The sequence below is a fragment of the Numenius arquata genome, chromosome 5 (assembly GCF_964106895.1).
Source record: "Numenius arquata chromosome 5, bNumArq3.hap1.1, whole genome shotgun sequence".
In the NCBI taxonomy this organism is placed as follows: domain Eukaryota; kingdom Metazoa; phylum Chordata; class Aves; order Charadriiformes; family Scolopacidae; genus Numenius; species Numenius arquata.
The window spans coordinates 70,290,009-70,428,942 of NC_133580.1; the positions used below are offsets into that span (position 1 = coordinate 70,290,009).

General features: G+C 44.0%; 3 protein-coding genes across 5 annotated transcripts; 1 reads left to right on the plus strand and 2 right to left on the minus strand.

Moving 5' to 3' along the window:
* Nucleotides 1–1,079: 1,079 nt before the first annotated feature.
* On the minus strand, nucleotides 1,080–6,418 carry COX18 (cytochrome c oxidase assembly factor COX18). Its single transcript, XM_074147830.1, has 6 exons — nucleotides 6,128–6,418; nucleotides 4,684–4,784; nucleotides 3,777–3,940; nucleotides 2,794–2,906; nucleotides 2,180–2,287; nucleotides 1,080–1,409 (listed from the first exon to the last, which is right to left on the minus strand). The coding sequence occupies exons 1-6, from the start codon at nucleotides 6,392–6,394 to the stop codon at nucleotides 1,236–1,238; spliced, it is 927 nt and encodes a 308-aa protein (XP_074003931.1). The 5' UTR covers nucleotides 6,395–6,418; the 3' UTR covers nucleotides 1,080–1,235.
* A 1,827-nt stretch (nucleotides 6,419–8,245) lies between these two features.
* Nucleotides 8,246–95,900, minus strand: ANKRD17 (ankyrin repeat domain 17). The gene is made up of 34 exons (XM_074147812.1): nucleotides 95,523–95,900; nucleotides 54,782–54,935; nucleotides 54,015–54,171; nucleotides 51,869–52,016; nucleotides 51,427–51,574; nucleotides 50,175–50,408; nucleotides 49,490–49,584; nucleotides 43,612–43,849; nucleotides 42,843–43,034; nucleotides 42,354–42,463; nucleotides 41,450–41,537; nucleotides 40,266–40,393; nucleotides 39,654–39,797; nucleotides 39,003–39,105; nucleotides 36,715–37,470; nucleotides 29,955–30,103; nucleotides 27,367–27,478; nucleotides 27,059–27,204; nucleotides 24,832–24,974; nucleotides 23,883–24,096; nucleotides 23,165–23,340; nucleotides 22,209–22,371; nucleotides 21,351–21,446; nucleotides 20,643–20,759; nucleotides 19,657–19,828; nucleotides 18,463–18,910; nucleotides 18,093–18,248; nucleotides 17,708–17,857; nucleotides 15,579–17,227; nucleotides 13,909–14,106; nucleotides 12,614–12,862; nucleotides 10,597–10,772; nucleotides 10,086–10,250; nucleotides 8,246–8,837 (listed from the first exon to the last, which is right to left on the minus strand). The coding sequence occupies exons 1-34, from the start codon at nucleotides 95,898–95,900 to the stop codon at nucleotides 8,778–8,780; spliced, it is 7,812 nt and encodes a 2,603-aa protein (XP_074003913.1). The 3' UTR covers nucleotides 8,246–8,777.
* A 4,818-nt stretch (nucleotides 95,901–100,718) lies between these two features.
* ALB (albumin) lies at nucleotides 100,719–128,992 on the plus strand. 3 transcript variants are annotated; one of them, XM_074148142.1, is made up of 18 exons: nucleotides 100,719–100,880; nucleotides 115,632–115,787; nucleotides 116,205–116,266; nucleotides 117,147–117,190; nucleotides 118,693–118,753; nucleotides 119,573–119,705; nucleotides 120,291–120,505; nucleotides 121,212–121,344; nucleotides 122,403–122,500; nucleotides 123,574–123,703; nucleotides 124,604–124,818; nucleotides 125,335–125,467; nucleotides 126,270–126,367; nucleotides 126,520–126,658; nucleotides 127,177–127,400; nucleotides 127,891–128,023; nucleotides 128,498–128,554; nucleotides 128,793–128,987. In XM_074148142.1, exons 6-17 carry the CDS (start codon nucleotides 119,577–119,579, stop codon nucleotides 128,546–128,548), a joined length of 1,698 nt encoding a protein of 565 aa, XP_074004243.1. In that variant the 5' UTR covers nucleotides 100,719–100,880; nucleotides 115,632–115,787; nucleotides 116,205–116,266; nucleotides 117,147–117,190; nucleotides 118,693–118,753; nucleotides 119,573–119,576; the 3' UTR covers nucleotides 128,549–128,554; nucleotides 128,793–128,987. The 3 variants fall into 3 exon arrangements, with proteins under 3 accessions (XP_074004243.1, XP_074004244.1, XP_074004242.1); XM_074148143.1 differs by lacking the exon at nucleotides 116,205–116,266; XM_074148141.1 differs by lacking the exons at nucleotides 100,719–100,880; nucleotides 115,632–115,787; nucleotides 116,205–116,266 and having other exon boundaries at nucleotides 117,063–117,190; nucleotides 128,793–128,992.
* Nucleotides 128,993–138,934: the final 9,942 nt, after the last annotated feature.

Genomic DNA, 138,934 nt, shown 5'->3' on the forward strand with positions numbered 1-138,934 from the left:
TTCTCTACATCTGCCTGGTATTCCACCTGCTGCTCTTTCCCAGGGATAAATAGTTTTCTCTAATGACAAAAAAAATCCTAGTTATTTTAAAAATCAGTTTGTATTATCAAAGATTAGTGAGTGCTAATTTTACCGGTTAAAACATGGATCATCCTGATTCTGCGATTCTGCACTATGACAACCATCCGATACAAGCAATGCTTTAACCTGATTTCTGCTTCCCTAAGAAAAAAAGACGACCTTTTATGAGAGCGGACTTGCACAGACTTCTGTGCAAAGGGACATTATCGTGCAGAAGTTTTACAGCAATGTATGTTCGCTGACTGAATATGTATGCAGAGCAAGGCAAGGCGTGAATCCAAACACCCTTACAGGAAGGGCCTGCATGTAATAACATGAAAAAAATATACCCAGGTCCTTTGAGGCACAAAATATTTCCACTTTACCTTTAGGACTTGCATTAAAAAATAGATTTGATATACGGTTGAATGAAATACTTGGTTACTTACCATCATTCACTCTTTTTCAAGGTGCTACTTGCCTCATTTTAGACAGACAATAGGCAGCTGCTACTCTATTTTATTCGTGGAAAAAGAGATCAGGAAGGAACAAAACGCTGTCACTCAAGACGGGGTCACTAGAAATGATAAAAGAAACTTGTCCTCTCAACTCCAAATCTACCACACAAGAGACTGACGATGACCTAGTTTACTTTGCAGTTACAGGAAATCTGCTATCAGAACTCTTACAAAGACTATCATGAGAACCACCTGAATATCAAGTGACTATACCCAATTACCAATCAATCTGTACGTGTCTTCATCAAGTAAACCATTAACTACAGCATGGGTCCATCCAGTCTATTCCCTCATCCCAAAACTCGTCGTTCACTAGCCCATGGGTCAGATCAGTGTCACTACAAGAAGGCAGCCTACATGAGTCACAGTTTTGTTTAAAATTCATCTGCACAATTTCTTACGATAATTGAGGAGACAAACCTGTATTACTGGACTATTCTAATTGCAAAACCACCACCCTTGAAACCAAACTTCCCCATAAACACATTTGTGCTGAACAATCATTCTTTATGGCCAGGTGGGCAACGATTTATTTGGAAAATAAATATAATCCCAGCTCCAACATTTTACAGCAAATAAGTACATCTCAATAAAATAGCATTACTTAATTAACCATGCACCGTTTGTTGGACAGCTCTTCCGACAGTTCAAAAGACGTCACTTCTTAAAACTGTATCTGGCAGCCAAGGCAGACACGATATCCCTGTAAGGCGTATGCGAGTCGGATGCGGTCCTGGGGATGCAGCACAGCCGGCGGAAGGCGGGAGAACGCAGCAGGAGGTTGTGGGATAGTCCCAGGAAGCTGGAGCACAGCCAGTACAGCGCCATGGACTGCAAAGAGACAAACACCCGCCTCAGACGCAATGCAAACACTACCATTTCAGGCAGCTCTTCACGAACCACAACCACGGGCTGCTCCCAGTTACGGAGCAAAATAACTCACCTAAAACCACTCCTCCCAACAACAATAATGGCTTCCATTTCAAATGCATTTTTCACTCTCTCAACTCTTCTGGGGAAAAAAAGTCATCTACACTGAAGCTTGACAACAGCTCAATTAATTCATATTAGACTTGCTTAAGCTTCTATATTTCAGACTATGGTTGATAATCCAAACAACTAGATAATTTGGTTTTGCTAACCGCTGCAAAAATATTCAGCCGTAGAACACCTGGTAAAAACAAGAAGTGTTTTAAGCAGATTGTGGAAAATTTCCTAATTTAAGAATTACGCTGTGTTCCTCTTACAGTAAGCAAGTACTTAGCAAGCCTTTGTCTGTATGTCCTTATATGAAGCTTTACTCCTGTTTTTATGATGACAGAAAGGATGCTAACCCGCTCTGAACGTCTTTCCAAACCCTAGTTTGCAAAAATGATGTTAGAAACAGTAAGTTTCCAGATTCTTCCCTCTTGAACAAAAATATTCCAAACACGTTTAAGAATTTAAACGTATACATAGGCAAAACACCTTATTTGATTTAGGACAGACTGTAACAGAGAGTATGGTCTATTAAATCCAGCAGGCATTTGGGTGCTCTTCAAGCACAAAGACCACACCAGAGTCCCGGGTTAACGGACGCACCGTCAGGGCTCTGTACTTACAGAGGGGACTGTTGCAGCAACAGGGATCATTACTACTGACACCACTCGGAAAAAATTCGTAGCGAACTTCTGGAACCTGGAAACTTTCATTTTCTGTGAAGCAAAGATCTGAAAGGGGAGAAACCCACAGTTATAAACAAGTTCTTTTTGAAACGACTAAAATGAGAAAAAAAGGCAACAGTGGGGTTTCCTGGAATCCAGCACTCTTGTCCACCCATTATTTTCATTTTGCACCCTCCGTTTCAGATAATATACTGCCACAAGCTTTCATTTAACTTGACTGACGTTTCACACATTCAGTCCTTGGTAGAAAACACTGTACCACCCTAGCCCAGTACCTAACAAGCATTTGAAGGTTAACATAATTTTACACAGCCACTTTTGCACATACAAAGTTCCAAGGCCTCAGCCTGCAGCACAGCCCTCTGAGAAAAGACTGCCAAGAGGGACCTAACACAGAGAATAATTAAGTCATTTTTCAGTTCTGACCAGTGCATTTAAAGCAGCAATAATCTGACATTACCCTTACGGTATAATAACTGGGTAATATGGTCTTACGATGCTATAAAAAGAATTATCCTTTTGCAATCATCCTATTTATTCCACCAACATACCTCCACTATCAGCAAATTCACGAGCCCAAGTGAAACTGGCAAAATCCAGGTGGTATCTGGTGCAGTGAGGTCTGTAAACCACAACGCTCCGCCTGCTGAAAACTGCTCCTGAACTACAAGAATAGTTTAAAGAAAATACGCAATTAAGTATGACTGTCTACCTCAAGTTAGTCAAAACCATACCATGGATTGCAATCAAATCATCTAAGTTTCTAAATACATTTTATCTACACTATACATACTACTAAAGCAGAAACCTTTAGTTCAGCAGATTGGATGTCAAGGCAGTCTGCAATCCATACAAGGGAAAAAAGGTGGGAGACACAAGCTGAGATGCAGCTTAGTTCATGACAGCCCCCGATTCAGGTGAACCAGGAATAAAAACTAGCTTCATCTCAACCACTTTTTTAGAAGCCAATGAGGAAAAATTGCATATAGTAATAGACAGTGACTACGTATTCTGTGGTTCTGAAATAATTACATTTTTCTTAATAACTATCTAAACTTGTCACTTTTTTATTTAGAAGAACACACTATAAACTATTTTCTAAAAAATCAAAATATCAGCATTTTTATTTAAAAAACACCACAAATTTACTCCATGTGAAGCTTCACACAGAAGAAAAAAATACAGATTAATAGGAAACATATTATAGCCCGGGTAATATTACTTACTTATCTTGTGAATCAGAAAAATACCAAGACAATTTTTTTTTTCCAGTAACCCTGTCTTCAGAAAACCACAAAATAATAAATAATTAAATGCTCACATGGCCTAACAAAACGCCACACGTAGTTCCCAGAGCTCAGACCCTGATACTACTTTTAAAGAGGCATCCCATAAAGCTCACACTACCATTAGAAATAACGAGAGTGTACATGCAGAGATCAGGGATGCTCTGGATGCTTTTAAGAAAGCGTCTGTAAAACCAGTAACTGAGCGAAAAATGACTGGTAAGAGTGTGTCTGTTCAGATTAATTACCTTCCGAGCCCGAGGCACCAACGCTGCAGTTGCGTAAAGCCAGGGACACGCAAACCCACATTGGAATCTGCACCCACACCAGTAAAGTGGCTTTGAAGGGATGGCAGTTGTCTCGAATGTACAGCTCTGTAATAATCCTCCGTAGGTTTTTCTTAAAGTGGAACCTTTTAGAAAGAAAAAACAAAACCAAAAAACCTCTCACAATACCTGTTATAGAGTAACTTTCTCAAATTCTGAAATAACAGTTCCACAGGCTGTGCGTGTCAAATTGGCTTCTTTAGGTGCAACTCTGGAGAGCCTGGAAAGTCTTTGCTCTTCAAACACGCTTCTCTCCTTTGCCAACATCCTTCCCCCACAACTTTCCGCTCTGTTCCTATAAGCACCTTTTCACACAAAATTTCCCATTGTCACTGGCAGCTATCAGTAACTTGTCTGATACTTTATTTCATGGCGCTTTTTGTCTGAACTAGGGTATAACTTTCCCAAAGAGGCAATGAGCCAGTTAGGTAATGCTCAGCATCCCAGCCCAGACACACTGCTACTGCACGGGGTGCGGTACTGCACTATGAAACCAACTGGTCCACAACCATTCAAACCTCAAGTTCCAGCAATATTTGGATACCATAATAGCTAAGGAAACTTTAGTCATAAGTAAAGACAATAAAAACAATCCCGGATTTGGCCCTGTAATCATAAGCCTATCACAAGTTCAGAGCTTTAAAACGGATATACTCTGAAGGACAATATAACAAACACAAAGAAGTGGTAGAAATGGTAGGAAAATTTAAGCTTTGGGCAATGGCAAAAATTTTCTGTGAGACTGTTGTTTGTAGGACTTTCCCTCCTGCTATCCTCCTCCCCCCCAGTCTGGAATGCATTTATAACATGTATACAACTGCCATCTTACCTGGCCACCTTTTCAGACCAACCCTGTTGCTTCCCACGAACAGAAACCTCATAGCGAAGACGCTCAGCTAGTTTTTTAATCTCAGGCTGTAAATTTTCCAACTAGCTAAAGAAAAAGAAAGACGTTTATGCACAGTTACATGTAACAACCACTTTCTCTCCCCCCACCTGATCCTCTACAGATGCTAAAAAGGACCGTGAAGGACAAGGCATACACCTGCGAACACCTTTTATCTTTAAACAAAATAACCACGTGAAGATACTAGTGAGAAGTATTTACAGTAACAATCAAAAATACTATCCTACTACTAAATGAAATAAATACAGAATTGATTTTATATTTTGTTCTAAATAAGCTTTTTGTCTTCATTCAGAAATTGTTACCAGCTACTTCACTTAACAAAAAAAACCTGTAGTGCCCCCTCAAAAAGATTTAAAGAATGAATACGGGTCCCTGAAGAACCCCATCCACAAAACACACATGCCTTTACTAATGTGACCATTACACAGGTGAAGAACAAAGGTCCAACTGAGTCTCAATCACCGAGTTCTGGCAGCTGTGGAGCACCACCATAAAGTCCTCACTTGGGGAAGAAACAGCACAGAAACGGAGAAACACCTGACTTCATACCACAGCACTGCAAAGGCTCCTTTGCCACTGTAGGCACAGCACAGAACCTCTTTAGTAGCTTCAACCGTTTCCTTCACTTTTGAGAAAAAGCAGGTGTTTAGAAACTGCTGAAGGCTAGTTTACTACAAGTTTTTATCAGAGCAGCTTTAGCAAGAGCTTTAACACAGCAAATCACAGAAAGTGTCTTACACACACATCTGACTCTCATTAAGCTGATCCCCGTGGAGTGACCACAAAGAATCACAGAACGGTGGAGGTCAGAAGGGACCTTCCTGAGTCCAACCATTAACTTAACGCTGCCAACGCCATCACTAACCCATGTCCCTCAGCGCCACGTCTGCCCGGCTTTTAAATACCTCCAGGGATGGGGACTGCCCTGGGCAGCCTGGTCCAAGGCTTGATAACCCTTTCAGTAAAGAAATTTCTCTTAACATCTATCCTAAACCTCCCCTGGCGCAACTTGAGGCCGTTTCCTCTTGTCCCATCGCCTGTTCCTTGGGAGAAGAGACTGACACTCCCCCCCCACCCCGGGCTACACCCTCCTTTCAGGGAGTTGTAGAGAGCGAGAAGGTCCCCCCTCAGCCCCACAGACCCCAGCAGACCCCTGGCGCAGGGGGGGACCCCTGGCGAAGGGGGCACCCGCGGCCCCACATCGGCGGTTTGTGACAAGTTCCCGACCTTTACGGCAAAACACTGCTCTCCCCACAACCACCGCCCTGCCCGCCGCAAGGCCCACACGGCCGCCGGCCCAAGGCACCCCGAGGGGCGATGACCGTGCTCCTCCCTCCCTCAGCGCCGGCCGCCAGGCACCCACCTTGGCCAGGAGGCGGCCCTGGTGCGCGGCCAGCGGCAAGGTGACGGCGGTGCGGAGCAGGGCGGCGCCGCAGGCGATGGCGGCCCACCAGGGCAGCCCGGCGGCCGCCTGCAGCCCCACCAGCCCCTCCTCGGCCCAGCGCACGGCCGCCGACTGCGCCAGCCATTCGTACCAGCCGCCGGGGCCGCCGCTCGCTGCTGCGACCGTTAACGGCCGGCCCCGCGCGCCCCCGACCGTTAACGGCCGGCCCCGCGCGAGCCGCCACATGGCCAACGGCTCTGCCTCGCGCACCGCACCGCCCCCCCCCCCCCGCGCATGCGCCGACCGCGCAGGACGAGCGCGCCCTGCCGGCGCCGCGGCCGCCATTTTGGCTGCGGGCAGGAGGAAGGGCAGGATCGCCTCTCCACAGCCGCCATCGGCAATTAACAATTCCTCATTAGCAGCTGCGCCCAGGGTATCGCGAACTGCGGCACCTGGACTGGGGGCTACTTACCTCTGCCAGGGTAAGGAGAGGCACAGAAACGCTTTAGGCCGCAGGTGCTGCTGCTGAGGGCTCCACCCTCAGCCAGGAGGATCCTCGATACACACAGCCCCAAACAGGACTTTGTTTCTCTTCCTTAAATAAAGACCTGCCAGGTCTCACAAGAGGATTTTTTTTGGTTTTTTGGTTTTTTTATTGGTCAAATAAAAAGCATTACATCTGGAATATTAAAAAAAAAAAAAAATCTAAGGAATAACTGTGTTCCTGGTACAGATGCCCCCAAACACCCAGGATTTCACTGAGCAAGGCAGCTGCCACAAAGGCCGCATCCAGCCTGTGCCCCTGGCCCCAGTTTGGGTTTTTCAAGTCAACAGAATATAGATAAGGAACTCTGTTCTTTTGCCCCACGAAATTCACGGCTGTAATGAATACTGAGCAGTATTTCTCCATAGGATTATTTCAGAATAAGAATGCAAACAGAATCACAGAATGGTTAGAGTTGGAAGGGACCTTAAAGATCATCGAGTTCCAACCCCCCTGCCCTGGGCAGGGACACCTCCACTAGAGCAGGTTGCTCCAAGCCCCATCCAGCCTGGCCTTGAACACTTCCAGGGATGGGGCAGCCACAACTTCCCTGGGCAACCTGTACTAATCCTTAATAGCACTGAAAGATTAAGCAAAAAAATCTAGTAGAGGGCTAAGGGTCACAGAGCAAACTGGAAGGGCTTAATTCCCCATTCACAGTGGAGCTTCAATCATTTTTCTTACCAATCCTTCACGTTGGTGTCCGTTTTGCTATAGCCAGTTCCTTACACAATGCATTTCCAGTGATCAGACAGCTGGGAAAAGGAGCTTACTTTTATTTTAGAGCATCACCAAAGGCACGTCTATGGACCTCGATATGCGCAAACCTTTGGGACACCACAGCATTTAAAAGGCAGCAGGTTTCTTTGGACAAGTGGATTTTTATCTGCCTTCCAAAGGAGGACCGCAACAGTTACAAAACAGCACTTCTTAAATTCTTAACAGCAGATCGTTTAACTCATCTGGGACATTTCTTCCCCAGGTAAGGAAATTCTCACTTGGACTTTTCCAAATAAACCTTCTGAGGGCAGCGAACCAGCTCAGAGCAAGACAACAGTCTACAACAGAACAAAGCCATTGACTCTGAAATAAGCCCTTCCCTGGAGCCAGTTTTCAACAGAGAAACTCTGCTGGAACTGCAAGTTGAGAGTTTTATTCTCGAACTAATACTCACCAAGGATCGATGTTCTGGAATGACTTTCGTCAGGAAAAGGAAGGAACCAGAGGAACAGAACAGACCTCGCTGCACCAACCCAACTGTAAGAATAATTTTTAATAGACGCTGCAGCGTGATACATTTACCACATTTACCGGGCAAGTAGGGGAGTTCAGTGCAGAGACGACTCCCAGTGTGCCAAAAGGCTGCTTTCTCAGGCGTGTTTTGCTGAAAAGCCTTTCCCGGAAGGAAAATGGAAACTCTTAATATCTGGTTACAACTGACGTACACCTTCTCAAAAAAAATCCAACACACATTGGGATAAAAGCCCGCTGATAATGCCCCTTTTTTTCTTTTTTTTTTTATACCATACTTAAATTACACGAGTAGAAAATTTATGCTTATTAATAGTTTAATGTATGAAGGAAACATCCAGATTTCTGAATATGAAGGTACATATCTCACATTAATTTAAGTCTACATAAAGTAGAGCCTCTATACTGACATATTGAAATTTACTTTCTGCTTAGCCATTTGTTATGTAAACAATTGTACATTTATTTGCCATTCTAAAACTTCAGGATCAAGTTTACATAATTTTGCTAAATTTCTGTGTTTGCTCAGAAGCAGTTTACAGTACTAAAACCAACCAGCCAAAGAACAGCTTCAACAGAAAGTTATGTCAAAAAAAAAAAAAAAAGAGGAAAGGAAAGAATAAAGGCTAACTAAGTTGAAACGTATGATGGTGGGGAATGGGCGGTCACAATGTTCACAGAAAAAGGTCAGTTAGTAAGTTCTTCTGCAAAAAGCCTACACACTTCAGTCAAGCACATCAGTAGAATGATCTGGGAGCACATAAACTGTTTCTGCCATTTGTGTTTTTTCCTCTGCAAAAAAAGGGAATCTGGAGGCTCGCGCGTTGATCCCACTCAGCCCAGTTGGTTCATATGCACGCTGTTCATGTGAGGTGTCCAAGTTCCAGTCCACACCTGGAAGAGAAAGCTTCGTTTAACGCCGTGCTGCTCGGAACAGCTCAGAAGTCATAAAACTACAAGGCAGCAATCAATCATCAAACTGCACCGAGCTCCTTTCAGCACTTCTTTTATCCTGCTGGAATTCCGGGGAGAAAAGAGGGAGATGGGGGTTTCAGTCTTTCTGCCTGTACTTTTACACCTTGGCCAAAAGGTCCATCTTCCTCTTCCTTTCTATTTAGTGCAAAAAAATACTGCCACCCAGCCTGATTGCTGTCCTTCACAGCAAAACCAAAGACAGAAATCAGTGCTATTTATGCCCCCTAGTTCCCTCCATCATCACAACACTGATGTAACAGATATTTTACTGTTCCACGGGAAAAATGGCTGCTAACAGCAGCTCCCAGCTCCAGTCATTCCCCAGCAAATTAACTCCAGAAATATCTTTATTTAATAACAGTATAACAGAGCTCACTGTATAATTCCAAATAAACACAGGATATAACGTAACAGGAGCTTCTGATGGTCCATTATAACATGGGTTGCTGGCTGCGTATGGACAAGAGGTTTAGGGGAACACAATCCCTATCCCTAAACCATATTTAGTGGCCAAGCCCACAGCCCAGGCAAGATCAGAGGAGCAGAGAAGAACTACGTGCTCCCTTGCGAGGTGAACTCCCAACACGGAGGGGTCATCACCCCTCCCAGAGCCCAGCAGCCATCCTTTGGGAAGGGAAAGCTTACAAAACAGCAAATAAATGGCTTTTCTGACTGTGTTTTCCCAAATGCAGAATAGGACAGACAGAAATGACGTAAAATATACAGTGTAAAACTTATCTTTTGTATGCAGGCTTGCCTACAATCAACAACAACAATCAACAAAAGCTGATCTGCAGTAATTAACCAGGTGTCTGATTAAACAGGCTGGAAGAAAGCTTCCCCCTTCTCAAGCACAGATGCATTGACAGAAGTCACTGCAGCACACTCCTTCGAACTGCAGTAACCCAGAGATACTGATTTCTTCTCAGGACAATTTAAGACTTATTTTTGGCGAGATGTCTAATATTTAGAAGCTGTCAGGAAGCAGGTACAGCATTCGGTGCTGTAGTGAGTAGGGGGAGCTCTTATCAGCTCCTCAGAGACCAGCAAGAAGACCTCAAACCAGGACAACTGTATTTTCACACTTTCTAACAGCTCGAGTTTTATCTTCACCACACTGTTTCTTAAGTTAAAACAAAATTGTGAATGTAAAAATGGGAAGATTACCGTCTGAGGCCCGTTGTTTTCTGTGGAATTTGAAACCATCTTTATCAGCGAGTTCCAAGATGGGTCAGCAGCATGAGGCCCGTTAAAGATAGGGCCTCCAGTACCATCTGCGATGGGGGCTACAGGAGGCATCATTGCGTTCCCATACACAGAGAAAGGCATGCCCTGAGGGAGAGGGAAAAGCAAGAATCAGGATATATTCACAAACACTGTGACTATTGCACACACAGAATGACAAAGGGGGAATTTGTCAGAGAAACTCTCCGTCTTAAAGCAGTAATGACATGTCTGAATTTAAGAAAAACCTTTCTATGCATATATTTATTACATCAGGGACAAGTTATTTTTGATTAGACTTAGGCTTCTGCAATACCGTGAGGGCTAATTAGTGTTTTGTCTTATGCCTGCTCTACTGCACAGTGAACCATCCCCCCCGTGTGGTTCCTCTGCCCCACACTGACGCGGAAATCGGGCCGTACCGCGCTGATCAAGGCCAAGAAGCAGTCATTACCCCGACTTTTGGGAAGTCCATGTATCCTGCAGGAAGGGGCTGATGGAATGTACCGGAAGGCGTTACGATTCCCGCGCTGTCTCTCTCCATGGCTTGGTGTGAGAAGACCCCCGGGTCCGACATGGGCCTGTGGATCATGTGGCTGCCCATTCCGCTGTGACACCAGTCCACTTTGTCTAACAACAATGACACAGCCAGAGCGTTACCCACCATCACCCCTTTCCCAGCCTGTCTACACGCTGTAACCTTTCTGTAAGCGACTTTTGCTCAGTGACGGTTCCTCTGCATCCACCAGCATTAAAACCTCGGGATGGAGAGCATCAGGAATGGCACCTGCACATAAAGTTCCTCTGCAGCGGGAACCCTGAGACAGCACAAGGAGTTTTGAACGCTTAGATCCAACCCCAGCGTCACCTCTGCAACTTCCCTTCGTTTGAAAGGGAAAGCTGGCTTTTGTGCTTCCTCCTGCTCCAAAAACCTGAATTCCTCATGCGTTTGGTGCTGTGAAAGGGGTGTGTACGCTACGAAGACTATTTGCTCCTCTTTGTTACCATCCCTTCAAGAATTATTTAGTGAACTAAGAGACAGAGAAGTACCTCTGAAAAGCAAAACTAGAAAATGACCAGCTCGTGTTCTAATTACATGAATTCATTAAAGGCAGCTTGGTGTTGTTACTACAGTTCCAGCCTCAGACCTCCAAAAAGCCCATTTGTCAAAATAAAACATATGGAAATTATATTTGGAGGGGCGGAGAGGAATACAGAAACATTTCCTAAGCCATCCTAATACCCAACCAGAGAAGAGCCAATCCCATTCTGAATGGAAAAATCAAAATGTTGGATTAACTGCACTAAGTAGAAAGCCGGCAGCATTCCGAAAGCCCAGAGAGACAAAAAGGGCAACTTTTACACCTGGACAATGCAAATAACAATACTCAGTTTCTGAAGCCTTTATGATGAATAGATTCTCACTATGCAGATGGGGAAAAGGAGCACTATGAAGTGAAAACAGGTTTGGATAAATCGTATCTGTTTTATATTTGGGGAAAAACCACCCAGGAGAGATAGTCACGGCATGCAGAGCATGTAGACAGCCAGCCTATTAAAACCTTAAGCTGTTTGGGCTCCTCAGCCATGCAGGGGAACAGGTTGTTCAGAGACCTTGAGCAGTTTCCATCCTCGGAGGTTTTCAAGATCAGAGTGGATAAAGCCCTGAGCAACCCGGGCCGACCTTGCAGCAAATCCCACCTTGTGCAGGAGGCGAACACGACCTCCAGAGGTACCATCCAGAGTGGTCTCACCATTCCCTCCCCATCAGCACAAGCGGGAAAAAACCCAAAACAAACAAAAAAAACAACCCAAAAAACACTGGAAAAAAGAATTGCAACTAAGACTCCTGAAGCATTTGCTGAGAAAAGCTGCCCCATCAGTAACGTAAGTTTTTTGTGATTTCTGAAATCTTGAATTCTATGTGACTACAGGAGAACCAAGAGCCTTGTGTCAGTAAAATGCAAATGGCACAACCGGAAAGAAGAAAGAAAACTCAAATGTAGCTGGAACACTACCAATTCATGAGAACATAAACCGCACGATCCTCAGCACAAAAAGCTCTATCTTGACTACAAATTAAAAGTTATACATTATCTCCTCTTGTACGAAATAATCCGTTTATCAACGGAAACAAAACATAGTTATCTTGAGACGTCTTCATTTCCCCTCTTCCTAAACCCAATGATCCTCGCTCAGTTCACCCCTGTAAACCCTGTTATTTCTTGCTTTGAGCAACAAACCTTCGCAGCCAGGCTGTTTCAGAACCCCTGAGGTTTTCTGAGACCTCGTTAAATCACAATTAAGTGGACAGGAGGGCAAAGAGAAGTCCCTGCTCCAACTCCTTCGCAAAGAGCACTCCTACATTTTGAGGCACTTGCTTCTGCACCCTCCTTCAGCTCCAAAGGCACTAGGAAAACCCAATGTTGTGGTTAAATGCAAGCTTAAGGATATCTATGAACACCACGTACCTTGATTGCCACCTATACCTTCGAAGGACCAGATCCCACTGTGTCCCACCGGAGCAGCTAAATTGCTCCCGATAACAGACGGGGTGGAAGTTCCAGTTTGTCTAATACGTGCAGAGCGTTCTGTCCCGATCGGGACAGGAACTTTTCTGTCCTGAGAAACAGTACTGGGCTTTTCTGATCCCAAGGACACGGCTGAAGGGGTGGGAGATGGCGCTCGTACTCCAGAAGACACCGACTGAGCAGGAGACTCTGCAGAAAGAGCAAGGAGAGCACTTAGTAACAGCAGCCAGATCCTCTCAAGTCACCACCAACCCATCCTTTAATGTCCAGCCATGCATCCAACAAGTGAAAATGGGTAGTTTCACGCTAGATTCATCCAGCAAACACTTCAGCATCATTTTAACGGTTTTGCTTTCAGATCAGAGAGACATTCGCCATCGATTTAGTCTCTTACATAAAATGATTATCATGCCCTGTCAGCTCAGCCACTGGCCATACACCACAACTGATGACAACAGACGGTTCCAAATCTTAACTAAGCATTACTGTGTATCAGCAACAGCGGATTTGAGGATTATATGCAAAAGCAGAGCTGAAATAAACCCATGTTGTTGTTGTTGGGTTGTATTTGTTTCTTTTTTTTTTTCCTTTAATCCTGATTTGTTCTATGTGGGGGTTTTTTTGTGGCTTTTGTTTGTCATTATTTTTGCCAATAAATCAGACTAACTTGTTTCCTGAACACACCAGCACTCAACGGTTTGTTTCCCATCCAAAAAACTCAGCTCTGTAGCCAAAACTGCTGGGCCAAATGGGGAGGAAGGTACCAGAACTTGCCCCAAGTACTTTCTCCTGGAATACAGGACACAGCTCTGTTTTAAGGACATCAGAAAAACTAAGCCATCACCACCGCCGAGCCAGCTTTAGTGAAACATCATTACAAGGTTTACACAACTCACACTTGGAGTATTACCTTCACAAACCACAAAACCAAGCTTTTCTTTGCAAGGTAACTAAAAGAATGTCAGGCATGGTGACAGGGCAAAGTTGCCTGCAGCAAGAATGAGGAATTCTCCAACAGCATGACCTCGGCCCCTAAAAACCCCACACTGGAGAGCAGAACTCGCACAAGAAAATCTCATCTCAAAATCTGGGATTGCATGAAGGTTTAAAACATATCTAAAAACCTGAAGTTAAAAAATGAACACAACTAGAAAAGCCTACCTAAAACAGGCAGTGGTGAGGCCAATTTATTGTGCAATAGCTTCTCAGCTCGTTTCCCACTGAGCACAACTCACCGTTTGATGCTGATGAACATGGAGGCAATAAACTAAGCGGGGAGAAATGCTGTCTGTTGAAATTAGCAGCTGCGGGTGCTCCGCCGAGGGGCGTCCCCGGCGCGTACATCTGACCCCCCGAGAGGGTGGAGGCGAAGTTCCCCAGGTGCGTAGAAGAAGGGGTTACAGAAGCGTAGGGGGAGTCCATACTGACAATACCTAGGAGAGAAACCAGCACACGTCACACCCAGGGCTCTGCGGAGAGGTCACCCAGATCAGGGAAATAATCAAGGAAAAAGGAAATCTTTTATCTAAACAATTCTTTGGGTGTGGGCATTGCTATTTCCCAAAGAGGAGTCTTGACAACATGCAGCATTGAGCTGTGTATGTCACTCAAGAACGATGTTTATCTTGCCATGCCTTGAATGCAAATAAATCAAAGGAATATAATACATGTTCTGGTATAACTGCACATCAGAAAACTGAGCATTTTATTAACCTGCAACTTAAATTTTGTAGGCTTAGAAAGCATGGTCTTGCACAAAGAACAGTGGAAATAATAGTAAAGATTTGAAGACTTTCTCCTTTCATTTTTTTATTTTACAGAATGTCTACATACACCACAATCAACACTGAAGTGGGTTTTTTTCCCAGTCCACGATCTATTTTAACTTATTATTAACTTTAACTTGGTCTCATTAGCCAAGGTATTCAAAACACAAGAATTACTACCCTCTTGATATTATCCTCAATGAGGAAAGGGATAAAATAAAATCTTAGGATTTTAAGTTTCAAAGACTATTAAGGGAGCTTGTTACCACCTAGCTGCTGTGGCACTTGCGTCTTTCTCCTGCATGTGACAGGAGATTTTAATTTATAATTTCACCGCAATAGGCAGCGTAGAGTGTGCCCAAGTCAAAACACAAAATTCAGAGAGCACCTCAAAAGCTACTCCACATCACGATATTCACAAAATATGAAAAAACCTGGCTGTTTTCTCTCCCAATTCATAACCAAAGCTACATGAATAACTCACAGCCCTTACCAAAACAGCCCCAGATGGTACGAACTGCGTGTGCGCTTTCTGGAAGCTACAGAAAAGTTCTGTGTCAACCCCTTGGCCTCTGGTTGTGCCAAAGGCTGAACTTCTTGCTACAGAATTCAGGAAGTCAGTGAAATTAAGTTTTTTGACCAAATTCAGTAGTTAAGAGAACACACCTCTTACTACAAGCTCACGGTAAAACCATTTTTTAACATCCTAACACTCTGAAGATGCTGGGTATTTTTCTGCAGCCTCGGGCCAAGCAGCATGTTATCACCAACAGAAGAGTGATCAGCTGCTGGCTGGGAAGGGAGGTGGAAACAGCAGCAAAGTGTTTTATTATCTCGGCTATCGCAAAAGAGTAGACTGGAATGGCAAAAAGAATGCCTGGGCTTGACTTTTGTCAAGTTCATCAGCTGCAAAATAGTTACTAGAATTGACAGGTGGCACTTAAAAGGAAGCTGAACTCAACTTTGCTTACAGAATTAGTGATAAAATGTATTGCAGCACCCTTTTGTTGCAGGGCAGGCAGCGATTCTCTCTGAACAGCCACAAAAGCTGAGGCAGAAAGCATTATGTGTTCAAAATAAAAACAGGCGGTGGCTATTTAAGTATATTATTAAGGTACAACGGCAAAACGGGGACTTACCTGAGGGACTTGGAGCTGGCCTCTGTAACGGTGGCCTAAAACCTGGGGCTTTGGAAGTATCCGACTGATGTAAAGGATCTGAATTTGGCAAAAATGAAGACTTTCCTGATAGCATAGATTCCGGCGTCGTCTGGGAGGAGACGACGGAACCGCCCCAGAAGGCATGAGCAGAGGTGGGACTGTTCTCAAACAACGTACTAAAGGGCCCAAAGGGTAAGGTAGCACTGAAGTTGTTACCCATGGACTTGTTTGCGGGATGGGCTGAATTCTGAGAAGCACTTTGTGTACTTAAGGTAGAAGGAAGCTGCACGGAAGAAGGAACACTGTGGGGCCTTTTGATGTGATTAACATTGAGGACTGCGACAGAGGAGTTTTGCACAGAAGCTGGGTTTTTATGGACGCTCCCAGTTCCGTGGACAGGCGGTCGGATGGCCGGGGTTTCCATCTTGGCCGCAGGCTGAGAAGACCCCATAGAGGTCTGAGACATGGGGTAGGTCATCGGGGCATTGGTTGGACCCACCACAGGAGCAGCTGAGCTTGTCGCCGCTAGATTTGGAGGCACGACCATGCGAGGATCTGGTGCAGGAACCTGAGGTTGCTGAAGAGGGGGTCGTGCCTCTTGCAGAGGAGCTCCCGGAGGCTGCTGATGAGCAGGGTGCACGGATGAGGTGCCGGTACCAGAACTGGGCTGCCTACTGCTGGTCGAGCTGCTCGTTTCCACCACTGGAGGACTACCCGCTTCCGGATCAGATGAAGGTGCACCTTTATTCGGAGAGGTGGCCGCGCAGTCGGAAGGACTGCTCCTGGAAACACCCGCTGGCTGTGCGGGAGGAGAAGGAGATGACGGGGAAGATGCAGGGTAGTGTTCTTTGGCAGTAGGAATTGGATACGTGGCGTTTGTGGGCGCTGTGCTCGTGTTGCTCGCCGTGGTTGTCACCGTGGTTGTTGTGGCGTTCGATGTCTTCACCACCGTGACGAAAAGCTGTCTTCTGACCGAGGGTGAACTTGGACTGCCATTCGCAGAAGAACCAGGCACAGTAGAAGCCACTGAACTTGTCGTCGCTGTTGGACTCGTCGTCAAAGAACTTGCTGAATTCACCTGAGAACCGCTGCTGTTCTGACTGTTGTGGCGAGGCACCATGTGAGGTTTCGGTGAGTTGGTAGCTCTTGCGGGGCTCAAGGGCCTGACGGGAAACGGACCCCACGTGGACTGAGCTGGTGGAAAAGTACCTCCGAAGTGTGTCATGGGCAACCGAGGCGGACGGATCTGCTGGAAAGTCTGAGCAGCGAGTAAAGCGTGTGCAAACTGCGGAGGAGGATACGCTAATGGAAGAGAGACTTGGAAACCAGGCCGCACGTTATTCACGGGGTTCTTGATGGTTTTGTGAGTGGATGCTGAAGAAATTGCAGGCACGGTGAGCGCGGAGGCAGTCTGAGATGTTGACGAAGCAGCTACGGTGGTGACTTTGATGCCCACAAGAGAACTGTTAGCAGCTGTAGTGGTGGCAGGTGTCGAGGACCCTATTTTGGAGTTCGCAGCTGAACTTTTCAAACGGTTCTTTGGAATAAGTTCATCGATTTCCTTATCGGGATCCTTAATCAGAGCATTGATCAACTGCGTGGCCTGTCTTGTTGATTCTGTGCCACCCCTGTAAAGAGGAAGGGGAAAGGGAAAATGCAACTTAAGCATTTACATATATTATAGACAAGAACCTCCAACACAGGATCCAGCCCGTCTCTGTCATGCTAACACAGACAGAAAAATAACTACATGAAGGCTGAGCTTGGCATGTTCTTACTGCCAATAATTATTTAAGAAGCCCAAGTTGAAAACTCTTAAGTCCCAAAAGACCCAAATTTTACTTCCCTAAATACACCTACGTATTTAGCCATGTCTCAACAACTCTAATCACAGAATCCTAACATTTATGCTTCACCTTATCGCAAGTCTTCTTTTGTACACACGCGACAGTACCCACTGGCAGTTCCCCCTGCCTCTAAGAACTGACTGTCTCAACATGATCTTTCAAAGGGACAATGAGGTCAAGCCTTTTCATTCTTCTATTCAGAGAAGTGTTCTACAACAAAAAACACTCCCCCGGAAGGAGGAAATCCAGCAGCCTGCTTACCTGATCGTTATTATTCTATCTCCAGTTTTGTCCTTCTGCTTGTCGATGTCTATGTGTGCGCCCGTGCACTCACGGATCGCATTGATGTTACACCCTCCTCTGCCAATCACTCTGGAAATTACAGTTGATGGAACAGAAACCTTCTTGGATCTACACATAAAAGAAACAATATTAATTGGGAAACGCTTCTATGGCAGGAAGCGGTGAGCAGATTGGTCAAAACAATGGTATAATTCGTGAGTCAATCCATCTAGCAGTAATTTTGTGATATCTCTCAGGTCCGCTAAGAAGGTGGTCATTCAGTAACCCCACCGAGGGCTACACAAGACAAAACATTCTGAAAAAAGACATAAACAAGGGGGACTTGGGGGAATATTTTGCTTACCTTCTCACCACTTCCTTCCATCCTTCTTCCCTCTTCTGGCCACGTTTAGGACTGGCAATGGTTAGCTTTCCATTTGGAGAAGAAAGGGGAGAAGGACCAGACTTTGTGCAAGTAGACAAGGAATTGCTCGTCACCTCACTTATAACTTCAGACAGCCTTTAAAAGAAATTACATATTGTCATTATACAGTCCAAAAAAAACCACCAAAAAAACCCAGAAGGATGACTTGAATTGTGCCCATTCTCCAGCCCCCCAACCCATTTTTCTCTTTTAGCACCAAAGCACTGTATTACTAAGATGTGGCTTGAACTGAGATGTGTGTAGGGCCAACAACCCCCTGAAAGCAGCATTCATGGTGACAGCAACTCACTTTATGGATGATTTGCTGGTAACTGCTTTCCTCTCATCCTTTGGACAAGTGACAAGAACCGATGGTTGCTTTTTGTTGCTCTGCGTGTTAGTAACGGCTGTGGAAGAATGATTGTCACTTTTGTGGCTGCTGTTGCTATTGCTGCTCTCATCGCTACAGCTGGAAATCCTCATATTGTCACTGTCGCCACTTTCACTAGTGCTGCTGCTCTTCGATTCGCCGTTCACTTTCTCTGGTTGGCTATAGGAAATTGGGAGCTGGTCATCAAATATAATCTGAACGTTGTCAGGGGTCACTTTGTTTTTCCTGTTTTTCCTTTTGGAGCTGGTCGTGGTGATGGTATTGTTCCTCTTCCCGTGGGACCCTGCTAAGGTGGTCCAAGTTGCAGATATACCTATGGTGGTCGTGGTGGTAGCACTCGGAGGCTCCATTGGGACCTCTGGATCATCTGATGGAAGAGAAAAAAACCAGGGCTAATTCAGCTGCCTTGACGAAGCTTGCGTGGACATCTGTAAAAACATCATATATGTCATATTGTCGAGCCTCTCCCCTTGTTCACCCTAAGCTCAGAGAATTCCATTCTTTCCTTGGAATGAATGCAGCAGCAATTTAACGAATGGGAAACAGAATTCAGCCATGGGAAGACAGACACAAGCAAGTAGGAGACATAAACAAGCGTATGAAACTACATTAAAAAATTGTCACATCTCTTCTTTCAGCATCTCAGAGTGAGGCCACAATCAGTGGGAAGCATTTCTCAGCACACCACATCAAACCCACGGCCATAAGACACAAAAGAGCCACGTGTCGATGGGCAAGAAGAGAATGATACATATTTGGAATTTCCATATTGCCATTTTTTTCAGCTAATCATCCTCATTCTGTTCGTGAGCTAAAAAAAAAAAAAATAATTGACCTCATTTTACAAGTATTGGGACCTGGAAGATGCAAAAAAACCAAAACCCAAAGCGAAGTCAACACCGTCCCCACGGTAAAGTTAAGCCATAACTCTCCCTGAGGCTGCTGCCACCAGCTCCTTCCCACAGAAAGACATCAAAAAAGCCACCACGCAGATCTACAGGCTTGACAGAAAAGGGAAACAAAAGGAAAGTTTTGACAAGAAAAAACGATTTTTTAATACTGTGAATAAAACCAAGGCCATGTTTCAAAAATAAAGCAACTATTTTAAATCACCTTCAGCTTTTAGCTTCTCTTTCTCCTGAGCAGCTTGAAGTTCAAAATTCTCTTTATTTTTTGCCTCTATTTCTTCTAGTTTTCTTCTTTGTTCTTCTTTTTTCTTCCTCCTTTTCTCCTTTCTTTTCTCTCTTTTGGCAGCCAAAGCCAGTCTCCTGCTTTCTTCCCTCAGCTACAAGTCAGGCAAGTGGAACAGCATTATGAGATGTGCCATTCATTTCAAGGAATGCAAATATTTCCTAGGAAGCTGCATTTGAGACTCACATATTAACAAAATAGAAGCTAAATTCTCTATGATCCATATTTTTACGTATTTACTTCTCCCAAGCAGATTGTTCACTCATTTAACAGAAGGTTAGTGTAGAAAAAGGACAGACACCCTGTAAACTGAAGTCAGAATCTTCCAGGTCGTATTTTCTGGACTCTTTGTGTAACCTCGTGAGTCTCAGCGGTACAGCCCGAACAACCCCCATCTCCCTTTCCAAGATCAGAGCACAGAATGGTTCAGCGAGCCGGAACGTAAAGCATGTGCTCACTTGACACTATACTTGAACTTTGATTTTTCCGTTAGATTTCTACTACAGTACTATGGCTTCTAGTAACATTATTAGTACCTTTTTTTTTTTTTAATATTGAAGACACAAAACAGGGTTTAGACCTAAAATCCATACCAATGTGAACGGAAAATCTACCATGCACTTGACAAAAAATTACACTCAGAAATCCTTCTTTCGGTACAAATAACTATTTCCTCTGGAATAATCATCAGAGTTTCTTAATTATTATTATTTCTCTGAATAACAGGCAAAGCGAAGTTCAAAGATTACCTGAGCAATGAGGCGCTCAGCTCTGGACAACCCAGTTACAGTAATTACACACACTCCTATACTTTAATACGTACTTTCACCGATCTTATAAACTTGAAGGAACGTGAAACTGGAATTTTATCAAATAAATATTCACAGCTCCAAACCCTCCCAACTTGCCTTCTCCAAGTCCAGCTCCTCTAAAAGAATGCTGGCATTTTTGTTGGCCTCAGCAGCCTGTCTATCTTTGGCTTGAACGATTGACTCCATACACAGGTGGCACTTCTTCAGCATCTCCTAAAGCGATAAAGTAAATGATAAAAATGATAAAGTAGTTTTTACCCCGTTCATCTGGGCTGGAGATAAACCAAATGAAAATGAACCTCCAGAGGGAAGAGCAGCAGCACACCTAATATGCTATAAGAAATCACTTTACTGTTAATTATGTTTTCGATCTTCTTTCTAGTACAAACTTTTTTTTTTACAGAGTTGTGAACCTTCACACTTAAGCTCTCGCACACCCTTAGCAGAAGTTCATTCTGTTTCCTCCACCCCGCTGCAGAAACCACTGTAAACTCTGTACAAACTTGTTCAACAGGAGGAAAGCGGAGCAGAGTGAGGTAATGAGTGTGAGAACACTGGAAAACAAGCACAGATAACAAATACCACCACCTTTCCCACTGTTCTCGCAGCACTAAAGCACACAAAGTTACTGTAGCTGCATGTTCCCAGGTTTTGCAATGGGTTTTTTTCCTGAAAAATTCCAACGGGATGCATCCTTCAGCTGAAGTCTGGTGTGCCAGGAGGCCGACGGCTACTCATAACATTGACTCAAAACCCGAGACACAGCACTAATCCTCCTCAAATATTTTATTCTTGCAATCTTACCTTATCAGTAATAGTCGCTATGTATCTCATGCATTCCGAGTCGGATGGGAACTGGTTTACTTCTTTCACCAGGTACCGCACCACTTTTACGTGACCCTGGAGAAGACATTTCAAGGACAAGGCTTTATATCAGGCCAGCTGCTTCTGCTTTGCTCAGAAAAACTTCAGTCCAAGCCCTCAATGCAAAATATTTATTTTCAACTCCTTCAAACAATGGGTTTTTTTTTTAAATCTTTATCACCTGAACTAGCGGGGGATGTTTCTTCACATTTATGATGGAAGAGAACGCCAGCAATTACCTGCTGTCAAGTTACCCTGACTCCAGCCACACTCTCCCGTGGCTCTGCCTTTTATTTTGGTAGTTTCTGAATTCCCAGCTCTGGCAACTTCCCAGCTGCAGGCTCCTATGCTTGTTTGCAATTTTTCAAGTACTGCAGCACTCGAACCACACTTCCTTCCTAACAACAATTATCTCTAGAGTCAAATCAGGCTAAACCATACCTTTTTCTTTTTTTTTTTTTGGTAAAAGTGCTTGTCCTCTCTTGCAGAAGAAACCCGTGCAATTTCCCCCCAGTTCTATCACACACTCCCCCTCTCCGCACAATACACTGCAATTTCCACCCCTCAACAGAGCCAGAAGAAGCAGCCTCAGTGAAGTGCCTACAGAGCAAATTTCGACTAGAATTTAACACAGACACTGTACAGGTGACACACATACCTATTTTTCAAGATTTGATGCCAAGGATTAATATTAGTTGACATATTTTTGTTTCTGTCAGGTATGTTCTATTTATAACAACTTTGTAGGGATGATCAAGACAGTACGAGGTAAGACCAGAGCTGAACTTCCTATTTTACCTTCCGAAAGGCTGCCATGAGAGGAGTTATTTTCCTGTTATCAGCAGCATCCACATCAGCTCCAGCTTGAACCAGCAGCTGCACAACGTCCAGGTGCCCTCCGTTTGCTGCCAGCCACAGCGGAGTATTCCCCTTCTTGTTACGCACGTCGATGTGAGCTCCTCTACAAAAACAAACACCTTCCATCAAAACTCCAGACCAGACTTTTGTTTCATGTATCAACTGGACACGCAACACAAGAACAACAGGGTAAAATTCCATACTCGTTTTTACATCAAACATATGCAGTCACACAGTGGCTTCCGTTTCCAAAATTATGTTTTTGTTTCTTCTGATGCTGTCAAGAGCTTCAACTCAGCCTAAAAACATTTTTTAATACTCTAATTCATGCTGTTTGCCAGCTGTCTCTGAAGCTCCTCTAATTACTTCATTAACTCCATCCATCAGCACACTGTACTCCTCATTAGCTTACTCGGAACAACCTATGACATTTCAAGCGCAAGCCAACAACCAGTGCTACTACTTGGGAAACCACATATCCAAGAGCCACCCAGGAAACATAATTACACTGTATGTGCATTGTGATCAGTCTCAAAAAATAAGAAATCATTAAGACATATGTTTTGTGCCCATCTTCTGCTGTTCAAGGACTTAACACTACCATCTGAAATGGCTGCGTGCCATGATTATGAGTACCACATGGGTAACTTTACAAGAAATTGTTTATTTCTAACATTCCGTGGGAAAGGAAAAACTGATTTAGTCCATTTGGGCAGAAGCAAGCACTCTAACAGCAGAGAACTTCATTTGATCACTGTTGATAAATAAAAATACATAGTAATGGTCGAGAGAACCCTTCCCATTTCCTACCCTGGAGTGTATATTGGGAAATATCAGCGTAATTCGGCTGTATTTAAGATATTTTTCTTCAAGCCACGCACTTGCCAATACAGTACCTGCTGATGAGGAGCTCACAGAATTTGTAGTGCCCTTTGTCTGCTGCAATGGTTAGAGCTGTATCTCTGGAGGAAGGGACAGGAGGAGCGTTGACATCTGCCCCTTTGTCCAGCAGAACTCTGCCCACCTCTGCATAGCCACCAGACGCTGCTTCCATCAGCGGGGTCAGACCAGTCTGGGACAAGCAAGCGGGAAAAACAAGCCATTAGCTGGGGGCGGGACGTATTTTACTGGAGCTTCCAGCAACATATTTTCTAGTGAAGAGCCTTTTCTCCCATGAAAAGGGTTGGGGCCAACTGACAGACCGTCACGCACACACATCCCCTTCAATTCTGTGTCACCACTGGGGACATCAGCAGCTGCTCGGACAGAAGAGACCAGGCCATGAGCACACCGAGGCCAACGGTCTAGTTATTTTTTCAATATACTAAATCCTTCTATTTTTATTAAGTTAATGGGTTACTATTCATACGCTTATAAGCGTCTGAAGATTAATTAAGGCTTTGGAAGAAACACTTGTTTTCTGATGAACTGTGTAATCCCCAAAATTTCAGTCCTTAAGTGCAGCCACTATTTTTCTTTACAATATATCGTTCAGGTCAGTCAACTGAACTAGAAGTCAACTTGCACAAAAGGCAAGAAAACCATCATATGACAGCAGAAGCGATGACTAAGAGCATCTCTTTCTGGAGACTCATTGAGGTGTTTGCTCCTCACCTTAGCTCTGTGCTCCACGTTAGCTTTCCTATCAAGCAGCAGGCTGACCACTTCGGTCCTGCCCTGGAAACACGCCAGAGTCAGTGCCGTGTTCCTGTTGGTCTCGATCTGGGCGTTTATGTCAGAGCCCATGTCCAGTAATAGCTTGACAGCAGCCGTGTGCCCATTCATGGCTGCCAGCATCAAGGGAGAAATGCCCAATTTGCTACCAGTTCTGAAAGAGAAAAAGGAAAAAAAAAAACCCCACCCACTCCGTAAATCATAAAGTCATTGTGGAAACGTGATTAACACTAGGTGAAGGCAAAGTAATTATCCAAGACCAAGAACTCAGCCACACAGCAACTATTAAGGAAACTACAAGAGGTTCTCTCCACAGTAGCGGTGCTTAGGCAAATATTTCTACTTAGAGATACTTTTAATTGCTGTAAATTTAAAGACATCTCTTATGAGGAGCGAAACTCTTCCTTGGGACTCCTCATCTGGCTCATGCAGGGCACAGCTGAGCTGTCTTCTCCCTCCCAATGGATGCAAAAGCATTACAGACACCCATACACACACAGAAAAAGCCTTCCTTCAACTCCTGGGAAAACAAAGGGATAAACACACACACACACTCTCTCCACACGTAACCCAGAGCTCATTTCCATCAGCAGCCCAGCCGCAACAAAGACAGATTTCCATCTTTGACAAAGACGACCGATGGTATGCCATAGGAAAGAAGTTAACAAAATACAGAGAAGGTAAAAGACGACTAGAAACACACAGTCAACACCTTCCGCTTCTAACTTAAGGGGAAAGGAGCCTACTACAAATTAAACAATGCAGCCGTTGCGATCATGTAAGCACAGTAAGATTTTGCTCCACACAGTTGTCAAGAAATCCTTCTGGAAAGGGTAAAAACTAAGAACACTACAGAAACCATGAGAGAAGGGGTAAAAAGGGAACTTGCCTGGAATTTATTTCTGCCCCAGCATTTAGCAGAATCTTGATAATGTTCACGTAGCCCCCAGAAGCGGCGAGGCTCAAAGGTGTGTAATCGGAAACATTCCTGTGCTCTTTGTTTGCCCCTCGAGCTAGCAGCAACTCCACCACCTGCAGTGTTTCAAGAAATAACATCTGGTTTTCTCCCAAACTTGCAAATCTGTCCAGGGCAAATGGCTTTGAAGCCTAAATATACCGTTGACATCTTCCAACAGTACACAAGCGATTTTACTCCGTTGCTTCCCTGAGCTCCTCGCCCCATGGACAGATGAGGCTGACCATGTTTCCAGAGTCACTGTAAAACTGCCTTTAAAAATCCATCACGATTGCCCATTAGCATGCTAAAACCATTCATACCTAATTGTATTGAGAGAAAAATTTGAGGTCTTTTATGATTATTTCAGCTATCTTTAAGGACTGCCAAACCCAGAGATTCTGTTTGAATACGGCATATACAACATGCTCTTGCTTTTTGTCCTCTCATTTTAAAGCTTGGTTCGCTATCAAGTTAAAAACTCATCCTCAAACCGAAGCTGTGGAGCAAACAATAAAGCAGTTGCGTGTTTCATCTGACGTTCTCTACGTACACCACCACACAGAACAGGGTGTAGATCGTACACAGAGATCTCATGCAAGAGCCCTGAGAAAAATTAACATTTGCACCCCTTGTTTTTCTGTGTACATTAACAAAACCAACAGAAGGCTTCTTAGAGTAATCCTTCCTTACGGATTTGCTCTCACGGAATTGTCAGAGTCGGAAGGGACCTCTAGAGATCATCTAGTCCAACTCCCCTGCTGAAGCAGGATTGCCCAGAGCACATCACTCAGGACGCCGCCCACCTCTCAACTCAAACAATTCATATTCTACATGAAGCTTACATTCTGTAACGCAGAAGACTTGACCAGAAACTCAACTATCTTACAACGTAAAATCAACGTGAACACTGAGGCGAAAGCCCCTGTGTCACCTCCAGTGCAATGCCTGATTTGCTCCACTTGCGGCTTTTAAGCATAAAACTTGTTTAGATTAGACCCGCACAACTGAAATGAAGGGCTTTTCAATCAGAATATTTTCCCGTGAAATCCCAGGACATCCTGCCAAATACAAAAAGGGGGGCAGGAGGGCATCCCGACATCAGCTCCTCTGTCCAGAGCCCAGTGTTCTCCAACCTTCTTTCTCCAAAACCACGATGCATTCCTCCAAGAAATACTGTTTGAGAAACACAGATCAAAAAGGCAAGCATACATTCACCTTCGCTGCCTGAGGCTGCTGGCCACAAAGGCTGCTACGGGAGACTTACTAAAAAGGAGGCTTCTCCCTTCACTAGCGAGCACCTGAGTGTCCCTGCAGCCACCCCCACCCTCTGAGAGCTTCCCCAGGCACTGAAAACAGGCCAGAAGAGCTGTCAGTTTTCAGGGAGATTTTGTCTAGGGAAGCGATCAGTGTTTAAACGCCACAGCATCACCGTTAGGACAACCTGCAGAAGCCGGAGAGGTGTCTCCAGCCTCACTGATTTCCAGAGGGCCACGGAGGACGGTGGATCCACACCGGATCACACACCCCGCTGGGGCTTTTGCAATCCAAACAGGAGAAGCTTTAACAGAATTGTACACTTCAAGTTTGTAATAACCATTGGAAAAAAAATCAGGATGCAGGTTTCATAATGAAGTCACAGAATACAGTATTTCCCATAACATTCAAAACAACTTCCCCAACACTTACTTTTGATCAATCATCTGAAAAATGCTTTTTTTCATGTTTTTAGTGAGAAACACTGGAGCCACCTGCTGCACTCCCATATCCCACAGCCTAGAGAGAATTCATGAGAAAACCCTCTTGGCTCATATGTGGAACTGATTTGTGTCCAACTCCTGCCTCTCGACAAGAACACTCATCACAGTCACTTTCATATCTACATGTAATTACCTGGTAAAAGCCCCATAATGAGCCCCTAATGATTAACCTCATAACTTTATCTGCACAGCTTATAAAGTGGTCCAGCTTATAAAAAGAGAAGCAGCAATCTATATGAGACATGCTGCAATACGTAACTTAAAAAATGTGAAGCTCTTTGCAGCTTTTTTTAAAACATACCATCCTGAAAGAGAATGGTGAATTAAGGTACTGGAACTTTTCTGGAAGGTTCTTTAGTGCAATCTACATGTTGCTTTTGATGACTTCAGTTTTACTGTACCTCTTGCCTCCCTCCTGAACAAGCCAAAGACAAGGGAGTGTCCTTGGTTCTCTCCGACTGGGCCTCAATATCGGCTCCGTTATCCAGCAAGATTTCAACAACACCCACGTGCCCGGCGGTAGCAGCCAAAATAAGCGGAGTAAACCCTGAAACGAAAAAGGATGTTTGAAGAGTCCACATTCACAGCTTAAGTGACCTAAGTTAAACCACCAGAAAAGGAAGCCTAAAAGCTTCACATAAAGACTGTGCGTAGTGTGTATTTAGTGCCATGCACTGGAGAACCCCTGTACTGCCAGGGAGACACCTACCTTTCTTGTCCCGGTGTTCAATATTAGCTCCTCTCTCTAGCAGGGTTTGTACCAGTTCCTCGTGCCCACCAGCACAAGCAAGTGTCAGCGCTGTGTCATGATTACTCTCGGTCTGAAAGAAACAGACGCCATATACAGAACCAGATAAATATTTCCTTTTTCAAGTACAACCCTGTTCTATCAGCTTCTCAAGTCAGCTCTGTCGGGAGATTTGAGAACAACTCCTGGCAAGAACTGAGATTCTTTAAGAACGGAGATGTCACCTGTGCTTTGTAACTAGAGTGGCTTCTTCCCCAGCGCTTGACTGTGACCTTTAGGTGGTATAATGAAGATGTGAATTCTGTATTTAATTCTTAACCCTCTGGTTAAACCAAAAGGGGGAAAATTCCCTGATCTTAGCACTACTGCTGCTGAAGCCTCTGAGCAGCAGAAGTCAGCTACAGTCGGTCCACAAATCACAGTAATCACAAAGAACAAAACAACTGAAATCATACAGAAGTCTTAGGTCTTAGAGCTTATGCTCTGATGTCAAGTTTTTTCCCTTTAGAGGACTCATACACTGTCTCCCCAAGTGAGCATTTCCAGCAGTATAGTTCTCGGTAACAGCACAGCCCTTAACACCCTTAATTCTGCCTAATGAACAGTTGTAATGAAATAACGGGCATGTAATTTCTCACTGCTGGCAGGGCCCACGTAAACGACCACCAGCCTATTTGCAAGAGCAACTGGGAAACTCCGAGGACTGTTAGTTACAGCACAGGGACTGACTGAAACAACATCTCTCTCTTCTTAAACAACAACAAACACCAAAACAACAAAATCAACCCAAACCCACATTTCCTGGCTACCGTGAGAATTTGGTTTTACTCTGTTATGACCCAGGATAGTTGGCAACTTATAACCGTGATCTGCGCTGGTGTCTACCACTAACATGGAGGCCGGCCAGGTTACTTTCTCCACAATCTCAGGCGTTTCCTCTTCTCTGCATGGCCCATGACTTAGCCCCATTTATGTACAGTCCAGAGCAATGCATATACATATGCCAGTTAGTATATGCATGGGGTTTTTTGATGGCCAGCTAGCTACAAGGCATAGAATCATAGAATCGTTCAGGTTGGAAGAGACCCTTGGGATCATGGAGTCCAACCATCTACCCTACACTACAAAGTTCTCCCCTACACCATATCCCCCAACACCACATCTAAACGGCTCTTAAACACATCCAGGGATGGTGACTCAACCCCCTCCCTGGGCAGCCTGTTCCAATGCCCGACCACTCTTACTGTGAAAAATTCTTTCCTAATAAGTCAACACAAAGTAGCCCTTTTCAAAATTACTTTCCACACAGAAATGCCTCTTCTCTAGTGGAAATGAGAGCTGGTGTTATTTCCTCTTGTTAAAAAACTTGGTGAAATTATTAGTTTCAGTACTTCCATACTTCTGTCGAGCTGGGTGATCGCCGGCCAACAGCTTCAAGCAAAACAGTGTGCAACATTTTAAGGCTTATTTTTGTCTTAGAAAAATATTTAATTTCTGTCAGAAGACAACTTTGCTTTTTCTCATAATCACTCCGACAACAAAGAAATAAGAAACACAAGCATTTAGTCACTCCAAGACCACCTCTTTTGTTCGGCGAGAGCGTAGAGGAAAGTGGGCTGCAGCTCTCCGGGGAGTCACAGAGGCTTTCTCAAAGTAGCAAATGGATGGATGGATGGGCCAAGGCCAATGGGATGAGGTTCAACAAGGCCAAGTGCCAGGTCCTGCCCTTGGGTCACACCAACCCCATGGACACTACAGGCTTGGGGCAGAGCGGCTGGAGCTGCCTGGCAGAAAAGGACCTGGGGGTGTTGGTCGACTGTTGGCTGAACAGGAGCCAGCAGTGTGCCCAGGTGGCCAAGAAGGCCACCAGCATCCTGGCCCGTATCAGGAACAGCGTGGGGAGTAGGACTCGGGAGGTGATCGTCCCCCTGGACTGGGCACTGGTGAGGCCCCACCTCGAGGGCTGTGTCCAGTTTTGGGCCCCTCACCACAAAAAAGCCATTGAGGGGCTGGAGCGGGTCCAGAGAAGGGCAACGGAGCTGGTGAGGGGTCTGGAGCACAAGTCTTGTGAGGAGCGGCTGAGGGAGCTGGGGGTGTTCAGCCTGGAGAAAAGGAGGCTGAGGGGAGACCTTCTCGCTCTCTCCAACTCCCTGGAAGGAGGGTGTAGCCGGCGGGGTCGGTCTCTTCTCCCAAGGAACAGGCAATGGGACAAGAGGAAACAGCCTCAAGTTGCACCAGGGGAGGTTCAGATTGGATATTAGGAAAAATTTTCACACAGAAAGTGTTATTAAGTCTTGGAATGGGCTGCCCAGGGAAGTGGTTGAGGCACCATCCCTGGAGGTGTTCAAAAGATGGGTTGACATGGTGCTTAGTGACATGGTTTAGTGACGGTTTTTATCAGAGTTAGGCTGATGGTTGGACTAGATGATCTTAAGCTCCCTTCCAACCTGGACAACTCTGTGATTCTAAATCAAGTCTCTAGCCCCCAATCCATTTGTTATTGTTGAATTATTCAGGATGAAGCAGGGAACACAGCCCCTCTGGCTCACCTGGGCATCGATGTCGATGGCAGGGTAGATGGGCAGCATGGCCGAGGGAGAAATGATGGGACTCGGCGTCGGCGTCTGCGGCTGGGAGACAGAAGCGGCGATGCTGTGGGTGGGAGTGTTGGACATGGCAGATGCTCTTCCGCTCACTGCTGTGGGACAGAACGACCACACTCAGTAAAAGCAAAACACCTCACCTCAGAAAGCTCAACGTGACAACAAATGGACAGTGGGACAGAACTCCCACCGACAGACAGAACGCCCGAAAAAAAAAAATTATTTTCCACAAATACCTATTTTCCACACATATAACCCAATCTTTGAATCTTTGTACCTTTAACTCTTTGAATTATTAACTATGAAAAAGGTTAACTGTATTCAATCAAAGAAATAGGTAAGTAGCAGACTGGTGTGTTTTCTAGAAGCCCACCACCAAAAAAAGTTTGGGTTTTTTGGGGTTTTTTATTGGTTTTGGGTTTTGGGGGTTTTTTAACCCAAGATCTTTCCCACATCAAGCCAGCCATTATTGGGACCAGGAGTTCCACACCTGTAGCAGCAGGGCTGCAGAACAAGTCCACTGAACGGGTACCTATGCAATTTTTCTTAAAACAGTTTAAAGATTCTCGTGTAACAGTCTGTCCAACCGTGACCCCCCGCCCCCCAGCCCCTACAGACACAACGAAGAGCAGCAGCGCTGGCGTCAGGGTGCTCACACGGCAGAACTGGGTGAAACCACAAAAGCGGAAGCTTCTTAACAGCCGTTTTGCAGAAACTTTGGTGAAGGTTGTTAGGATAAGCCAAAGGTATTTACTGATTTACAGCTGGTGACACTGTATGGACACGACACAAAAGCACCGACTGCCACACTCCCTGAAACTCATTTCATACACAGAACATTTAAAAGTACAGAGCAAACTCGCACCTAAAACCGCCTTTGGGGAAAATCTCCCATTTTCCTACTTTTTGGGTGGTTTTCCCCCCTTAAAAAGAACTCAATAGTTTTCTCCCTGCCTTTTCTCCAGCATTTCTATAGGCCTTTCCCAGGTGCGACCAGCAAAGGAGAAAGGAAAACACTGTTCACTTCTCCTGGCAAGTTCACAAAAGCACCTTTAACTGCAAAATGAAAGCAGTTTCCACTTATTGTCAGCATTGATCTAATACACACCACTGAGTAACCTTATCAAAATAACACCCCTGTATCCCCAACTTTTAGCTCATTTGTCAAGTGGGTTTAATCACCAGCCATATCCCTAACTGCCAGCCATCTATAATTAGCTCCTATATTTAATTTGAAGTGGTAAGTTTTTTCAAGGGATGCCACAAAAATTGTACCCTAACATGCCAATTTGGGTACTCCCTCCTCTGCATGACAGCTAGGTTCTTCCTCCATTACTAATTTAATTCATGGACTTCCTAGACCAAATCCCCCAGCAGCTAATATACGGAACAAAGAACCCCCAACTTATAACATATAAAGTATGATTAACCTTATATTAAAGAGTAAATCAAAATTCAAACTCTTTATAACTCTGATCTTTATATCAGAGTGCCTTTTGAAAACTGTTCCCATGTTAAGAGTCAAATCATGCTAGGTAGGGAATAAAGGAAACATACAGAGGCTGAGCCAAAATATTCTAAGGTCAAAAGCTATGGCCTAGGGGAGTTCTGTGCGGGAGAACCACCCGAAGGTCGTACCACAAGATCATGCAGTGCAGCATGGAGTTTAACCTCGGCTCATTCCTTATTCTGACTGTAAATTAGAGATAGACCCTAAAACCGCAACTTCCAATTGGTTTCGTAGAGAAGGGTAAGAAGTTGCCCGTTTCCACTCCTGCTCCTCTCCTCACATACGTGATCGTAACACAGAACTGTGAAAAACCAGCAGATTTACCTCCTTTCTGTAAGTTCAAAGAGGAAGTTAAAGCAGCACAAAACAGCAGTGGAACCATAAAGGATCATGATTCTTGACTCTCACATCTAGTCCAAAATAACCCGTTAGGGATGGTAAAACGGACTGGAAACTAACCAAATATGCTTAACGGGTGATAGAAAAGCAAGATCATCAAATAATCCACACATGAAAAAAGTTACCCCTGCGACAGGAGCCCGTGTATTTTAAACAGTTGCTAAAAATTACTGCTGCGGTACCAACACGGAGAACGGGGAATCTCTCTGTGTTACAGGAGGTACTAGTAAACTTGTTAAGACTTCAAAAAAAAATAATAAAAAATCAAGGTAGTTAGGAAGTTCTCAATTCAGGCACAGTCTATGTTTTATACCAATGGTGTTGCACTGAGAGGGAGGGAAAAAAAAAGAGAAAAAAAAAAAAAGACATGTTTAAAAGCCAGCACCCCTCTTTCCAGAAGGAAGAAAACCTTTATTGTACATCCCATATATAAATGGTTTTACACGTGCTAGTGGAGAAGAATATGCATGTTGACTTACAGTTCTCATATTAAATACATTTCCAGCGTGCTTCAGCAATAATTCACAGACAAATATAGTTCATATCCCTACAGCACGTCACCGAGACAAGATACTAATTTTTATGGATAATGACTTTGATTATATTTATTTCAACATTATCTGTGCATGCCAAGGGCAATGAACAGAATCTTCACTGTGTCCAAATAAAAATATTTAAAAGTTTTCAATAAGCCAAAAGGTTTTCACAAGAGTCTTGAGCAGTGAGAAGAGTGACCAGCCGGCTGGATCAGCAAATCTAAACGCACTGACAGGGAGAGGTTTACCCTTCCCCTCTCCCCTCCACCTACTCTAACAGACAGGGGCAAAATTGGACTAAAACTCTGTATTTCAGCTCGAAAATATTACTTCATGCCTGGGATAATGAAGTCTTCAAAGCTCTTAGAAGCTATTAGAATATTTTAGCATATACCTGCCTTGGTCCGGGACCAGCTAATGGTCTTAATCACATTACGAAATCAGGTCAAGTTTCTTTGTCAGAACCCATCACCCCAAGCACCATTTGACTACTCCAGTCGCAGGCTTTTACGCTGGTTTGGGTATTAGACAACCAGTTTTGGGCCAACTGAGAGTAAGAGCATGGCTGCTCTTCAGATTGGTTTCTTTCTGGATATCTCCACTTGCTCTTAGCTTAAATTAAAAAAAAAAAAAAAAAAAAAAGACATCCTCACAGCTACTACCTTCTCCCCCAAGCCCAATCACCTCACCCTCTAGAGAAGCATTTGGCCTTACAAATGCAGCCCCAGTATCAGGGGAGGAAAGAAAACAGCCAAGCTAACAAGTTAAAAAGCCTGAAAACTAAGACAAGATACTTAACATTTAAACCAATGGGATTTTTTTTCCTCACTGATCTACATGTCCTACATCTAACGGTGTGTCTGGAGAGAAAAGCTGACATTTTGAGAAGGAACACGGGGTTGTTTGCGCTGCTAAGGTTTGCTGCTTCCCTGAATACTCCCTATCGTCACTAAGTGCAAGGTGTTACCTGAAACAAAGCACCTTCCTAATCCCATTCCACCTTCATGCCGACCGTTAAGTTTCTTACTAGTGCTGTCTGACTGTGGGCACAGCATTGCTCTTACCTCCTGTAACGTCAAACAGCAGATGTATGAAAGGACTGGTTTACATTAGATCGCAGTAAGTCAAGATGAGGGACTGACAAACAAAAAAGTTACAAGGAATATCTTCGAAACCTCTGTTTTTTCCCAACTTGTCTAAAGCCAACTCAACAGGTTGGGTCCACATCAGTGTCCTCTCCTCTGCCCCCCGTTTCTCTGTGCTATCTGAAGTTACTAAAAGCTGTGTTCCTGCCAAACACGCTTCAAGCCAATCGAGAACACTTCAGATGCACAACACGCCTTGAGTGACAAGAGTGGAAGTTCTGTTCTGAACTGCAATACAAACACGGGGCACCGCTTCTGTGCACCGACAGCTCTGAACATTCCAAGGACAGAGCTCTAAATGCATTTACCATCCATTTGCAAGAATACTTGTGACCAATTTTAGTTACAGCAGGGCAGAAAAGCATCCGCGCTTCCCTGTGGCCCCTGCACAGGTCTCCACTGGGACAGAACCTCCTGATTTTCCTCTGATACTGGTGCTCTGCAGTTATTTTTTCAGTATGGAGTTTCTGTGAAGAACTCACAGTCGATGCATATTCTTTCTTACATATGAATTTAGACAGTTTCAGTTAAAACTGACTCATCCCACAAGGCAGCTTCCAGGAACCCATCTCATCAAGCGCTTCACAGATCCTGAGGCTCTTTGTGGGGCTGTTACGAGACAAAATCCTCTGAGTAGTTATTACTTTTAAAAAGCTTGCTATTAAAAACAGGGATGTATTTTTTCTCTTTATATCCTTAACACACCACTTAACATACGCCATGTTAAATTGTTAATGTTGTTTTCACTCAAAAGTTATGTAACAAACCCTAAAAAAGCCACTCGTATTCAGTGATTTCCCAGCAAGCGCAGAACCTGCCCCACAGCTGGAGCTGCAGAGCCAAGCTCCTGCTCGTCAGCAATTCCAGCAGGAGCAGAAAGGAGCCCCGAGTTATAACTGAAAGATTATTTACTACTTTTTCAACCTACCTTATTCTGTTCTTTAAAAAACAACCCAAACCCCTTAATTTGGTCTCTACAGCAACACCCCTGTCTCTGACAAACACCAGCACTCACGCACCCGGCCTCCTGTTAAACAAGGGCTTAAAACGGGAAAATTAAACTCGTCATTTGCAAGTCATTAACCACGAGGTAAACATTAGATGGAGTTTGCAGAGTCAAGGTGAAGCTTTGTTTCTGTAACCGCTGCTGCGAGCCACAGCTCTGCTATGGAACTCAGCTCCTCGTGGGGAGAGATCTGAATCCACTGGAACGCTCTAGAGGGTTCCCATTAAAGCAATACACAAAGCTACTGATAAAACACTTAGCTGCTGCTTAAATGGTTTGTGTTACATGAAGCCTGTTTCACCTCCACGCTAAATTCTGACACGTGGATTCATGCTGGCACTCCAGTTGTATACTCGAGTCTGTGTCTAGTCCAGCTTGGAAAAAAAACCACCTAAAACCAGTCACTTCACGGAAAAGCAAAGACGGAATTGCATCTGTACTGCTTCTAACAGCTTTTTGCTACAAGTGCCTCCCAGAGCACAATTCACACCTCGTTCCCCTCTGCCTGTGCAGGCACCGACCCACACCTGGGACCAAGCAGTACAGGAGCAGTCACCCAAACACACACTGGAAATCCCTGACCTTTCCCTAAAAGACAGGCAGGAGCATTTGTGTACACGGCAGATGTTAACACCGCAGATCCTTACGATGTTACATGTAGTTAAACACATAACAAACGTCCTGACTCAGGCTGGGAGTTATCTTTAAACACAACTGAAGCGCGCTGCACAGATTCTTCCCAAGTAGCCAAGAACTACAATTACCAATGGAATTGGGTCGCTGGTATCGGTATGTATCCCAGCAGCTCCACCCGAGAAAAATCTTCACTATTAAGGCATGAGGGATGTAGTTTTACCTACTTTTTCATGCATCAGGCTACAGCTCTAACACCAGATTTTCAGAAAGGAATCTCTGTAGCTCCCCTGACTTTCAGTAACCTTTAACAAGGCTTTAACATCAGGTCACTTATCAGGTGCCTGATTTCAAAAGTGTTGTTCCAAGTATTTTAGACAATCACCACCTGGTATTTTTAGCCGTTACTGTATCCTCTATTGACTCTGCACCATTACTGTACCCCAGTAACTCCTGCAGTACGCGCTGGACCGGCTCCACACCTCTGGGGTAGAGCCTTCTGCAGACCTGCCTCTCCTCCGGCACACCCCCCTCATCCTGGCGTGTTTCACAAAGCAGACTCCTCAAAATAGACAGCACTTTGAAAAATGAAAGTACATCTGCTTCATCAAGAGCACCTCAGCACATTTTCACCAAGTGACATGGTATTTTTAATACTGTTTCCTAACGGTTGATCTGTATTCAGCTGAGCAGCCAAAACGAGTATATTCCAGCGACTACTTTAACACAGAAGGGGTATTAAGTGCAACTGAAGTGGGTATAAAGGAAAGCAACGCTAACTAAACTCTCATTTCCTACGGTATTTAAAACCTATTTCATCCTTTTATTTTACTGCTGAAGGCCTTGAAGCACTGATGTCACAGGGTAAAGAATTCTCCAAAGACACGAAAAAGGATTCGGTAAGGCTAAATTTGTTTTTCACTGGAAAAGCAGCCACTTTTATGAGTAGACGTTTTTAAAAGTCATGGGATTACCATCTTTTTTTTTGCCAAAGCTTCCAATAGGTGGAGTATTCAAGGCCAGCTCAAGCAGCTCTCAAAAGACAAGCCTAGAGGCTCCTTACACACCACAGGCTTGTCGTGGTGCTGTGGTTGCTCCAAGCCAGGTTTCAGTCACCTGCTCCAAAGAACTGACCTGTAGCATCAAGATGTTGCTCCTGAGCTACAAACAGGCCGAAGCTGAACTGTCCGACCCTAGCGCATCACCCCAAAAAACTATCAAGGAGTCAAAAAAGCCACTTCTGACATACCAACCTGACAAACAAGCACCGGTTCGCTCAACAAAAGGAAAGGCAGCCCTGAAATTGAAAAGTTAAATCTAGTTTTCTCAACTCCTGCAGACGGGGATGAGAAGGCTAGTGGTGGTCCTTGCTGTAGGGCTAGCGGGAATACACAAACATACACACACAGAGATAAGTGGACATCCCCTCTACTGGTCAAGCAAATTATTATACCTGCTCATAACAATATAAACCCACCTGCCATGATGTCATCCAGCGTGTCATTGAGCGTCTGAGCAGGGCTGGCTACCATTAGCCCTTGCTGTGTTTCTGTCAGTATTCCTTGCCCCAGCCCTGCCAGTTGTGCCTGGCCCAGCACTGGCTGTCCAACTATAACACCTTGCAGTTCTGTAAGGTTTGCGATGGACCCCGGAGGTAAGGAACCCGCTGCCAGCGGCAAAGCTTGTGGCATGGCCAGGGGCTGAATTGGTGCAAAACCCGTCTGCGCGGCAGCTTGCTGAGGGTCATCTTTAAGCAAGATGGGGTCCACTTGCTGTAATCGCGCATAGTCTCCCTCTGAGAGTTGCTCTCCTACCCCAACGGGAGTCAGTAGTCCCAGATGCTGGCAAGACTGTTGCTGCTGCTGCTGCTGGAGCTGAATTCTTTGCGCTTTTACCTCTAGATATTGCTTTTTGAGCTGCTGCTGAGTTTTCAGCTGTAACTCTCGCTCCACTTTCTGCAGTTCCTCCAAGATCTTTTGCTTCTTCTGAATTTGTTCCTCTCTCGTTTTGTTCAGCTCCTCGATCTTCTCTTTGGTGAGCTGGTCAGCGTGCGCCAGTTCCAGGGACTGCAGCTGAGCGTTCTTCTCTATGGCTTCTTTGATCCTCTGCTCCAGCTCTGTCAACTTGCCCTGAGCCTCTTCTACAATGCTCTCTGGAGACTGATTGGTGATGTAACCCTGCACATCCTGGTTTGATGCTGGCAAATGACTGCTGGGCTTTTGTTTAGAAGCAGCTGTGTGAAAAAGAAACCCCCTCAGAACCACAGGAAGTGCATACGAACGGCATCCTTCATTACAGAGCTACCGCTGGGAGGCTCAACGGCCGGTTATGCACCGCGGCACGGCACCCCCAGAAGGTCAGCCTGTACCGGGAAGGCCCTCCAAGATAACCCTGTCTTTGGCTATCAATTTTAATACAGCAGCCGCATTGCAATTACTGCGCCTACACCCCACATAACCCTGCGCTGCGTTGACATATTTACTCCAACAATCGTTATACTTTTGCCAAATGAGGCGATTTGTCTCGTGAGCCGCTGTTATCAAGTGGTGCTACAAGGTAAATGGAAGCAAAAAAGAAAGGATATGCTGTCCCTTTACTCCATGTTTTGTGTCTGGGATGGTGTTAAGACATAAACATACGGTTACAGCCCTGAAGCACAGCAAAAGTGATGTGAAAACATCGAGGGACAGGTGACTTGTTCTAGGCCACCAGATTTGTGAGTAACTTAGTATATTTTTAAGCAGCACTACACTTTCTCGGACTACTGAATCCTTTCACTACAGGTATCCAGCTTTGCCCCGCTGACAAACAGCGCTAGAACCCAGGACGGCCATTTCTAGTTAAGGTGATCTAACAGGGTATGTTTAGCCACTACGTTCTATCCATAGCAGACAGGGTTTTGCCTGTGTCAAAACTCAGCTCTCTGCCCAGGCAAGGCACGTATTTCAGCCTTCCTGTACGAACGAGCGATGGACTCATCCAATTCAGCTTTTACGAAGAAGTCCACAGTAACACAGCTGACACGGGCTGCCATAACCGGCTGGAGAAGGAACAATCGGTTAATTTTGAAGGGCGAAAGGCAAATCAAAACTCAGGGTTTGAGGCAGTGGAGGTGCCCAGTTTCTTCCAGTCATCCTCGCTGTATTTCCAGAACAATACAAGTGTACACACAGCATTAATTTTATGACATGCATGCCTGTATTTGCACTACTGCTGGTCCTTGGCAAAAATTGTTTGGGAAGAGAGTTCTTAAGTACAGAAAGCGTTAGGTGTCAAAATGGCGATATAAAAATCAAAGCAAATTTAGTCCTAGGAGGACCTGAGCCGCATCAGACTAAATATTTTATAGCACAAGAAATTCCGCCTTCAATCAAATCAGTCAAACCCACTCCAGGACTACTATCCTAAGTAACAACAAGTTATCAAATCAACTACCATATGGAGATTGTCACTGTTTTTACAACTTCCATTATCAAATCTATATAGGCTTCTGGGTGACATTTTGCATTAGTCCACTTTAGACTAATATATATATTTTAATGTATTTACTTAGGCAGATTTCTTGACGCTTTATGATTACAGGGTTAGATGACTGATACTTTGTATTTGGCGGATAAACAATCCTTAAAAAAAAAAAAAATATTAAATTGCTGTTTCATTGACCGAATGAATCCATAAACACTCTTCATAGGAACTACCCTGCTAAAAGTGCAAGCCTCTATCTTCTACCTAGGAAGGAAAACAAGCTCCGGAACTAAGACTGACCTTTATTTCTGATGGGAAGGGTTGTGGCGACATTAGCAGGGGGTTTGTCAGGCTCCTGGGGTGGGACGACCATGGGCAGCGCCTGCACTGGTACACGAGGAGCCTAAAACGTTGGATACTAACAGATTACTTTTCTCATACTCTAATCTAGTTATAATTTAATAGAAGGTAAACAAAACCTGTTAGAAAAGCAGACTTTTATGGTAACATTTAATACTTTTTTTAAAATGCTGAGTTCAATAGTCAACAATTTGAGATCATCTGACTTCTACGCACTGTGCAATTTTAACCTAAGAAATTACTTGCCAATCAAGACTCATCTCGGCATGGTACAGTGCTATACTATGGTAAAGCCAGTATGAGCCACAGTGGGCTACAAATATAATTCTGAAGAAGAGCCTCATTAAAACAGAGCTTTTCACTTGTTGGAGTTTTTTTCCCCCTCAATTTTTTCCAATTATATTTACAGAGCAATAAGAAGAACAATGAAAGCACTACACAGTGATGCTCAAAGAGTCTTTTTCAAAGCAGCTCAGTCATTTTCAGTGTGTTCACAAAATGATACAACACTTCTTTAAACTCTGAGCAAGCTGTGAGAAGAAATGCAGAAAAGCCCCACAAATCCACAGCCAACCGGCCCTTAAATCTTACCCTATTTAAATCATGGGATGGCGGGGTCAGCTGAGTAGCATCAGGTGGAGGAGCAGAAAGCAAGTTATTTGGGTAATCTAGAAGGTAACAAACCACGCTGGTATGACCACCTTTAGCTGCCTCTATCAACATCGTTGATCCATCCTAAAGAGGGAAAGATCACAGTATTAGAAAACAGCATCAGCAAAACAGGGCAAGACTGAAACATTTTGGCAGACACAACACCGTACGTATGAAGATTGGGCTAATAAATATTCATTCGATTTGCAGTAAGCCCACATCTAAACATAAGGACTCTGAAGTATTTTTAAAATAACTACTACTGTTTAAATTTTTCTTTTGTCTTCTACAATTAAGACCTTACAACTGGAGTGTAACCTCTACATCACAGTAATCAATAAACCTGCGTTCTCCTAACTCTAACTTCTATAAATGTGTTCACGAGCGTAATACCTGTTCGTGGAAATGCCATCTCTTGCATCCCTCTCCTATTCAAATCATGACACGTTGGGCCAGTTGCAGAGAACACAAAAGGAGCAAACTGGCTTGGACAGCATTAGTTTTGAGATGAAAGACTGTCTCAGAGGAACACGGGGTAGTTGAGCGACCAACCTTCAGTCTGTGCGTAGGATCAGCCCCGTGCGCCAGCAGTAGCTCCACAACTGCCAGGTGCCCCCCAGCGCAGGCCAGCGACAGCACCGTGTGATCGTTGTTGGCTGTGGTCCTGTTCACGTTCGCTCCTTCACAAACACAAGGGGAAAGATTATTGAAAGAGACTTCAACTGGTTCTCCTCTACCAAAAGCAACACAAGTTCACTTTTTTCTTAACCATGAAAACATAGTTCTCCATGTTCTCTAGTCTTACAGCTGGTAAATAAATTGAACAGCCAATTAGTACTGTCATCAGAAGACTGTTTAACACGTCACAGCCACTAAGCCAAGGCCTCGTCAGCTGCCTAAGGGCTCTGAAGGCAATTCAACTCTGGGCATATATGGCTCCAAAATGAAAAGCCACCCTACCTGGACTAGCACTCCAAGCTCACCCTTCAAATGGTCACGGTGCTAAGTATGGAACATCACTTAGTAGGACAACCTGTTGCTTTTACATTTGCCAACAACTGTGCCACAGCTACGCCTCTTAAAAAAAAAAAACCCAACCAAAAACTAAACCCAAGGCTTAAGATCCAATGCATGGATCCACACATCCTGGCACCAGCAAAACCAATTGCAGCTCTGCTTCTTTCCTCTACAATCTACCCAGGGAAAAAAACACATCCCCCTGGAAGCTTCAGGCCAGTTCTGTGCCATACAAGGAAGGTACAAGAAAAATCCTTCAGTGTCAGCTCAAGCCAGAGAAAACGGCACTTCCAAAGCTCTGTATTAACTCCAACTCCCTGCGTTCAACAGCGACGTAGGGCTGGAGCTGATGGTTCTGACAACATCACGTTAGTTACAGTCAGAACTTTGAAACTAACAGACACTTGGAGTTAAAGTTGTGGAAAGACAGGGCTCAAAAGCTGCATCAGGAGCACAGAGACACCCAGAAACCACTGCCACTGTTGCGGCTTTTACTAGGAATTAGAGATGGGAACACATAACTATTTTTAGAAGTAGCTGCAGTTCCCACTAATCTCACCAGAAAGCAGAGGTGATCATTACGTGCTTAGTTTGGGAATCAATGACCTACTTCAGTTAAAACATTTGAAACAAATCCAGGGAAGTTACACTAGTCCTGAAACATTCTTAACTTCGAGCATCTCTAACAGCAGGAAAACCACGGCCTTTCCCACTCTCACCTTTGCTAATGAGGAACTGAACGGTGCAGACGTGACCAGCCCTGGCAGCTTTCATGAGAGGAGTTCTCCCACCTTCTGATTCGTGCTCCTGGAACAAAGACAGGCTTAGCACTCAAAATCGACACGTGTGAAAGGGTGCAATTCAGCCTTTTGGGTTTGTTTGAATGAAAAGACACCAGACGTGGGAGATCCTTTTTTAGTGTTTCACAAACTACAGACATAAACATTTCAGTAACATTTGAACTGATTTTATCTTGCAGAGAGATGAAACTATCTCCCTGCCTTTGTACAGATCTGAGACTGCTGGGCAAGAAGCACCCAAGCACATGGTGGGAATTTCAGTTAAATTGTGTCATGCTTAACTTCACTTTTTGATAACGTACTGGTGTATAACCCTACTGAAATCTAAAAATCCATTTACTTCCATCATCTTAATTCCACTCCAGCACACCGAATAGGTGACATCAGAAGAGAACTAGCAGCTGTTTGCTGTTTAAGGAACAGAACAAATTTGCAGATACCAGTATTAACCCATCACCAGCTGAACAATTCAAAGCTGAACACCATTCAGGACTGCACGTGACAAAAGAATAAAATCCCCCATTTTTTCTGTACAAGCAACCTTGGATGGCTTGGAAAGGCTTTAAATACCAACCACCAAAGTGCTGCAGCTGATCTAAGCACTTTCAGGTAATTAAACAACCAAAAATCCATTAGAAAAGCACCATCAGCTCACACTCAGTTAAAAGGAAAAGGTTAAAGGTAATTTGAATTCGACTACAACAATTAAGAGCAAACTTGATAAGTTTTCAGCAATGAGCACAGGACCAAAAAAAACCCAAAGTAAACAGATGTTAATAATTTTATTTCCTCATTGATTTTCTTTAAGAAGGTGATGACTTACCAGATCAGCGCCTGCCTGAAGTAGGACATCTGCTACATCGGTGTGGCCATTTTCACAGGCGTATGTCAGCGCTGTGTCCCCCGTTGCCGTTGTCGCATGCACATTAGCCCCTGGAGCAGTAACGAGAAGGGAAGCGCTATAAAGTTCATCACAGAAAATACCCAAGTCTCTTCATAATCTTTACCAGATCAGAGAGCAAATTCTTAACTTCCCCCTTCCAATCCAACATCTATGAAACTGACAATCACACTCTAGAGGAATAAAAAAATAAACAGAAACTATAAGTTCAGTTCCAAGTGAGTTTATATCAACTTAACCTTCAAAAGCTAAATTAGGGTCCAACTAATAAATTACTGCAGGTTCCACAAACCTTTGCTGCCAGCTTCAAGAAGCTGCTAATGAAAATGTAATGAATACGGGAAAAAAAGGAATATTTCTCTTAAGGTTGTATTAAGTCTCTAAAAAACTGCTAAGAAAATTAGTCCATACCTGCAGCTAGTAAATATTTAACCAGCTCCAAATGACCCTCTTGAGCAGCCTCCATCAAAGGTGTGGAACAACCAAGTTCTATGTCAGCGCCTGCTTTAATAAGAAAATCAGCAACCTCCAAGAAACCTCCACAGCAAGCCAGAGTTAATGCCGTTTCTTGCGTCTCCTCTGTTTGAGCATTGATGTTTGCCCCTTCATAGAACAAAACAAAACACAAAACCAGACATATATCAGAAAACAGCAGTTACTGAAACCAGTATTGGCAGACAAAGCCAATAGGCACAAGGCACCTCCTTACTACGTATCTCATTTCTAGAGCTGCAGAAATTCTCTTCTAAAAATCATAGTGTGTCCAACTGTAAGATTTCAACTTTATTTAACTGCTTTGGAAACCCCTCTGAGGGCCTCAAAGCACTTCTCTACGGCTTCTCAGCAATAACAGCATCCCAGGACAGGCCAAGGCCGTGATGCAGAGCGCAAGTTACCCACATTAACCCATCACTGTTCAAAGTCTGAGAAACGCAAACTTCTTCTGAAGAACAATTCAGAATGGCCTCTTACAAAGGAAGTGAGTACAGCAAAGGATTTTTTGCTTTAAAAAAATAAACAAACCAAAAAACTCACTAACTTCTCAAAAAGTGTGTGTGTGGGACAAGTTCAGAAGTTGTTGAAGAAGGAAATAAAAATTGCAGTAACTCAGCTCTTTCCCCCCCCAAGATATCCAGAGGCCTACTGAATTACAGCCCACGGAAGGCAGCGCAGTAGTTACCTTGCCCAAGTAGCAGTGCCACCATCTCCTCATGGCCTTCTCTAGCTGCTTCCATCAGTGGGGTGTATCCTTCATCGTTGACCTCTTCCAAGTTAGCTCCACGTTCAATTAACAGAGCCGCCAGCTCCACGTGTCCACCACAGGCTGCCAGCGTCAACGGGGACTCAAAAGAGTCCGCGGGCATGTTCACCTGAGCCCCGCTGTCAAGCAGTAACCGCGCCACCTCCACGTGCCCATCCTAGGGATTCAAAAAACTGAGATCAAAAGACTGACAACATAGAAAAGTCACTCTTCTCCAAAGCTTCAAGTAGGCACTGACTCAATTCCCTCAGAAGACTCATAAAGAAATTAGTAAAGTCCAAAACTATAGTTAAACTTGCTTAATAGTTTTCCTAAGCATTTTTCCTAAGCATTTGGATAAAGGTTAAAGATCTACTATTAAACAGGCACAAGAAGAAACTTCAAGCATGTTTTACCGAATATGTTCAGTTCAAAACTGAAATATTTTAAACCACATATCAAACTCTGCTGCCAACAGGGTAAGCAACAAGCTGGTCAGCTTCTTCAGCTTGTTTTGGGGCCAGTCTTGTTTAATATCTTTATTGATGATCTGGGTAAGGGGATTGAGTGCACCCTCAAGTAAGTTTGCAGATGACACCAAACTAGGCGGGAGTGTTGATCTGCTTGAGGGTCGGCAGGCTCTACAGAGGGACCTGGACAGGTTGGATCAATGGGCCAAGGCCAATGGGATGAGGTTTAATAAGGCCAAGTGCCACGTCCTGCATTGGGGTCACAACAACCCCAGGCAACGCTACAGGCTCGGGGAAGAGTGGCTGGAAAGCTGCCCAGCAGAAAAGGACCTGGGGGTGTTGGTGGACAGCCGGCTGAACATGAGCCAGCAGCGTGCCCGGGTGGCCAAAAAGGCCAACGGCATCCTGGCCTGTATCAGGAACAGCGTGGCCAGCAGGAGTAGGGCAGTGATGGTGCCTCTGTCCTGGGCACTGGTGAGGCCTTACCTCGAGGGCTGTGTTCAGTTCTGGGCCCCTCACTACAGGAAGGACACTGAGCTGCTGGAGCGTGTCCAGAGGAGAGCCACCAAGCTGGTGAGGGGTCTGGAGAACAAGTCCTATGAGGAGGGGCTGAGGGAACTGGGCATGTTTAGTTTGGAGAAGAGGAGGCTGAGGGGAGACCTCATTGCCCTCTACAACTACCTGAAAGGAGGATGTAGAGAGGTGGGTGTTGGCCTCTTCTCCCAAGGGAATAATGGCAGGAGCAGAGGAAATGGTCTGAAGGTGGGGCAGGGGAGGTTTAGATTAGATATTAGGAAGAATTACTTTACTGAGAGAGTGGTCAGGCACTGGAACAGCCTGCCCAGGGAGGTGGTGCAGTCGCCAACCCTGGAGGTATCTAAGAAACATGTAGACGTGGCACTTCAGGGCACGCTCTAGTGCCCGGGATTGTTGGTTTGTGTCTGTTTGTGGGTGGGTGTGCTGTGTGGCTGTGGGCGTTTGTTTTGTTTTGGTGTTTGGTGTTGTGGGTTTTTTTTTTTTGGGGTGGGGGTGGTGGGTGTTTGTTGGTGGTTTTGTTTTTTGTTTTGGGTTTTGTTTTTTTTTTTTGGTTGGACTCAATCTCAAAGGTCCCTTCCAATCAAGAAGATTCTGTGATTCATATCAGACTCCAGTTCAAGCGTTCGGATGGACAACAAGTTAAGAAATAAATTACCACTCAAATGTATTTCTTCTTGTGTTCTGCCAACACAAGCAGTGTAATAAATGAAGGAGTATTAAGATAATTTGAGTCCAAAAAATAAAATAATTTTCTCTCAGATGCAGGAATAACAGGTTCTGATGTTCTCAAGAACAGGTTCAGATGTTCTTCCTAAGGACTACAATATCAGCCTTCCAATATCTGAAGGGAGCCTCCAGGAGAGCCATAGAGGGACTCTTTGTCAGGAAGTGTAGTGACAGGACAAGGGGTAATGGTTTTAAATTGGAAGAGGGAAGATTTAGATTAGATATTAGGAGGAAATTCTTTCCTGTGAGGGTGGTGAGACACTGGAACAGGTTGCCCAGGGAAGCTGTGGATGCCCCATCCCTGGAAGTGTTTAAGGCCAGGCTGGATGGGGCTTGGAGCAACCTGCTCTAGTGGAGGTGTCCCTGCCCAGGGCAGGGGGGTTGGAACTCAATGATCTTTAAGGTCCCTTCCAACTCCAACCATTCTATGATTCTACAAAACCTTTACATCACAAATGAGTCACTCAATGCTAATGCTGCCCCCTCAGTCAGAGAGAAGTAATTTTGTTTTAAATTGAACATGCAGGTGCATTATCTGTTAAATACAGTGTATTTTAGTTATAAAAACCAATGCATGTCAGGAATAGAGTTGGTCTCACGTCCACGCAGACTGTTAGTGTCTCCCAGTATTGACATTACAGATTCCCAGCTCCTGGCGGGGGGAGGCATAAGGGAGGACAGGGTTTTAGTTCAGCAATTGTGCTTCCTTCCTTTCTTAAAAAGAAGCCGTGCATGATGACATTGCTTCCCTCTTGACTCCTGCAAAACTATTGCACTGCTCGATTTAATAGCGGAGTCAAGACTTCCTTTCTCCCTCCAAGAGAAAAGCCAGAAGATGACCATATGGCAGGGGTTCCTCACACATCTCAGGAGCCACCTGAACCACAGCCTGTCCTTGGCAGGCTTTTCCAGCCACCATTATCATGCTGTCAAACTCGTTCTACCAAACCGTAGCTCCTACCTTTGCTTTCTCCCTTCAGAAACAAAAACGTATTTGAGCATATGATCTTTGTCGTGTTTTTTTAAGCCCTAAGTCCAAGAAGGATCTGAAGTGGCTTTTCAGGTCTGTGTTTGCACTGGAGGCTGACAGTGACATACCCAACTGCCACTCAGTTCTACTTTTGTTCAGCCAGAAGCAGAGACCGACATGGGCACTGAGGGCCACCAACACCACAAACTCTCCAAACTGGTCTTCTCCGTGAGGAAATTGCCATCATTCAAACCTGGAGTAACTGTGATGGGAAAAGGTGTGACACACAAAGCCCAGGAGGGCTGCACAGAAAAACCAGCCGCTCAGCAGGAACAGGAGGCCACCCCAAGGTTGTCACTGAGCAAGGTGAGTACACCTGGAGCTCACACTGACTAACAAGGGGCAGCAAATTGCGGCCGCTGCCATCCTCACCAAGCCAGAAATCACAAGCAGCTCTTTTCCAGGCAAAATACAAAACTGCATCTGACATTCTTACACTTCATTTTAAGTGTTTTATACCACCTTCTGATATCCAAGCAGCAAAACATGATTTCCTCTCACAAAAATATCTAGGACATTAACTAGGACATATTCACCTTTTACATGAAATGTCAACACTATTTTAGGGAAAAAACTCCAAGACTCCGTAATGAATCTTTCCTCAGGGAAATGCAGAGACGGTGCCTCAGCCATCAGGCTGTGGCAAGACAGCTCACTAACGATCCCCGACTCACGCCAGGTACCGCCATCGGCGGTACAAAGCTATGCTTCACCCCTGCCTGTATGGGCCAGGAGGGCTAGAGAACAACTGTGTGTGGTTGAACACCAGGAAAGTTTCAACAAACCTTGCCCAACGGGGTGGTGCTGTTCAGCTCACCTACAACAGCTAGAAAAGGCCTCGTAACTGCTATTAAATCACAAAACAAAAAAAATCATCTTACCAACCCGCACAAGGGCACCAGGTGTCTTTTAAAGACCAACCACTGTGGGGAACCAGCACTCAGCCCTCACTGGGGACCATAAGGGTACTTCAGAAAGAGGAAGCATCAACTAGACAAACCTGCTTTTTGCTCCAACAAGGCAGGTCGTGTTGCCCAACAACTCCTCTGCGTTAAACCCATGTTAACTCCTGTCTATAAAAAAAAAGCTCTTGGTCAGAAGTCTTCCCCAATGCCTCCCAGGACAAGGTTTAACATTCTCACTGGCTTCTATCCAAGCGCTACGCCACATACACACAATTCTGGCACATATGCCCAAGTTCAACGCCATCCTAGAGAAGGTAGTTTTCTTCTGCTACTGAAGAATGACAACAGACAAAGCGTGCTGAGATGAGAAGGGCCTGCACGGCTTTATTTCAGACTGTAGCCTTTTGAAGTCCTGCTGTGGAAAACTGCTCCCTCTCTTAATCCCAGCTGAAGGTACCAAGACTATCCACTATCCCTCAGTTCTGAGCTGCAGCGTGGAAATGCCTACTTAGAACAGCTTCCTGCAGAAATATAGGAGACAGACTTTTTTTTTTCCCCTGTGGCTCAGTGAATCTTAATAAAAAATGGGTCTCAACATCCGATGGAGTTTTGTTAGTCTGCTGGTGGAGGGAAGGAGGGGGAAGAGGGTGGCAGGACAAGAAGGCTTGCTCCACAGCTCCATGAAATAGCAGCTTTCTCTGCAAACTTCTCATCTGTCAATGAGCCGTCCCGATGAGAAGGCTACTGCAACACCAAAGGGCATTTTATCCTCACCTTCCACGGAACTCCCTGCACAGACAGCACCTCTGATATTTTTATGGCTAATCCATTCCGATTTCAGAGTGAGATAAACACCAGCTGAAGTCCTGTTTATCTACGTGCCTTTCCCTCTAACGACTTCTTGAGAAGTATAATGGTTTCTGTTAATGATTCCCCTATCTGAAGTCATTGCCTTCCCTGAATAGACAAAGCTGGCTGACTTGAGAGCCATTATGGTTATTTCAGGAAAGGGAAGACTAAATAAGGATTTGCAGCACACCTGGCCAGCTGCAGATACACACCCTGACACCACACAATGCTCATGACATGACAAACTCAACCCAGGAGAAATCTAGTTAGAGGAGGGTGAAAAGGAAACTATCTAAAGACACAGATTTAGCAAGTTTCCTTCACTACAAAAGCCTGGAAGAAAGTCTCAAGTCTGGCCACAACTCTACCATTCCAGCTTTAAGATGTACCCATACATCACCTTTTCAAGGGAAAGCTTCACATATATTTGTGTTGTACAGAAAAACTATTATCCAAAAAACAGTTGTTCTCAGAATTTTACTAGATTTTATAAAAAGGTAATCTATTCTACACTGTCAGTTTAGAATTGCCTCAGACAGGCAAAGCACAAACATGAAGGTACTTTTACTACTGAGAGGTTAACGATTTCCCCTTCCCTTTCCTAGGTGCTTCCCAAACAGGTTCTGATCCTGGTTTTTCAAACATGGCTATGGGAACCGGACACGTGGCTATAGGAACTGCACTAAGCCAAGTGCAGACGCACACCTGAACATAGCCACCTCCACTGAAAGAGAACTTAGCTTACAAACTCCTTACACATCACACAGGTATGTCAAACGCCTCCAACAGCCAGGCTATGACCATGTTCACAGCTGATGTTTAGCACATTAGGATTGTTAAAAGCATTTCCACAACCACTGAGCATCTTCCACTTTAAGTTATTTAATTCGGAGATTCCTGTATAAAGGACTTTCCCATCATAAACTGAAAGTTGCTCACTCAGAAGCCTGAAAAATTACACAAAGCGAAAAAAAAAAGGTTCTGTGAAAAAAAAAAAAAAAAAAAAAATCGCTATTATCTACTTTTGGCTATCTCAAAGTTAATAATTTCTCTGAACTGAGGTCACAAAAGCAGGTGTTTGAAAGCAGGCCTCCGTGGTTATCAGAAGAGCAAGTGACACATAACAGCACAAGGAGAGATGCAGCCCGGGACAACGAGCACAACAAGCTTTCTGATTTCTGCACAGGAGGAAAAAAAAAAAAAAAGAAAAACTCAAGGGCAGGTGGACATCCAGAAACCTGTCTATTCAAAGGATGGGTTCAGAGAGCCCTCCTGCAGACGGGAGGCAGGTTCTCCCTTACCATGCAAGCCTCCATGAGAGCAGTGTGCATTTCATCCGTCTTGTGCTCCTGGTCTGCCCCAGCTTCCAGCAGGAACCTCACCATTTCTAGGTGGCCTGTACGGAGAAAATATTTAACAGATAAAACTACTTTAGAAAGCTCATTTCACAAGTCATGGGAAGAGTCTAATGTACATAATGAAGGTACATAACGTACATAATTAGCTGCCTAATACTCTAAGGGAGGCAAAAAGGCCTGTTGCCCAAGCACTGACACCTAAAAGGCAAAGTGTAGACTTTGCTTGTTTTCAAGTGCTAAGAACTTTAAAATTGAATAATTTCTGATTGTAAGCAGAGGTATCTTGAATAATATAGCTACAATACAGAAAGTTGACCACACCTACTTTGTGATAAAGAGCATTAGTTGCTTGTCTCCTAATTCACTTAAGAGAGAATTCTTTAAAGCATTGTAACAACTCAGACAAAGGTTTAAATCTTGATACTCTCACTCTCCACACTGATCAGCACTTTACACATGGCGCATACATGCCATGTACCAGGATAAAAGCATCAGAAAGTGTCTGTTCATAGCCTTTAAATTAGTTTTGTCCCAGACAGAAAGGGTGAATAAACACGTTTCAGGAGACTTTTCACACCTGGTAGAATTTTCCACCCCTGTGTCTCACGTTCAGAACCTGGCACTGTACCTTTGTAGCAAGCCAGCGTAAGCGCGCTCTCCTTGAACTCATTGGAATGCGTATTTATGCCCGCTCCGTTTTCCAGCAGGACTCTGGCCACTTCCACGTGGCCGGCACTGCCCGCCTCCATCAGCGGAGTGTGACCATTCTCGTTATGGTCCTCGATGCTGGCGCCCGATTCCAGCAGCACCTTCACAACGTCGACGTAGCCTCCAGCACAGGCGTATGTAAGGGCTGTATTGCCTAGAGCCAGGACAGAGAAAGGGTTGAGAACACAATTTGACAGCATTCTACACTGGGAACTTCAACTTATGCTCCGTTTTATCGCTTTTCCCTGGCTACCTTATGGAACAGGGCTTCTTCACCACAGGGAGGGGAAAAAAATAAAAAGGCAAGTAACTGCTCAAAGGAGCTCAGTGCTCTGAGAATGAATAACTCTGTGTGCCTGGTGACTATTGATGCACTTCTCTTCCCATTTCTATCCCAGCTTCCATCACAAAACCCCATCCCTTTTCCTGTAAATCAGCAGGGACGTATCAAGTCTTAAACACCTCTAAAGGGCTAGTTCAAAAATGCCCGTAGGCAAATAGAACAGTCAAAGAATTTGCCTTTATGAAAGATAACTTGAAAAAACCGAAGGTCAAAGCAGTATAACTGCTCAGAATTACTTCACTGAAGAAAAAAAAATAAATAACAGAAATAAGGCGTCTTCTGGTATCCCAACTCTCCTCATCACTCAGGATCAGCACTCACTCTGGCAATGACAGCTGACTACACAAAATCCCTCCACTTCAAGGCCACATAAAGTAAGAAAATTTCCCAATTTCCTACAAAATTGCCATGGGAAAGGGAGAGCAGGGGAAAAGGAGAATAAAAAAAAAAAAAGAAGGGCCGTTTTCCCATGTTTACTATTTTCCCTTGGTTTCCCAGAAGATTATTGGTGTCAGGTCTATGTACACACAAACTTCCCAAGCTGTGCTTAAAATACTATGTGACAACAAATCCCATGTATGCAAAAAACTTTCAGTTACTAACTGGCCTTATCCACCTTTGTATGTCTGCAATCAACTAATATTTTATAGCTTCATTAAACAAACAAAGAAAAAAAAAAAAGGCAGAAGCTAAATAGTAAAATCAGGAGGAAGCATTCTGTGTTGCTTGGCTGAGAGCCACTGCTCCCAAATTTGCTCGCAAAGTCTCCCACACACTGGAAATCTCAGCTTTTCAGCCGTTTTCAACAGGGTTGAAGACACTTCTGTACCTGTTGATGACTGTGCATTCACATCAGCACCATGAGCCAGCAGCAACTTGACAATTTTGACGTGTCCACCATTAGCAGCTGCCATTAATGGCGTTATGTCTCCCTTAATGCCCCGGTCCTCGACATTAGCATGCATTGCCAGAAGAACCTGGGAACAGAAGGGTGGTCAACAACACCAGCAAGAGACAAAACAGGGCATCAAGATGGTTCAAACCCTACACAAAGCCTCCACCTTCACCAACAGTTTTCTGTTAGAAACACTTCGAGTAAGCACAAAGAATGCATTAACAACATTCAATTTATATATAAATCTCCATTCGCCAGATAACTGACATTTTCCACTACCTTAATACAAGCTTCCAGGTGCGTAAGACCGAATACATTCATTCAACACTTTTTTTTTGTACAACACACACGTACTAAGAGCAGTGAGGAAACCAACCTGCGCAAGCTCATAATATCCCGCTGAGCAGGCTAAACAAAGGAGGCTCTCCCCTTCCTCTGTGTGCTCGTTCACACTTCGTCCTTCAATTAGCAACTTCCGCACAGCATTTACATCTCCTTCGGAACAAGCCTCTGCCAAGCTGCGGCTAGTAAGATAGAAAGCATTTAGAAGTGAAAATGGACTGTGCTCTATGCGCAGAGTAAAAATCCAACACACCACAAGGATGCAATCAACAAAAAAGGAAACATAAGCTAAAAAAAGTGCCAACCGCTAACTAAAGAGGTGGCATTCTTACACTTAGGGTTTTCCACATAACTTCTCTGAAAATGGAGTGACGTGCATACTCAACCACTCCCCTTACTAAATTTTAACAGAAGTTTACAAGAGAAACATCTGCAGGATGACCATTTAGGTTACCGACTGAAGCAGAAAACATGTTGAAAGAAGATACAATCGTGGACTTGATTTAGTGTCTCAGCACTACACATGCAGCATGGTGTTATGTCCTACAGAAGTACAAAACCTTTTTTTGGTAATAATTTAAGAATTTGAGAACTAAGTGGTAACTTTCCCTTTTGAAAAGCTAATCATCTAGCAGTGCAAACCAATCACTGTTGGTTTATATCACTAATTACAACATAATATACAGTCTCAGCCTATTCCTGCTTTGTAGTTCCAGTTTGGAAACAGAGGTTTTATCCCACTCATTTTTAGAAATAAGGTTCAAAGAACAGGAGAAGTGAATACATGATGGTGAGTACAGCACCATGAGTATTCCTTTCCAAATCAGCAGGCACTATTCAGCATTGCATTCACATTCTCTTTTGCCCTGGGACCGGAGGGCATAGAAATGGTCTATTCATCATAACAAGACTTTAACTTTTGTTCAGTGCTGTAACTGTTAATTAAACTAAAACAAGCCACTTGCATCACTCTTCTCCTACAACAAAATTAATCACTTCCCCCGTGTCCTGTGCTGAAAACACCAGAATCTTGTCACGCAATCCAATGTTTCAATTGTGGCCCTAACTCAATCAAGCAGAAAAGAGTAGAATTCTCCTGGTTTGGTCAGTTCTAAGTCTCTTCTCCATTTAGGACGTCCCATCAACACAGAACTAACTCAAGAGTGAATGGAAAAATAAGGTAGTTGGCAGAAAGCCATATAACTCAACGTAAACATGAGCAATTCTTAAAATCCCCAAGATGTTAAAGCGGGTATTTGTGTAGCAAGGACTAACTTATACCTGTATATCGTACCCAGGACTCCTATTTAATTTGTGCCACCAAACACAATACTAATATATTGAGAATTATTTCTGAAACATGTCTGTTCACTGCATTTCCCACATCCTCTGTCCTTGGTAACAACTGTGGCAACAGCCGCCGTTCACAAGAACGAAGGTATCTGCGGGCAGGGAGGACATACCCCCAAACTATTCTGCTCTTCCTCATATGCCCAGATCAACACAGGAAGAAACATTTCTCTGGAGTTACTCAAGGAACAAAGTGCCAACGAGCACAGCAGCACTTGGTCATTCCCACTAACACTGTTCCTGTTGTACTGAAGCTTAACGACAGCCTAGAAGGCAACTTTCTCTTTCTTTCCCTCCTAAAAATCCCAGTAAGACAAAAACCCCAAAAGCCAGAGATTCCAGTTAAAAAGCAGGGATTCCCTGGGAGGCTCTGTCCAAGGTCCTGCCCGGTACCAGGGAGCTCTGACCACCATGGAGGCTCCAGGCCCTCAGGACTCTTCTCCTTCCTCTATTTGCTCTCTCAAGCAACAGCCTGGGCTATTTTTTGGTCCCAAAGCTAGTTTCATGCTATCACTGAATGACCCATTCCAGGATGTGCCCATTCTAAGGCCTATATTATTTAAGATCTTAGACATCTTGTTTCTATAGTTGGTCGAGTTAAACCACTCTGAGCGTCATTTTGGAATTCTAAGCAGTATTAATTGCCTCACTCCCCATTGCAAAACCTGACAGTCCAGGAATAATGAACAGGAGAAACACAGGTGATAACTTGGCACTAGTTCCACTTGAGTAAGAGTTTCACCATCCTGTAATCAAGAGTGATACAGCAAGAAAAACTGCTTTGAAAAGTAGCAAACCACAGAAAGCATGCGGTATAAAGCGTGGCTTACTTGTCCGTCTGCCCTGCGTTCGCTGTGCTCTCTGCTCTCATCCGGGTAAGCGCAGCGGCAGCTTCATCCAACGCGCAGCTGACAGAGGACGTCAGCCTGCGGAGCACCTCGGGATCTGCAAATGCTTTCCCATCAGCTGTAGACAGCTTACCTATTCCTTCCATCCCAATTTACAACCAATCGGTGCGCAGGCCAGAAAAGGAGAAAACAGAGAAGGTGAAATTGAGCCTGTGAGATCTGTTGGCAGAAACATCCCAAGCACCATGAGCTACAGCTTCCAAACCGAAGGGATTAACTGTTTACAACACTAATTTAAAAGCCGCACTCAGATGTGATGCGCGTGAATGAAACTCTGCAATCTGCAGAAGGCATTATTTTTCAACTCTTGGCAACTACTCAGTGTAAGCAACTAGTAAAGCCTTTCATACAGTAATTGTTATAAAACAACACCTCATAAAGCAATTTAATTTTTGATATATGGCTACAAGCCAAAGTCAGGTGTCAATTTTTCCTCAGGCTTTTAGATATCCAGTGCTGGAGGTATCTGATTAGAAGCACTGCCTTCACGTGAAACTCTGATTTTCCAAAATTTGAAGTGTTTTCATCAACTTCTTTCTCCTCAATGACTTGCACAACCCTGCCAAGTTCACACCGCCTTACACTCTGTATTTGTATCGTGCTCGTATGGATTAGACTTATGCAAGCAGTGCCAGTAGGGTCTCCTGTAAGGCTCTGGGGTTAAACCTGTGTGGGACACGAGTACTTACCTGCGGCTTCAAGTAAAGCTTCTAATCTTGCCTGGGTTTCTGGATCGACTGTTCTCAGGTCAGCACCATCCGCAGTACTTGACAAAAGCAGTTTAGAAGCCGTTTCCAACATTGGGTTTTCCAGATCATCCTGATCTAAGATAAACGATTCCACCTGAAAAATAAGAGATCTGGTTTAAAAATGATATCATTGACCAAAATATACTTGAAATACAAAAAAAAAAAACAAAAAACCCACACCGCAGTTGCACTTATCACTTAAGCATTTGCTTTTGAAGTACTTCGTTAGCCAAGCTGTCCTCAGTTGACTCAAAAGGGCATTATTTCATCAGTGGAAGCAATGAGATTTTCCAAAATCACATGCAAAGAATTTACCTTTTATCATCTTATCCATTTGCTCTGTGACTAGAAGCCACACGATATACAAGAAAGTTTTAAGATCAACTTCACATCTCCACACCGCACTCTAGTTTTCAAGTCCCACTTAACACAGGGAAGAAAAACCGAAAGAAGAGATATCGCTCCAGAAAACCTAAAGGCATTAGCTGCTATGAGTTTCTATACAAGCTGTTGGTTTGTTGGGTTTTTCTCCTCCTCAAAGCATGACAGATACACATAACAGACAATTATTCCGTTTAACACAACCCAGTCGTCTTTCAAAGAAGTGACCTACCCTCAAATGGCATTAGACCCTACTAGCACACAAACCCAGAAAAACTAAGTCATCGCTATTTTAGTGTTGCCTGTTGTCTTCTGACTTGCAGAAAAATTTCTCAGTTTTCTCACTTCTTTCCAGTCTGATGTCTCCTAATCCAACATTCTAAAAAGTAAGAGGACCAGCAAAATGTTTCAGCTATGATCAACTCAAATGCAACACACAGGAGTTTCACAGAACCTTTCTCAAGAACACATTTCCTACAGAATACGCAACCCATGGTATCTACCTTTTTCAGAAAACAGATGCTGAGTGGTCTAAATTCTTCTAAAGATCCTGCTTTCCTGTACTCTCCATTGGTTTTGGTTGTGAAACACATAGAAATTCAGGAAGAGATCAGTATATTAGAGCAAAAAGCCTCTAGTATCCATTTGTGCTTTACTGCCCGTTAAAGGAGGACTGGGACAGGTCGTTTAGAGAAGACACTCCTCCAAGTTCCACGAACACACTCCTCAGCCCACGAACTAGCCATCAAACCGTTTATTAGATTATAAAGACCAAGTTTAAACACCCCCCTACAAAGCTCACCAGCCTCAGAAATTTACACCTTCAAAAGTCAAAGAAATCAAAAAATAAAACCCAATGCCAAACCAAACCCCAAATCCATCTAAACGCAGCTCTGCCAGACAAACAAACCGCATGGCTCAGCCACCCCTACGCCACCATTAAAAACTTCAATGATCTTTAGATAAAAGCAGCTCCTGTCTGTAGTACAGCAATAATCTATTTCCACGTGGAACAGAGTTCATCAAGATAAAATACAATTGATTTTATTCTTCAGATTCATACGAGTCTCCAAGGTTTAAGAGCAGTCTCATGAGCATCACAAGCTCAGATTCCTGCAGACACATGCCCTAAGAATCTAAGTGGGCAGATAAACCAGATAATGCCTCCGGAAAGGCCTCCCTCCATCCTCCCGTCTCTTCTCGTCACAAATGAAGAGCTCTCACAACAACTTTTCCTCCTGCAGGCTGCCTCCAGCTCTAAACTCACTGGGATTTGGTGCTAGCACAGAGCTTGAGCCTGAACACCTGGACTGTTCGGGAAGGTAGGCAGAGAACTACCTTCTAAAAGACTTTGACTTCTCTCTTCAACCGTACCATTGAGAAACAGTATCTCCTGCCAGGCAGCTTTTGGCCATACACAAGTCTACATCTCAGGGGCACTTCTGAAGCCTCCTTCCACTCCTTTGAAGCCTCTCTGCCCTCCTTCCAACCCGGGGACACAGCAAGCTGAAGGGGATGACTTCCACCTTCTGATGAAAGTGGCTCCCATCACAGCATCTGCAGCTTTCCAGTTCAGCAAACTGGTGAAGGCAAGTCCCTAGTTTCCTCCCCAGTCCTAAGAAATGGTTCACTCCTGCCTCGCCAGCATCCAAGCGCTGCTCCCTGCATCCACCAGGCCATTTTTGGGCCGGTTTTGGTTCATTTGAGGACTTGCCATTTGTCTTCTTGCAGAGGACTAAAAAGAGAGAGGAACTACCTCACTGTTCAGCAGCCAAGCAAGAGATTTCCCCACTGGAAAGGCAAAGCGCCGAGCAGTCGGAAGGATTCTTGGCTCACCCAACTCAGGCAAAATCCCCACTACTTAGACTAACTGAAAAAAATCTCATCTGAGTGAGATATTTAACAGCTGGTCGCGGTTCTTCTTAACACCATGAAATATTTGCTAAGAAAAAAGTCAAAATAGGAAAACGTCTCTCCCACACTCACATCCTCTCCCCTCAAATTAGGTCTCCTCTGCAGTTTAAGTTCCAAATGGAAAAATCTTCCTATTTTCCTTCCAGCTAAGAATATCAGCGTGGTATGATTAAAAAAACCCCAACTATAACACAAGGAGGAGGAGGAGAAAAAGCAATTCACCAGCAAACAGCACCAAGACAACCCCAAGTTATCAGCACTAAACTTCTCCGGCAATAACGTTTTGGAAATGTTTATATTATATATAATATAAATATTATACTGTGCTGTCATTTAAACCATTTCACAGATACATCTCAAGAAATTAACTTATTAAATAACAAATTTAGACTGTTTCATGATGTTAAATCAGCTGGTTTTCCTTCTCTAAGGCAGAAGAGATACATCTTCAACCCACAGCTTGCAGAACTTTCCATCAAGCCTCCAGTTACACTCTTCCCTATTCCCACAACTGCCTTTCAGCTGAAGAGTTTCACGAGATCTACAGTCTTGCCTTTTCAGCCGGGTCAACGCGACACAGACCACCACCCAGGGTGAGAGTGATAAAAGACGCAGTGTCTAACAGTGGTGAATAAAACTTTATTTTGGTAGAAGTGAAAATTCCATTTTGGTTTCTCAGAAAATACTGCCCTCTCCACAGAAGCTACCAACTAAAGACAAAGCATTTCCAAGGACCAGGCCAAGTAAACAGACATTTCCTTTCATGGTCTTCAGATGTATTTTATTTCCCTTAAGTAAAAAACCGTGTAGAATAGTACACAAATGCTCCACCTTACATATCAGAATATTTAATCTGGGTTCTCGGTCAGCATTTCTCCCATCAAACAATACTCTGACATAACCCAATTGTTCAGACAGTCCCCAACAGAAGCCCTTTTACAAGATTTCTCCTCTGCTCTCATCCTGCAATAAAATTCTCACGTTCTGTACTTGCCCGTGTTTACTTTGCCCAGAATCACTTCTAGTGTATCCGATGTTTCTACAATTCAGGAAGATGCCAGGAGAACAAAATTACCAAGTTCTGACTGCTCCCAGACAGAACAGGGCACAGTTTTGACGCCTTGAATACAAGTGTAAAGAGAAATTTTAAAATGGCTTAGAAAAGCGCGGCGTCAACACATATATAAATCCAAACCTCAAGGAAATTCATGCTACGAGTACCTTAGCATATGTTCCCAGCAGTATTTTTCTAGGCAAGAGTGTCATTCTAAGTTTTCCAAGTGTTGGAATACTAGACTAAACTTACATTTTCAATGTTACGTGCCTTTATCACCTCTTATTAGAAAGAAGAGTTCTTCCCTCCTCAGCAAAGCTTCACAACATCATCAAATTAGGTTTTGCACACTTGCCCTCTCCCTCAGGGACCCCATTTTGGAAAAAAAGCCCATACATTGGATTTGCAGAGGAGTCAGTCACTCATGGATTTCAGTTTTAGTACAAATAAGGCTAAACACAGATTAGCACCCTCCTAATTTTGTGTGAAGCCAGGCAGGGAGGGAGGAGGGAAGATACATTCCACCTACAAACAACCGTTTCTTCACATCTTCTGCACTTCTGAGAGAGAAATCCAGTGCTCGACACCCAACAGCTCCTCTAGGACCACATCACAACTGAGGTATCAAGCTCGACAAGTCCCTTTAGTACCAAAATTGGGATGCAATACCCGAATTAACATTTCAAGCCTAAAGTGACAGCAACTCTAATCTTCCTCTCAGCACAAGTACCTGTCACACATTGGAAATTTGGTGTGAAAACTCTTCATAGGCATCAAAAACACAAACCCCACCCCTGACCACCACAGGATTCAGCTCTGCCGACGCTGCACAACCTCACTGATAGAAGTTCTAGTCTCACCTGATGCCATGCAATGGAAGAACCCAAGAGCAAAGCTAAGCCTTTCTGTTACACCAGGGACTCTGGCACCTTAAGTGGCACTCGGTTTAGTGTCTGAACTCCCTCTTTTCATCCATAGCTAACACCTCGCAATATTTACACTTCACACCAACATAGTCACTCACAAAGCATTACCGGAGAGCTTTGTGATCAGCTAAACTTTACCAATAGTGGAGAACAATAAAAGCAACTAGTTAAAATTTCAGTTGTGAACAATGGCAGAGAACAGTTAGTTTCCAGCATCCACCACCTACTACAGCCCTTACTGCAGAACGACAAAAGCCCATTATTTATCCATCTAATCAGTACAGAGCTGCCATGAATAGCTCTGGTCATTAACCTACAGAGCATCTCTAGCATTTGTTTGTCACTGCTTTACAGTTTTTCCCTCAATCACAGCTGTGCTATAAGGACAACCGAGAAGTTAAGAAAAGGCTGTAAAAAGTCATTTTCTCCTTCTTATCTCAGGTTCCCCACCTGCTTTCAAGAGCCCACTTTGCTGCTTCCATTCCCTAGCCCTCCTCTCAAAGGCCATCCTGCATGAACAAGGTATTTATGTGCTATTGCCTTCCAGCACTGAGTCAGAAATTAGCACAGAGTAAATATTCAAGACCCTACATTCCATATAAATTGCAAAAATTAACATCCTATTAGTGTATGATGTGCCATCTGAAGACGGACGGACAGAGACGGATAGAGGCAAAGAGTTGCTTAATTAATTGTTTGGTCCATGTAGGCAGAGATCGGCATTAGCCCAGCCCCAAGACTTGCTCCTAAGAACGTGAGGGGCACCCACAGCCAAACACCCAGCAACATCTTCCCGGTAGCAACGCGAGCTCCTGGCTGCGTTTCAGCCATTGTTTATAAAAGAAAAACAGACAATATAATATTTCTCTATCTTACATGAAGGCATGCTCAAAAAAAAAGTAGTAAACAGCTCTTAAAGTATCAAGTAAACAGTGAAATGCAGTTTACGTGTCTCGCAGTTGGGTTGCAAACAGCAGCTCTGGAAGGCTGTGAAACGGCAAGTTGGACTCATTAACATAATAGGATGAACCCTTTTTATGCTGCAGTGTTTTTAAGCTCTGTAAACAGCAGAAGTCTGATTTGGATGAACCACACTGCCTCAGACAAGTATTTTAAAAAGCCCCAAAACCACCTTTCATGAAAAAAAAAAAAAATCTTTTTCTGCAGGTTTTTTTTCTTATTCTTGGGGCTGGCCCCTATTTTCTGGGCTTACAGTCCAACTGCTGATTTGGTTCTCAGCGTTTGCCAGGTGACTCCCACGATTTTTGCCTCATATTAGACACTGATGACAAGTGTAGAATTTGCTAAATTTTTACTTTGGCACTTGAGCCTTGGGTATTCGATACCCAATGGGTTCCAAAGGGATCCTATGAGAATCAAGACTTCCCAAAGAACCCAGCGTACAAGGAACACCCCCTCAAACAGACCTCAACCAGCAGTCCTTTTGTCTTATTTCTCACTGAGGTACAGATGGCCTTGCTGCCAATTTGCAAGCGCTGTAACAGTCAATTATTCCCAGCTTCAAAAATTTTGGAGAGCAGCGAAAGGTTTATAAAGACACTACAAATTTTATCAAGGATTTTCAAGACCATCAGGTACGGCAGAGCCATCTTCAGACCGAAACGACAACTATTACCAGGTGAGTTAATAACTGTAGTCCCACTACATCGACACGTTCCAGCCTGAAGAGCAGGGAAGCTTCAGATTCTTCGCTTTCTCAGCTAAAATGACTCTCACACAGTGAGCAGCTTTAATCTTGATTTACACGAGGAACTGCTCATGTAAACCAGCAGAGTTTCACTCTGTTCCCCTCGTGCTCTACCAACTCACAGCCAAGATAACCTCAGCTTTCGCTCCGGAGAGGTTTTAGCTCTCACACCTAATGGCAGAGAGCTAATTATTTCTGTCACTCCAAGGTTTGGTGCAGGACTGGCCAGGCAGGAGGGGACACCAGGCCAGGGCACAGACGCTCCTTTTCCCCACCATCGCACACCAGTCTTGAAACTCCCCTGGACTCTGGCACCAGGACCCCGTCAGGATTTTCTTCTGACCGTTCTCGTATGAAAAACGGGCCCCCAAGTATTTTTAGCTGCTGATCAGTTCCACTGAGCATCTGCCAATCCCCAGCCATGGGGACTACTGTAGAAGTGTTCCAAGTTATTGCAAGACACTGCACCAAAGAAAAAAAGAATATCCATCCCCACCTTCATACAACTTTTGAGCATTTCTTGAAAAATAAAATATTTTTCCACTGTTGACTTCATGAATATACCCTACGAGACTGTTTAACACGGAAATAGCAGCTTTTATACTATTACCTTGCAAATGGAACACACAAGAGGAAATAAAACATTTCCAAGTGCAAGAACAAAGCCCAGCTCTGACTAATAACTAGTTAAGTTTTCTTTGCATGACACCACTAGGTATTTTTCACGTCTTACATTTAAACATTCAACACGCTTCAAGGGCTTCACGAGGTAAGAGTGACTCAAAACAAAGCAATGATATATTTGGAACGTGGCAAACGGGGCCAAGTATTTCAAGCACCATCTTTTTCACTTTGGCATTCAAAAACATAACATACAAAGAGGCAAAGCCCAAACTCTGCAAATCATGATAATCTGCGTAATTCCATCATGGTTTTAACCTTAATGGGCTATCAAAGTCTTTCTATGCAGCTTTCAATTGTAAGCGTCAAGAAATTACCTGGAGTCTTAGAAAAACAAAACACTGGTGGTTCCAAAGGTCCTTCATAAGGCCCACACGGCATTTTTTATTCATCTTGGTCACAGGTCAGCTCAGTGTAAGGAAAGCTAGGAATTTTTCCAGCCCCTCACATGTCCCCTACTAAAGCCAGAACTTCATGCCTGCTCTCCCAGACCCTCCTACCTTTTAGCCCTTGGGATATCACCCTCTTACTCCTTCAAAATACATTAAGCCATCTCAGTTAAAAGTCAGTTTACTGGAAAAAATACTCTGATCTGAAACATCAAGACAAAGCAATCGACTTACACACGCCTTGAACAGTGGGAACAGATTTTGGCTTTATCAAATGAAGTATTAAGGCCAAGCGTATGGTTCTGCCTTTTCACCTAAGGCTACATGTGTTCTGGTGAAATTACCACTTAGTTAACACAAGTTTCAAGCCATTTTAAGATGTAGATCTTCACGGTCTTAGTAATGTATTATATTAAAAATTCCATTCAAAACTTCACTGAAGACAAGCCCCTGGCATTGCTTGCCATTTTTGCGGGGACAAACCAGAACGTCACAACCACCTCGTTTCTATGGCATAGCTCTGAAGTGAGAGAGATGCTTTACTGGATATTTACAGGAGACACCATTTTCTTTAGATAAAGATCAGCTTCCTGGTTCCTGAAAGGGAAAGCGCAGACTGCAGCCAAGGGAAGCAGACTGCTTTGCCTACTCAATTCCAGCCTTACAGTTTTTGTGTTTTTTGTTCAAATCTGTTTTGAAACAGGAACAAGCCGGGTGATTCTCCCTTGCCCTGCCCAGCTATGACAGCAGACACCGAGCCTTACAGCAGCATTCCTTCCCTGTGCAGCGAACTTTGCCTCCAATTATCTGGGATATACAATCAGATCCGTTGCCTTTCGCACATGCCATGACCCTCCCCAAACCTAAATGCCTGGCTCAGCAGAAATGTGAAGTCCGGCAGCTGGAACATCTCACCGATATCTTCTTTCATTTTATTCCACCAATTATACACACCATTTCTCTCGCTGCTGCTAAAAGAAAAAAATAACAAGGGGGAGGGAGGGAGGATGGTGAGAAGAGAAGCGGCCCATGCTGCTGAAATAGCATAACACCCTCCCGACGACTGGCACCGCCGGAGCTCCTGCTGCAGGGACACCTGCATTATTACCGCAGTGTGTTCCTGATGACGAGACAGGGGCTGATGTATTCACAGGAAAATTCCCTCCTCTCCCCTCTCGTCCAGATCCCCAGCATTACCATCAACAACAGACACACCGGCAGAATGACACCTACACCTACAAGAAGATTGTGAATCTACAAGGGAAAACACCTTTGGTTTAATATTTTTTTCCTCATTCCGAGCACTTGGCATACTTCCACACTAAGCAAATTTATGCATTAGCTGCTATTCAGCTGCAATTGTTCGTGTGAGAAAAATTTCATGCCAACGTAAAAATAACAACACCTTAACTCATTATCTTATTAAGTTCCCTGCCCCAGTTTCACATTTATGTGGGGGAAAAAAATACAAGTTTTAGTCTCTGACACAAATAACCGGAGATAAAAAAAAAAATAAAAAAATCCTAAAACTGCCTGCCATCATGCTTCTGAAAGCTCAGCTTCATACAATACTTTTTATTAACCATTAAAAAAGCTGACACATTTCCAATCCAAGTGCGTGAACACAGGTGTGCACCTTCACTGTCCCCCCAAAACCCACAAAAAAGCTGAACATGACCATTTGATAGAAAGCATCTCCTTCAGAGCGGGCTTGGAAAGAATCGACCACAGGAACAAAACTTCCTTGCCAGCGTATGAGTAACTCCGACTGGTGCTGTCTCCGGACCAGCCCCGAGATGTGCTGCTCCACGTCAAAGCCACCAACAAACATAACCCCTATAACACAGGTTGGTCGTGTACTGTCGCAAAAGCAAAATAGAAATGGCTTTCTACAGAATAACCCTGACAACAGAATGACAGAATCTTCATGGTTGGAAGGGACCTTCGAGATCATCGAGTCCAACCAGAACTGACAGGTATGACCAGCCAGCCTGACCCTGAGCGGGCAGTTTTTGCTGCCCTTAGCAAATAACATCTTCCCAACCAATACAAGTCAGAGAGACACAGTAAAGGGGACAGATAACAAGCGGAGAAGAGATGACACAACTGAGCTTCCCAAAATCACCCTCTCCCCTCCTCGCCAAAATCCCCCAATGTCACACCTGAACAACACCTGCAGCCCCTAAGACTCTCCCAAGTACCTGAGCTAAGCATCACTTAAGCTACTTAACAAGTTACTTATAGGGCCACAAAACCAGAGCCTGCTCCTTACAGCTGGAAAAAGCTTAGAGGGGTTACACTGCCTCCGACCACCCAGCCAATTCTCCATCCAAACTCCACCACAGGCTCTCCAAGACAAGCCTCCTCAGCTACACAGATGGCACTTTAGAGCTTTTCCATCTCTGCTCCCGCTCAAGGGCGGCTCAAGGACCTGAGGAGCATCACCACAGACTGACCCCTCATGACAACATGGCCAGCTTCCATGGATCTAGTAGCAGGAAGTAAGGAATAGAGAGAACCCAAGGAGGACAGAACAACACAGCTGTATGAAAGACTTCTCAGTTTTGTCATTCAATATGTAAAAACTGGAAAGTACGTTAAACACGACTCTGTTCTTCACAGGAGATTGTGGCCGTCTAACCGAGGAGCACCTCCACTCCCAGTAAGGCTAAAGTCTCCGAACGATGCGATACTACCGAGAAAAGCCTGCACAGTCCTGCTGTGCATTGCTGTGTCCTAGTCCTCTCTGCCCTACTTTCAAGGGACTCATTATTCTCTTAAGCCTTGTTTAAGGAAGGTGAGCTCACAAGAAAGAGAAAATCCTTCTCTAACAGTTGGTCACGTTCTTTCTCCACCGGACTCCCCTTTTGCCTCGACTACACGCTCCAAGGACAGATTGAATGGATGGCGTCTCAATACAAGCATTTCCGAGCCCGCAAGGAAGCACCTTGCCACACTGACAGATCCATGTCAACTGATATAGAACCTTGAACCATCCTCCTTTCAAATGACACCTAAGGACACAGTGAAAACTTAAAAAAAAAAAAAAAAATACAACCCTGAGCTGTTAAAAGCACAAACACATCATTTCAACTCGGCTAGAAGAGCCAAGCCCGAAAGCCCAAGGACAATTTATTATTTTATCACTGGTGAGTTCCAGGGACTTGTCCGCATGTTTGCTGCCTGCAGAGCCCGCAAGGAGAATTATCTCGAGCTTTCTTTTCACAGCTCAGTAAGCAGCCATTTCTCTATCACTCTCAGGCTTTGTCGTACCAGATCAAGACCCTTCCCTAATCCTTTGAGGAGGGAGTTCAGAGCAACTCAGCACAACAAAAGGTGGCCCAACTTCTCCTAAGTGCTTTTTCTGGACTATTTTTCACCTCTTCCATTACTCTGGCTCGATGCACTTTGTTGAAGTTTGAGTTCAGAACAGTGCACACCCATCCATTTCCAGCTGAAACAAGTTGTTATTCTAAGGACTGTAGATCAGCAGAGCTGAACAATGGGAACACCACACCATAACTTGTGTGGAGACAGAGCCAGCAGCAGCAAAGCTCCATGCAGAAACAGTGCTGGGGGCCTTGCCTTCACCCAGCTTTTCTAACAGCACAGTTTAAGTCTCTTAATGCAAGAGCAGTTCTCAGATTTGAACACACGCTTATTTCTTGCAATGAGGCCAGGCCTCAGATGACCCAAAGCAGCTTCTCTGTAGTCCATGCCAAGGAAGCCGCTGAACTTAGCAAACTGTGCACATTCAGAGGAAAAAGAGGACAGGCGTTTATAGCTATTCATGTCAACTGTAGGCAAGACCACCCTCCTATCTCTCAAAAATGTGGTATCAAACACCAGAATCCGATGTCCATTCAAAATAAATTTCCAAAAAGAAAGCCTCCACTAACCCTGCTACGTGGGAGTTCTGACTAACAGAGCATGCTCCATTTGTAAGGCTAAAAAGAGGCAAACCACTGACTTTCCCGGTCTTCACGAAGAGATGCTTCAGCTTTGTTCTGCTCTATCTGCCAGAAAGCGTTCCTCAGCCAGCAGGACTTGCAGCAATTAGCCTCGGCAGCCTAGCTTCCTTCCTCCCTGCATCTGCAAGCCACTACAGTCGGGGTAAATCAGCCACAATTCCCACCAGGAGCTTGCTCCTGTTCCCTAACTCTTGTCGATTGACTTATTCCTGGGTGTTTCCCAACTCTGATTTAAAGCCAAACTTAACCCCCAACCAGAGGGCAGTTCACGTACCCATTTATACCACAACACCCCCCCCAGAGAAGATAGGCTACTACACACACATAAGACCTCCATTCCTGACGCTTCTGACACACAGACAAGCTATGAAGTCAACAGCATTTTGCTGCAACAGTATCGGAAGGCAAGTGATCCATGTTTGTCCACGTTTTTTCATCCCCCCGCACAGAGATATATAGATTGATCAGATCATGGGACGAGAGAAATAATGGGAAGAGAAATAAAGGATTAAACAGTTTGCATTATGTCACAACAAGTTACTGTTACCCTCAGGACTAAACCTCCGATCTCCTGATGCACAGCTTTATTAACTCAAACACCGTGTCTCCCATCTCTAGGAACCTCCTCCCCAAAACGTTAGTGTCCAGTGCTGCTGCTCAAAGCTTTTAAAACCCTTGTACAACATCAGGCTACCACCAAGCAAGAAGCAAAGAACACTCACAGTTTTCTTTCTCCTCCCTTTTTTTCTGGTCAAGATCAAGAATATACACCAGGCACCTACATGAACTGCTTCCTGGAGAAATCATAGCAAGAGTGCAGTATTTTGATGGCGTCCTGCCTGAAACCAACCTCCCTCCAAGGAGCACCAGGAGCAGCCCAGCCACACGACCTGTCCAGAAGAGGCACAACACAGCTCCGTGCACTGGGGGGTTCCAGGAGCAGTGGGCTTTTCACAAGCCTGCACTGGTGGAACCAATTTGCAAGAACTCCCAATTATTTACTTTAACATGTTGGTTAAAGTGCTCAGGGCTTTTCTGAACACGGATCACAAACTACATGCTTCTATTACATCAGCTGCTAAAAGGCATAACGAGAAGCTTGTGGCGGTTACACTAATATACATAACCATCACGGACTTTTTACCCAATCACTTGCACAGTAACGCAGGTGAGTACCAAAACTGCATTTCCGAGTGGAACATGCTGAGCAGTAAGAAACTTCCCCCCAAAGCATCTCATTTTCTCTTTTTAATAGAAGCTGATGTGGAAGTTCACATACAGCTTCAGTAACAACAGCCAACGTCAAATTTGCCAAATAAAGGATGATAAACCAACCTTGGGGTGGCAAAACTGCAGTGGGGTGATGAAGCAGAGGAAATGAAGGGTGGCAGAGGCCTTCTCACCCCACCATGAGCCATGCACCCCATGGGACCCACCAGCTCCCTCCCTGCCACCACGTGGGAGAGGGTACAAATCCAAACAAGGAGTCCAAAACACCATCAGGGATTGAAGAAACGCTGTTGCACACTACAAAAGCTACTGTCACACAACACGCTCCCAACCCCTCCCCATCTGTCCCCTCCATGGCGGCAGACTGTCTCTTTGCTTGCACTCGGGAAAACGGAGAGATCTCCTTTAGAGTAAAAGACACATCAATGGCAGACATCCATCTCTCCCAGCACAGCAAGAAAGAAAAGCTGTCTGCCTCCCACTCCAGTCTGCCTGTTTTGCCCACTGTGTATAACCTATACTCCCTCCAGAACCATTTTTCTACTGTAAGACAACATCAAGGAATAAAAACCTCAGCAAAAAATACTGAAAAATTAAATATAACAATTTTAGATAAACAGTATTTTCACTGCCCTCAATGAATGATGCTCAGCAACATTACCACTCCTTTTCCCCTAAGCTGCATACTTCTTCCTCATTGTTCTTGGTAAAAAACAAATTCTTCTCAGATTTTCAATTCTGATTGCTCTTGCACATACTCTGACGTGTGCATTTCAGGTATCGGGTCCGCAGTCACCAAAAGGACAAGCAAATTTATTTTATCATTCACTATGGCTACTGAGCATAACACACAGCAAACAAGTGGCCTGAACTGCACACCACCAGTCGGTTTTGAAACAGAAATAGTTTTAAGCTGCCCACATGTTTTGTTGCACAAATTTGGCAGGAAATCATTCCCTTCTGTAAGGCGTTTTGGTCGGGTGTTCTTCACAATAGTGAGTGCTCCACAAGGCAGGACACAGCAGCAGAAGGGAAAGAGGACACGTGGAGGAGGGACAGGATGAACGCACAAACAGCTATTCTGTCCAGTCCAACTTAGAACTCCCTTCAGTGTGAATGAAACACTGATGCGTGCACGGGCTCGTTCACAGCAGTACAGGATCAACTGCTGGGCAGAAATGTAAAACAAAATGCAGGAATTTTTTTCCCGTTTTTTTTCTTCAAGCAACGCAACATGTGGCTTGGCTTAGTCACAGCTTTCCCTTCCCATCACCAAAGTGGTTAGAGCATCAGGCCACTGTACAACATGACACCATCCCTCTCCATGGGCTTAGCGCTATTCCAGGGACTAACAACCGCTGAAACATCCTGTGTGTCACACATCATCTTTCTTGACACTAGGTGGTAGCTCCTTTAGTCAAGCCACGCTGCACAAAGTGACCAACAGACAGGAGATGTGGACACTAACACACATTAGAATCAGGAACAATGATACAACATACAGAAAATTATAGTTACTAGAAGGACAGAGCTTTCAAATATTTCTCTCCTAATAAAAACATCAAGATTGAGACACAGCCGTCATTTGCGTTTTGTTTCTCTCACCATGCCGCAAGCCCAGTTCAAAGTATTATGTAGGGACATGTATGAAATGAACAAAAAGGTAGTTTGGGAGACGCCACTGGTCAGGTCAAGTCATTCCAGTGGTGTTTACTGGTATTTATTCTTGTCCTGTAAAGTTGATGTCCCAAAATAACCGGCCACACTTACAGACATAAAAACTGACCCCAACAAAAAAGCGAAATGGAACCAACTGAAATGTAATGCGGATTTCCTTTCTTTTTTTGGCTTTTACAATTGAAGTCTTTTTTTTCAATAAAGGAACTGCTCTGGCCTAGTTTTACCAATCTTCCCTTCTGCTGAGAAGCGAGAGGATACCGTTACAGCCGGAGAGAGCCGAGTTGGGGATGTGATTAGAATTCCTATTGTTACCGCCCGGGGAACTGAGCACAGAAGGAATTATTTCTAATAATTTCAACTCATTTGGTTACAATTCTGACAAGCTTGATAGTCACTGAATTCCTTCTTCAATACAAACGACTGTTAGGCATACCTAATAAATGAATTACAATTTTTTTGCTCTATTTGGCACACCCAACGAGAGCTTCTGCATATTGAACAGATTTGAACAGTTTTTACATATGGTACATTTACAGACTTGTGAAGGTAACTAAAGCAATGCACAAGTATTTGACCAAATCCAAATATATCTTTTTTGCCTCTCACCAAAAAGAAGTCCTATTAAAAGAAAAATAAATCCAGGTTTCAGGGCAAAGACAGCAATTTTAAGTGGAGTCCCTCCTTTTGACCATTTGCTTTGCATGCTAGATACAAAAACCATGGGCCGAGTTCCTTCAAATCGCTACCACAGCTTTGATTTCTACTCTCCCCTTAACACTTCTGATCACATCTCTTCCAAAGATATTTTAGCCTATTTCCTCAATGTTTGCAGGAACACAGCTCCAACATCAGCTTCCCAGTTGGACAAGCTGCACCATGACCCCCCTTTCTCCCGAGCAAAAACTACATGCACCCACAAAACTGGGAGTACAAAGTTCCTTTTCCTGTTACAACAAGCTTGTCCACAGCCAGAGACAGAAACAAGACATTTCTTCCTCATTTAAGAACTTTCTTCTTCATCTAAGATGTTCAAGCCCATCACCTACAGCAGGGGTGCAGCTGGCTGAAGAGCAAGTAAATTGCAGGAACTGTGGAAGAACTGTGCAGCACAGGAAGCGGTGGCCATAGGGTGACAGAAACCACTGTTTATACTAGCCCATTAGCCAGAGCTCCTCCTCACATGATTTCGGTGCTGAGGCAGAGTAACAGGTTGGTTTGAGTATGGGTTACAGCTTTACAGCATGTGACTTCCTGCCAGTCAACACAGCCAGCAGATTCCAGCAAGGCAAGGACCTCAAGAGATTGTATGTACTGGCAGGAAAAAAGGGCCAAGTACCTTAGACACGAAAAGAACCTTTTTACATAGAATTTTAAAGACAGGACATAGGTGGAGAAAAAAAACCCATCTAAATAAATTCACCTGTCTAAAATGTCTGTCTCAATTCTCTTAATTTTTTTTGATTAAGTACTTGATTTGAACGAACAGCTTAAAGGACAGAAGAGTCTGGGTTGGAAGAGACCTTTGCAGATCATCTCATCCCACCTGCTTGTCAAGATGTTGGTCGAGTTCTCCAAATTAGCAAGACAATCACTGGCAAACACCACCACTGAATAACGCTGACCTTTTGAACAGCAGTTACCCACATACCAAGTCATATATTGTCTTAAAGGTTTCTCGCACAGTAACTGCATTTTCGTATTGCTGTACCAAGAACAAACCGTTACTAAAAAAGAAAAAACAGTAGAACATAACTAACAAGAATGGTTTCCGTGTGTATCATCAAGCTTGTAACCTCTTCCTGCCACTCAAGGAGAAACAGCTCAAGACCCAAAGAAATCTCATCTACCAGCTTTTACTTCTTGCTTGTCACACAAGGCAACCCAAACCCAGCAGCTGAAAACAAGCTCCTTGCCCTACAAAAGTATCTCCCCAAATTACCTGCAAGGGGAAAAGCAACAGAAATCAAGGATTTGCTTTTCTCGAAGACCCAACACACATGCTTGTTCTAAGGTCTTGACCTTCGGGGAGCTCTTGGCCTTGCTTGCGAGAGCAGTTTCAAGGGATGGGGAATCACCTCCCAACGTTTTGCCTGAAAGCCCTAGAGAAGAACACAGAAAGAGCCCCCGGGAACCAGCCAGGCCGTGTCACTCCAGTTTCCACTCACCTTGGTGGAGCTGCAAAGAGAGAAGCCGGCAGGGCCTAGGTGACTGCCATCCCTGCTGCTCCGTCAGACTGACACCATTCTGTCAATCCCACCCAGCTGGGGGAAGAAGGTGGCAGCACCAGGAGTTTTTTGCTACATAAATAGTTGCATAGTAGATCAGTAAGGTGCATAAATATCTCAGCCAGCATGCCCAGAAAGCCTCCAGCCCCAGAAAGCCTCTCTTCTCCACGTGATTCAAGAGAGGGGGAAAAAAAAGTATTTTTCCTCTAAAATTTCCTAGAACTCATGTGATACTACTAGCCAGACAAGGACAGGGTACAAGTTCTAGCATCCTGGTCTTCCTTGCGGGATGAACCTCACTAAGTCCGTTCCTACTCGTCTTCACTGCACATGACTAGAACATGAGTTCACCTCAGAACAATTTAGTCCCACACGCTGATACAGCAACCAAAACCATCTGCTTTTCTTTAAGTTTGGGCAAACTCCGGCATGACCAGCTAGCCACTGACAGAGACAAGTGCACCAAGGCTGACCAGATGCAAATGACTGACGGAACACCAGGTCGTACCTACCCTTCAGCAGGACACCCATCCTGATAAAAAGTTCATTTCTACTATCAGACAAGAGCACAACTTCACAGCTCCACAAGTACGAGTCCAGCTCCTGACATACTCATGGCTCTCCACGCTGCATTCTTCCTGCCTTGCCACCAGCTCCAACTAAACCCGCCCAACATCATTGTGGGGGTCCTCATTCGTGTTAGCTCAATATTTCTTAAGAGTAAACCCTTAGCAATCCTACTGCCTTGGGCCCAGTCAGGAATGTAGAGCTCCCAATATTCATCACCTGGGGTTGGGACCAGCAACGATGCTTTAATAAAAGGAAAGCTACAGCAGTGCTCCTACTTACTTGAAAATAACACATGAAGAAGCAACTGTTCTGACAAACAACGTATGAAGAACTGCAACGAACCCCTAGGAAATGCTGGAGCACATCAGTAGTCAATGCTGACTTCCTAAGACAAGAAAACAGGTAGAAAGTAGAACTGACAAGGTTACCAAGAGAAACTATGAGAGAGAACACAGGGAAAGGATTAGCCTGTTTAAGAGCTGGATCGTGGGAAAGCTACTAATGCCCAAGACAGAAATACTGTAATAGAACCCTGATTTTAATCTTCAGACCAGGAGACTGCAAAGTTTATAAATATTAAAAGCCTTAGCCTGAAAAAAAAAAAAAAAAAAAAATGCATTGCAGAGGCCTCCCTGCTCTCTGAGCATGCATTACAGACATTACTCTTCTACTCAATGTTTGCTCTTACTTCTGTTATTCCATCAAGCACCCGTGTACTCCAGTGGGGAGTCTCCACCACATACAAGGCTTTTGGTGGCCATATAAGCTATGGCCACTGTCTGTACTGTGGCTCGATGAGGCTACTGTAGGCGTAACCGATGATCCTCTTGTATCACCTCGCCTCGTACTGACATCTGTGGCACCTACATAGAAAGCAAGTGAGGCAGGATCTCCAGGGATACTGAAATATCCCCACGGCTCTAGTACAAAGTTACAAAAACGTCTGCAGTTAGGAAATACTCCCAATCTCACAATAAGAAGTGAAGGTTCGTTCACAATGATTTTTCAGTTCAAGGTAGGTGAAAGATACTTACCTTGAGCTAGAAAGTTAAAGGATTATTTTTTTTTTTTAAGTGCACTTACTAAGGATGTAAAGACACTGCCACACATGGGCTTGTGCTATACTCCAGTCTGCTCCTCTTAAACAAGCTTTCAAGGAACCCGAAGGTCAAAACACATGGCTGCTGCTTCTGAGAAGTCTCAAATCAGCACAGGGAATATAAATTTACCCCTCTACTGTCGTAAGCTTCCTAAGCGGTTTCTGTGCTGCCAGTCTGAGTTCAGCACGTGACAATACAGACCGCATCCTCATCTGTCAGGACAACACATACCTCCTTTTCTCCCAGCTGAGAAAGCATTCCTGTTGCCTAACCCAAGCATCAAGAACACAACTACGGGTTTATGTTTCTCCTTGAACACCACAGCAAGGTCTCCCGTAGCGTAACTGTTCCTTCAACACACACGAGCCAAAACCTGACAAGTTATACCAGCGAAAAAGTACCTTGTTGTCAGTTAGGTCACACATCAACAAAGAAGTACAGCCAAGATACACCTATCAGAAGACCAAACGAGCAGCAGCCAACTGCAGATTAACTCCACTATTTGTCAGCGTTTCCCCACACAGCACTTCCCATGGCAGATTCCAGAGCTAAGACAACGTTCCTCTTCAGCCGACAGCAGCAAAGCCAGCTCAAGCTCTGCATTAAGCACACGGCAGGACACCCATGAAATCCTCCAGGCTCATGACCATTTCTGCCTGCAGCTGCATTAAACTCACTGAAGAGTTATTTTAGTTTTATCTCTGATAGGGAAGAAGTATCGGAAAACATGATTTCTAACAGAGTCCTGCAACTTCAGTAATGAAGCAAGCAGAGACGATGCTTTCACCTCGTTTCTTCCTCTCCCTGAGGAAGTAGCCTTCACACCAGGGCAAGCTAGAACATGTGAACTATGAATTACTTGATTACTGTCTACCTTTTTAACTCAGAAGTGATTTATGCCCCAGAAGCATCCACTCACTTCTTGCGGCGAGGACCTCTAACACAATTGGAACCTCGGTCTCTCGGCTAACTCATCCACATCACTAGCACGCTACAGAAAATGCCTTTTTTTCCTGTTTTAAATTATAACCAACTTAGAGGTGAAAACATTCAAGAAGATTTTATGAAGCGGCAAGGTCTGATCCCTCCTAATTTAACTAAATACTAAGCAGTACCAAGTCTACTGAACAAAACAAAGACCAGCCATAGATTCTGCTGCCTCAGCAAGAGCGGTTCTCTCAATCTTCACACCCCTGTCTTTGAATGAACGTCAGAAACTGCTCCATGGGAGACAAAAAGCCCTAAAATGGGAAAATAAAACATACACCGTAAACACACTGTTCAAAGTTACAACAGAAACAAGTTTTGAGGGAACCAAGTTTTACTCCTGGACCCGTCCTGGGAACACAAAACAATGACATTGCTTTTACTGGTGCACTGAGAAATTAGGAACAGCCTCCAGCACTACCAGCCTATTTCAGAGCTTGATGAACAACTGATTCAGTCACAGTTTACACACATCTAAAGTCAGACAAGGCATACTTGCTTGTTAAAGATGCTTTACCTGGACACAGTTGGTCTCATGACCAGGAAAAGAACCTGGGATGAAATTAACACTAGGGAAGTCACCATATCTGACTCTGAGAAGCAAGAGATAATTGCTTAGTTCACAAATACAAACCCAAAATACTGCTATACTGACACAATTAATTTGCTAACTGCCTTTCCAAACAAGAATATTAATAAACATGAAGCACTTAATTCATTTGACATGATGGAGCTGCACGTGACAATTATAGTTAAAAGAAAAAGAAAAAAAAAAAAAAGGAAAGAAAAAGCTTTCAGCTTTCAGTAAGACCAGTGAAGTACCGAAACGTTTGTCTGATGGCAGAAAGCCCAGTTCACTTTTGGTCTTCCTACCACAGCAACCCAGCCACACAGGCGGATACCGGTAACAAAGCCTTGATCATACGCCTCTATCAGTTTCTTACGCACAGACCCAGCGGTCGTGTTAGCCTTCTGGTGTTAATTATGGTAAACAGTTCCAAGGTTTACAAGGAAGTTAACACCAACACTAAATATTTATATTGATTTAAAATTTCAGAGCAAGGTAAAGAACAACGCGGGTATGGCTATTATGGAAAAAACCTACGGGACAAGCATCACTGAAAGCACTGCTTTGTTCAAATTTTGACAGCAGCTAATAGGGTAAACACTTCTTGTTACAATAAAGAATATATGCAAGTATTTTCAAAACTCATCTGGCAATAAAATCATGTTTTTGCTTGCAAAATCAGAAAAACCACAGGAACAACAACAAAAAGGTACTTCCTGGAACTATTACAGCAAATATAATGCGGAATAGAGATCTGTGTCACTTTGAACAGAAGTTTGGCTGTTGGACTCCTAGGCAGGCCCCTCTTCACTTGCCTGAAACAGCATTTTCAGGCTTCGCTCACAAGGAGGGAAAACGTCATTTATTTCATAATGCAGGATCTACTTCTGCAGAGGAAGTAAAATCAGACTTTTACTTCAAACGACTGGAAACACGGTAGTAAATGACACAGGCCTAACACACACCCAATGCAAGAACCAGCCACACTGGCAAAAAGCATCAAAAACCAGAGAGTTGTGGCAAGGAACCCTTCTGCAGCAGGGCCCGGAGCCCCGGCAATCCCACGGCAGGGCCAGCCCCCAGGGGCTCCAGCACACCCTCACCGACCCTCACGGCGCAGAGCCCCCTCTCCTCCCCCGGCAGCACCCCGGGAATCGTGTGTGTGTCCCCAACCCCTCCATTCCCGGGGGGCCAGACCCCCGGGCCGTGCAGGCCCCACAGGCGCCCGGGGGGGGCCTAGGCCCGGCGGGCGCGCCCTCAGCCCAACCCAACTCCCGGCCGGGGCCCGCCTGCCGCGGGGGAGGGAAGGGGGGAGCGGACAGCACCCCCCGCCGCCCCCGCCTCGCCCGGTGGCTTCCCCGGGGGGCTCGGCCGCAGCCGACCCCGCGCACCCCTTTGTTCTGCGGCCTTCTCCCGCCCCTACCTCCAGGATGTCCTCCAACACGTACGCCTCCATGGCGGTCGCCGCCGCCTCCGCCCCGGCCTCACCGCCCGGCCATGCCCCCCCCCCGCGCCCCAGCTCCCTCTCCGCCGCCCCCCGGGACGGACGGACGGACGGACGGGCCGCCGGCCGCCCGGCAGCAGCACGCTCGCTGCCCCCCCCCGCTGTCAGCACGGGAAGAGGAAATGGACCGTTCCACCCCGCGCGGGGCGGGCGCCTACCACCGGGGCGCGGGGGGGGGGAACGGCCCGGGACCGCCCTGCCCCGGCCGGGTGGGAGCCCGGCGGCCGCGGGTTCTCCTCAGCCGGGGCTCCGGCCCAGCCCGCCGGCCCAGCGCGGATCCCGGCTCGCGGGCATCACCGGGGGCTTCCCAGGCCTCCACCGGACCAGCCGGTGGGCCCAGCACTGGGAGCAACGGCTCAGCCGGCGGCCTCCGGGAGGTTCCCCCCCGGCAGGAGCTCCAGGAGGTCCCCTCCCAGCAGGGTCCCCCAACTGGAGCACCCAGCAGGGTCAGTGTCCCCCCAGACAGGGGCTCCAGGAGGTCCCCTCCCAGCAGGAGCTCCAGCAGGGTCCGTGTCCCCCTCAAACAGGAGATCCAAGAGGGTCACACCCCCTTCAAACAGGAGCTCCAAAAGGGTCCTGTTCCTCACCCCATTGTGCTCACCCCAAACAGGGTATCTCTCCCTGAAACAGCAGCTCCAGGAGGGTCCATCCCTACCACCAGGAGCTCCAGGAAGGTCTCCTCCCAGGACAGGGTCCCACTGCCAGCCTCTCTGTGCTGAGGGGGTGTCACAAACCCTTTGGGTGCACATCAGGAGCGCCGGGGACACTTTGAGATACAGACTCCTCCTGACCCCGTGAAGTTCCCAAATCCACATCCTTGAGTCTATTTATTGCCATCCTGCCCTGAGCACTCTTGGTAACAAAGCACACTCCTCAAAAACATAAAAAACCACCCAACCCTTAGATGAAGCAGATCTATGGCACGGGCCACGTTTTTTTCTGGCTTCCCATTACAGCAAAACCTCCTAAAACCAACCAGCCCATCCGAAATGCTGCACGCCAACTCCTGCCTTTCCAACCGCCCCAGCCTTTCCTCCTCCACCGCTCCAGGGCCACGCAAGGCAGCAAGAATTCCAGACACCACCTGCGACTCCAATAACAAGGTACCAACCATGCGAGGCAAAGTCTCTGCAAGGTAAGTTCTGAGAACCGTCATCATCATCTCCACACTCCTCCTCTGCCTCACCCAACACATCAAGGGGTAACTCGGACCAAGGAAAATGAAATTTTACACGTTCCTTCAAACCCTGGGTGACGCGAAACCCACTCCACACACAGCAGGTCAAAATCATTGAGCAATCCTATCTGCAGCTCTCAAAGTATTTAATTTTCCAGTTTTAAAAAAATACAGAATAATAAATCATCTCAACCGCACAAAAATCTCCTCTCACAGTACCTCATTTTAGCAGAGCACAAAAGGGTCTAGTGGCCAAAGGAATTAAACTCACATTTTGACTTGAAGAAATACCACTAATCACTCCTTTTAATCAACATCACCTTTTTCCAAAATGTGCTCTAATTGTAACAAATACTCTTGTAACAGCAATAATAATCTTACCTGGCCCACTACTAGCATCACAAAGAGAATTTCTCGTTCATCAGTCTAAATTTTAGGCATAACTATATTCTTCTGATAAAAAATTCTGTTCTTTAACCCCCAAAAATGGGAAATACCAGGCAGTCCATATTATTTTTCCACTTCAGGGAACACCCTAGATTTCACACCTCCTCTACAGGCTGTTCATCTTTGTACAACTTGTCTCGAGCCTGTTGTTTCTGTTGTTTCTTAGTGTGTCCTAAGAAGAATTTTTACGCTATTCCTCAAATACTGCCCTTTGCCTCTTCAGCTGGTCAGGCTCCCTTTCAGAGGGATTTTTGTTTTTTTAAGTAGTATTTAAAAAAAAAAAAATCTAATGACTTATCCTTATAGGAGCTTAACTCTGAGGACAAGAAAACATTTGCCAACCCACTTAGTACTTGCTGCAGGATCCCCTCTAGTGTATATAGATATATATAGAAAAAAAAAAAAACAAACCAGCCACCACCTCCCACCTAACACTCACGTCTCAAAAGACTAGTTTTTCAGTCTTCCGAGCATCGGAAAGAATTAACAGATACCTTATATCACACCAAAAAAAAAACCCCATAAAACACACAACTTGGCGCCGCGATTGCAATACTTCACGTATGACAACACTGAAAATATTTTCAAATGGAAAGACAGACACAACACAGGGACAGAAGTTGTCTGTTCCACCCAAAGCAAACTGAACAGCATCATCTTCTCCATTTTTCACAAAAGTAGTGCAAGATTTTCAGTATCAGGAGAAACAAGCTCAGCTTGAGAGCTGAACCATTCCCCCGTGCCTCTCGGAAGACAATGGAGGGTTCTGTCTGCAACAACAGAACTTTACTTACAAAACCATTTTGGTTTTGTTTTCACTACAAACCATTTGGAGTTTCTCAGGTTGTGTTCCACCATGGGAACCACCACAAGGAGCCAGGTTCTGCGTGTGAGCAGGGAGGGCAGCAAACCACCTAACCCACTAATATTCCACTGAAAGCACATCACATTCACCATTTCTGGGCTTTCGCACTCAAAATCCCAATACTCCGGACCCCGGCTCACCATCACCCGCAGCATTCATCTGCCAAATGAACCCACTACTTCACTGAGCACTTCAAAAACATCGATAGCCTGCAATACCAAATTCCAAAAACCCCATTCCCAACGCTTCACACCATTGTGAGATCTTCAGTAAAACGTCAAGGCTTTAATGCAGGCTTCCATTCTCTTCCTGCAAGGAAAAGAGGTATCAAGGGGCAAAAAAAAAAAAAAAAAAAAAAAAAAAAAAAATCAAAAAACCAACAAAAAACCTCCCTCAACCCTATTTAGATATCCACAATTATTTTCTTTCATATTTCTACTTGCGATTCTGGGTTTTAAACATGAGTCAGGAAATATATCTCGAAGTTTTGCAAAGGTGAACACAAATCCATTTCTTCCTTGCTTTCAGGTCCAGCTCGATGAATTACTTGAACTAGCTGTTTTTAGAAAAAAAGAAAAAGTTATCTTTTTGAAATGTCTCAGCTTCGATTTGAAAGCTTGTTATCTCTATTTTCCCTTACTCCGAAGGGCATGATCTAATCCGCACTCTCATCTATTACCATCCACTTCTAAAAAGCCGCCTTCTGAGCAAGAGGTACCTTAAAACAAAGCCGCCCAAGTCAGGCACATCCCTCATTTTTCTTCTTACGGTCCCTCACGTTCTGTGAGCCCAACACACAGAAAAGCCCTTACGTTCCCCACACAGAAGGTGGGAGAGGAAACATCTGAAGGGCAGCTTGGGGAGACAACCTGAGGGCAGAACTGCTTAAAAACAGGGGAAAAGAGAGTCCTATTTCAAGCCACACTGAAGCACGTTTGACCAAAGGGAATCCTGTGAGAGCCCAAGCCAGGGGCAGGAACAAACAAACCAAGGCTGGTTTACTCCGCACCGGTAACTAAAAATGAGGGAAAAGCACACGATTTGACCAAAGGGAGAACAAAAGCATCTGCAAGAATGCAATTGTTCATGCAGGATACATAGTACACGTACATAGTGGAGCTATAAATGCTCAGGAACCAGATAGTGGACAGGTTTTTTAAAAGATTCTCAGTTCAATCTTCTAGTCCCACACTGGCCACCAGGAATTCGGAACCAGCATCGCTTGGATCACGTCACCCTGAAACACAAGCAATTCAACAATTGATCCGGGACAGATTCTGGCACCCAGAAACGTAAGCATTTGAACAATTGATCAGACAATTCCCACTCTTATATCACAAAAGCACATTGTTACCCATTTACAGCTGATCAAGCAGTACTGGTCACCAACCGGCCCCAAAGCACATAAACACACTTTTTTTTGTGTGCTTGCAGAGTCACAGAGCTCAGAGTCAAGGTTGGGTTGTTTAAACCATGTCCACGCGGATGCTAACACCTTACTCAGCAGAACCATGAGGCGCAGTCATTACTAAAAAAAACAAATCATGTTGAGATAAAAAAAAAAAAAAAAAAGAGTTGAAAATAACCCTTCAATACAGTGCAAAGTATCCCTCAGTGATTTCTGTCAGCATGGCTATGGCTTTCCCAAGTATTTCCCTCCCCAGCAGCAGGCAGACAGTCCTAACAAGGTGACCTCAGACACAATCAAGAAGTTCCCGAGACAGTTAAGACCAAAAACCAGGGTGGGTTTCCACCAAAATTTTGTGATATTCTGATTTTCTGTGAAGTGCAGAGCGCCAGGAGGCAAAAATCCCACCATTGTCACAGGAAACACCTCGCAAACTGAGGCATATACCACAAATGAAATATATTTGAACGTGGCAGGGCACACTCGCAAAGAGAAGACTGTCCTTTCATATGGAGTAGAAATACCCACGAAATCAGAAAACTCAATTAATCCACAAAGGGAAAAATCCCAGCATTCAAACTTTCAAATGACTAAGTATCCTCTTTTAACACGAAACAAAAAACCATCAGAAGATGCAGGAGCACTTGTTTATAGGGTAGAGAAACATTCAGTGGGTAATATTCAGGTAGCTTTTCCAAAGGCTGCTTCAAAGTCATGTCTGAAAGACTCCACGGGTGAGAAGCACGTCCAAGTCAGCGGCAGTAAAGCAGTGGATGCAGTGATACAGCATCTAGGAACTCCACCCATTACAGTCTCTTCCAAGCTTTACCACTGGTACTGGGAGAGCACTACTACTACTGCTTAAGGGGAGAGCAAAAAACACGTCTAAGAGAAGAACCACCCACAGAATAATCAACAAAAATCAATCAAACATCTTCACGAGTTATCACCCACTAAAGGGATGACTTCTTGTAGTCTGGACTTTCTTTATTCTGTCTTAAAGGCTGCAGAAGTGCATCACCAGAACAGTGCTTTAAATGCAACAACCGCATAAAAATCTAGGAAGCCAGTGTCCCCTAAAAGAGATGCAGTTGCTGAAGCTATTTTGTATTAAAGAACACGCAGTCACCGAAATTATCTTAAAGACAGCACAGGGAAAAGAAAAAATAAACAAAGCAAGAAACCTAACTTAATTGGGAAGCACACTAACGGGTAAACAACTCCAAATGGCACACTACAATTATCCACCACCTAACGTACAGCCCGTGCGGCTAATGCCAGCTTTCAGCTTCGTGCTGGGGCCATCGCTTCCTTTTTTAGCGAGTGCTGATACTCCTACCCACGTTCCTCTTGCTGGGCTGTGCCAAGTGCTGCCTATCTCCCCTTTGAGTAAAAACAGAGTTTTTCAAAATCCTCTACAACTAAGGCAGAACTGAATGTTTCTCCAGACAGACACCCGCGAGGGTACACACTACTTCCAGATAAACTCACTGCCTTGGAAAATCAAAGTATTTATCAACCTTCATTAGGAATTACATCCCCACCCGCATACACACCTTTCCTGACTCCATCACAGCAGTAGAGAGTTCACGCTGCCACTAAGACACGAAACATGTTCTTCTCTGCTACTTTTCCTATCACCTGTTATTTTTTTTTTTTTAAATACAAAAATCTTGTTATGCCACAAAAGCATGACCTCTGCTTCATAGTAGTTTGCATCCGTTATCACTTGGTGCATTTTGTAAAGTCCCTCAGTTCTACGTCGACACCAAAAAGAGCTTTAAACCTACTGTTCCAGCTTCTTTCTTGATTCATCATGCTCCTTATTCCTGATCCTCAAGTTAGTGATTACATGAAATCAGGTCAGTCCAAAACCAAACCTCAGGAACCATCTGACGTCATGGCCCTCATCTGCTTTTTCTATGTTCACATAGGATATTGTTTTCTTCTTCTCCACTTCTTAGAGCAACCATGTCTCCGCAGTTGTCAGCCTGATGGACTTCCAACATCCCTCTGGCAGGTGCTTTAGTGAATTTCAAAGCAAAGAAATTTACTTTCTTCCTTTCATTTTTATTACTGGGAGTGGGGGTGTGCAGGGATGATGGGCTTTAAACTGTTTAAATCTACCATTTTTAACACATACTTTTATTCCGATTTCTTTTTATTCCTTTATCCTTATCCTTATTCCTTTATCCAGTGTCTTTTTCTGAGCATTTCAGTGTCTTCTGCCAAGACCTGCAATGGAGCATTCACCGAGTTTCCCAATCACAAGATGACCCTTGCAGCCCATCCTTACTATCAACACCACCATGTCTCAGCTCCGTTACCTCCCACAGATAAGAAAACTTCCATAATGAATCCACATATTTTTCTTAACAACTACATAGCAACTTCTTTGACTGTCCAAGATGATTTCCCACTCAAAAACTAAGCTTTCTCCCCAAGACAAACCTTTCATTCCTGTCCAGCATATTCTTCTCTTGGCCCAGGGCAGCAGCAAGGCCTTCAAGGCCCTTCTGCCACATTCACTACTTTCTGTTCATTTATTTTTACTCAATTTGGTAAACATATAAAACTAGAGAAGATGAAAATCTGTTCCTCAAGGGGTCTTAATTTGGTATTCCTGAGACCTAGGTTTTCCACAGCTCCGAAGAAACTAGTATCTTTGAAAGGCATCTGTACTTAACGACCTTCGTAAGTGCCAAGATAAACGCATGCTGAGCTTTTAATGCCAATTTGAAAGACTGCATAAAACTAAAGAGGTTTAATGACTGTTGACAGCAGACTGGGATGTTTATGACCCCTCTGATGGAATAAAGGTGCCCGATTCCCTTCGCACAACCCTCCTCAGACCTGTCCGCCCTGAGCAGAAGCGGGACAGTAGGTTCTGGTGGGATCAGGGAAGATGACGACTCCACATCCAGAGAACCCTTCTCAAATATCTGTTATCTCCTCCCAGGAGCACTGGGGGATTTCAGCATTCACACTGCATTACCGTTTCATAGAAGATTTCTCATTCTCAGTTAAAAAAAAAAAAGGCAATTGCTTCCACAACTCATGAAAGTTAGCAACACGATGCCAGGAAACTCTCAAGATTCACCCACAGCACACACAGCCTCAAAGCAAAAGCCTTCAGTTTATAGCACTTCTTCCAGGAACTCTAAGGCAGGGGATGTCAAAAGTCAGCTCTGTCTGAAGTGAGACTGCAATGCTCCACTCAGGAGTCATAAGTTAATAGTCTAGAATTCTATTAGCAGCCTCTTACTCTTACACCATCCATCTCCAAACAGCAGGTAGATGCACAAGATAAAAATATTTCTGAAATAAGATTTCATCTGCGCCTAAACGGCACTGACACCTAAATGGAGTTTTATAGTGTAGCAAGGAAGCAGCGTCTGGCACAGGGGGAGAGAAACCCTTCTCATCAGCAAAAAGCCTTCTCCCCAGTAAGTGCTTACATCAGCCCTATTATTTTGGACTTCAATTCTGTGAGACAAATCTAAGCCTGGAAAAAGGAGGAAAGAAACCATCTTTACTCATCCATAGCACTGCCCTGAAGATGAACCAAACCAGATCATCATTAAAAAGCAACTGTGTCAAGACACATTCCTGCGGTTCTGCCTCCTCATTTGTCCAGTGTGTTTTCTCCCTTATTAGAGGAGCCCCCACAATTCTCCCGGGGAGGAACTGCCCAGTGCAAATCCAAACAAAACTGGCACAAAGGTGCAAAGGGAGACAAAATTACGTAGCACTACATAAGGATTTTAAAGGTGTTTTTCATCAGAAGTCTAAGATTACTGGCACAAGTTTTTGTCCAAGGGGAGCTTTCTGTAAGAGAACTTCTCTGCTTTAAGCAGCCCAAGTTTTCACCGAACAATACTGTGTTCCAAGCCTTTAGTGGCAGAACTTTCAATGTGCTAAAGAAATCTGGTTTGAGGGTAAACACAAGTGAGATGGGGAACATGTTCAGAAAAGACAACCATGTGGGACAGGGAGTATCCTTCTTTGAATAAGTTAAAATATATTCCTTTCTCATTCCACATGTGAAATACTGGTGACAAGAAAGCTATGTATAAGGTAAGCAGCCTCAAAACGGAGTAATAATTTCTCACATGTAGGAGTCACAGACAGTCCAAAAATGTTCATACTAACGCCTCTCAAATTCTAAGATAGGTACTACCCCAAGATATCTTCACGTTAGTATGTGAGAATTTGAGTACAAGGTCAAAGCCATCCCCCTTTAACCTGTGCTCTGTCTGTGCACTCCATTTAATATCCAGGCAGGAAAACGTGCCCGCTTTGGGACAAGCTGCTTGCTATTTTTGCCCAGTGGTACACAAACTCCCAAATACACAGGCTTTCCCTTACACCTGCTGTAACACAATATATTTTTGACAATTTTGGCTATGCACTCACAAAACACAAAGAACGACTAGTAACGCAAGACTTGGTAACCATAAAAAGTAGTGAATGCAAGACGCAGGAAGCTAGCTCCTTATCTCCAGTTCTTGAATCATAAAACATTAGACAAGTTCCAATGTATATTTGTTAAAATCTAAGCCCTTTTTGCAGGTAGCAGCTGTAAGCCACTGCAAGTTCTTCAGTAGTTTAAGTGCAACTATACTCCTCGCAAAGAGTTAGGAAATCTTCAACCAGAAAAAGGCACTTTTTAGAACTAAGTGTCCTCTTCCTTTTTGAGTGGCCTAGTCCATCATTCTTTTCTATGCATAATAATCCAATTAAGTGGACACTGATATAAAGTATTTCCATGTCAAATTCTGATCCAGGGCCTGCTGGATCAGGATGTCCCTGTCTCCCTTTTCCCAGCTGTCATCCTGACAGTTGTTTCAGCTCCCAATGCTCCACATTCAGGTAGGCTGTTTGTAAAGAACTTGGACTTGGTTAATATCAAGTTTTGAGACCTATTCTAAGTGTTATGGAAACAATCAGGACCCATAACAATGTACTTGATGTTTCTTTCTTTTACAAAGCTCCTAATGATCAGAAATACTTAGTTGGCACCTTCAAGTTCAGGGACTAAACCAGCTAGAAAACCTACATTCATTGACAGCAATACCAAGCCCGGAATTTTACAGAGAGCAAGCTGTTAGAAAAGGCTGAAAAAGGAAAAATACATAAACTGAATAAAAACAGTGAGAGACTTCTGTGTTCCTTATATTCTGTTAATATGGATGTTCACGTCTTGTTTCACCTGAGGTTACTTGGAAGATCAAGACAGACTGGGGACCACAGAGCAGGACTCACAGCATTTACTATCAGTGTAATTAAACCAGTCACCTGTTTGAATGCCTTCTAGCTGAACCCCACTTGTTCACTGGAGTTCAACACCTCCCGTTCCCCACCTCTTCTTTGTTGTGTCTTCAAAAATAAAATCACAGGTTCAGTTTATCTCAGATCACCAGAAGAAAGACACAACAACTAACTCACAAACATTTGCCCTTCTCAATTCAAGATGCACTCACAGCAAGAGCCTGATTTTAGCCCAAGACTAACCCTAAAGGCTTTCAAAACAACAACAAAAAAAAGTCCAAAACCAACAAAAAAATCTTCAGCAGTCTTCAACATCACAGGTAGACACCTCACCACCCCAACGGCTGAGGTCCCCTTTCAACCCCACATATGGGCACACACTCCCCCATAGAAGAACCCCTGCCCTCTCCACTGGCATTTACATTGATTCCCTTGGGCTCTGTCTGTCTGATTTATTTCCCTATGACAAAATTTAATAAGTGCATTGGAAGTTCACAAAAAGTAAAAAAAAAAATAATAATTTAAATATGTCCCAGACTGTGTGCACAATACTTTTATTACAAAATCAATTGCTCAACTTATTTCTACGAACAAGTATTCCAACGGTTTGGAAAGACTGCACACTCTGCAATGCCCATCGCTGGGCACAACGAAAGCCACCACCAAAGACTTTCTTGAAAACATTTGGGTTTTGTTAGATGTAAAAGTAGTTTGTTTTTTTTTTAAATTTAATTTCATTTAAGTACTACGACTAACCTTATTTCAAGGCTAGTTCACTCAAGGCTTCCTAGGTGTCACTACTTCACACGCTTCTTCAAAACCAGTAACGTTGATAAAGTCACCAAAGGCAAAGAGATTTGCAACCTAACGGAGGTTTTGGCCACACTCCTATTTAACTAAGCCATGCTGGGACACAGCAGCACACACCAGTCCCAAGGCACAGGAGGAAGCAGCATCTATATCCATTTCAATGGCCCGTGACCTGCTAGAGAGAAAACTGGCAAAAACCAGCGGGGCAAAGGCACCGCTCGGGGGGAAGAGATTCCTCCTCCGGGCAGAGGGAAGCTTTTAGATCAACTCCTCACACCATGCTATCCCACACCCCGCTTCGGAGCACGTGCTGGCGTCCTCCTGAACTCCCACCCCAATTCCACGACACAAGATTTCCTCAACTCAGAGACACAAGCACATTTAGAGTGATTTTACACAGAAGTCACGTAGAAGCATAAACATTTCCCCCCCACACGCACGCAGGCTTCAGAAAAGCCCTTTTTCAAAGTTTAGCACATAAAGTTTGCCGCTATATTTATCACCGAGGAGATCCTTTACCAAGCCGATGCTTCACCGAAATCCCAGCACGCTGTTATGCCAACTTTCACTTCTGTTCCTGACGGAGATGGACAGAAGGCATATGTTCATCTATCTAGCAGACTGCTACGCTGAAAGCACTCTTTTTCTTTAAAATAGCTGGGTTATATGCATTACGATTACATATTACGGTTACCACACTGGTCACAGTCGCGCTCTGTGACTTTTGTGCTAGGCAGTGCACAAAGCCACTCCTTTGTGGCACTAAATGACGCAAAACCGGTGACGGTGATACTCAAAAGCACGGCAACATTTTAAGAAAATACTGCTTCGTTCCTCTCTTTCTCCCTATCCTTAATATGCTGCTTTCAAGAACCTTAACAAATGCCAGAGAGAAAAAAAAGCAGCCAGCGCTGATTTTATCTCAAGGAGCTTTCAAGTTTTAAAGTTGCAAACACACACAAAAAAAATTCCACCTATTTCTCTCTCCAGGACCGAGCCAGCCGCTTTGGGATAGAAGACCCAAAGGAAGTGTCATGAGGACCACTTTGCCCTTTAATACGAAAATTCTCCCAGATCTGTAGCCTTCTTAACAACGCAAGTTCTCCAAGACAATGCAGGCGTTTCTTTGACAGGCATTTAAATGAACCCAAAACGGCAGTCCCCGTCCGTCTGTCCGTCCCTCCCTCCTCCCTGCCCAAGTTCCGGGCCCTTCGCTGTGTCAGCACAGGCGCTTGTGACAATCTGGATCCAGGAACTGATCAACTGTAAACACAGTTTTCTGTTGCTGAGGGTTTTTTTCAACGAGATCATTTCCCGAGTGGCTGGGAGGAGCAATGAATGCCTTTTTTTTTTTTTTTGGCAGCAGCATGCTCACTGTAACCTTCCTACAAGCCCGACTCCCCCAGCTTCAGCGGGACTGGTACCCACACTGGCACGGCGGATGAGCAACACTCAGCGCTTGTGGGGAAAAAAAAAAACACAACACTAAGTCACATCATAAATTTAAAACTTCATTAAAGCATTGTTCACCGTTCTGTGGAGGAGAACAATTCACACCTGCACAACGGCATAAAAAGGAAAATTCCACTGGCAAAGCGTTTCAGGACAAGGCTGAACAAAAGGAAAGAAATACCTGAAGTTTTGAAACGGGAAAGCTCGGGGACAGGAAAACGTGTGAGTCACCAGATCCCTGCCAGACACGGAGGTACCAGGGACCCCCAGCTTCTCGCCAAAGAAAGCGTTCAATTCTGTTCTGTTGTGTGGGAAAAACTGGGAGGACAAAAACAACCTTCCTCCTCTTATCTTCGAATCCCTCCCTGCCCGAGAGAGAGAGGTCTCAGATGTTCCCTTCTGCAGAGCCTGTAATCCACAAAACACTTCCTCCAGAGGACAGACCTACAGGCTGAGAAATCATCATTCCTTTTTCGTTAGGGCAAGGGGAAACCAGCCTGAGCCCAACTACCAGGCAGCCTCCTTCGCAGAAGAAAGAAGTCGTATTACTGTGCGAAAGAAAGATGCCTTTCATTTTAACTGAAAGAAAAAGAGAATCCAGACACTTCATTTTTTGACTGTTTCAAGTTGAACTTGGGGAGAACGAAGGCCAGAATCCCAAACTGATGTTCTAAATAGCGACATTTCATCTTCTTAATACTGCAAACTTATTTCCAGCATCTGAACAGCTGTGCATTTGGACACGTTATCCATTCTTGATGATTAATGCCACAAAGACCTGAGATATCGAGGCGGGGCAGGGAAATAAAATAAAAATCAAGGTTTATTTCATCACATTTCCTAGAATACACCATTATACTCCTCAGACTTGAGGATTCAGCTAAAATACAGCAGAGGGAAAACACCTGCACATCAAACAGCAGTGAATTTGTCAAAAACTGCTTTGGGTAACGCCAACAAAATCATCATAATTATAACATTCAGCCTAAAAGAAAACACTGCAAGCACAAACAAAGATATATTAAAGACGTGCGTCGTTTCGTGGCTGATTTTTAGCCTGGTATACAACTATTACCTAATGGGAAAATAAGGTGACACCACAGTTAAGTAATACCTCCACACGGCTTCAGCTCTTCAGAGAGCCATGAGCTTCAGATTGCACGTGGGGGGAAAATGTGGCTGAAAACCATCTGGAACAGTGAGAGAACCCGGCTGGGTACCGATTAACACAAAGCACTCACTGCCTCGGGAAAACAGAGGGGAAACCCTGCATTGGTCAAGCATGGGTGGGTTTTTTTCCCCAAATATTCCCGTAGACACTGCACGATGACGGCGCAGAGCTCACCAGAATGCACACGCTAACACCAGGCCATGTTTACATTCGCTGGTAAGGCTGACCACACTTTAAGGAAGACTTTTTCCCCCCCCTCTAAGTCCACGTGTCAGTTAAAGGACCTTACCCAAACCATTCCCTAGCACTAGGGCCTTCCCCACCCACACAATTAGTGTTCTTTCTTGAAACATCACAAGTTATTGACATGACAGAAGTCCCACACGGGCAGAGAAGCTCTACAGACACAGCACATCTTCAAGACGCTATTTCAACTTCGTCACCCAAAATAGTGTACCGCCAAGAAACCAGGAGCACATCATTTCAGGAAAAAAAAGCGGAACATTCACCAAGGCATCCACTGATACTGCTCAAATGGCCTCAAACATTAATATCACATTTGTGTAGTTTTTATTCTTAACACAAAGTTAGAAGGGCTTGTTTCTTTAACCTTGGAAACGGAGCCTTCCTACTTATCTTGGATCTGCAGCATTGATTTTTCAATTCCTAAATCCAATTGCCGAAGCAGCTATATCCTTAATAAGCACAAATAATTTTGATTGAGAAAAAAAACCCAACCATACATAATCCCATTTGCCTTCAAAGTTGACAGATGAGGAAATTCTCTCAGCTAAATCTCTTCCAGAGAAATCACTCTCTTTAAAGAACTAAATTACTAACTTAAAATACGGGGTGTTTGGCTCCAGCCCGCACGCAGGGATCATGTTTATAAGGACATTTCCTGAAGAAATATCTGAGGAAGTAAACAAATTCACGTGGCACCACCAATACCTCACTCCACCTTCAGCAGTGGCTGTTTAATGCAGGGGACTTCTTTTTAAACCCAGATACTTACTAAGAACTTCAACTACATACAGCAGACAAAAAAAAAAACTTTAATATTTTCTTTCTTTTTTTTTTTTTTTCTAAATACGCACTAGGTCTAACCAGACACCACTTACCAGCTCTGCATACCCACACTCTTTGCCATGCACGTAAAGGCACTACTTAATCTGTGCTTCCCACCCCAGCCAGTCACCAGCACGCTCCATCTCCCATCCCAGTAACGTCACCCCTTATCTACGGGGGCACACGCTACTCATCATCCACAGGGTGATGCCAGCGATGACTGGAAGGTGCTCAGCAGGGCACGGCCAAGCCTTCATCCCGGTTTTCCAGGCAGATTTTGCTGGGCCCTAGTCTAGGGAATGGTAAGGAAGGGATATTAAAGGCTTTTGGCTTTAATACTTCCCAAGGTCAGTTACAGCAGATTCCACTGGGGTGAAACTTGGCTGAAACATCAACCGATGTCAGGTAGCTCTTGCCGTACCAAGCCATACGCTGTAGGAACTATTCTGGTGAGGAAAACACCCAAATCACCTTTGGTCTCACACAAGCTTGGTTCTTCCTAAAGGATTTCACTTTTATGTCTTCTTTTGAAGGGAAGAAATCAAATGGTACAGGCAAAAAAACTGCCCAAGTGGACAGAAAGAAAAGAATTACAGCATAAACAATGAGGCAGCGTACGAGACCCAGCTGTACATCAGGTTGTCACACACTAACAAGGACAGAGCCCAATTAGCTGCATGTTCAGTCACGTATTTGAAGACGCGAGGAGATGAAAGCACTGGTAGCAGGGAGGGCGTATCATGCAGCGGGCAGGAGAGACATACTGGCTCTTCAGCAGCCCTGCAGAATCCAAAGCCATTATTCCAGGATTCTAATTAAGACAGTTGGGATTTAAAAAATAATTTATAAAATAAATTCTGTGTTTCAAATCAACAGCCTGCTTTAATACTTAAGCTGTTAAAGCCTTTTACAAGTTAGGTATTACAACCACGTGCCTGTGACGCTCTCAAAATCACACCAGCAAGCCCAAGTTTTCAGATTCACACCTTGTATTTGAAGCTGAAGAACTTAAAGAGTAGCTTCTTCTGCATGAACAAATTTTAGAGGACCAGTCGTGTTTTGTTGTTTTATTTACTTCATTGTACTAGTTCAGTTCAATTACTAATTCAATTGCAGCTGAAAAAACAAAAACGAACTTCTATTTACAACAGCTACCAGGCCCCAGTAAGAACAAGAATGGGCTGCATCCCCAGCAGCATGGCCAGCAGGGCGAGGGGGGAATTCTGCCCCCCTGCTCTGCTCTGGGGAGACACCCCCCAGTGCTGCCTCCAGCTCTGGGGCCACCAACAGCAGAAGGACATGGACCTGTTGGAGTGGGGCCAGAGGAGGCCACGGAGATGCTGGGAGGGCTGGAGCCCCTCTGCTGTGAGGACAGGCTGAGAGAGTTGGGGGGGTTCAGCCTGGAGAAGAGAAGGCTCCGGGGAGACCTTAGAGCCCCTTCCAGTCCCTAAAGGGGCTCCAGGAAAGCTGGGGAGGGACTCTGGATGAGGGAGAAGAGCCATAGGAGGAGCGGGAAGGGTTTGACACTGAAAGGAGGCGAGATTGAGCTGAGATCTGGGGTAGAACTTCTTTGCTGTGAGGGTGGTGAGAGCCTGGCCCAGGTTGCCCAGAGAAGCTGTGGCTGCCCCATCCCTGGAGGGGTTCAAGGCCAGGTTGGAGGGGGCTTGGAGCAACCTGGTCTGGTGGGAGGTGTCCCTGCCCAGGGCAGGGGGTGGCACTGGATGGGCTTTAAGATCCCTTCCAACCCAAACCATTCTATGATTCTGTGAATGCTTAAGAAACAGCCAAAACACCTCAAAACCATCCTTTGCACAGGGCAGCACTTTCAGGCACAGCTAACACTGGCTTTCTTAAACGTAACCCTCAATTTACAGGTCATATGAGAATCCAGTGACAAATTATACCAATCAGAAAAATGGAGGAAAGAAAGAAGTGCACACAAATCCACAACTGATCTACATCTAATTATCACGAGACTCTTTGCTGAAGGAGAACGCTGAACTTACAAACTCTTAAAATGGCCATGATATTAGGAAAGGCAATTATAAACTTCACTGCCAGCAGCAAACATCCTGTAAGTTCAAAGACTTGAAACAAGCTTGTAAACAGTTTTTAATATACAATTAAAAACTTTTCTGGGTTTAATGAGAAGCTCTAATGCAGATTTTTAAGTAGCAACTTTCTACAAAAACTTGCTCCTTTTTGGTACTATTTCACTATTTCCTGAAGACAAACGTTTAGCAAAATTGGTACATACAAACCCACTTTCAAGAAGCCTACAGATTTCTGTTCATCTGAGCCTGGTTAGGGGAACTGCTAAACCATGTTTTCACAAAAAAACCCCAAACCCAACAACCTGAGAGCAAATAATTAAGTTCTCAAACAATAATAATGTTCGCAGGCTTCACATGTGTCAGCTTTCATTTGTCTAACCTGCTCCCCCCACCTTCTTATTTTTTGACTCATGTCCTGAAAATCCTCCTGTCAAGAAGCTCAGAAGACAGACCTTTGATTTGACCCAAGGCACAAATTTGACGGGCAGCTTTCTTACTATTTGTTTCACATATTTACATATCATCAATAAGCCACATTAAACAGGGGATGGAAGGTAAAAAGTCAAAGTAAGAGCAGCTTTCCATTACGTGACTAGACTGGCCTCAGAATATAGCCTTCTTCAGTGACACTCCTCACCCAATTCTGATCAAGAACCGAGAGGCATCTTCATCTCACCCTTCAACATCTAACACGTCAACCCATGACATGTTCCATGCGTGTCACTGCACCAATCCAATATTTGCCTGAATGCACACTCTGCAAGCTACCACCCCATGGAAGGGGCACTGCACTCCTATTTAACAACAAGGCAGCTCCTTAGACAGCTTGTGAGCCTACCCTATGGAAAATGGACAATTTCACTTGTTGGACATGATTGTTCATGAACTAAGGCCAGAATTCTGCCAGGAGGCATGCAAGCTTACCTCCCTGCTACGGAACTTCTACTGTCACTTTTCTCTTACCTTAAGATTCCTCGTCCTGTGTACTGAAAAGAGTTGCCATTTTTTTTATTAGCTGGTGGTTAGGGAAAAGGCAATTTGCCATTTAGAGACAATACTGGACCGCGCTACCTCAAATCTTGGGGGTTTTGGCAAGCAGCAATTTGCTGCAATTTCAAAAAGCAACCTTGGAGGTTGCCATGGACGTTGTAGCAGGAGCTCATTAAGTTGTTGGTATGAGATTTCAATTGAACTTCTCCCAAAGCTGTATCCAGTGCCTGTGCTTCCACACTGAGATCTAATGGAGTTTAGAAACAGCCCGGGATGAAAACATCTGATTACTACTTTTTATTCCATTCCATCAGCTCAGCAGCAACTGAGCCAAACAATGTCTTTCCACTCATGGGGTTTTTGTGATTTATTATCCGCCAGGTTTCCGACTGTAACTCTTTTGACTTGTTGCTACTGTACTCCTGATTTTTAGAAGCCGCCTCATTAGTAGTCAAATCTAGAAGTACTTCGCTTCAGAGATTAGAGAAGTCTTAATCTATTACGCATGGGAAGGGCAAAAAATAACCTAAGACAAACTGTCTTAAGTTTACAGAGATAATGAACTGAATGGTTGGGAGGAAACACCATCTTATGCAGCGTTCCCACAATAGTTTCCATTCACAGCAAAAGCATAAGCTTAGATTTCTTTGTTTTTCATTTTCTGTGCCTTCCAGACTGCCCGTGGTCAGAAGGCCACAATCCAGCTGCTGAAAGCCACACAAGCTATGCACATCTCAAGAAAGTCTAAACTAAAGAAAATTTTAAACCCCAAACAAATAAAAAATCCCACAGCAGAAACACAATTTGTTTTAATTTTTTTTTTAAGCCAAAATTAAACACCAGGTTGCTTTCAGTCAAAGAAAACTCCCTTTCGCTGAGAACACTCAAAACACATTTCCTCCCCAGGAGCTGCTGGGAACCACTTTGAAGTGAGATCCTCTGCTCCATTAATCAGGCCATCCTCATGTTCGCATTCCTAAAAACTGGGATTTCAGCTGTGCATATTCTCCTAAACTGCACCATTTCATCCTGAAGTCAGTGGAAGAAAGACTAGAATAGATTTTTGCAGCAACCTGAACGATCAAGAAGAAGAATTATTATAAACGAAGCTGTCACACGACAATACGAATGCTATCCTGAGCTTAATAAACTCAGTATCATTGCCTTGTTTACCATTTTCTTACCCCTGCTTAATCTTTAAACCCAGGTCACCCAGACTAGAAAGCCTTCACTTACTACGTATATGATGAAAAAGTCAGGGAAGCTTCCAGATGCCAAAAGTGCCTTGCCAACTCTGGGTATCTACAACACATGTCATTCCATCAAAAAGCCATGTATTCTTCTGCTGCCTCATGATAGTTTAATGATCATTTGCCTTTTTTATCTCTCTGCAGGTCTCAAAAGCATATTAAATAGGTACCTATGGCTATGTAAGGCACAGTGTGCAGGCGAAGGCTCACCTCAGCTAATTCCTTGTCCCGTCATGCCATACACACTATACTTAAAAGCTACCAGGATATGGAGCCATTTGGAAGAATGGACCACAAAATAAATCTGCCTACGATGTCGCCATTAAGTCTCACTTTACAGGAATCCTGCTGAAGGTGGCTGTCACACACAACTCATCTCAGCGCCCAATTATCAACTGATGCATCTGCTAAGTCACTGGAGAACCTCCATCCCTTGGCCACACACCACCATGGCAAAACTCAACAGACTCGGAGAGAATAAGAGAGTTCTTCCAGTACCTGCAGGACTGCTAGTTAGCACGGTTCAGCACCTAACCACAGCTGCCCATCTTACAAGTGTGACACCTCAAAAACTTCTATCTAGCTGATGAAACTGACTTTCCTAAAAATAACCACTACAGAAACAAACCACCAGGCATAATTACTTGTTAATTGAGACACACTCATTGTGTCCAATTTCTCTCGCAGAAGTTGGATAAAATACTTCTTGTATCAACTTCTGCAGAAATAAAATGCAGAGTGCTTCTTAACTGTGGAAAAACCTATCACCATCTTCGCCCAGCCCTTCCTTAAACGTATCAGACTCTTCCTTCCCTTTCTTCCTGCTCATTTTAATTTCTAACGCAAAAGTAGATATACCACTTAAAAGCCAAACCGCCAAGAAATAAAGTTCAAAGAAAAGCTTGTGAACTTGAAATGGACTTTTTTTTTTTTTTTTGAGGACACTATTCAAAAAAAGCGGAAGTGAACATCCAGCTTAGACGGTTACAGAATGAAGAGCACCCAGCAAAGCACCTCCGTGCGACTATATATGCAAATAAGGCAGGGGCTTCAAGTCTTGCTCGGCCTCTTCCAGCCATACCTACCTGAAAAACCTAACATTAAACGAGCGGGGCTTAACGCTTCCTCGGGCTTGTTTCGGGGTTACATTGAGAGGGCAGCTGCTGTGGGGTTCAGAGAAGGCGTCCAAGAGGAGCAGAAGGCCCAGGGCTCTCGGGCAGCCTCCTCTTTACCGAAATCCACCTGCTTTTCCTCAAGACGAGCGATTCCCACGACCGGGCGCCCACAGAGCTTTCCAGCAGCGTGCCCGGCGCTCAGGGCTGTCTGCCGAGCCTCAGCCCGCCGGCGTTCCCACCCTCACGGGGGAGACGCCACATGGCCTCGAGGGCCACCTCAACCATTTTGGGGGCCTTTCGCCCCATCAAAAAACCACGCGTGCCCCACGCCAGGGCCGCCGGCTGAGGCTCTCGGGGAACCCCCCGGGCCCTCTCCACACCTTCCCCAAGGGACCCCCCCCCCCCCCGCCCCGGGGACACACACCGGCACCCCCCTCCCCAGCCTTCCCGGCGGCGGCGCCCTCCCGCCGCGGCCCGGTGTGCGGCCCCGCCATGAGGCCGGGGCGGGCGGCGCGGTGCTGCCCCCTTCCTGCCTCTGCGGCAGGGCCCGGCGGGGAGGCGGGGGCGGAGGAGGCGGGAGCGGCGAGGAATTATGAAACCGGATCAGTAGGGCAACCCCCGGGGCCGCCCCGGCACCCGGCCATCGCCCCCCCATCCCGCCCCAGGCCCAAAGGCCCCCTCCACGCATCCCTCTCCCTCCCCCGACCCCGGGTACCTCGGAGACCTCCTCTTCTTCCTCTTCCTCCTCGTCTTCCTCCTCCTCCTCCTCCTCGCTGCCGTTGTTGCTGCTCTCGCTGCCGCCGCCGCCGCTCTCGCTGCTGCTGGCCGGCCGGCCCGCCCGCCCGCTCCGCTTCGCCTTCGCCGGCGCCGCCTTCTTCTTCAGCAGCAGGTCGCACACCCGCACCAGCCCCCGCGGCGCCGCCGCTGCCGCCGCCGCCCCGGGTGGGCACGCCGGCGGTGAGGTACCGGCGCCGCCGCCGTTCAGCCCCTCCGGGGGACCGGGCCCGGCCGTGGCGCTCCCGGCATCGCCGCCGTCACCGCCTCCCTCCACCGCCGCCACCGCCGCCGCCGCCGCACCGGCCGCCTTCTCCATGGCCGCCGATCCGCCCGGTGAGGAAGGAGGAGGAGGAGGAGAAGGAGGAGGCACCCGGGGCCGCCGCCGCTGTCTCGGTCACCTCTAGCGCCGGCGCCGCGCCACCTCTCGCGATACTTGTCGCCGCCTCCAGCAGCGGCAGCGGGCGCCTCGTCCCGCCTCAGCCGCCGCCGCCCCGCGTTCCCCCCGCTTCGCCCCGCCGCTGCCGCCCGGTGGTCGCGGCCCCGGCCCCGCTCCGCCGCCCCGCCCGCGCCCGCTCCGTCGCGGCACCCTCCCGGCGGCGACCCCTTCCGTGCGTGCCTCGGTCACCGCCCCGGCGCCGGAAGCGCCGCCGACGTCATCACCCGCCGCGGCGGCGCCGCGCGGCCGCTTCCCCCTCCGTTCTCCTCGGCGCCGCCGCCCCGCCCCGCCGGCCGTGAGGCGGGACCGGGACCGGCCCTCAGCGGGGCTGGGCCCGGGGGAGCTCCGCGGCCGCGGGGAGGACAGCGGGGCGGCTTGAGGCGGAGCGAAGCGGCGGGCAGAGCCGCCCGTGTGGCCGTTGGCTGCAGTTGAGTTACTTCGGCAAAGTAAATGGCAGGAGAGGGGTAAGACGGGGCCTTGTGGAGCAGTTCCGCCTTGCCGGCCTGGGGGTGTGTGTGCGGGAGCGGGCGCAGGCCGCGGTGATCTCCTCAGGAGATGGCGGACACGCGGCTGCAGCCTTCCCTCACGCCATCCCGCCACCGCAACATACATATTCCCAATTACCAGTGACGTTCTTCCATACAGCGCGTGCTTACGGGGCACTGAGCATTCATCAAAGGCAACCTCCGAAGGCCTGTTTTAAAAGAAAGCTGGTGGAGTATCACCAAAAAAGTAGGAAACTTCAAGATGCCTGTGCCACTTTGAACATACACTCTAATTACATCCTTTAACTGTGTTGCTATATCCTGTTTCCTCCCTCAGGCCCCCCAATCCAGACAAAATTTCATCCTTAGCACGTACTTGGGATGTTAATACTCAACTGTATTAGAGAAGGCTCCGGGGAGACCTTAGAGCCCCTTCCAGTCCCTCAAGGGGCTCCAGGAAAGCTGGGGAGGGACTCTGGATGAGGGAGGGGAGCCACAGGAGGAGGGGGAAGGGTTTGACACTGACAGAGGGGAGATGGAGATGAGATGTGGGGAAGAACTTCTTTGGTGTGAGGGTGGTGAGAGCCTGGCCCAGGTTGCCCAGAGAAGCTGTGGCTGCCCCATCCCTGGAGGGGTTCAAGGCCAGGTTGGAGGGGGCTTGGAGCAACCTGGTGTGGTGGGAGGTGTCCCTGCCCAGGGCAGGGGGTGGCACTGGGTGGGCTTTAAGGTCCCTTCCCACCCAAACCATTCTATGAACTGTTTTTTTTGTCTGGAAAAAGACTGATGGAACATTGATGAAGGTTAGGTCCTGCAGTAACAAAAGTCTTGTGGCAGCTGAATATAGGCAGTCAGTGCATGCTCATTAGAGGAATGGGCGCTTTTTGCTTTTTTTTTAGACCTGATGGACATCAACAAGGAAAATGTAACCACAGAAACACATGATTGTAAGGGTTGGTAATGGTTTAATGGTTTTAATGCACTGGTACACTACAGAATTGGTGTTTCAAGCCAATAGTGTCTATTCCACTTACATTTTTGAAGAACTGCAAAGAGCCTGTCATTGTTTGGTTACTCTTAAGTGTTGTCTTTTTTCTTACTTGGGTAGTGTTGGAAAGCACCAGTCATGTCTGCAGCACCTCTGAAAAGAAACATTGCTTTTAAAAAAATCTTAAAAGAACTAACGCTCATCATGAAAGGAAGTCTGCACGGTTTCCCCCAAAATCTTCCTTATATCCCACCAAAACCTACCTCGCTCACGTGCCTCTATATGCTCTTAATAAAAGGACTGCATTAGTGGGAACAGCACCACTATTAAGTTATGTTATTTCTAAGTCATCCAGTTATAATTGTAGTTCTTAATCTCTAATCTTCAGGTACGAGGTCTAAACTGAACAATACTTTTATAAACACCTCCGTAGATGACAGTTTGATCTGATCCAGGAGAAATAAACTGAGTGTTCCAGCCACCTACCTACTACTTCCTGGTATGACTGCACAAAAAAATCTCAAACCAGTGCAAGATGTGTGACAGCAGATCCATGAGAACAGTGCTTTTGTCCTCTTCTGTCAAATACATTGATTTTTACTGATCTATAGCAGGATACAAGCACAAATTAAGCATTTGTTAATGGTTGTAATCAGAAGAATTGGAAAACAGAGTTGTGAGTGAGTAAAGGTAACCTCAGCCTTACCACCTGAGATTTGTGGTGTGCGCGTGAAAAGGATGTCACCTTTTTCAAGTGATAAGCCTGGAAAAGTGACCTAATCTTCATTGTTTGATCCAAGAGGTGACTGACATCTTCAAACAAAACACCTCTGAGATTTCTTTGGCTGCGCAAGCAGCCCGGCACAGGAATAGATTGTCCCAATGCACCGAATTCACCCGTTTGGATCCAGGAAGGGGAGTTGCAGGACAGGATTTTACCCTTTAAGCTGTTGGCAAGGAGTTGTCCCCTCCGTCCCTTTCCGGTGCAGCACGTGGTTGGGAAATGGCACGGAAGGGTCGTTCCGCTGCTGAGCTGATCCAGGCCAAGCGGGGCTGTGGTAACGCTCAGTTCAGTTGTGTTCAAATCTGCATTTTAATACTGGGCTACAACATTTGCACATAACTTCAAGTATCCGTTTAAGTTGCTCGGCTTGGAAAGGGTGTTGTGAGCTACCCAGTGCAGTTTCTTGCTAATGAAAGCAACCGGATTACTTTATCACTCTGCGTTGTATTCTCAAGCCCCGAATCAGACGGAGTAGTTACAAAACACCACTGTTGTTGGCACAGGCAGCATGGCCTGTCTGAGACTATTTGTTCAGTTTCTTTTATGATGGTGACCTCTGTTCTGATCAAAGAGTTGCTCCTTCTAATCTTGCAGCGTAGAGCAAATCGTTTTCCTCTGGTTTTATAACATACAGTTTATACCTGCTCTCCCTACCACCCTCCAAGGTTTGAGCCTTTTGTGAGTGCAACAGCAATAAAAGTACTTTTGGTTTTTAGAGAAGCTTGTTAAATTCATTGGGCTTATAAGCTTTGTTTTTGTCATGGGCAGAAGCTGCTAACGAAGGTCAGGGATTAATTTTGTCATGGTTTGAATGAGAGAATGCCTTGGGGAGGTGTGAAACTTCTCCAGGTTGCACAACTTTATATTTTTATTTTTCTTTATATTTTAGAAACCCAGAATAAAACATTCTTGCAGATACCACGATAGTCATCAAGATGGGCTCCTAATGAAAGAGTAAATAATGCAGATAATTTTTGTGCATCCCAGTCTCTGTATGGGTGCGAGACCCAAAGCTGTGTTTCCTGCTCCTAGGGCTCCTAGGTAGTACATGACCCAGCCATGGAAAGTCAGCGGAGGCCCCAGTTGGGGAAGTGACACCTAACAAATGCATTGCCTTTGGTGAGTCTGTGAGGCTGATTAACTTTGGACATTTGGTTTTGTTGCTGGCATAAAGCTGCAGGAAATCTTGAGAAAAACAATAATCCTTCGTTATCTCTTTGATCTGTGACTTCTACTTCAGTATTTATTCCATTCCCTTCCGGTTATTGATCATTCTACCGAACACTCGATATGAATAGTGGGAAAACCTGGGGTTTGAATCCAGTGGATGCTTTCAGGAACTGTCTCATGTGTACCACATTCTTTAAAAAGTTCTATAGGAGAATTCACACATTTAAACCAATGCTGTGGAGTAAGTATCTGTATGGGTCTGCTTTCAGTTTCATTTATAGCTGCTGGAAACAGTATCATCATCAAAGGCAGGAAGCGGGAATATTCCATTTTGTTTGCAAGTGTAAGTAATACAGGAACTGAAAAAAAGTTGTTGCTGGTTTGAGTTGTAGTGACCCCTCCAAAACGCACACAGACACACGTAACACGCAGCTTTTCACACCCCGCAAGTCTGAATTTTGTGTCCACCTGCCCTTCTGCCTTGATTTTATACGTGCACCCTCTCCCTCCCAGTTCACACGCGTGTCAGCTAATCCAGCCCGTCTGTGCTCTGCCGTGCCATCCAGCAGCCCTAAACACGCTCTGTTCACACTCAATTGTTCGTTCTTAGGTATTTTTTTGCCCTACGGGTTCCTGAACAACGATCAGAACTTCTGCAATTCTCAGTTGAAGGCTGGAGAGAAAAAAGGGTTAAGGAAGGTGTCTCATTCTTGATGTGCAAAGATTAAATAATCTATCTTTTAACTTTGATAACTTTTATTGTTAATGCACTGAAATAGTACTTCTGAATCACTGAAATAGTTTTCATTTTGGGAAGGGATGAATGTATTTTCTGTTTTTCTTTTGTGTGAAAACTTACTGAATTTTTAACCCAAACTCAGGACTGCTCCAACAGCCACAAGGCCACCTTTTCCCATTGTCTCCCTCTGGCCAGTTTCAGTATTGATTCTGCTCTTTTTGTGAATAGAACTGCTTCAGATAAACTAAAATTAGACCATCATTAATTATTTTAAACAGAAATAATAAAATTGAAATTGTTCAGCCATTATGCAGCTACTGCTGATCAAGTCTGAGGGAGAAAGAAGGAAAAGAACATAAATGCCTCTGCATTCAGAAAAATACTGTTTTCTGTGCCATATGTTTTAAGAATTGTCTAAAACACTCAGTTTTAATAACTGTAAATTACACATGGAAAAGCATGATTAAAAATTGGTTTTATGCAGCCATGGCCTTTAAATTATTATTTTTTTAATATCTGTATTTCTCCATTGCAGCAAGTTTCCTGTGAGCCTCTCAATTGGTGTGGCCTTGTGAGTAAAGAACGTTAAGAAAATGCAGAGAGATTCAGAATTTAAGAGCGGTGCCAGCCTGGCAGAACTGCTTAGAGTTAGAGCAGCCCCGTTCATCAAGGGACAGCACCTCTATACATGCAGAAGGTAAACCATTTGCATTAATGCCAACACCCAAAACACTCGGTATGAAGGCCTGTCACGGAGTGACTTCTGCCTCCGTTTGGCACAGTAAGCCAGGTGATTTTGCCATTTGCTACGCTTACCCACATCAGTGTCGGTTTGAAATACGTTTGCATCCTGCTTGAACGTCTGGAAAATGATTGGTATTCCATCTCAGATACTGATATTACATGTTCTGATAGTTGCCCTTAAACCTTAGTACAACATCATGCCAGCTTTGAGCGCTTCCTCACAGGGAGGATTGGGAAAGTAAAAACAAGTCCAGAAAGCAAAACCTTCTAAATATTGTTAGAACTACAATCATAGCACAAGAGTAAATAGTGATAATACACCACTACTGTTTTGGGGATGGAAATTCAGAGTTCGCCTTAGAGAAATGAGACTTGGAAACAGTCTTCCCGTAAAAGTACCGCAAGCAAAAGACTACAAATTCAAATAGCACTTGAGAAATCTGTGTACAGTGATACGAGATGATCGACTCTGACGGAAGACTGGGCTGAAACACTGACGGCCCTGGACAGGCATTAGGCAGGCGTCCTAGGCCTGAGGAGGCAAAGGGAGGCAATACCTTTTGTATTAAAATTAAGGTTTTGATATAATTTTGCATTTTGCATTTTTCACAGTGAGCTTTACAAACTAGTCACTATTTTATACCCTTCTCTATAGACCCAGCACTAGCCAGCATATAAGAGTATTTTGAACTTGAAATTCTAAAGGGATGACTAGCTAACGATTGACTCGAAGTGTTAAGCTAGAAAGATGTTTATTCTGTAATATATTTAGTGCTTTGGGAGTCTATATCTTACCTAAGAAATGGTTTAAGCACTTGGAATCCTAAAACTGATTAGTACTCTGTGAGACTTACATTTTTACATGGATAAATGATTTTTGAAAGTAGGTTTCAGGTTCCTAATTTGTCTTACATATTTTGAGAACGTTTACCCTTTTTGAGTATAAAACTGAAAAATACCATGGCAAATTGAGGTAAATAGCATCTGGCTGAGATCCTCGCTTTCTTTCTGATTCTCTGCAAGTGCTGAAGAAGATAAAAATAAAATAAACCCAAGAAAAATCGTACGATAAACAGAAGGGTTCTGTGTGTTTCATGTATAATGGGTCTGTAATCCAAAACTGTGAATGCAGCCTCTTGAGCCAAAACCACCTGTATTTGAGTATCAAAGTTTACTTGTCGAAGTAATGGTTTGGGGTTGTTTTCTATTACTGACATTTAAGGTAGCATCAACTGTAGACTATACAAGAATCAGTGAGGAGGTTAAACATTCCTTACATTTTATGTTTTGCTTGAGTCCTGCCAGCCCATAATGATAATTTCTATAGTAACCACTTTTTAAGTAAACAATTGATTAGTTCTTGAATTAGTCCTTGAAATTGTTTCTCTTTGTGCCGCTCAGGATATCTTAATGCAAGCCGCCTTCCGCTGGCATGCAGAACAACAAGGTTCAAGCTGTTTCTTTTCTATCTTCGTACAAAGTGTGCCTAGAACATATTTATACTGCCAGGCCGGTTTATCTCTGGACAAGAAAGGGGGTGAGAATCTCCATGTAAAACTTGTAAGATCTTGGTTTCAGCAAAGGCAATGTAAGAAATTTCAATTTCTCAAAAAGATATGTAAAGTGGAAGAAAAACATTTTTTGCAGAGCTCAAATGATAATTAGAAAAATTGTCTAAAAGCCCTCAGTCGTCTAAAATTATCTAACACCTCCCCCCCTCAGGATCCTGTGGAGCGTCTGTTTTTCCAAACAGCCTTCCCTACCTTTTTTGCTGTGTGCTATTCTACTTAGTGGCTCATGTTATTTGCCGTTTTGTCTTCGCTGATGCATTTCTTTTCAGCAGCTATTTACTGCTGATTCCTGATCTCCTATTTTATGGAGAGGTTGGGATACAGGTTTTATAAAAAAAGAGGAAAGATCAATCTTTCTGTTATTTCAATTTGACACAGTAGATGGAGCCAGAATCTGGCAATCCATCTTCATCTAAAACTAATCGGAGTTGAGGGCCATGAATGACAAATTCTTACTCTTTCCAACATTCTGGAAATGAAATTTTACTAAAGCATTTGATTCTTAAACATATATGTCCTAAAAAATATTTTTTTTCCATTCAACAGTAAATATAAAGTAAGTAAAGCTGTAAAAGAAACTGCGACGATTTAGAGCTAAGGAAAAAAATCAGATGCTTCCCGATAGTGTGGGTTTTGCTCAGTGTTTGACAAATACCTTGTGCTGTGGGTACTCCCCAGCGCCAAACAAGAGGAAGCTGAGTGGTTTTGCTACCAGAGCGAATGCAGGCGATTGATGGATATGATTGATAATTTCACTACACATTGTTCTACTTCTCTCACTTAAGATATCCCTTAATGACCACGTTTTTAACAGGTTCTGTGATGACAGGGACATTAACTACCTGTGTGTTGTCTGTGTTTTGCATATTCACGGAAATGGACAGGTAAGAGCCGTGTGGTTTGTGTATGAAACAATACAGACAAAGTCCATGGTTCCTACCTACACTGTAGCTCAGAGTAACAATATTTACAATTCTTTAAATCTTTTCCCTAAGAAAAAAATTAATTATAAAATCCTGAGATACCGAAGTGGTATTTTATACTGAAGAATGGAGAATATTGCTTCAAGGAGCCTTATTCCGTCAGGCTGCTGCTAGGTGAAGAGCAGAATGCCAAAGGCCCTGCCGGCCCAGGAAGAAAAGGGAAATTGCACAGATGCACCATCTTTATGTATTTCATTGACACGTCGTGTCCCTAATATCATCTCCTGATGCTTGTTGAATATAACTATCTAAAGTAGCAAACACTTCTGCAAAGTTCTTAAGTGAAGAAAACATAAAAGGTCTCAGCCTGCTGAGAACTTTGCCATTCTCGGCACCGCCAGATTTCTCTATTGGTACCATGAGATCCTTTCTGATAGGCAGTCCTGTCCGCAAATATTTGTGCTACAGACCCATAAATACAGAATTTAAGAGAGGAAGCAGACACAAAGAGATCTAGTGGAGTAGAAACGGTTGCACATAATATCAATGGCAAAGCCAAGAATGGGACTTGTCCGTTGCAAATGCATTTTCTCTCTGATTTTGTTCCTGTGCTTCTCCCTTTCCCCATTTGCTGTAATAGGTGGCTGTTTCAGCAGTATCAGTCTGAGCATTTCCAGCTGCCTGCAATATGCAGTTATAGATTCAATGGTTTTTACTTACAGCAGCCTGAATAAAAGAGGGAAGAAAGTACAATTTGCAGAAAGCAAACTTGTATCCTGGCGTGCTGGTATGGCCTGGCTGCTGCAGTACTGCCAAACCAGCACAAATAATTGATGTCTAGGTGGTTTTAGATGTTGCTGAGGCATTCTTATTCTTATGAGGAGAAACATCTCACAGGCTTTTTATCCCGGAATAGTTAGTCAGTAAATGGAAATAATTTGCAGCAATGATGTCTGTGATTAACAGAAAGAGCCCTTTCATTGCCCTCAGGAACATTACGGGTTTTTTAACGTTGAGGTCCACGGCCTGTCTGTGCAGAAGGGTTCTGTTATCAGTAGGTGGCATGCTTCTCCCACCCAAGGGCTTGGGAAAGGCTTGCTGCATCTTAATCCAGACTCATTCTTATCGAATGCTGATACCTGTTTGCTTCAGGACACAGAGTAGCTTTCTCCGCCAGAGCTCTCTTTTAGGAAGGGATTAGGCTGGACCATCAGATTTAGAATAATCTTAATATAACCTGAGATAGTCCCGTTTTTTGCCGCCCATACTTGTGCCTTCTGCGTTTGTGCCAGAGCTCCTACCGGCCCATACTCATCCCACAGCTCATTGCAGCAGCCTTTTCATCTGCTCTTCACCTGCAGTTTTGAGTGAGTGGCCTCACATGCGGGAGGTAATTAAACCCAGATTAATTCTTTGCTGTGTGACATGGACATTTCCTACTCTTCCAGTAATCAAACTAAAAATAGTTGTGTAATTTAGTGTGAAATAACTTCCTTAAATTACTGTAGAGAGTGTCTAAAGTCCTTATGGAAAGATCCAAGGTATGATATGTCTTGGCAGTTTTGTAACTTAAACCCCTGCCTTCCCAAACCACAGGCCTAAGAAAAAGCCTTTTGCATGAAGAACAGCATCCCACTTGCAATTGTATCCACTTGTGTAAAATAAACATTTCTGCGCCATTCGTGCTGACCAGTATCTCTGCATACGTTGTTGATTTTAATTTTGACCTGATAGGAATGCATCTGTAATTTTAGATGTTACTTTACTCAAAAAAAGTTTGATTATAGCTTGATTATTCAGCAGTTTCTCATCTTCTTTTCTTAGCTTTCCAGTTCTCTGGTCACAACTGGGGTAAATTAGCAATGCACTTTTCAAAAAGCACACGGTTTTATGTAACTCCATTTCCAGTGAAGTAAGGCGAGGTTTAGCACTGCCTTCAACATGGCCAGAACTAGGCCAATGCTGGATGTATTTCAAAATCCTACACCGAGGACCTGATAACCTTACTGAGTTATCAAATAGCTACTTAGGCAATAATATCAGTGCCCAATAGACTTTTCCCATTTAAATCTGCCTTTACCCGACTTAAAGTGCAGTTATGTACTAAAAGAAGGAAGGGAGCGCTTGATTTTCCTCTCAGAAGCGGAAGTAGATAGATTGCCTACAACCAGCAATCAAATAAAATAATTTTTGTTTGAGAAAAAATGAACAATAATCTACACAGAAATTCCTTGGGAAGCCTAGTCTAAATTTCATCTTCTCCACACAATAATTTTTGGTTCCAATGTTACATCATTTTGAATTTAATTTTATGACCATCTTGATCACAAAGTTTTCTTTTTGTGGGTGGCAAGCTAAGATGATCTAAGTCCATGAGTGGGAGTGGGTTTACGTGTCTGAGAGTGTCACTGGGACTAATACAATCTAATCTGCACGTTCCTAGAAGTCTGAAGAGGAAAATCATAACCCCTCTAAAAGGCTAAGTCTGTCACAAATCACCAGTCTTGGTCTCTAAGAAGAGACATCAAGGTCAGGCATAGTAGCTGGTCTCTATCATTCCTCGTCTGAGAAACGGGCACTTGTCCATGTAGGTCACAGTTGAGTACTGGTTCTAGGGTAGTAGTGGTGCAGTTTGTTAATTTGTTTTGAATTTTTATTGGGCATAGGTCAGGGTTAGCACATTAAAAGATGTTTGTCATTTGAAGGGTTTGAACATTTTAAACCTTCACTCTTTTTTGAACTGATTTGGTTGTAGGTCACAAAACACCATCCCTGGGAACAACGAATGCCTTCAGAAGAGTGATTTCCCATGGATTCGGTGCTGCCATAGCTCAGATTTCTGTTGGGAGTTCTGCTGTTGTCTTCAGCAGCAGCAAAGATGTGCTGGGGATATTTCTGATCAAGCAACCACCATGACATAGATTAGACCCTGTCTACCTATTTGTTGCACAGTTTTCACGTAAAATGTCAATTAGTTGAATCCAAACTCTTGCACTGGAAGCATCGGAGTTCTGATAACTTTGGATTTCATGAAAGTTTATGTTTTCTATAGAACAATATTGGTGATAACAAACCTGCGGGTTAAACCCTGTGCTTGTAGGATTTCTAGCTTTGGGGCACCCAGTCAAATGGGCCAAGAACATCAGTGTTCTGGGATGCCAGAGCGTCCATCCCAAAACTCTGAGAGCGCTGACAGCAGTGAGGCTGCAGTGCCCAGCCGTGCAGCAGGCAGGACCTTGGAGGCCGTGAGACCTGTGTTCGTGGCAAGCTTTCAATGTTTTCAGGCTTCTCGTTCTTACACAGGGAGCGAAGTGCTAGGGCTTGGCTCAGCACTGGGCTCTCTGCTCTGCCAGAAGGAACTGCGAGAAATTTGGTTCAACAAATACGTAATTTGCACAGCTTCCAACTTCCCTTCCCAGCGAGCCAGGAGTCTGGCAACCTGAGGCAGCCCTGGCATAGGAAATAGTTACTAAGACACAGGAAGCAGATATAAGGTACAAATCGGGTATTGTAGACACCTGAAGCTTAGTAAGACAGTCCCGCTCTGTGTTTCCAGCACTCATAGTCCTGGAGAAAAGTCAGAAACCCAAGTTCCCATAAAAGCGCAGGAGCCAGATGAGGGCAATTCTAAATTCATTCCTATCATTTAATTCCATGAGTTATTTTTGAGACCTCTAGATAGATTATGAATATGCTTGATTGGTGATATCGAACCACTGTTGCTATTAGAATAAAAGGCATTGGAACAGAAGGCAAATGTCAAGGCCTGTCAGCGTGGGTTGGAGGGCAGTGTAGAGGAATGGCCTAGCGAGTACAGCCACTGGCTAATTGATCCAAAAGACAACACTAAACGCTTCATGTGCAAAGAGTTTGTTAATATTTCTTTTCATGACTTGAGAATAATTCTCGAGCTAGCATTCAAATTAGAAAAAAAAACCAACACAGCTGTTCAGCCTTTGCAAAGCCACAGATCTGTCTGGTGCCTCCTTTTAATTCCTTTGATGTGACTGTCTGGACCAATCTTTTTATTACTTATTTTAAAGAAGTACCTGAGCCATACAGATCTTTGCGAAGCTTAATCACATATTTTGGTCTTGGATGAAATTTTTCTGATTCTTGCGATGTACTGAGGAACCTCTCTTAAAATCAGGCTTTCCTGAAGGCTCTCTAATTAGGTACCACAAATCACTTGTCTCCTTTGAAAATCAGAGTTTGTAAGTACTACTCTAAAGAAAAGACAAACAAACAAACAAAACAAGCAACACTGCCTCAGTTTCATACTGTTTTTAGTCACTTCCTTAACATTGGGAATCCCAGGTTTCCAGGATGACATGCTACAAATACAGGTAAAGGAGAACATATGAAGGAAAACAGCAACCAGACGACAGACAACTTTTTGTTGCTGCTGCAAATCAAATTCTCTTCAAAGAGACCATTACATGCTGATAATGTCATTGGGAGTTTGATTCACGTTTGAGGTAGTGCTGGACCTGGAACTACAAGCCAGAGATCACCTGATAAATGTGGTCTCTCTGAATGCTGCTTGAAAAGCTTTTAGCTGTTAAAAACAATTGATTTTTTCAGACAGAAGAGTACACATGCTGAGGTTTGACTAATTGAACTTTGCTTCTGAGCCTAAGAAAAAAAAATGGTGAAATATTTCACTGTGGTTTTGGATTTCACCTGTGGGGACAGAAAGCTTCACGTTTAATTCATAGAGCCTCAGAATAATATGGAGGAGTGGATTATCTTCTCATGTCAGTGAGCAAGTGACAGTGTCAACTTTCAAAATTTCTTAACCTGCTTGCTTTGAAAGAACGGAGCAGGCTCAGTCCTAGCTGGCCTTCTTAGGGAGCTGCAGAGCTCTGGACCCCGTTTCTTCCTCTTCATCCTCACCCCTCTGCTCGCAGAGTTTCAGAGCTGCCTGCTGGGATGCCGGGAGGTGAGTCCTACCTCTGTCCAGATACTGGCTCTGAGGAAATTGAAAACCTGGGTTCTTAAAGGAATGCTGAAAGGAGCAATATTTTTGAATGGCACTGTGACAGAGCTTTGCTCAGCATATATGGGACTGAAAGGATTCTTCCCTACACGCTCATCTCTCGCACTATAAACATTCCCCCCGCGACAAGGACATACAAATGGCTCTACAAACTTCTGTTCTCCTGTTGAGGTGACAGTTCAGGCCCTGACTCTTAGCTAAGGAAATTCCAAAGGCAGTAGGGAATATCTGAGGTGGGAAACGCCGCTCCTGCTCCAGGGCTTCATTTAAAATAAGTATCTTTCCATTTTTTGAATTTGTGAGAGCTTTCCCTTCAGGAGCTGCTTACTCAGAAATGGAGGAAAGAACAAGAATAGGATCACTCTCTTTTTCTTCTTAATACTGGAACATTTGCAAGTTGTCTCAAATAGATAAAAGTACCTTCCCAAGAAACAAACCAGCATAAAAAATTCCAGAGGCCATAACAGAAAAACCAGCCCACAGCTAGAGAACAATTACAGCAGCGACACAGAATCTGTTTCTATGGAGATGGACATGAAAGAGGAAATATTTATCAGCTCTGCAATTCTTAGGCCAGAATGGGAAAACTAAGTTTATGATGAAACTAAATGAAAAATAGGACAAAGCAAGAGTGTCAGCACTGCGGAGGGGCAGTGTCTGTCAGGGATGCAGTAATACCGGGGTGTCTCAGCTGCGGAATGGGGCAGTTGTGTAAAATCTCAGAAATTTTCCAGCAGTCCTACAGCCCCAGTAGACATAAAGCAATTTTTTCAACTCTTTAGTATTTCGAGTTGGGAGCAAAACCAACAGCTCCTAGAGTCATTAGTTTGGTTTCAACATGCTTTTCTTTTGATTTTAGCAAATACACCTGCTTGCACTTACAAAAAGTTTGTAGCCATGATTGTAGCCATAAATTGAAGCTCACAGATGAGCACCTTAAAGATTTTCCTTAAAGGAATTAAAAAAACAACAATCTCCAAACATTTCCTGCCGTTCCTCTGAAGTTTTCAAGATCTCTTTCGTTGCTAAACGTGAGGTATGTCAAAACTAGGAAAAAAAAATATTAACAATCTCATGCCAAACAAAAACTTTCGGCTTTGGCTCTTGACTGAGCTGTGTTCACCAAGTGGCTCCTCTGTACTGCCAAGGACCATCAAGCTACAGCTGACTGCAGTCACGCTTTGCCAGGCACCGTGCCACCAACAATTTCTTTGAGGTTAAATGCCATTTATTAGCTATCGGAAACAAAACAGCCACGGCGGAGACAGAGCAGTGAAAAGGATGAACCGCGGAGACTCTTAGTGGGAATTTTCAGAGAACTCACTCACAGCAGAGCTGTTAGGATGGTTAGAAACACGCGAAGTAGCTCACAGCTAAACATAAGCGTAAGTAGAACAGATTGAACAATAGTTTATCAAACAGGAAAATGCGTGAGAAGTGTATCAAAATTGGCGGGAAATTAAGAATAGAAAAAAAAAGTAGAGTTTAAACAAAATCAGTTCTTGTTATGCTATTGAAAAAGCACTGTAATGAAATGTATATCCCACATGTATCAGCTATGCCAACTGTTGTTAAATGTCACCTCAAAGAAGAACGAAAGCAGCCACTGAGAACATGAGCTTCTGGGGAGATGCGACATCAGCGGGATACAAACCAGCAAAAACATGTGGATGATCAAACTCAGAAGAAGAGAGGCTGCAAAGCTCAGGCAGCAGCATGGAAACTGGAAACTTGAGCGCCAGAAAGTTTCTAGGGCACAAGTGAACGTACTGGATTCCAAAGGTCTCCGGGGAATTATGTAAGAGGAAGAAAAAAGATCCCCACCGAGAGTTGTATCACGGAACAAACATCAGTCACGCCACCCCAACAATTTACATCCCAGGGAGCACAGCAAAGGAACTTACAAAAAACACTGAAGCAAAAGGTTCTTTCTGGTAAGGACTTCATGAACTGAGTAAGGCTGCACCCGGGATAAGGCTTTCCTGCAGCTGTTTTGTAGCTAGATGCGCACTTCACCCAGACCAAAACATCACTCTGGTGTTTTTCGAGGGACCTTATCACTAGAAATGGATAAAATGATGAGCCAGTACCTCAATCTGCTTTGCAGATTACCTACTTGTGTTGACAAAAAAAAAAGTAAGGGGAACATGAAAAAAAGAGACTAATTCTGAGAAGTCACCAAATTTTCCAGCTGAGAGCCCTCACAAAACATTGAAGGCTGTCTATTTGGGTAGATTAAAGCAATTTAATGCATTATAGAGAGTCACTAGGAAATGCGTACAATCAGGAAGGTATTACCTCACACGGCAAAACAAAACCACTCTTGTACTTGCTGCCAAAGGATGGTATTGGCAGCTGTTGCTTGATAAGGGCAACAGCTACATCACCACACCGTGGGTTTCCTGGGACAGACTGGGAGGGATGGTCGAGTGCCCCAGGGATCAAGCATACAGCATTGGAAAAGCAGGACAGGCAGCAAGACTCGCTAACGGGACTCCAACACTTCTGAGATTAATGTTGAAACGGAGAATGTTTTGGATGTGAAGACAGTATGGCAAGAAGCGTAGCAAGGTATGAACTTGATCTCCTCTCTTTTACAGCGTAAGGAGGAAAGATGGAAGAACAAGGTGATTTCTGGCTCACTGCTGCACCACACGTGATTTACTTGCTCACTTACCCACAGCTTGCTTTCAACAGCTGAAACCAACAGAGAAGATAGCCCACGTGTAAGATACTACTACATCATATCAAAGCCTTCATTAAAAAATGTCTAACTTTTTTTTTTTTTTTTCTCCATGTCAGCCTATACATAAACCCTCAGGATGAGTAGAGGATGGTAATGCAAGAGATGCAGTTCATCTAAAGGATAAAGCAAAGAGTAGGGACTAACTTGCTCCTTCTGAAGTTCAGTGATGTTCTGCAGTGTGCATTAGTAGACAGCACGTTGCCACCGAGATGGTGATCGGGACTTTGTTTCTAGAAATATGGCAACCAGGAGCTTTCACATTAATCTTACTAATACCCACAGAAAAATGTCCACGCAACTGAAGTATCGTGCCATCACCAGCATGTGTAACAAGCTCCACCAGCAGAGCGGGGAAGGAGAATCTTCAGAAACTGCTGTAAATAATCAGAAAGCTTATTTATGAAGAACCCTACACACCCCCAGAACACTGTTGCACGATGGTCTTGGAAGAGCAGAGCTAAAGCTGAGATACCGTGAGATGCACATAGGTGATTTCTCGCGCAGCAATCACAAAGCAAAAGCTTTGAAAACCGCATTTTCCGTCCTAAGGCAAAGCGTCATGTAAAGCAACTATATAGGAGATTGAAGGCAGGAACTTGAAAGAACACGAATAAGCTCTGACCAGAGGGTAACAATTGCTACTCGCATCCTAACGGTACTTGGAAGATCTCCATATGAAAAAGAGGCATCATATACAAGCAATACACTGTTAAATACATATTCTTGAGAAGAGTTATTATTGAAAACTTAGAAGCCAAAATTGGAGCCATTTTGACTTCTCATATGCAGATAACTATGAGAGAGATGAAAGATCTGGTAAAGAGCTATGTCATACTTAGGAAGATGCAGGGCCAGGCAATGAATTAGGGGACTACCTAAACAAAAAGAAAGGAATAACTTAAAAAAGCAGAGTAATTCGTGTGTGTGTGTGTCTTGAGATGGACTTTGGAAGGTGTAATGTCAAAGTATGTGATCAGGTTATTAAATCCAAGTTTAACTTTGCAATCTGGAAAACACACATCCACAATACCTAACAGTACACGTACAAAACATTTTCACACACATACGAAAACCTTTTTTTTTAGTGTGCTTTTCAGCATAATTAATAAAATGTCTGCTTTCCAGATGGACTTGGTGATAGAGGGGATGGTGAGGTCTGCATGTCACCCTGTCTGAGCTCTTTCTCCCTCACTTTGAAGTAAACACCAAATACTGCATGTTCTGGCTGCTGCTCTCTGTGTTCTCCATTTTGGCACGAAGTTCAGGTTTGCAAAACTATTTTGGTGTTGAGGATGCAGATTTGTGGTCTTGAATCTGTTCCGGCAGAGGACTACAGGAATAAGACAGTAAATTACAAATTGAGCTTATTGCAATTAGGTGTTCGAATTATTTAGGGGCAGTGATACTATGGTTAGTCACTCTGGTTGATTTAAAAATACTTATTTTAATGAGAGAAAACTCTGTAGATCTGCAGATGAGTGGCTGATAACCCCAGATGGGTGGCTTAGCATCAGAACCAAGGATGTGCCCACACGATATGCCCTGTCACGGGATGGCGTTACCCACACCTTAGCAGGTCTCTGCCTATTCAGCTGCAGTGACCAAATCCTTCCCATGTTTCTGTTTGCTCGTCAGATGGGCCTTCTTGCTCATTTTATATCTATGGGGCCATCTCTGTTCAAATAAAAGGCATATATCTGTTTGAGATGTTTGACTTGTTTTACATGGGAGCCAAACATCAGTGATAAGAATAGCAAACACGATGCAGTGGAGCAGGAAAAGACTGGTACCTGACCACGTGTCCAGAACTACAGACATTTATTTAGAAATATATTTATAATTACAGTTATTTAAAAAATGAGCTACTGTCCAATGGAACAAAATAACAGCTAAGCTATATGTTGTAGGCACAGGACTGGAAATAGAGGGTGGCAACCCCTTTTTCAGCATTACCTCACCTCCACCTGCAGACAGACGCAGAGAAGTAGCACTTTTTTCACTGGTTCCATCCACTTTGGCAGAAGGCTATTCTTCATTTTGAGGAAGAAAAAAAATTGCTAGTTGGCTGCCCTCCTTTGTGTTATCATTAGATACGTAAAAAGCCAAAGCAAAACAAAGAACAAAGCCATCCCCAAACCAGAACTGCGGTTACTGGCAGCAGTTGTGGTCCTGGCACACGAACATCTTGAGGTCTGGTGAATATGTCACCGTCCATTCATGCAAACAAAACTTTTGGTCTTCAAAACAAAGAAGGAACAGCAGTAAATAAAATTGAGGGCCACAAAATTAGAGGGTTACTAATAGTCTTTGTTTTTTGAGAGATCGCTTTGAAGAGAACTTACTTTCCAAAAGTGCTCTGGCAGTTGATCTGATGATGATACGTCATACTTGTTACTCAAAGTCTATTGCAATTTTAGTACATGTTGATCCACATATGTGTAACTTTCAGTAGGAACATTAATCCCAGTGAAACATGCATAGCTTTCCCTTCAGCTTCTGAATGCTTTCTACTCTCCTACAATCTCCTCCAAATACAAACCACCCGAACACAGAGGTGAATGGCTGGGTTTTTCTGATAAGGGAGGTGTTATTGTAAAATTCACATCTCAGAAATTCCTGAGGAGCACATGGCTCTACGCTGGCATCCCTTCATCCTTACTGATTATGTTGCACCCAGCGTAAGAGAGCACACAGCACAAAATGAAGCTTGGCCATATGCAGACAGAAGCTGGTTAAACAGGTCCCTGAAAGAATTTCTCCAGCAGGAGTCTGAGAATGAAGTAATTCACTTTATATCTGCTCTTTCACTTTGCACAGCGTGGCACAATGCAATATTTTAAAATGATGCCTCCTTTTTATCCAGGTCTCTTACTCTTGGAATTACTGTCCTTTGGTCCCCCACATCTGAAATAACACTAATTACCCTCTGTAACTTTAGACATAAATGCATGTGAAAATGCATTCATCTCAAAATGCAATTGATATGTTCCTTTCCGTAATCCCAGGATAATTTGTTGAAAGTGTACTCAATGCAGTATGGAAGAATTGAGTAAGAGGAAGCTCAGTATAATATCTAATATCGTTAAACAAACACCAGCATTGGAGTTCAGGTCTCTCAGCAGTTATATGAAATGTTGGCATGGGGTACAGGACAGACAACAGAAGATATCTAGAAATAAACATGGACCCTGTATTACAAACTTACATATTAACTCTAGGGGACCACTAGTGTTCTTGCTAACACTGCACAATGCTGCAGGGGAAAATTCCAGAGAGCTTTCAAGATGCAACATTACCTATCAAGACTTTTTCTTGTGCTAAATTTCAGCATAACAGAAAATATTTTCCCCTCCCAGTCCTTAGCTGCGAGCATTTCAAGAGCTCTTCTAAGGCATGATTTGCCACTGCCACATTTTGTCACCACTTTGACTTGGGCAATGTCTGGTCGCCTTTTGCAGTCGCCTTATGGTTATACCTGAATGTGTGTCTGTATCTCACTGAATGCTCTGTTCAGATTTGAAAGGAGACACAGGTTCAAGATGTGGGTAAATCAAGCTGACGTTTGTAGGAAAGTTATATTCCGTTTTTACATTGGCTTTCATTGGGTCAGAAGGTACACGTCGGGTTCCTGAGTTTGCATTCCTTTTATCTGATATCTTGGAAAAAAAATATTAAGCCCCATTAGCCACCGTTCCACATATCACCATTTGTATCAATGCAAAATGTGTGCAGAAGTTTGCAAACACAGAATGCTGATACTTCCAAATGTCGGTCATTTAAGGGACTGTGGGGAAAAACGTGAGGGAATCTTCAGCCATTCTCAACATTAGAGGCTAATAAAAAGATCCACCTTTTAGTGATGGGTTCTTCTTTGGCAGAGGGATATGGTAAAGCCAGTTACAGACTGAAGTGTTTAACCAGCTCTTCCCTGGAATTTTGTTCGTCCAAAGCAGCACATGTCTGAAAAGTCCAGGCTGTTCATCATAATTCCCATCATTCTCCAGAAAGTTGGGATTTTCCTACAACCACCTGAAAATAACCCCTATTTCTAACATAAGAGTTATGCAGATAACCTTTAATTCCCAAATAGAGCCTTGTTCCTTAAAATCACTCACAAGAATGCTGTTTTTCACCCACAAAGATAACAGGAGCAGACTTGGGGAAATGCAGAACTTTTTTGCAAAAGCAGCAGGTAGTATGAATTTCATTGCATCCAACTATTCTGTAAACTCATCTAAGCTGTATGTGGTTATTCACGGAGAACAGAATGGTCTTTCTGAAAGACAAGATGCATTGCCTTGACATTTTTCTAAATGAAAATTGCCTGCAAATATTTTATGCTTAGACACGTCATTGAATTTATTTCAGACATGTTTAAAAACTCAAGTTCAGAAACAAAGCGAAGTATTTTCTTTTTCTTTTTTGGTGTTTGTTTGTTTGTTTGTTTTTTTGGTTTTTTTGTCAGTTTTCCAGGAAACTGAAAAATTAATTATTCAAACTGCTCCCTGTAGGAATAATAGAGAGTTGTGGTAAAACTGCCCACTTGAGAAAGAAACAGCGTAGAAAAGGGAAGCTGAAGGCCTAAGGAAGTGTTAGAAGACCTCGCTCTAAGCAAAACCAGGTGGGTACCTGCTACTGAAGCAATGGGTTGCAGGGCAGAGCACGACCTGAGAATAGTTGTGTGCGTTGACATCCAGCCCCCGGAGAGAGAAATACATTAAAAGTAAATCAATATTTCCCACTGTGGAACTACATCACTTTGCACTCAGTGAGGATCCAGCCTTGTTATTTTTATTAAAGTCTCTCACTGAGTGTTCTGGAATAATAACTTCAATTTTATTCCATGTCCTGGGGCTCTGTGCAAACTTCACAGTTCTTCCTGTGTCTCGTCTCCTAAGTTATTGACTAATCAATACAAAATTTTCAGAGAGCAGTGCTTAATTAAGAGATTATTCTTGGGAGGATGTCAGCACAAATGAGGAATTGCAAAAATTATGAAACGACAGCTCTTGCAAATGTTTACACGTCTGTTTGGCAGTTTTCTAGATGCTGGTGAAGAGCAGTACCCAGAGACAACCAGACTGGGACCTAACAAATCAGGTGGGCACATCAACCTGTGGCTGTTTGAGAATCTTTCCTCTTGGATGCTGCCCTCGGTGTGCGTCCCAAAATTTGGGGTGAGATGCAGTCTCATAGAGCGAAATAGTGTCACTTCCCAGTTACTGACGCAGACCTGTTGCCTGCGTGAAATTGCTCCACTCCGGAGCTACAGGTGCTGGGAGATTCGGATTCCTTGGTACCTGTTCCACACGTTTGCCTTCTGTTTCTGTAAGAATTCGGAAGCCAATTGAAATTGGAGCTGCTGTTTACCTCTATCTTTGTGCTTGTGGCTGCATTTACCAATCTGCATTTTTTATACCAAAGTCTAGATAAGCCGTCTCATCTTTGTAAAGCAATTTAAAATGAAAATTCTCTAATTGCAAGCACGTACGTGGACTTAGCCCTATCTGGGTGAATTCTTACTGTACAATATCAACCTCCTCTGCCTCTGGACAAATATTAGCAAAAAAAAAAGAAAAAAGAAGCATGGCTATAGGATTAGACTTGATGACTTTTTTGTCTGATGCCTTGAACTCCTTGTTTGTCATTTGATAAGGAAATTTACGCAAAACTTTTATCTATTTGGGTGCTGGAAGGTTCAACCTTTTCAGGACAAAAAGGCCCCGAGTAACACATAATAAACAAATAATATCAAATTCATTTTTGGCAAGGACAGTCCAAGTTTTGTAATCTTCTTCAGACCAAATGGAAATCTACAAATGCCAGCTCTAGGGTTAATATTTTACAGACACGGGCAGTAAAGGGTATATAAGCAAATGCCTTCCCTTCAATCTTCCTAGCATTTCTGAATAATTTAGCCCACATTGTAATTTGCAATCATGAAGTGGGTAACATTAATTTCATTTATTTTCCTCTTTAGTTCTGCTACATCCAGGAATCTGGAAAGAGTTGCTCGAGACGCAGGTAAGAAAGGTCTAATTAGTTGTCTTTGCAGGCTTTATTATATCAATGTAATGATTTTAATGCAGTTTTACAAACAATTCTTGCAAGCCTGATCCAAAGAGAACAGAAAGATTTGGTTGACTTGAGAAGAAACTAAATGAAGAAATGGCGAGGAGATGGGTAGAACACTCCAGACAACTCAACTGGGCAATGTCCCTGTGCAGCGTCAGTGTAGTGCATGGGCAGATGTTTGTTGATTATTCAGAATCTGTTACTTCCCAGCATGGAGAAAGCGGCTGCACTGTGCTTTTGGAAGTGCTGCCTGTTGAATGGTAGTTCCTAACCGAGCTCCTCACCAGTTAAAGACAAGGGTTTTCACATGAGTAGGTCAGAAATCCAAAAATCTACCTCTCAGTCTGGGCTGTAAGAAGACTAGCTGAAGATTCCTTATTGTGTCATTTCTCCCTGGATTATAAAACTTTAGACAGTAGTCAAACAAATATTTCTGCAGGCAGTCCTAGAAGTTTTTCCCCTGATATTTTTTATTTTTGTTTGAACCATGAAAATACCTAAATTTAACAAAACTGAGTTTTCAGGAGCCGACCAGAAATGCTGATGAACAGCAGCAAAAAAAATTTTAAATTACAATTTTTTGCACTAAAACCCTTATTATTAAAGCAGGTATATTCCATTAGGTAAAGGAATTACTCCTCATGTTTTCTACATGCTCCTGAGTGGTATTTCTAGAAGAAAAGGGCTCCCTCATTCTAGCGCATTCATTAGTGTGGCCACATGCCTCGGTATCTGCTGGGAAAATCTTGGGGGAGTCTTCTGACCAGGAGTGAGGTATAACTACAACCTGTATTTACAGCCAAGGGAAGGCACTTTTCTGCCTGAAGAGCACAGAGGATATGCAGCGGGTGGAACAAGAATATGAATCTGCCAAGCTAATAGTTTTGTGTTTGAAAAGAGAAAATTCTACTAATGCTTGCTCTAATCAAACTGTAGCTGCGTTCCTCTGTTCATAACGTAGGCATGATAGCAAAATGATAGCAAAAGACATGTTTGCTAACCCTTAACAGTAAGCTACAGCAGTCGTTCTGAATATTTGAATTAAATATGTGCTGACAGAAGTAAATATTCTATTAGGAACCTAAAAATCACATGCTTGGGTTCCTTCAGAAAGATTAGCATGTGCCAGAGTTAGGTATCTGCAGACAAATGACAAGAATGGTCACCTGAGACAGCACAGAGCTCAAGGTGGCCTGCAGAAGGCTTTAGACTGAAGTTCCTGGAAAAGCAATACACATTTCCCAGGAAGATGTACCCAAAGGGGGGATTTTACAAGTGCTCAGCATTAGCTCAGGCTGTTTTAAAGCCATGATATTACCCCTTAAGCGTAAGAGCTAGGTGAATGCCAAACACTTCTGACCCACCCAAGGTGCCCAGAATGTATTCTTGAAGGGGTCCAGCACAACCAACATGACAGTGAGCATCATCATTCTCTTTGTTTTTCTTCCTAGAGCACAAGAGTGAGATCGCCCATCGCTACAATGATTTGAAGGAAGAGACATTTAAGGCAGTGTAAGTGAATGTTCAGCTTACATTTTCTGATTGTTTTCCATCTCTGTTCATATTGGACAAAAAAGGGAAACCAAAACACACTGTATGAGCTAGTGAAGAGTGTGTCTGTCTCACTGAAATTAGCCTGCTCACTCTTAGGATACAAAGCCTATAAATATTTTAAGACCTGCAAAAGTCATGATGACTTTCCTGCTCTCTGGGAGAAGAACTCCCTGAAAAACTTAGGAGAAAACCTCTGTTCCTTATTTGAAAAGAAAATAGGTGTGAGTAATACAGTTTTTGATAACTTTAGGATGGAGAGGAGTTGTGCTGGATTGAGACATTATGAAAAAAACCCCACCAAAACCGAGCCACCAACCTCAAAAACCAAACCTGTGACAGGTTTTCTGAGATGATTCAATGGTTTTCTTTGGAAACTGGTTTTGGGAATGGCAGAGGGCCCTCCCAGGAACATAACTACTTCTGAAAGAAGGCAGCCTGAAGACCATCATTTGTAACAATGGCAAAAACCAGCTTAGTTTATGGCATTTACAAACATGCTGGTCAAAGTGGCAGAAAACTCTAATCACAGTCTTTTCTGTTCTGTTTCTAATCTATTATTCAAGACTTTTGGTTTTGGGAAGTAAGGTTAAACACATTTTTCAGAAAGGAGGTGAGAAGAGGAAGGATATGGGATCCGGTACTGTGCTCTTCATGGTACTCTGGTGAAGCATTTGTGCATGTCATTTGAACAAACAGTTTTGAATCCAGAAGCGCCTTCAAATATTCTGACTGTTATGTGTCTTATCTCTGTATTCCAAACTGTGCTTTGTGTTTCAGCACCATGATCACATTTGCCCAGTATCTCCAGAGATGTTCTTATGAAGGACTGTCCAAGCTGGTGAAGGATGTTGTTGATCTGGCACAGAAGTGTGTGGCCAACGAGGATGCTCCCGAGTGCACAAAGTCACTGGTAGGCAGCAAACACCTTGGTATTGTGTTTCTCCTAATTCATGCACGTCCCAGAATCATCCTATAAAATACAGGTTTAATTCTAGGTATTAAAGACCAAAGCGTGTGGGTTTTCACACTGGGGTGACTTGAAAAGTTAGGTGTGCTAATTCAAGGTAATTTAAGAAGTTTTAAAAAAACTCTTCTAAGAGCAGGTATCAAAAGAAGTTTGCAGGTACCTGAGATCCCTGGATGTCTCACAGGTTCAGCCCGGCCCTTCAGAAGGTTAGGTGCTTTTGTTCTTGTGAGCTCTAACGTTCAGACCAAGTGGCACAACTATGTTAGTTCTCCCTAAAGGTTTCCCAAGCTGATCATCAAGCAGAATATCAAATCCTGCTTCAATTCATCTGAAAATTCAGTTTAGTCAGATTATAAGTAAGAGATCACAGTCTTGCACAGATCACAGAGTATTTTAAATTAAAATTAATTTTTTTCTTATCCAAAAAATGTATTTACTTTTCAATCTGGGTTTTCTTTTACAGATGAACAGAATGTGCATTACACTTTCTGTAAGCAATAATTCTGACCTTCAGCATTTCCCTTGTAGCCCACCATTTTCCTGGATGAAATCTGCCAAGTCGAAAAGCTCCGCGACACGTACGGAGCCATGGCTGACTGCTGCAGTAAAGCTGATCCCGAAAGAAACGAGTGTTTCCTGTCGTTTAAAGTTCCCCAGCCCGACTTCGTTCAGCCGTACGAGAGACCAGCCTCTGACGTCATATGCAAGGAGTACCAGGACAACCGGGTGCCATTCCTGGGACAGTAAGAAAAATGGCCATTTTGTACTGTTTCAATATTTAGTTGTGCAGAAGAGGGATCTCCAGGCTTTACAGAGTTTGTGGACATGCAGGACATTTGAAAAAATTGCAAGTATTCGACCTCATATCTGCACATATAAACCGGTTGCTCTTATCACCTTTTATTCATTCCATGTTTGGGCAGGTTTTTCCATTCAAATCTGGGCTTTAAGGGATCACATTTTATAAATCCTGGGGGACTTTTTTTTTTTTGCCCCAAGAGCCCTGAAAAACCACAGTGTTTCCAATATTGATTTAATACTTTACTTGCTCCAGCTTCCCACTACCCTGATTGAAATTAGAAAGGATGAAGAAAGATAACAGTAAAAAGAATAAAAATTTGCAATAAAATCTCCATGAAATGGCCATAGGATAATTTTTTCATGCTCAAAACCAGAATTTTCACGTATTTGACGACGCATTTTAAAAAAGCATATGATTGTCAAGCTAAGTGTCTGACAATATAAGGAGTTCATCCCTCCATCTCTGGTATTGAGTCCTGCTTTGGAAACAGTGGGATTTAGCAGAGCATTTACCAGTAGCAGGCATTACGTTAGGAAAGCAGATTATATTTCTAAACTAGAAATAAAAGTTAAAGCAGCTGTGAGAGGTTTAAGGCCATTTGCTGCTGTCATTGGAATATGTAACTTATGTTTTCCTTTTCCTTCTAGTTTCATCTATACCGTTGCAAGAAGAAACCCCTTCTTGTACTCCCCAACGATCCTCAGTCTGGCTGCTGACTATGAACATGCCCTTCAGAGCTGTTGCGCAGAGAGTGATGTCGGTGCTTGCTTGGATGAGAAGGTATATTCAGTCTTTCACTGCCGATGAAAACTAAGCAACTGGTCTGCTACATAAAGGTCTCCTCTGATCTTAGCAGCGAGTCTCTTTAAAGTGAGAAGTAACTTTAAAAGGCCAATCTTAAATTACGGTTTATAATTCCAAAATTGTGCTTTCCCAGTGAACATTTGTGTCTGGCTTCATAGAAACTAAGGTGGTCCAAAAAATCGTATTGTGATTTTTTTTTTAAGTGACAAAACAAAAGACTCAAAGTGTAGATAATTAATCTTGTCCTTTTGTCCCTGTGCTACATTGCTAGGCAGCTCTGGGTATTGTGCAGAGGCGCTGAATCCAAATAAGGTGTAGTGCTTGGGGTTTTTCATCTGGGGTAATCTCTAGAGAGAAGGCACGCTGCCCAGGAGGCACTGGGGAAAGACAGATCTCAGTTGGCACCCTAACATGCCACCGCCACCTCCAACGTGTAGCTGTATGAGATCTCTCCTGTTCTTCCCCTATCCGTTGCCCAAGCAAGTGGAGGAGAAAGAGTGAGAAACGGGTAGAATCTTCCTGTTCATACAAATCTTTGTACGAAGAACTTGTAGAGAAGGGTCAGGATGAATCTCATGTTAGCCCTATGAATCGATAGCAGATGACTTCCACATAGCTTTGCTTTTTAGAGAACTGAAGCCAAGATTTCATATAAGCCTTGAGAATGGCATGAGCCAAGCTCTCCCTTTGTCTCAAACTCAGTCCTGGTGACTTCTGTGCAATCACTGTGGTGCTCTGAAAGACAACTGATGCTCCTTTCAGCCACAAGGTTTCAGTGAATTTTAAGTACTTGGTGAACAGCAGCATGTCTGTAGAAGAATTTCACTATGCCACAAAGTATAGCATAGAGACGAGAAGTTAAACGCACAGGGGTTATGACTGTCTCAGGAATTCTCAGTTTGCTTGGCTTTTCGTCAGAGCTAACTGGACCAGAACCTGCTGTGTTTCCAAAGTGGGATTTTCAGATTTGCTCTATTTCTCAGTCCATTAGATGTAATCAGTTTAATGTGACAATGTGCATCCTGTTCCTGTAGGAAATTGCCATTAAAGAAAGAGCCAAAAAAGTAAATATGAAGCAGCAGTATTCTTGTGGAATCCTGAAGAAGTTTGGCGAGAGAACTTTCAAAGGAAAGTAAGTTCCAATCAGTTTTTTTTTTAAAAAGTAGGCTTGTTAACCTAAACCTGAAACCACTCAAGAGGAAACTATCACTGTATATAAATCACCTCTATATGTGAGTTTGAAAACTGCACTCGTGGTACTTCCTAGCATACTTTTGGCGGAGGACCAACAGAATAGAGATCAGTGGGTCAGTCTTTCAACGCTAGGCCAACAGCCATTTCTTAGCCTATTTACTGAAATGTAGAATTTAATCCTGGTCAGGTTTCTGTGTAAAGACTAGATGCAAAGGGGAAGCTGTGTATTCCAAGAGGCGAGGGAGTACCAGCAAAGAGATCAGCTGTGAGAGTCACAGAGAAATGAAGCCGTCTCTAGAACCAATCCAGGAGATGTGGCATTAACTGGTGGAATGTCACTCGGAACCAGAGATTCCAGAGTGTTTAATCTACATTTTTGCCGAAGCCATGCCCCGTTCTGATGCCTGCAGCTTTTAGCTGGCACATCAGTAATCAGCAAAGGAAATTGCTAGTTTGATGATTCTATGACCTTAAAGCAATCAAAGAGTCAAATTTGGCAGAATCACAGTTCCTATAAAAGGTGCTTTTTCAAGATTAAGACAGACTTTTGCAGTTAATAAGTGGATCACCTGCCCAAGCACAGAGAACTGCTTTCATTCCGTGGCTGGTTTAACACACCAACATTGACCAGGATTACCTTACTAAATGCAGTCAGCTTTGATTTAAAGGTTTAATTAGAACTATATATGCCTGTGCCAGGTAATCTGGAGATGCTTTACAGTCACTGAACAGCGATGGGGAATTCTCAGGTGCAAGTCTTACATAGACAGCTCAGATAGAACAGAAGAATCACAGACTAGTTGCTTTCTGTCCGTTTTAAAGGAGCGCTGGGCTTCTGGTGCAGCTGTCGATGCCCCTTTTTTTCCAGCCGCCAATAATTAGATGAAAAGAAAGAATGAATATTTACTTGAAACTATGCTGATCTACAGTATCATAAGTGTTAGTGACTTGCAAGGTTTCTGTTCAATACAGAGCTCTAAAACAAGTGTATTTTTCTTCTTTTCCACCTAGTATGCTTGCTCGCATGAGCCAGAAATATCCCAAGGCTCCATTCTCAGAAATTCTTAAAATTCTGAGTGATGCTAAGGATATTTACAAAGAGTGCTGTGACGGGGACATGTTAGAGTGCATGGATGACAGGGTAAGCTAAGTATTTTTTCAAACATCTTTACACACTTGAAAAATGTTTAGGAAGACATAATTTGTGCAGCTATTCAGTTGCAGCCCAAGGAACTGGTACTCAATGCTCTGGAAGGTTCCTTGGCCACAGAAGAACTCACGGCCAGCTCAGCTGACTGTTACTGGGACTGGGTTTTAGACCAGTTCCGGATCCGGCCCTCTATGATCATGAGGGCAAGGAGCTGTGATTTCCAGTATAGCGTGTGCATTTGGTTGAAACCAAAACATTTATCAGGGAGGTTGTTTGATGGTATGTACTCACTTCAAATCCATCATAAACAAAGCAAAAGAAAAAAGGCCACAATTTTTTTTGCTGTCCTGTTGTGTGTAGTGCCATTAATCCAGCTTCCCTGTGGTGCCAGTGAACTCTGGAGAACAGCTTGGGTGGCAGGATTAGCAAAACTGTGCAACAGTCAGCCAATTTCAATATTGCCTGGCTGGAACTCAGACGCACTTGTTAAACCAGCCAGTGCCCAGTGCTGGCTTTAGGAAGCTCTGGGTTTTTTCATGTTTCTATCACAAAAAAAAGCTGTTAAAGCTGGGCATCTGACAGGACTGACAAGATCAATCAGGCATCCTTGTGACAGACCACTCAGTGGCTTTCTTTGGCTTTCCAGACTTTGTCTTCTCAAAGTTTCTAAGATCAGGGAGGGAACTGCATTCTCCCACGCGCCTGTAAACATTGTGCCTGTCCCTCTGATTATTTCTCTCTCTGTGGAGACAACATTTCTTTAGGAAAGTGCTAAGTAAATAGGTGGCCTGATTGCAAATGGAAGAGTCTGAAAAAGAGAGAGGAGATGAATTAATCTGTCTTTAAATTATTATTTCATAGCATGTCTGATAATACGTTTTAATTTTACAGGCAGAGCTTATGACCTACATATGCTCTAAACAAGATGTTTTCTCAAGTAAAATCAAAGACTGCTGTGAGAAGCCAGTTGTGGAACGAAGCCAGTGCATTATTGAATCAGAATTTGATGACAAACCTGAAGATCTTCCTTCACTAGTTGAAAAATACATACAAGATAAGGAAGTGTGCAAGAGCTACGAGGCAGGCCATGATGAATTCTTGTCAGAGTAAGTAGTGCCAACGGTATGCCTGCTTGTATTTGAACCTTCCTGTGAATGGTCCTCTGTCTTTTCTGGACTTCAGCCTTCTGCATCACTGGAAAAACTGCCCTCTTGGGTGTTTCAAGCACTTATGGAGAAAAGAGATGACCACATGGAAGTCCAATGTATCTAATGTAGCTTCAGCCCGACTTGAACCTCTAGTTTCTCATTCAAGTTTCTGTTCAGCCTGAATTTATCAGTGCCTTTCTTTTATGTGAGGGCTTTGTGCATGCCCACATACATTATCTGCTTAAGAAGTATTCTGTCCTGGGGAACTGTTTTGTTCCTAACACATTTGCCCTATTGGCAGACAACAGAATGACCAAAAATATTCTTCTAAAACAAGTAAACAGCATTCCAAGCTCATCGTCCACCTTACTCGATCTCGCTTGAGGAACTGTCATTGTCAGTTACCTCATTGTGCATGAAGAAAGCAGCATGCTATTTGGGAGCTCTAATTCTGTCAGCTTGTGTGTCTTTCAGGTTTGTTTATGAATACTCACGAAGACACCCTGAGTTCTCCACGCAGCTGATTCTGAGAATCACTAAGGGCTATGAAACACTCCTGGATAAGTGCTGCAAAACAGACAACCCTGCCGAGTGCTACGGAAATGCTGTAGGTGCAAAGCTTGGATTGAGAAGGTCCTACAGAAGAGCAGACAGAAAGCATTTTGAGAGACTAATCCCAGGGGAAGTTAGTGTTCTGATGGGAGATGAAGAGAAGTCCAGGGCCCAGGACAAGGATACCGAGTTTTCTCAGATCATAGAGTAACTTCATTGGTCGCTTTAGTAATTTTCAGACTAATCTCAGTCAGCTCCCTGTCTTCTGCCTCTGTCCCTCAGAAGTGATTCTGCTTGTCCTGACAAAGACCATTAACAGCTGATTAGCTGAATTATCCCATGGGCTCCGCTGCCTGTTCTGAGTATGGCTGCTCAGGGATTAGGATGGGAACCTGCACGTCCGGCTCACAAAGAGATGCCTAAACTTAGGTCTCCTCATCTTGAGCTGAATGGCACACAAGTAGCAGCCCAAGTTGAGTCACTGACAGCTTTGGCCAAGGGATAGCCAGAGGATGTTCCCCTCAGGGTTGATAATCTTGTACTTGAAAAATATTCACCCAATTGAAACAAACAAAGGAAACCCCCCATTGTCTAGAAAGTAAGTCCAATGGGTAATTAATTTAAATTATATTTCAAAAAATCTTGCTGCCTTTTTAAACAGAATTTCTATTGGAACTTAAGACTCACGTGAGAATCAGGTCCTCCCTACACGAGCCAGGCTATACGGAAGCGACCGGCCTTGCAAAATGGGTGTCTTATAGCTAATAAGATTTAGAAGAGGTCAAAAGGTATATTTGTATGACTGTTACCAGGATGTCATGCTCTAACATTACTGATAACTTTATACTTGTTTGCAGCAAGAGGAACTGAACAAACATATCAAAGAAACTCAGGATGTTGTAAAGACAAACTGTGAGCTTCTCACTACCCATGGCGAGGCCGACTTTCTTAAAGCGTAAGTACTTTCTGATAAATATTCTTGAGTGTGAACAATGATGCTTTGGGCAAATCTATTTGGTCTTCACTTCTATTTTCACTTCAGTGGTCTAGCTCAGTGGAGCATTTTTCAAATGTGAGCAAACAGTCATTTCGATGTGACTTTTTCAGACTTCTGATCCGCTACACCAAGAAAATGCCTCAGGTGTCAACCGATACCTTGCTTGAAATTGGGAAGAAAATGACAAAGGTTGGTACCAAGTGCTGCCAGCTTCCTGAAGACAGACGCCTGAGCTGTTCCGAGGGATATGTGAGTACATTTGTTTATTCTTTCCACTCCACTTGGAGATTTCTTCTGTTCTCAAAAATGTTGAATTCTGGGGAGATAGTAAACTCGCAATGATTTTTCACAAACCCCAAGCTAAGCATCTACCTAACAGAATTCAAAGTCTGCTGATTTTTAATGGACACGAGAACCTAAACAGTTGGCTGACGGCAGCTTGTGAAAATTTTAGCTAAATTTTGCTCTCCCTCAGAAAGCTGAACTGAGTTGGTTTGGTCTGCAACAGCTAAACAGTCTCTTAAAGCTAAACGGTCTCTTAAAAAAAAACCCAAAATGTTCTTACTGATTGTAGCCCGATGGACAGACTGTTTGCAGATGAAGAAATGCCCAACTCTAGGAATACTTATTTATTTTAAATTTTAAGACCACGCCATTTCTGAACATCACTATGTGTCATTATGCTATTGTGACACAAACATCACAGATTTCTTCTGTTGTTGTAGAAGGTGTCACTGATGTTTGTCCTTTCTTCCTTCTCCTTTCAGCTGAGCATCGTGATTCAGGATATGTGCAGGAGACAGGAGACCACACCTATAAATGACAACGTTTCACACTGCTGCAGCGACTCCTACGCTTACAGGAGACCGTGCTTCACTGCCATGGGCGTAGATACCAAATACGTGCCTCCAGCATTTAACCCCGACATGTTCAACTTTGATGAAAAACTCTGCACTGCTCCTCCTGCTGAACGGGAAATAGATCAGATGAAGTAAGCTCAAAGAAATACCTTGTTGAAAAAAGTCTGAAGTGTAACGCTTTAGGGAGGGGCAGAAGGAAGCTAAAACCCCCCTGTTCTGTCATCTCACTGGGACTTCACTAGTGACAGGGAGAAAACCAGATGGGATTAAGTGTGAGCTTGTCAGTGCATTACATCGTGTAGTTTGGAGGAGGCAAAACAGGCTATTTCCTTCCAATAAAATCTGTCTTAGCTGACCAGTTTCGCTAGGTCCACTGCCAGTGCAGGTCTTATGATGTACTTAATTAAGACAGCATACAGATCATTTCAATAAGTTTTTTCCCACCTGTAACTGGGATAACAAAAAGCAGACAGATGGTTGTGGTAGACTGGGAGTTTAGAGTCACAAATAGGCACAGGCTCCTGTAGGTATGACAAAAAACCCTCATAAACCCCTCATTTTAAATTGGGAAATCAAACTCTAACAGGTAGCGTTAACTGTCTATTGTGGTTTTGCTTTCAGATTGCTCATCAACCTCATTAAACGCAAGCCCCAGATGACAGAAGAACAAATAAAGACGATTGCTGATGGTTTCAGTGCCATGGTAGAGAAGTGCTGCAAGCAATCAGATATCGACACATGCCTTGGCGAAGAGGTATTTCCTATCTCCTTTAAAAAAGGACACTTACTTGTCCCTGAAATAACCACAGGAGAAGTTTATCCGTAGCCGTATTGCTGAGCAAGTGCAAAGCACTTACAGGAAGTACGAATGAGTTTCCAACAGCAACCTCATCATTTGAGGCATGGAACTGTATTACTAATAGCTTACACTCCTTATTGAGTGAATCTTTTTTTATTTATAACCAAAGTATTGCATAGGTAAATATATTAGGACAAGTTAGGAAAGAATTATTTTGTCTCTAGTTCACTCTAAAAGTTTATTTTCCACGTTTGCAAAAATTGAAAAATACCCAACGTACAAGAGCTCACAGATTCTAAGGTCAGGAAGTGCCATTAGGATTATCCTTCAAACCATAATGCAGACACAGGTTTAAGCTGATAAAAATCCCTGCTCAAACACTACGTATTATGGTTTCTCTCTCACAACTGTTTGTATTCCTTTTTCTAGGGTGCAAACCTAATAGTCCAGAGCAGAGCCACACTAGGAATCGGCGCTTAATATGTGGTAGGTAACAGCAATAATGCATATATTGTGTCATCTGTGTATCTGCCCCCATCTGCCCACCCGTCCACCCATTTACCCCCTTCAGTTCAAAAAGGCATCTGGCTGCACTGTAACCGCCAGGTGTTTGCTTTTCCTAACGGGCGGTTTACCGTCTGCCATTACACAGCACACAGAAAGCTGAAGCGCTACTCGTATTCTACCATTTTACAAAATAATCCTTTTTGTTTCTCTAATCTAGGATGCCAGTGGGAAAAATACGAAGAAAAAAATACTTCTGTGTAACTTCTCCCGCCCATTACCTTTTTTCCTTTGGTATTGAATGAGTATTTCATAAATCTTCAGTGTTTTGTCAAACCACAGACTTTTCCAGAAAATGTTCAATTCTAATACTTTGAAAAAAAATGAATAATAAATAAAAGCTTTATAAATCTGCATCTGTCCTCGTCTGCTGGTGACTACCATAAGGCAGAGCTCTGCAGCGCTCCCTGCACAAGTGGTTGCTATCAGTAGTATAGAGCAGGGAGTCCATTGGGGTTTTTTCTGTTTCTTGCTCTTGGGAAGTATGTATGAGAGAATATGAAAGGTGGCGAGACATTTAGCTAGACTGTAATACTCCAATTCAATTACAGGTTCATTTTACGCTTTACTTCAGCAATTATAATTACATATTAAGAGAATGTTCAAAGGAACTGTTCAGTCTAAGGAAGATGACTAGAAATGAGCTCTGATAAAAAGAAAAAAAACATTTTTTTACATCAGCCACAAATCAAGTATCTCTTCAACTTGCTAACAGATCTGCTTTTAGACTTCTTTCATGTCTTAAGCTGTTTCTAAAATTGCTTTTGACCTTAGAGATGTCTCTTCAAAAGCCCACCATCTAAATCACACTTTTCATTGCAGCAAGCTCTTAAGAGAGAAGTTTTTCAGTTCTATGCCAGTAAAGCAGCGTGATTTTCTGGTTCCTATTTAGTTTCAGTCCATGAATACAAATCTTCTACACTTTAGCAAAGACCCTTGCATTGTTAGGAAAGCCCTTGCATAATAGGACATTTCATAAGGGCAGATTTCTTGGCCTAGACACTCTTTGTGCCCCTAGTTCATGAACTGGGAATCTTCTCCAGAGCCATAGAGGTGTCACCTAAAAAGGGAGGGAAATCTCCCCCTAATTACCCAGAATATATTTAAATTTCTGCTACCAAACCTGCATGATGGCTTCACATTTCAGAAAGGCCAACTGTTACGATAACTATTAGCAGGACGCCCATGACTTGTTTTCAGGCGGCAGCTTTTGTTAGATTACTTCAAGACTCTTTTAGGCTTTATATTCTATTGCAACTTTAGTCCCTAGAACTCACTGAACACTCCACAAGTATTCCTGAGTATTCAAGGGGAAAACAGAACAAAATCCAGGAATTTGAAGGCAGACACAAGTTTTTGAAAGCCCCTGTTTCTACACCCCATTTGCCTTCTCTTTCCCCTACAGCACAGTATAACGAATGGATATGTAGATGTAGTTTGTCACCTACTTGTGCCCCTCAGGAATAAGCAAGCTAATTTTTACTTTCTCAATTTTTTTTTTTTTTACGCCCAGATCTCTCTTTCTCATATATCCGCTATAAAGGTCGGTAGAGCCATGACCACTGAACTTCTAACACTCACAAAAACTATTCCCATAAACCAAGTTTTCCAGTCTTTGGAGAAAGCCCGATGGGAGCCACACACCCACTCTTTACAAAAACCACAATTCTGATAGCACCAGCCATTAACACCAATTGATAAAAATCTCCTGAGACTCAACTCGAAATTAACCTATTTCTTATGATAGATTTCTTATGCTAAGACAGAGAAATAAGCAAACACAAAATCATTAATTCTTAACAAATGCAAAACCTACCATTGCTGGACAAAGAGGTTCTTGCTGCAGATTACGAAGGTTTCAAAGTAACGGCCAGATGCAGAAGTTCCAAACACTACTTGTCTCCCAGGCAATGTCAAGGCGAGGTCTTTATCCTGCTGCTCCTGGTGTGAAAGGGTGAGGGGCCACATCCCTTTCCCCTGCCTCTCCCTCAGCCTTTAATCCCTTCACCTGACCCCACATCATCAGCATCCATCAGACTCCCACCTGCCCTGAGCTCCTTGCTTCCTTCATCCCTGATTCTTCAACCGCCTTCTCCTCCCCGTCCCTCTACCACACTCTGAATCAAAGTGATGGTTCCCCTGTCCAATATCCAAAGTTTCCAATATCTTTTAAAACAGTGGATATCGGTAGTGGTGTTTTTAGGGGCATCCCTAAAAGGTTTTGTCATCTCTAGGTCACTGGGGTAAACTGGATCTCATGGCATTTCCGTGATACTCCTTGATTTCTCATGGTCCCTCTGAGGTTGAGTCATGAAATTCCATGACTTCCAGGCTCCTGTGGTTCTACTTTCGTTGCTGGTGATGGGAGCCAGGGCTAGCATCGTCCCTCCAGAGCGTCTCTGGTAAGAGGTGCTAGCTCTGGCCTTCATGGATGGGAATTCCTTTTATGCAGAATTCCCTTTAATATGAGAATTCCTTAAAAATTCCTAAATTCACCTGAATATGTGAAAGCATTTATATCTGGTTCATGACAAAGCAAACAGAAAAATGATCAGGCAGCAAGAAAGTTCTTCCAGCTCTGTACCAGCCTAAGATGTGGATTTTGTGGCACTCGGCCTTAGTGAAAACATACCAGAGCGTGTCTGGGGCTCGGGAATGGGCAGGGGCTTTGGGCCAGGGCATGTTCCTGGGATTCTCCAAAATTCCTCTGGCACGCTCGAGTGCTTAGCGCTTTTCTGCTCTCAGATAAGCATCGTGAAACTATTCTGACTGCCTCAGATTGAAGATGTGCAGTTTTTAAAACGTACAAGGAGGTCCGCCAGTACATTTGGGTGCACCTTTCCTTAATATAAATCTTCACAACCTGTTTGGCTGCCCAGGGCTGCTCCCCAGTACCTCGGCCTGAGGGTGTCACCTGCCTCGCTGCCCAGCAGGGGATAGGCCTTCCGTGCTGATGACGAGAAACATACTTTAGTAGTCAATGCTGTCCAAACGACTTCATTTTTGGTGTTGTCCAGTTCATCATTTATTACAGTCTTTGCCCAAAGACTGAATGTAAATTGCATTTCAACTAACACAAAACTACTCCATGCCGGGGGCACCAGGATTAAAACACACGGTGTTTTGCTTTGGTTGCAGCAGTGGCTCCTTTGAATCTGCCAGATTTAACTGGATGCAAGTACGGAACCAGCTCCACAAGCGCGTCCTCTGTCTGTCCTGGGCTTCCCCAAGAATAAAAACGAACCTCTGCTTTAATTCTTGCAGTGGAAGGTGTAAAGCACAAGGAACACGGTAAGGAAACTGTTCCTCTGCTCGTGTAAAGCAAACGAAATTCTAAATTAACTTTCTAACGATTTGCAGTCCCAAGTGGATTGTGACGGCAGTTCTCACCTCAGCCGTTAGCTGCTAATACACAAGAGTATTCAACACACACCGCCTTCACTGCTGCCCCCCCAAAAGAGGGGGAAGAGAGCAGGATGCTCTCTTCAACCAAGTTATATTTTACATGAAGTCTTGTAACCCAGTTCCTAATTTGCACAATTTCTTATGTAGTTGGGCAAAGCAAAAAATCTGAATTTACAAGGTCTTGTCAAAACTGCCCCCTCTAAATGACAAGCCTGCTATTTTGTCCCGCTCGCTTTTAGCGGGGGTGGGCTCAGCCTGGGAGCCCCCTCCAAGGCTCAACGGAAATGTACAGCAATTTACATGTGGATGGTTAATTGTTTACAGACACTGATTGATAACAGGTACTAATGATTTCATTGCCTTCAACCTTCTTTGTTTCCAAGCTCCTCTGCAGGGTCTGCACCTGCAAATAATCCATAATAAGGAAGCAGATACTGTTTATTTCCTTTATTTTTTCCAGTTTTGCTACATGCAAAAGTCAGAGAAGATTTGATTGAGATGCAGGTAAGAACATTCCAGTTCCTTCTTACGACGTCCTTACAACCTTTGCAGCTGTGTCAGTAACTGGTTGGAGTTCGTTTTGGATCATTTCATAATGAGCATGAAGTGAAACACCCTTATTTTCAGCCTGCTGGAATACATACAATATGCTAGAGCTATGACAAATTAAACATTATAATTTGGGGGGGTTTGGTTTGGGTTTGGTTTTTTTGGTGTTGGGTATTTTCACTCCCAAACAGGAGGAATCTGCACTTCTTTACAGATTCTGATTTCCCATTAAAAAAAAAAAAAAAAAAAAAAAAAATCAGTGAAAGGTAAGAATCTTTATTTCCAATGAAACATTCGCAACTTCTAAACAAAAAGGTGTTTTTAATTAAAAAAAGTGTACACTAATCAACAAACCCCCCAAATAGCATCATTTCAAATGTAATTTTTCACACATGGGAATCCTCATTAACTTAAAAGTTCTAGCTACTGCTTTCTACCTATTGAGAATTTTCAATGAATGCTAGATAAAGGGCTTCAAATTTACATATAGATACACCCTGCTGTGTGCAGAGACCTGCCTTTTTGAAACACAAATTAAAAGCTTCCAACTGATCCTGTCTCTTCCAGAAGAGTCACGGTGGTAAGGGGATTTGGATTTTATGGCCGTCTGCTCTGTGAGGCCACCACAGGAGTCGGAGCCGAAGGGCTGGCAGCAAACGGAGTCCTCTCTGGAGAGCTACTCGTGTCAAAACCCGGCCCGACGAGAGGGTAACTGTCAGAAGAGAAAGCCCGGCTGAACCCGTGCCAGACACCTGACTCCAGGAGTCAAGGGAGAAGTTGTGCTCCAGAAACTAAAGCTCCACGAGATCCAGAGCGAGCTGTACAAGGCTCAACGTCTTGAGCAGTGCCTTTCAAAGCAGCTGCGAGGAATTGATCGGGGCCTTCTCCAGAGCACGTGCCTTTTGTTTTGTTACCTGTGGGCAGACACAGTCCATCCCTGCCTTACTCAAAAGTGCTGGGCAAGCAGGTCACTGCAACCCAAGTTTGTGTTGCGTCAAGATAACAGGGATTGTGTTGCGTTAAGATAACTTGTTTTGACATGCGGCGGCGGTGTTTCACTTGGCTAGACCATCACGCCTACAGGTGCCAGATAAAGGCAAGGACAAGTTGTAAATGTCACCCTTTGTACTTTGGCGTGTCCAGTCGGCTTGCAATCAACCCACGGTGGGATTTGGAACACAGATAAAGGCAGGAGCGTTGTGCTTGGGAAGTTGAGGGGAGGATGGGGGTGGTGGGGGAGAATTTTTACTTGAGGAATTTCTTACTTCTTCCATACCAGCTGTTGTAGGTTCTGTCTTATGCCCTTATAACTAGCTGGCATATAGGCTCTGCTTCCCAATAAAGGGCATCTGTGTTGTTAGCAAACACGTAGGCAGCAGCCTCTACAAAACATCACTCCTTTAAAGCTTTCACACCAAATACTGGGATGCGGATTCCCCCTCCCAATACCCAGGATCAACAATTGCTTTTTCCCCCCCCTTCTCTTAGGAGGTGATAACTCCTTTGGTCCAGAATCTCCAGAAGGATGTTCATCGCACTGAATACAGAAAGTAGAAAGAGCCTCTCCTGGAAATGATCCTCACCTAAGGCAGAGCAAGGTTATATCCAATGAAGCCATTTCATTGTATGGTGGGATGGTTGCTTTTCCCTCTTACTCCCTTGCTGCTTAACAACATGCCTGGGAAAAAAGCACAGCTTCATGCAACGGAACCTGGGACAATCCAAATATGGAGGAAACCTGGATCTTTCCTTAGAAGCTCAGGAGTAATTCCCTCAAGTGCAGGTCACCCAGGAATCCTTCACCATGTATCAATAACAATCACATCTTTTAGGGCAGTAAGGTGACTTTTCATGGCATATTGGTCACTGACTGAACCTCTTCAAGAAAACTCAATGGCTCCGTCATGCTGCTACCCACATGGTGTTACACGGCCCGCAGACATCCTGGAGAGCAGCCATCCCCCTCTCAGCATCCCGTCACCGTCACAGCAAAGATGAAGGGGAAGAGAAGGGGCATGAAGGGGAAGAGAAGCCACAAAGCAAGAAAGGTGGTGATTTTTATGAGAAGTTATCTTGCAAAGAGCACTATAGAGCCTAAAGCAAATTAATACATCATGTACTTGAAGATTTGATCTGTCTGTTAAAGGCTTTGCTCCCTCTTGTTTCTCTTTGTATTACTCCACAAAAATTTGCCAGAACCGAAGAAGTTGAACACAAGGCAAGATTTCCAGTGCTTGGCCTTAGATGTGGTAACACTGAAGGACCAACAGCCTGACTGGCAGCCCACTAATCTGGGGAGCCTCAGCAGCCCCCGTAACGGGCCAGGTCTTACAGCTGGTGCACCAGGACAAAGGAGGAGAGCCCAGTTTACCCGAACTGTATGTCCTTGAAGCCCACTCTTGGGAGCCCTCTGCATTTGACACCTTGTTCTCTGCCAATACTTGCCCCTCAAAAGATTGGTTTAACAGATCTGGACTGTAAAAAAATAAATAAATAAATAAAAAAGTAAAGCTTTCTCCTGCATTGGCATGCCGAGACCTACACTACAAACAAGTCCTCCTGGGACAACTCTTGGTTTATTTCCAACACCGGGACCATGCAGCGCACCCCGTGCACCTTCCACCCACGCACCACAAAACACACAGCAAATGCGTCCTCGCAAGCCCGGAGACAAACGGGATGGAGAGAGGCCCCGCCAGAAACGCGGTGAGGAAAGTCGTTTCATTCCCAGCCAAGTGACTCAGAGGAACCAAAGGACAGAGGAACCGGTTGCCAACTTGGGCAGCAGGTAGGGGTAGGCGTGCATGGCCTGGGCACGCTCCCACCGGTACTGCGAGAGGTTGTCCTGTCTCCTGTGCCGACACGCTCATACACCCACGGGGTGAACGCTCCCAAAGACAAGGAAGTCAAGGAAAAACTGTCAATTCGTATCAAACTAAGGGGCTACGCAAAGCACCTAAGAGCGACTAAAAAAAAAAAGGGAGAAGCTAGACGTCAGACATGAATCTTTTCATTCCCTCAAGTTAAAAGAATTTGAACAGGATCCTTTTAGCTACACAAATTACGGTTTGTGCTACACTATGTGTATCTTATCAACATAAAACAGCAAACAGACATGACTGGGGAGCAAGAGAATACTTCAATATCACGTCAAAAATTGCCCATTTTCATGAAACAAGTCATACTTCTCCATGTACTGATAGCCCATGAATTTATAAAGCCTTTTAAAGACAACAAGCTCCAGATTACGTATACGGTCAGAAAACAGGTTAAGACATCCACTTTTGGCAAACTATATCCATTCAGGAAATAATCTCCAGGTCAAACAGAAGTTCACGAGTGATTTTGATACAATTAGTCATTTACAGGGGCTGAAAAGAGCAATTCTTACCATCAGACTTGCCAGCATTGTCAAATCATCTGTTAAATAGTTTGCATCAATGAGATGAACAACTTGGATTTCCTCCCCGTGTTGCCTCCAGGCCGCATACACTGGAGGAGGTTTGATGAACAGGTAATGAAGTTTTATAGAACACATCCCGTGCCACACCTTCAGTTTTGAGGCACAGCTTCAGCAGCGAGTGCCAATTGTCACAGTGTCACAAGGGATCTTAGGAGAAAACCTTCTGCTCTCTTCAATAAGCTTCAAATCTGAAGTTATAACACCCCAGCCAAAGGCTCTCGGGTGAATTGGGCTGGATCTGGCCCGTACTGCCACAGCGTGGTAAATTCAGCATATTTTAGCAAGAGGAGCTGAGCATCCTCCCAGTTGAGAGCACTTGGAATGCCATTCACACACAGGTGCCAGAGGACCGCTGTTCATTTTTGGGCTAAATATTTACAAGAAAGGCTCAAATACATTGTATCAAAGTGAGTTTTCTTGAGGAATCGGCAGTTAAATAACTGAATAACATGGAAAAACAGAAATGGTTTTTGGCTTTCAATAGAAAATTCTGTGTATTCAACCACAAAGCAATTTCTGAAAGATGAGGAGGAAAGGAGTCAGGGATTTCAATGAAAATTAAACAAAGCAAACCTGCAAAAATGAACTGGACTTTCTTTGCTGCATTTTTAGCATTTAAACCAATACTTTTATCCTTTTATTTTTAAATCCGGTCATTACACGTTCTCATTCTTCATAGCAGGGAATAATTTCTCATTTCCAAGTCAGCAGAGGGTTCCGCTGCTGGAGCAGAGCATCTCCTCCCCACCAGCCCAATGGCGACGGATCGACAAGCGCAAGCTGCGTCTCGCCCACCGGGTGTATGTATTGATCCCCCAGGGTCTACGCAAGCTCCAGTGGCTCCAGAGAAGCCAATCACAATATTTACCCTCAGCGCTGGATGCCTTACAGACAAGGCAGGCTGTTTCCATACGCACCAACCACCCTCCACAGCAGCTGCATTCTTTATCTTTAATAATACAGAATGAAAGTCTCTATGGATGAGACTTTTTTCAAAGGCAATCTGTAAGCACCTCAGCTTTACAATCTTGTCAGAGTAAAGACTTAAAATTTTTTATACACGTATAAATATATACACACAGAAATCTGTGTGTCTAAGTATTTGTTTTCTTTCATCTTTTTACACAACTGTTTACAGGAAGGCAGAGAAGACCTGCATCAGCGACCCCTCATTCTCTAATGATTATCTTTTATAATTTTCTCCCTTTTCCTTGAAAAGCTAAAACAGCACGTGAGATAAGGCAAGACTTAGAGCCTTTACCAAACACAGGAAGCGGCAGGCTCAGTCCCGCCAAGGCAGATCTAAATTAAATATGAATAAAGCTTTCACGAGCAGCAAAAGCGTCTCACTCCACTCAACAGAGCAGCAAGTCTAAGCAGGGAGACCTCAGGAGTGAAACACAGACCCTAAAGGGCCCAGGTACACCAGACCATCTCACCAGAATATGATCTAAACCTCATCTTTCTTGGCAGACAAATGGTTTGAATAACGAGGGTTTAATAACCTCTAGGTTTAAGAGATGCTTATCATACTGGGTGGCTTTCTGGGGAGACGGAGCCCCAGAAGTTACAGAAACGTTAATAACTTGCAACTTGCCTCGTTATCAAGTTTCCAACGTCTTTTTCAAGAAAAAGGATTAAAGCATTGATACAATCATGGATAAATCAACCCAAGCAAAAGGGGAATTCACAAATTCTGCTCTCATGAGTAAAAGCAGAAACAAGCTAGGTGAGCTCTGGGCAGACTTGTGCTTTGTTGGCCCAGTTTGAGAGTGATAATCAAGGACTTAAATCTCTCAGGAACACACACCAACCTAAAACATAGAGACCTTCCCCTAAAACTGGGGAATAGCATAAAAAAAAAAAAAAAAAAAAAAAAAAGGAACTATCCAGTACAAACTAACTCACCTCTCTGCCGTGTAGCAGACAGAGCAAAAAACTTCACTAGAGCCAGCGCAGGGGCATTTGAGGAGTGCCCGAGCATCCCCCACCAACCATCCCCAGGTGATGGGAATTCACAACCCCACACCCTGAGGGCCACCAGCTGCTTTGGGCTTTATCTTGAGCTTGCAGGAGAGTCTTTAAGAGGTTCTGGACACAGCTGGGTCCTCAATAGGTGTAAAACTGAACAGGTTGACATAGTTTGTGTGCTTTGGAGGACAACAGGAGCTCATAATGAGGATCCAGCTCTTCATTGGATCTCATGTCTAGCGATTGCCGCACGCTTTCTTTCCAGTTAAATACTGTACATGCAATTTCCTCCGGCAAATTAGAGTGTTCACTGGAAATAGGCAGATTGCCATCTGAGCAGCGGCAAATATTTTCAAAGAAAAGTGAAATGTAGCAAACCATCCTGTGTGCAAAAGGGCAGTGGAGAAACTGAATTTAAAGGATTTTAGGTGCAGCAGCCAAGTGCCGCTTCCAGCAATACTTAGCACAACACATTACACGTACCTCATCTCAAAACACCATTTTCTTACCCAAAGGAGAACCTGCTCTACGAAGTCTCTGACATCAGTGTCAGCTGCTTCTGCAGCTCCATCCTGAGTAATACCCCCCCCCCCTTTCTTTTTATCATCTATAGTAACGAGGTTGTATGAAGGTGTTACTCTGAACAGGAGGACTCTGCAGCTACCGGGCAGGGGGCAGCGCCGACCCCCAGGAGCGGGAGGGAAGAGGCTTTTTGGAAAGAGCCAGATGAAAAAAGCTTTCTCTGCTCTGCCCCTCATCGCCTCCCTGCAGCACGGAACACGGAGTGTTGTCATTTTTGCTCTAAAGAAATAAAAAGTCTGTCTTTGCCTCTTCCTTCGGACCAAAGACATGTATCCCTGCCCTCCTACCTGTTCGTCCCAAATATCTCTAGCCCTCTAAAGCCATGCTGTCTC

Coding starts and splice junctions, on each gene's coding strand:
- COX18 (XM_074147830.1), bottom strand. CDS start 6,394: ATGTGGCGGCTCGCGCGGGGCCGGCCGTTAACGGTCGGGGGCGCGCGG. Junction 2,288..2,793: donor TGAATTTGCTGATAGTGGAG/GTATGTTGGTGG, acceptor CTCCCCTTTCAG/ATCTTTGCTTCACAGAAAAT. Junction 1,410..2,179: donor TTGCTGCAACAGTCCCCTCT/GTAAGTACAGAG, acceptor GTCTCTTTGCAG/TCCATGGCGCTGTACTGGCT.
- ANKRD17 (XM_074147812.1), bottom strand. CDS start 95,900: ATGGAGAAGGCGGCCGGTGCGGCGGCGGCGGCGGTGGCGGCGGTGGAG. Junction 54,172..54,781: donor AGCTTTACTTGAAGCCGCAG/GTAAGTACTCGT, acceptor TTGGGATGGAAG/GAATAGGTAAGCTGTCTACA. Junction 37,471..39,002: donor CCTTCCCATCAGAAATAAAG/GTCAGTCTTAGT, acceptor TTTTTCACACAG/CTGCTTCTAAACAAAAGCCC.
- ALB (XM_074148141.1), top strand. CDS start 117,106: ATGAAGTGGGTAACATTAATTTCATTTATTTTCCTCTTTAGTTCTGCT. Junction 119,706..120,290: donor CCGAGTGCACAAAGTCACTG/GTAGGCAGCAAA, acceptor TTTCCCTTGTAG/CCCACCATTTTCCTGGATGA. Junction 121,345..122,402: donor GTGCTTGCTTGGATGAGAAG/GTATATTCAGTC, acceptor CTGTTCCTGTAG/GAAATTGCCATTAAAGAAAG.